This window comes from Leptonotus elevatus, chromosome 7, assembly GCF_054856555.1.
Source record: "Leptonotus elevatus isolate MCC_2025b chromosome 7, RoL_Lele_1.0, whole genome shotgun sequence".
Taxonomy (NCBI): domain Eukaryota; kingdom Metazoa; phylum Chordata; class Actinopteri; order Syngnathiformes; family Syngnathidae; genus Leptonotus; species Leptonotus elevatus.
Window position 1 is genome coordinate 22,149,857 of NC_141245.1, and position 144,179 is coordinate 22,294,035.

General features: G+C 41.7%; 4 protein-coding genes and 1 long non-coding RNA gene across 8 annotated transcripts; 4 read left to right on the top strand and 1 right to left on the bottom strand.

The window, feature by feature from the left end:
• Positions 1–3,850: 3,850 nt before the first annotated feature.
• On the top strand, positions 3,851–67,255 carry cdon (cell adhesion associated, oncogene regulated). Of its 3 annotated transcripts, XM_086081231.1 has the most exons (21): positions 3,851–4,592; positions 5,242–5,313; positions 21,640–21,767; positions 47,427–47,566; positions 48,660–48,938; positions 50,154–50,300; positions 50,391–50,534; positions 50,651–50,944; positions 51,714–51,986; positions 55,093–55,349; positions 55,477–55,651; positions 57,539–57,658; positions 58,842–59,045; positions 60,409–60,590; positions 61,855–61,960; positions 63,520–63,642; positions 63,810–63,995; positions 64,838–65,103; positions 65,285–65,364; positions 66,180–66,466; positions 66,732–67,255. In XM_086081231.1, exons 3-21 carry the CDS (start codon positions 21,697–21,699, stop codon positions 66,872–66,874), a joined length of 3,477 nt encoding a protein of 1,158 aa, XP_085937357.1. In that variant the 5' UTR covers positions 3,851–4,592; positions 5,242–5,313; positions 21,640–21,696; the 3' UTR covers positions 66,875–67,255. The 3 variants fall into 3 exon arrangements, with proteins under 3 accessions (XP_085937357.1, XP_085937356.1, XP_085937358.1); XM_086081230.1 differs by lacking the exon at positions 3,851–4,592 and having other exon boundaries at positions 5,298–5,313; positions 66,729–67,255; XM_086081232.1 differs by lacking the exons at positions 3,851–4,592; positions 5,242–5,313; positions 21,640–21,767 and adding an exon at positions 33,287–33,748 and having other exon boundaries at positions 66,729–67,255.
• A 622-nt stretch (positions 67,256–67,877) lies between these two features.
• Positions 67,878–69,405, bottom strand: LOC147171595 (uncharacterized). Its single transcript, XM_086080840.1, has 2 exons — positions 69,342–69,405; positions 67,878–68,239 (listed from the first exon to the last, which is right to left on the bottom strand). The coding sequence occupies exons 1-2, from the start codon at positions 69,403–69,405 to the stop codon at positions 67,878–67,880; spliced, it is 426 nt and encodes a 141-aa protein (XP_085936966.1).
• A 1,674-nt stretch (positions 69,406–71,079) lies between these two features.
• Positions 71,080–72,583, top strand: LOC147171596 (uncharacterized). Its single transcript, XR_015095572.1, has 3 exons — positions 71,080–71,162; positions 71,381–71,439; positions 71,945–72,583. It is a non-coding gene; the product is annotated as an uncharacterized LOC147171596 (long non-coding RNA).
• Positions 72,584–90,232: 17,649 nt separating this feature from the next.
• Positions 90,233–99,157, top strand: bcl9l (bcl9 like). Its single transcript, XM_086080510.1, is given in 8 exon segments — positions 90,233–90,271; positions 90,273–90,591; positions 92,331–92,453; positions 93,113–93,431; positions 93,521–93,605; positions 93,817–96,172; positions 96,280–96,534; positions 96,725–99,157. Coding segments are annotated over 8 exon segments (4,650 nt in total). The 3' UTR covers positions 97,879–99,157.
• A 658-nt stretch (positions 99,158–99,815) lies between these two features.
• On the top strand, positions 99,816–110,096 carry ddx6 (DEAD (Asp-Glu-Ala-Asp) box helicase 6). 2 transcript variants are annotated; one of them, XM_086080493.1, is made up of 14 exons: positions 99,816–99,947; positions 102,278–102,873; positions 102,972–103,035; positions 104,142–104,246; positions 104,353–104,482; positions 104,976–105,122; positions 105,209–105,303; positions 105,389–105,511; positions 105,801–105,929; positions 106,012–106,128; positions 106,263–106,326; positions 106,740–106,841; positions 106,921–107,100; positions 107,485–110,096. In XM_086080493.1, the coding sequence occupies exons 2-13, from the start codon at positions 102,680–102,682 to the stop codon at positions 107,094–107,096; spliced, it is 1,446 nt and encodes a 481-aa protein (XP_085936619.1). In that variant the 5' UTR covers positions 99,816–99,947; positions 102,278–102,679; the 3' UTR covers positions 107,097–107,100; positions 107,485–110,096. The 2 variants fall into 2 exon arrangements, with proteins under 2 accessions (XP_085936619.1, XP_085936617.1); XM_086080491.1 differs by lacking the exon at positions 99,816–99,947 and adding an exon at positions 100,994–101,164.
• Positions 110,097–144,179: the final 34,083 nt, after the last annotated feature.

A 144,179-nucleotide genomic window follows, 5' to 3' on the forward strand; every position in this document is an offset into this window, starting at 1 on the left:
TGCAATATAAAAAATGGTGCAATAAACTACAAATCCCCAAATGAACCTCAAAGCTCATGTATGATATCGACAAAGACGAAGAACATTTATTTTATAGTTACTTTTATAAATGTAATTGCAAAACATATCTTCAATTAGTTTGGATTGTTTTAAAAACATGTTTGTTTTAATTTGATTTCATTACATTTTTTTCTCTTAATTTTACTTCTCTTTTTTTTTTTAATTAACTGTAATAATCTTGTCCGCTATATAACTCATTGCTCTTCTGTAAAAATTTGACCAAGTGTTAAAACATACATGTTGTCTCGTTTTTCAAGTACTCATACTAATACAACCATCAACCGTCATCGCCGCAGTCCGGTGTCCTCTTCATGCACCCCTAACCAAAACAAATCATCGCCTTTAAATACACCCGGAAACATTCTCTCCGCGCCCAAGAGATGTTCAGAAGCGTGGAGGGGGGCGACCCAAAAATAAGCCCGAGCTTTTCTAAAGGGACATTGCGGGGAATTCTGTTTATGAGGTGCACTCAAGTAGCGCCTGTCCAGAGCTGATTCACGGGCAGGGGTCAGGCCTCGCGAGTGTATATCAGGTTCTCAGTTTGTTGCTTCGAGCAGCTGTTATCACATTTAACAAGCGAGCTGCCCTCCTCCCCAACGAGAGGGTTCATGGGGGGGGGGGGGGGGGGGGGCTTGCGGGGATGGCACCGTGGCGGGGAAACGCCAAAGCAAATCCATGGGGTTTGCTTCCAAGCTGGCAGGCTCAACCGGGGTCGGCGGTCCGGCCTTGTTTGCCCGCTTGCAACTGCGTGCGAAGGGCTTGTTTGGGACACATAACGATGCCTTCGTGACGTCACCAAGCCATCATGATGTCAGTGATGCCCATCTGACAAAAAAAGCGTCGGAATGACTCATTAGCTCACTTGATGCTTTATCAAAGTGTCTTTTAATGGAAGCCAGTGGAGTGAAGCGAGCGACTCTTTTGATCCGGGCCTGTTTTCCGTGGCCCCGCTGGCCTCTGGTGGCCCCCCCGTGTGGCCCCACGGGGGACGGCCTTTGGAGAGGAAGTGGCGATCTCAGATGTCTTTAAAGCTCGGGTTTGATCCCTGATGCTGACATGAAATTTTTGATCGATGATTAGCGCCCCTGACAACCTGCCCCCCCCCCACCCTCCCATCCCCGCCATCTCCTCCACTTTCCTCCCTCTCGTTCGCGAAGCTCAGCCGACTCCAAATGTCAATGATGTTAGTTTAGCCATTGTACACGGCTGGCCGCATCTGAATGGGCGACTTGTACCCGGGCCAGCCCCCTACAATGGCCTCCTTTCTCACCGCGACTTGTTCTCAGCGTTTGCCTCCTCCACGAGGACAAGGCTGTCTCTCTCTCTCTCTCGTTTTTTCTCTCTCTCTCTCGTTCTCTCTCTCTCTCTCTCTCTCTCTCTCTCTCTCTCTCTCTCTCTCTCTCTCTCTCTCTCTCTCTCTCTCTCTCTCTCTCTCTCTCTCTCTCTCTCTCTCTCTCTCTCTCTCTCTCGGGAGTAAATTAGAAGCCAGCAAGCAGGAGTTGGAGCGAGGAGTGAGCTTGGGGGAAGGTGGAGCGTGACCGAGGCAGTAAGCATTTTATTTTCATAAGCAGAATTGTTACAGTGTGAGCGGCAGCGGTGCTAAGTCTGCCTTTCACCGCTAAAGTTAAGCTTGTTAGCCACCCGAAATCACACAGTCAAGAAAAGTCAAGGAAACCCTTTAATACTGTTTCGGATCAAATTGAACCTGTTTTGTCACTCGACAGCAATAAAAATACCCGAAAATGTCATTCTGAAATTTGGTAGTGACCCAAAATTTCTCAACAACCTTCAACTGAGGTGCCTGAAAAAGGTCAAACAAATTTGACGACTTAAGTCCGCCTCAAGTCGCGTGACTCGAGTCCCATTAGTCATCTTATGTTGTATTTGAAATGTGCACCGACTGTTGCATCGCCTCGCCTTCTGCGCTCCTGGCTCTGCTCAGACACGTCGCTGGCTCCCTCCCCGGCATTCCCTTCTTTCTGAGTGAGGTCGTAGGTCAGGGACCGCGACCCACCCCGGGGCCAGGGTGAAGGACCCCCATTCCCCTGGCCTGTGAAAGAAGGCCCGCTTCGCTTCTGCCGCCTCTTTATTTTGTACACACCTGAGTCCCTTCTTCTTGGGCCCGCAGATCCGGTGACAACGTGCAGAAAGAAAGCAGCCGTATCTGGTTCCAAACCCCCGCGCATTTGGATTGTTCGCATGGATCAATACCTCATCCACCCACGCTTTCTTTGAACCCTTTTGTGCTCACATCGATTTGTTGAGCCATGTTGTTGATCAGCACACCGAAAAAGAAATGTGCAAATCTCTAGACTTGGCCTGGTCGCCCCGGACACACCTGAAAAAAAGGTTAATAGGCTACAAAGGTACCGTTTATGTTTTTTTGTTTTTGGATGGGGGTGTAGTTAAGGGGGTGCGCCACCACTAGACACCTCCTGTACTGTTTGTAGGGTACTTTACACTGTATTGTACGGTACGCGAACTGTTTAGGTCAGGGATGGAAAACATTACAAAAACGCTTCGTCGACAACACCTGGCAAGTTGTAATAATACCATTCACCACTAGATGGCAGACATGACTTAGCACTTCCGGCTCTTTATCTCCATTGGAGAAGAAGAATGTAGAGATATGATTTATTCTGCGGTATTTTAGTGTCTCTTAAGCTAATTAATAAGTCACAAGGTGGGTTTCCATCCACCCATTTTTATTAGAATTTTCAAAAAATAAAACTGAATAATGGAAATGCTAGAAATTGGAAAATGGGCCCAAAATTCGCATAAAAAGCTTTCACGCTTGGACGGGGTGGATTTTGAAGCGTATCAAAAAAAGGAAAATGCTAATTTTGGCTATGGAAACAGGTTTTGCGAATAAACGCTGACAAACCGCATACCGGATATGACGTCACACGTACGTTTGTAGTCACAAAGCAACGGCGGACAATAAAGTAAGGTATGTTTGGGGGGGGGGTGTTGGGGGGACAAAACATAAATCTTTTTAGAATCAATTAAAGAACCGAAAATGCAATTTAGATGGAAAACAGAAAATAATGATCAAGAATTACAAAGGCAAACTCATACGACGTCATCACACGGCGCAGTCACTTCCTGCTTTTCTTCTTCTTCTTTTAAATTACCGGTGGATCACATCTCTATTGTGTATACCGCCACCTACAGCGGCGGAGTCCCCTCTCAATATTCGCAAAAAAAAGAACAGATGGCCTAGCTCTTATTTGAACCAATACATGTAAACAAAAAGGTACAGACACGGTCCCTTTATCATTCCGAACCATTTATGTATCTTTTCTAACCATAAGCAGTCCTGTTTCAGTTGTCAACCATGTCACTGACAGTGTAACGTGATCATGAATATCTGGAAAGGTTTCTATTCGTTTTTTTGGATGCTATACGCTAACTGGCTTAGAAAGTTCAATCAATTCTGTTCCCCTCCAAAACAATCCTCTTCGTTTATCACTGTCTGTCCCTCTTGTGTTCATTTCCTGTTTTGAATCCCCGCTCAGCGCTCCGCACACAAAAAAAGTATGAGAGCATAGCTGTTATTTACGGCCCCTGGGGGCTACCTGTCATCCTGGATGCTCCGTTGCCATTGCCATGGCGACTCCCAAATTCCACGGAGCACAGGTCCTGACCCCCCCCCACAGTCCCACCACCTCCCACTCCGCCATAAAGCGATGACCTCTGACCCCCACACCTGCGGACATAGGTCGCAATGGTCCATTAGAATGTGTAGGAGATAGCGCAAACAACCCCCCCCCCCCAAAAAAAAAGTTTATAGGCCCGAAGGTCACCTTCTAGTTGCTTTTAGCCTTTCCAAGCACTCCCTCGCAGAAAGCCACAAGACACCAACAGTCATCTTTAGCTGCTTTTGTAAACAATTCTAAGCCACACCCCCTTTAGCTGTCTTAAATTGGTTACAATTGAATTTTTGTTTATTCTTCTTTTTCTGTGAATTATTATTCACATCCACGAAGAAAAAAAAATCTGCTATTAACCTATCTGAAAAATATAACGAATTAAGGGTTTTCCAGAAAAACTCGCTCATGCTGATTGTTGAGATTTCTTGGCTAAGCTAAGTTTTGGTTAAGCTAGTTTTACGTTGGAGCATACCCTTCTTTATGCTAGTTGTTTGACCTTTTACGTTACATTAGATGACATTATGTAGTTTTATACTGTTACTGTTATGTATGCTACATTCCATAATGTCATGCTCATTTTTTAGCAGGCTAGCTTACTGTAACGGTGTCTTTACCGGTCAAACGTTTTAGGCAACATATCACAGGACACCCCCTTCAGGCTTGCACATGCCATACTTTGGAAATCCAACCTAATTTAACAATTCAAACATTCTAAAGGTTCAAAGATGACAGTTTGAGTAGTGAACGCAGCGTTCACTCCTGGTTGATTTGTGTCCGCGTGGAGTGCCTGACAGGATGGAATACTTCTGGCAGCACCTCCACATCCATCAAAACCCTTTTCTTCATGCCGACTCCACAAAAGGAGCTTTATTTAAGTAGGTGAGATGATGATACTTTACATCATGTTACATCATTTTACATTCTATCGTGTTAGACTACATTATGCTACATTGTTCCATTGCTACATTGTTTTTGTGTAATGCTAGTTCAAAACAGTGAGTGAGTGAAACGGTACGCAGAACCTTCCCCGAATGCGTCCGATACCGCCGATCCGACTCGCTTGGTGCGCTTGTAATGAGGCAGACATTTATGTTGGCACGTGCCAGTGAGGGGTCCGTGCCAAGATGCCACTCTGGACCTGCCGCCCTCCATCTGGACCCTCCACCTGCCCGTCACCGCTTGTTTGGCTTCCCCGGGGAACGCCGTCCATCCGCCAGCTCGCCCTCGGGCCAAACCACACAAGCCGTCTGCCCCCACAGACACGGATCATCAAAATGTTATTCCAGAGCAAACCTCGACACAAGTGGAGCCCCGGAGTTTGACGCGCGCTCGGACTGTCTCCGTGACGACAACAGGAGGGAACATTTGAAGGGAAGAACGTTTTCCCTGACTGGGAGTCCTGACCGAAACTCTTTCAAACAATCTGCTCTTGATAAAATGATGAATTCATTTATTGATTGGCGCCCATTTGCTTATTTTCCATGAGTGTGTTTATTGGGTTCTCATGTGTGTCTTCGTCTCTCCTTAGATGTCCGCTTTTCACCGTCTCGTTAGCCCGCCCTGCTCTTCATGTGTGATTTTAATGGCGATGGAATATAAGGTATATTTTTTTTGCATTCGTTTCTTAATTTTTACTTTACTTACGATATGTTGCTCAACTTTTTAATGCTGCTGATTGTTGAGATTTCTTGGCTAAGCTACGTTTTGGTTAAGCTAATGTTACGTTTGTAGCATAGCCTACCCTTCCTTATGCTAGTGGTTTTACGTTATGTTGCATTTTGTTAAATTATATGACATTAATTATGTAGTTTTATACTGTTACTGTTATGTAATGTCTGTTACATTTGAATATATGCTTTGTTTCGTTACATAATATTACGTTCATTTCACAGCTTATGTTCCGTTACGTTACGTCACAATGTAAAATGTTACTTGATGTTATGATACGTTACGATACATTATGCTATGCAACATGGCATTCATTTATACATTCACTCGCAAATCTGACCATGTTTGCACTTCACTTGTATTTTTATTTGCTGCATCGTTCCTCTAACTCGGCGTTTCTCAAATGGCGGTACGTGAGATATTAACATTTATTTCAAAACTATATGTAAATATTTCAGAAAAACCTAAGTTCATAAAATGAATTTCATATTCAGTAGGGTATTTAATTTCAGCATCTCGACCCAACTTGTCATATGCCACCTCGAATCACCTGTCAATCACTTGAAAACTTTATTTAAAATTCAGTTGATTATTATTTTTTTTAGAACAGAGCTTTACTGTGAGGCATGACACTTAATGTTGATGATACTTTTTATGTGCACAAATATTTATTCATAATTAAATTATTTTTGTTTTTGTTTTTTTGTTATATCTGTTTATTTCCAAATAGTTCAAGCGACCAAGCGAGAGTTTCAAAGTTTCAACGTCAATGACGGCACAGCACTCGGTTTTAAGTTATTTTATTTTTTTTATATTTCATGCTTTGATTGGGGGGTACTTGGGTGAATTTTTTTTTTCCCAGAGGTATGTCACTGAAAAAATGTTGAGAACCCCTCCTCTAACGAAGCAGATTTCATTCTGACAGAATCTCATAAATAGTCACCAACTTGGAGTCGACACACGCCGACGAGGATGTGCTCGTTTTCCACGAATGCTGTACATTCACATCCCAAACGTGTAAAAATCCAGTAAAAAAAAACAAACATCAAACATAATTGTCAGCGGCCACTAGACGACAGATTATGTGCGATTATGTTAATTACATGTGACATCGTGTCACGATTAACGGCGTCGGCGCTGCACATTGCAGGTTGGGGCCGCTTTGAGCTCAAAAGCAAACACACAAATGTGTTTTCAGTTTTTGCTCGCCGCTCGTTTCAGATGTTGGATCATTGGTTGAACGCGAGCCATGTGACGTGTTCGGAAAGGGAAAGAACGGAGCGCTCATGGAGCCGCTGACAACTTGTTGAGAAAAATATCAGAAAAAAAGCATTGAGTTGACTTTTGCAATGTGGGCTTTTTTTTTTTTTTTTTTTTAAACATGTCACTTCGGTGTCAAATGTGTACAAGTGAGCTAACCTGGAACGCAAAAGGAGAAATGTTCCCAAAAAGTGACTGGATGTTGGCTTTAGACGGGGGTCATGCATGCCCGTACATTTTCCTTGTCACTTGGCTGTCGGTCATAGTTCAAACTGTAAAAGGGAGCATACTGAGGAAATGTGACTTTTTATGTGTATAACAGAAGAAAAAAAAAAAAGGTATCTGCGAGTGAGCCGTTCTGCACTTGAGCTCATTTCCATTTCCACCAATGACTCGGCAGCTTGGTGGTGAAATGTTGCATCTGCATGTGATAATACAGAGGGAATCTCGTAAGGTTTAGGTTTGTGTGTGTGATACTGTCCACCACTCAGTGTTCAACTGGTTTGAAACGGGTTCAAGTGGAGCAGAGAGACAGGAGGGGGGGGGGGGGGGGGGACCAGTGATCCCGTCCCACCTCTCCATCAAGCCTCCCTCACTCGCTCTCCACTGTACTCCTTTCTCCTCCCGTCTTTGTTTGAAAACAGCTTTCAATTTCCTGGGTAGCCGTCTTCAAAGGGGAGCCTCGGTGAGGGGGACGAGTGTGGGGTGGGGTGATGGGGGTGGGGGTGGGGTGATGGGGGTACGAGTGGGCTGCCAGAGGCGCAGTGACAGCTGGGAGGCAGGAGACTTTGAGATCACATCAGAGAATTCCACGTTGTGACCGCCAACTGACACACTGTGATTGTGTGATCCGAACCCCCCCACCGCCACTTTGTATACGCACACACATGCACATACATAAAGAATACATACACACACACACACTTATTATACAGACAGTTATATTGCATTGTTACACTATATTGTGTTGTGCTGTTACGATATGTACGTTATGTTACATTATATTAAGTTACACGTCACAATGGTGTTAATTTGCAAACCGTTGTTACGTGAAGTTGCGTTATTATATTCCATTACACAACGTTATATTGTTTTGCGCTACGTTATATAATACTTAGGTTTTGTTTCATTATGCTCGGTTGGGCTATAGTATGTTATATGTAGAAGTACATTATGTTACATACGTGTAATGCTATATTCCTAATGCTTTGTTATCTTATGTTACATTAGTTTATGTTACATTCCATTATTTACTTTGCATTATTTTACATCGCTTAGTTATGTAAATTACGTTGCTGCTTTCTTGGCATTATGCTACACAGCAGGTTACATTATGTTATGTAATGTGACAAGCTTATGCTAGATCACGATGTTGTTACATTACGTTATGCTACATGAAGTTACAGTACGGCTTACGTTACGGTACGTTACAATCCATCGTTACATTACATTATTATTGTTTTGTTACTTTAAGATGCATGATTTTACGCCGCTATATTACACGTTTTGCTGCGTTACATCACATTCTGTTATTTTATCCCTCACGTTATGCTACACTGTTACCTCTTGTTACTTTGCATTGTGTAACATTACATGCTTTGTTCTGTTACATTACATGACACTGGGGTCAGTTACATTATGTAACACGAACCGATACATTACATTATCTACCAATATGCTCCATTACATTGCGTTACTTCAAGCTACATGACTTAATTTTACACAAAGCTACATTGCATTACGTTGTTATACTGTGTTACACTATGTAAAGTTACGTTACCCTCACCTTTTCTTAGGCACATATATCACGTAATATTTTTTTTTTTGACGTATCCTACCCTACCTTATCTTATCCTAAGGTGTAGCCTATAAGATCTTATTTTATACGTGCCATGACACCGCATCCTTCCCCCCTTAGAGGTCTTTGATAGCCGCAGTGTTATTGGAGGAAGTCAGGAGACATTTTGTTCTAAATATGGTTAAATGGCCCACAAATTAATTGGGTTCTAATTGAGCCCATTTTGGACATTGTCTCGTTCCATCTCGTGTCCATGGCGGGAAAGCGATCATGCGGCCTGGCATCCTCGCCATTGCCTCCTTGAGAGGGAAGTGACATCATCGATCCCACAGCGTATTGCACACGAGCGCGGCATAAACACGGCGTCTGTTGGGGAACGCATCACCCGTCCAGGCCTCCGAAAGCAAAGTGATGATTGCCTCCCGTATTGCCAGCGCACAGCAGCGCACCCTCAAGGACAAATATGCTAAGAGGGAACCCGGGATTGGAGGATGGGAAAATGAGACAGCGCCAGGGGGGGGGGGGGGGGGGGGGGGTGGGGGGGATCGGTGGTCTTCGCTAATCCCTCCACATCTGGCTTCTATTGGGATGCGGAGGCCGCTAAAATAATGTTTTTCACCCGACAAGCCTTTTTGTGCTATAAATTACCCAGCAGCCACTCAGTGAAAGCCATTGGAGGGGGCCACTTTGTGTTTCTGCTGAAGACAACTCAACAACCAACACCCCCCCCCCCCAACCCCCCGCCCACCCAGCCCCCCTCACCCTGCACTAAATGTGCCTTCCTTCCTTCCTGTCGTCCATCAACAGACAACAACGTGCAGGCAAGATGTGGCCTCCTCAATTGACAACTGCATTTATTCTCTGTTGATAACCCAAACAGCAGCACTTACGGAGGCACATTAAACAGACACGCAGATTCATTAAAAGTTGGAGACCTTTCTTGTGCGGTTGTGAAGATGAATTATGACGATTAGCATTCCAGGAGGCTTGTGGAAGATGTGGTCACTCCACAACGTTGTGTGCGCGACCATGTTTACATCACAGTGAACAACGTGACCTACTTCTTTTTTTATTTTGTTGTCGATCCACTTTCACTTGATATGAATTCAACCAATAATTCAGTTGACGAAACAGATTTTGGATATTGGTGTGCTGTTGAAGTTCCGAATGCATTTGTACTCATTATACTTAGTAGAACAGAAACTAAACACAATATATACAATTAAATATGCAAATTACTTAGTTAACACACCTAGCTGACACTAGTCTTAGTCTTTTGTCACACAAGTCTTAAGTGCGAAATTTTAAAACTTACAATAAAGTACGAGTACAATAAAAGTAAACAAAAAAGCTTATACAAAGTGTTTGGTTCGAAAATGGGCAGAAGCAAGCCAAAGCTTCAAAATAGTTACCAAGTGAAAGTTGTAGAGAACTAGTTGGCAGTCCACAATTCTCGATATTCGGTTCCTTCAGGTACTTGGCATTCCAGTGAGAAAGCAAGATAAGATAGATTGAAACAGGGGGTTCTTGTTTTCTGTCGGTCCCGACGAACGCCAGTGGATTCTCGAAGAAGTTCGAGATAAATACAAAAAACTCAAAGCAGATTTATCACGTTTAGCCAAGTTGGTTTTGTCCCATCAGTGACCTCTCACAGCCACAAACCATAAACCAGGTCCAGATTCCTTCCCCCAAAAAACCTTCCATCTCTACTTTTGGCAGGAGTAGACTTTTTTCTTTTCTTTTTTTTTTAAGGACGTGGCCTCAGGGACTGGAAGGTGATTGGTTCATAATAAAAAAAATTGTGCAAAATAAATGTACTGTGTATATTCTGTGTATGCATGTAAAGAAATTGCATATAATTGTTAAGTGCGGGATCAAAAGGACAAGCGTGCTTGCCATTGAGAGACGATTGGGAAATCTGTGGAATTATTATGGGATTCCAATGTCTCTGTCGCTCTGAGCCACATTTTATGTGACTGCGGACAGACGGTGCACATCTGGCCAAACCGCCATTATTTGTACGATATCATTCATTTGTGCAGCCAGGAAGTTCCGTTCGCTCAAACTGAAACGCAAGACAAGAACTGCAAGAGTTCAGTTGTAAGTAAATAAAACACGTCGCTAATAGAACGCAGCGCAAAATCCTAATCAGAGGCAGACAAAAATGAAGTGAGCGTGTCAGTACATGAAAACGCCAGGAAGGAAATCATTTTGTTTTCAAATAAAACTCATTGTCAGCCTTGTGATTGATTTGACAATCAATTTGAGTTTGTACGTATTCCCGCAATGCATATTTCCTGCAACAAATGCGTGATTGGAGGCAAATGCACCGATGATTGTCTTCTGGTAACATTTGGCCTCTTTATGGACCTTTTCATATTTCATCTTCTGCACAGCACCTGTAGGAATGTGACCCGCTGGTGGGCCCCCCGCACCCCCAGCAGCGGTGAGACGGTCTGCCTGGTCGGGCCTGTCACCGGTGATGAGCGGGGGGCTCATCAGTGTCGGGGGGGGGGGCAAGCAGAGTTCAATGCGCATAAGTGCATAAAAGCGCTGCGTGTATGGCACCGCGGCAGACTGAAGGTCTCGGCAAGGGCTCGGGCGAAGGGCCGGGCCTCGCGGAGGAGGGAGGTGTGAGGTCACTGCTTCTTCACCACTAACACCAATTAGATGAATACGAGCTGACAGGCCGCAGGATGAAAGGGAGAGGATTGACTAATGCGGCAATCCCAGCGGTAAACGGTCCGACCGAGCCAACTTGATTTTACAGCCATTAGGCACCTGTTGTAGGCTCGCGCAGGTGATCCCAACATTCTGGAATTACATCTGCGCCGAAACCAGAGCCTCGCAGGACGCCGCCCGGCAAACGGCTTGATGCCATCTGTCTTGACTTTCCTCTTCGGTTTAGCCTGAGACGTTGACTGCCAGTTCCGTCCTTCATCAACAGTCGAGTGATCCGATTTATGAGTCTTTCGACGTTGACTTGCCAGCATGTGAGATAACTCGTGCTATATGGCGGCAGCTAACGCAACTAAAATAACTTCACAAGAAGAAGCCTTTTAGAAAATAGTCAACATTTAATCTATATATCTATCTAGCCCACTTCATAGCTAACTATTGTTGGATTATTAACATTGTTTTTCAGTTTCAATTTATATTTTAGCCGTTTTGGATTTAGTTATAGCTGTGTAGCTCAATGAATAGTATTGTCTATTGTATTCTTATCTGTCTCTCTCGCCTGAGAAGAGAAGGGCAACAAGTTTCTTTTTTATATTATCTAAAAGGGAGTATAGCCTAGTACCGGTCTCAGTCGGTCAAAGAGAGTCCAAGGACAGGCTGATGTATTATTGTTCAATTCTAATCTGATTTGTATTCATGGGAACTTGATGCTTTTTTTGTGCTGAAGGGAGGGGAGAGGAGACTTTTTGTATTCACCCACTTTTCAATAAATAATGATGTGCAGGAGAAGGAAGGACACACAATCTGAACGGAACACGGTTTGAGTGTCTTCATTTTGTGTGATCAGAAGCTTCTGATAATGATACCTTTGCAAAGGGACTTCTTCACCAGAATCTCACCATTCAGTTAATTGAACACGCAAAGAGTAGAATACAAATATTGTCTACTCTAACACTATCTAGCCCGCTTGCTAGCTAACTATCTGGCTATCTCGCTTGCTAGCTAACTATCTAGCTATCTCGTTTGCTAGCTAACTATCTATACGTACGTATATATAATTATGTATATAAATGTATATTTGAGAGCAGAGAGTATGAGAAAGCGGGCGATACTGAGTGCATGCAGAAATGTCACATTTATTTGTATGAATCTATATCGGAGCTTATAATTGGCCCATTTCTTGTGGACCGCCAAGTTATGGTTCGCAGGCCCCTGGGGATCCAGAGACCCCAGGTCGACAACAACTGGAAAAGAGACTACATGTACATGTTTCACGACTTCTTTTTGAAGAGAGACAACAGCAGAAGTGGGGGTGTCGGTCGCGGCGGGGTTTGAGGGGTGGCGGTTGTTGTCGGGGTCAGCGTTGACATATTTCAACGCGGTGTAATTCTAGCCGGTCACGGCCCATCATGTGTCATCCTCGTGTCAATGGAGGCCTTTGCCACATACTTGAGCCCCCCCATCCCCCTCCTGCTCCACGTCCGTCTCACCATTTCTCCATCCCATAATTACCCTACGCGCACACAATCCCGTCCTTCCCGTTCATCCTTTGCCCGTCTGCCAACTCCTCACATGTTGTCATCGGCCTGCTGAGAAGCGGGCCGGTCGGGGGCTGATCCGCTGTCGAGACAGGTCTTACCGAGCTGTCTGGTTGCGCATCTGCTTTCATACAAGGAACGAGCCAAACCCGGTACTGCTCAGATTAGATCACTGGACTGTAGCATTTTTTAAATCGAGACCATTTAAAGGGGAAGTCAAGTCAAAATGGTTCTATCTGTGGACCGTGACGTGTCTAAACACGGTATTATGATTAATAATGCTTGTTTTTGAAAATCCACCTGTTTCTATGCTTATCAGGGGCAGCCATTTTGCCTCTTTCTGTCGACTGAAAATGACATCACAGTTGCGCAGAGTCACGGCTCACCTCTTTTTGGAGTTAGGTCATGTGACGTTTGCAAGCTTTCAAAATTTGGGTGAAAAATTATACAGTCCCCAAAAATTAATTGTGGATATAAAAAAATATTGTGATTTAATGTTTTTAAATTTAGGTTTTAGTTTAGTCCATTTAGTTTTGTCACGTTTTTCGTTGGAATTGATTGAATTGTCTGTTAGAATAATTACAAATTTTTATTTGAAAGTGTTGCTGAATATGCTCTGGCATTTCGTTAATAAAACATCTGGACATTGAAAAGAGATGTTTGTAGCTCTCGAAGATTTAAAAGTCTCAAGTTATTTGAAATGATAAATTTTTGTGTTTGTGCCAAACATTCCATTTGAAATGATAGCCGAAACCTTCAACTTTGGTTTATGAAATTTTGTAAAATATATAAAAATATATTCTGATCCAGAAACTTGTGACTTGTTTGAAACTCAAAGGTTTACGTGAAACTCGCTTTCGAACTGTCTCGCATTTATTTGATTTAAAGTGCATCCATTTTTCTAAATCAGTGGCGCACTCCCCATCTAACGTCTCACAGCGGCGACGCCTGAGTCGCCCCTGGAGTTGATCTCAACCAGGGTCAAGAAGATAAGAGATGACCCTGAAATTCCGCTGAGGGAGCTTCTCCCTTCCCGGTGAAGGATGGACACTTTTCATGGAGATGTTGATGTAAACCTTCCATACTCGGCTTGTGGAAGTTTGTCGAGAAGGGGGGCGGGGGGCTTCTCCTCCATGCAGGGGTCTAACATATCAAAGAGCATGGATGCAGCAAGGAGCGGGGGGGGGGGGGGGGGGTTGATGGTGAGCGAGTTGGCTTTTGTTCCCACTCCTCCGGCAGGATCCCCTGAAAAGATCACCGAGTGGGCTCGATTGGTCACGGCCGAGATCGCTCCCCCCCTCTGATTGGACACGGCGGACCAGCAGATGTTAGCTTATAGCTAACGTCACTGTCGTGTTAAGATGCGATCGCATGCTAAGCGCTCCGACCCCGTGCTGCCCACGTTTTCCTTCTGTCAGGTCATCAATCACCCGATTTCGATGATGTCGGACTGGCATTGACGCCGTATGTCTGATCTGTTTGTTTTTACGGATGGATATCATCGGATTTGTCCTGATTCAAATCCAAGAATATTTTTGAGCTGAAGCTAGCTCCAATTTTGTTGCTATTGATGTACATTGTTCGTTTTGCAATATTGAACGTGAAACCATTATTCAGCTTTTTTTGTCAATGCTCTGTTTCATTTAAGTTTTGGAATGATGTTAAGGAGTTTATTTTTTGTAATACAGGTGTAATGATTGAGCCCAGAGATATAATACCTGGTTTTGAAAATGAAAATTATGCGCTTAGCCATGTGTTAAATCTTGGGTAAATTCCATATACACAAAGGTAATTTTAGTAATTAATTTCCACGCCTCCTAGTTTTTATTTATTTATCGAGCTTAAATCACATGTTAACGTACTGTCCATTGTTAAAAATAAGAAAACTGAACGTACAATGTTGTATTTAAAGGAAGCTTTTCATGTGACCCCTAACAGACTTGAAAGTTTGTTTAAATGTTGAGATGACTGCATGGTTTTGTTTTTTCATTGATTGTTGTATATCTTACTGCCATTGTAATCGGAAATTATTGAATACTTGTACAACATTCAATTGTGTCAATAAAAAAAGGTATCTATCAAGCTAGCTCGTTAGCTAGCTATCTTGCTAGCTATCTATCCTGCTATTTATCTAGCTATCTATCTAGCAAAATAGCTAACTATCTAGCTAGCTAGCTAGCTAACTATGTAAATAATAAGTGTATATAAATGTATATATGAGAAGATTCCAATCCGAGGATATCCCAGCTGAAGTGTTTTGTTCTTTATGCCACCATGTCACGGATCTAAATTGTGTCACTTGAATCATTTGGCGCCTTCGAGTTCCCTGTTGGTTCGTCGTACGTTGGTCTTGTTTTTACAAGCAATCAAGAACAAGATACAGTGAAGGCTTGTCAAGTAATTACAGATGAGATTCCATGTCTGCTGATTCTGTTTCCTATCCTACTTTCTAGATAAGACCAAGCTAACGTTTACACAGTCGACTTAGTAAGCGTAATTGCTTTACTTTGTCTCACCAGACGCTCTGAAAAAAAAAAAAAGAAACCGCCTCCGTGACCGAGGAGTCCGAGGAACAGATATGTTATCTGGAGGAATCTGGGGAAAAGCATTTCCCACTCCGGCCCGCCTCTGCTTGGCCCGTCCTGCGTAGGAACGAGCCATTTGGACCGCAGTCCTCTTCCTGACATCTGACAATGCAAAAAAAAAAAAAAAAAAAGATCTGAAGAAGGAAAAAAAAAAGAGATAAGAGACGCTTCAAAGTGCTGACACGGCCAAATGGATACGAGCCACAAGAGAACAGCCACGGTCAGCCAAAGGTTACATTAGGTCAGGTCAGAACAACACTACACTGATTTATTTCAAAACGTTTCAGTCACAGCACTAACGCATTGACACAAATGATTTTATGAGCAAATGATCGCTTTCTGTTGCGTAGAGGCCAAAGAACGAAAGAATTAAACTGTCAAGCTGTGGTTGAGGTGAACGTAAAGTATAAGTAGCCAAATCATGAAATGTCCAATGGCGACACTGAACACAACGCTCTTGCCAGCAAGCTTAAATAAATAAAAAAAAAAATAGAAAGGAATCATTTAAAAAGTTCAAATCCTCAATTTCAATTCGAAGACTTTCAGATATCCTTACTCCTCCACGAACTCAAGCATGGACATCAGCTTGGATTTCATAAAACTAGTTAAAGAGTGTCAGGGTCCAATTTGAAACCTGAAAATCCCCCCGAAGCTCACCAAAACCTCAACGTGTGAGACGAGAATCAGTCACTGATTGTCATCATAAAAATATCAGCGCAGCCCACCAAAAAGTTATGGCTTCAGTCAGCATGGATTCTTCCGCTCCACTGCGACTTGCGTTTCTGTTTAAGTCCCATCGTCTTCAGAAGTCGTTTTGTATCTGGGTCTGGATCTGCGTGAGAAAAAAAAGGCTTTTTAATGGTGACCAGGAGTCCTGTTTTCCCTGGACATATCCACATTTTGGGTCTTACAAAGAGCGTCCAGCCAAGATTATTATTATTTTTTTTTAATCATGACTTCTGTCAACATGCATGACTTGCGTTTCTATTTCAGTCCTGCTTCTTCTTTTTTTTGTTGTTGCACTATTTCAGTGAAAAATAGCTGTAATGGTGACCAGACGTCCTCTTTTCATTGGACATTTCTCCCGTTCCATAAACCGTTTAGACACAGTCATATTCAAAGTCAGGACTACTAATCTTAGTTCAGCGTGACACTTTTCAGGAAGTGGATTTGATCAAACATAAACTAATAAGCATCAGGTCCCGTTTTCATCATTATCCTCCCCCTCTTTCTCATCGTCCTCCCGCCTTGAAATATTCTCACGTCTGGATGCAGTCAGCGAGAGGCCTGCACTTCTTCCGCACGTCAGGGCTCTCCCGTCGCCCGATGGATGGATAGTGACGGCCGGCCAGTTGGTTCTCATTACGCCCTCTGCACTTCAAAACTACTCTGAGATCCCCCTGCCCTCCCCTCCCACCACCCCCCGCCTGCCCCTGCTCCGTTTTTTTCTTTTTCATCCCGAGGTACAAAATTGTTCCTGAAAGTGAAAAAGGTTGCCAGAGGCCACTTTTTCCTCCGGTGTATTTTTCTAATATCCTCTTCAGACTTGATGTATTCTTCCATCCACTGTGACTCGTGTTTCTGATTAAGTCCCACCTTCCTTTTGGGTCTGGTCTGACTTCTTTTTGTTCATTATAAACTCATGATGTCACTCAACGTATGTAAATGTTATGGGTTTTTTTACCACTCACTATGGCGGTCAAAATGTGGAAATTGACTAATATTTGTGGTTAACTAGTCCAAAAATTTTTATTTAGCCATTCCTTTTTTGTTTGTTGAAAATTTTTAGGATTCAGATCCACTTACAACATGTGAAAATCTATGCTACAGACCATTTAAAATTTATTATTATTTCATTTACACCTATTAAAATTGTATTGCTTTGAATTCACAGGGAAAGCTTAAAATTGAATGTATATTTTATCACCAGAGTCCGCTAGCTCAATGCTAACTTATGAAGTGAAACACCACTAATTGGCTAACGGAAATTAGCATGGATGTTATGGTAATTATAAACCTTCAAACATTGACAACTTTAACGCACACAGAGCAGCATCGCATACAAAGGACCCGTTAAAACGCACTAAACATTTTAAAATTATTTTTCACTCCCTGTCGGGAAAAACAAAAAATTGAATGTTGTATGTTTTAACACCAAAGTCCGCTAGCTTAATGCTAACTTGCGATGCAAAACGACATTGGCGGGCTGTTGGAAATGATCACGAATGTTATGATAAATCAGCAAGGTAAATATTTTAAGGATTACGTTATGAGTCTAAAATGATTTTCAAGTGTTTCGTGAGCCGCAGTTTACTCCGTCCCGCCTCACCCTGCCCCCACACCGTTTTTTCTTTTTCATCCCGAGGTACCAAATCGTTCCTGAAAGTGAAAAAGATTGCCAGAGGCGGCTTTTTTTTTTTTCCTCCGGAGTATTTTTCTAATATCCTCTTCAGACTCCATGTCTCCCCCTTCCTTCATGCCTCCTCGCTTTTAAGTAAAAGCCTGTCATCCACCCCGCGGGGGCTCCGCTGGAATGCCGCCTCAATATATAAGATCTGTACCTTTGCATTCCCGCTAATGCCGCGTGTGTCCGAGTGGGTCTCCAAGCGTGGGTGGGTGGGTGGGGGTTGTGTGTGTGTGTGGGGGGGGGGGGGGGGTCTGGATATGGAAACAAGGTGGAACTGTGCTTTGTTTGTTGGCCCTTCGCGCATACCAGCGCAACATTTGAACAGCAACAAAATAAGGCACAGATGTGCTTCGCTGGCTCCCGCTTGGCTTGTCCAAGGCCCAGCGTGGAGGTCACATGATTTGGAAAGCGAGACGCTCTCTCCCGGGCCACGTCCGCACACACACACACACACGCACACACACACAAAGGATATTTGTCAATGCACGTCGGCGTTTTTGCCTGCATTTTAGCTCAGGTTTTTGAAAAACTCCCGACAAGAGTCGTGTGTCAAAGGCAGGAAGTTGTATTTTATTCTTTTGGATTTGGATCTGTGTGAGAAATGCTTTCTTGCTGGTGACCCGAAATCATTGATGGTTTGAACGAGGGCCCAACTGATTGGGATTGATGCTGATGCCAATTTGGATGTTTGGTAGAATAAAAATTCCGATAAGTAATTTATTGTCCAGTTAAATACAAAATATGAATAACTTTTTTGTCTCCTTAACGCTAATAACAATTTGAATTACAGGCAAATTTATTTGACCCTTTTTCTCATTCATTTTCTCGTCATTCAATATTTAACTTAACACCAGAAAAATCGGCAAAATATCGACCGATTTTTGCCGATTTTTGTTTTCGTTTTGTTTTTGTCATTATGTTTTTACGTGCCCTCTTATTGTATCATCTAGTGATAGACTGATATGGTGTCTTCAAGTCCGATACCGATTATTGGTAGTCAAGGATAACCGATATTTCAATGGAGAAAATGTTTTTTTTAATTACTTTTTAATTTTAAACCTATAATTTTAAAACAAATCTGTGAATTCTTTATAACAGAAATTGCAGGGAGCTTCCAGATTCATCACCAATAAATAGTTCCATAAAGTTTTCTGTAAATGAAGTTTTCAAAAATGTCAACGTTTCTTAATTTAAATTTCTTAATTTATTTTATTATTTTTATTTTAAAAAGTAAAAAGTGTAGGGGATTCCCAGTGCCAGCGTCATATTTTATAAATTAAATAAATCCATAAATTAAAGTTTCCTGCATCTCACTGAGCGACAAATGCATGTGAATGTGGTTTTGTAAAAGTTTTCAAAAGATCTTCGCCGACAGTGAAAAATTGTCTGAATAGGTTCAAAATGGAAAATGATCTGTGAACATCTTACAAATCCTGATGAAAACCCTAAACTCGCTACGTTCGCAAACATTCGCCGCTCAGTGAGATACCAGCTTTATCGGCTTTCAGATTCGTAAAAAGGCCGATGCCGATATTTGGCATTTTGACAAATATCGACTGGGCCGATTATCGATCTATTCTTAGTATCATCTTTTTTGGATGAAAAATTCTATTCACCTGCCGTTGTTGCACCTTTGCCGGAAGGCTGACGGGCTCTCATTTTTGGTACCTCAGCCCACTGTTCTGAAGACCAGCACTCTTTTCAAGACATGTTATACCTCCGTGGCCCAGCGTGCCAAGTTTCACGCACAAAACACTCTTCGGCTGCTTTAAATCACGGCAGAGATGGAAACGCTGGAGAAAGTCACGGAAAGAGAACACACCTTGGTACTGAGGTGCTCGGAGGCCCTGCCAGGCTGCTCTTCGTCCACCAAGTGGCACGCGGCCAACTTTCTTCTTGCTTGGACGCTTTTCTCGGCTCGCAGGCGCCCGATTTCTCCATAAAAATCCTCCCGAGGTGCGCCGGCATGATGGACTTCCATCTGTTTTCTGTCTCCTGGACGAAACAGAACTCAGCAGAACATCAATCCCTCGGGATGCCTGACTGCTATTTTGTTTAGAACATTGGTTTGTAGGACGTCTGTGTCGAGAGGCTTTGGATTCACCTTTGTACACGGTGACCAGAAAGTCCTCCTTTCGTTTGGGGCCTACAAAAAGCATCCGGCCGTAATTTTTAAAACGCACCTGAGATTTTATTACTTCATGTATTCTTCCGCTCTGTGACTTGCGTTTTATTTGACATCAATCTGGGCTCTCACTGTGAAAGTGGATTTGAGGTTTTTTTCTTTCTGGTGACCAGAAGTCCACTTTTCCCAAATTTTCTTCCACTCTATGATTTGTGTAAAAAAAAAACTTTGGTGTTATCCAGAGGTGGGTAGTAATGAGTTACATTTACTTGAGTAACTTTTTTTTAAAGTACTCCTAAGAGTAGTTTCAGCACACAATACTTTTTACTTTTACTTGAGTAGATGTGTGAAGAAGTAACGCTACTCTTACTCCGCTTTATTGGGCTACGCTAGAGTCAACAAATCGAGTCTTTTGAACGGCTCTTCAATGTGACGGCGGGAACCGAGTCTTTACAGAGACCCGTTCAACTCCCTTGCAGCTCGCTAGCTATCCGTCTACCTGCCGTTAAAAGCTTGACATGCACAATAGCTTCTCAGCAATGCAATAGAAAGGACCAAGATGGGGCGCTGTAACTTGAGTACAATTTTTGGCTACTCTACCAACCTCTGGTGTTATCGTTGTTCAGATGACCAGAAGTCCTCATTTTTCTAGACACTTTCAAGTTTGGGTTTTTTTCAAAAAGCAACCGTGTTTTCATTACTGCAGTAGGCATGTATTATTCCACCATGTGACTTGTATTTCTGTTTAAGTAAAATTTTCAGGCTCTTTGTGTGAAGAAGTCTTTGGAGTTACCTTGAATTTGTTCAGGTGACCAGACAACCTCTTTTCTGAGGACATATCCACTCTTTGGGGCCTGCAAAATACATCCTTGAAAAAAAAAAATACATGTTTATTTTCATAACATTACAATTATTATATTAAAAAAATATTAGGGATGGGCGAGTACCGTTACCAGGAAACCGGCCTTATTTTAACCCCTTCAGACCCATCGATGATTGCAGCGGATATGACATATTTGCGTGTCTAAACCAATAAAACGCATCATTTGGATGACGTCAACACTTCCGGTTCATGATTGGATTTTAACGAACCAATCACAATCGCAAGTTGATTTGCATGATGTACATGTTAAAAATGTTGCATATGTGCTTGGTAAGTTTACAACACGTTAAAGCCATATTATCCTGGCGTCCACTATAACAGGTAAAACATGAGATAACCCCTCCACCCCCCAAAATAAAATATTTCCTTGTTGTTCTTATGTGGGAAAGAGTCAAAATCAGCACAAAAAAAAACCTTATTATTTACGTACGGCAAAAAAATCGAACATTGAGTAAGTCCTCCTCAGCACTAGTTGGCGCTATACAGCATCTGTTTGACACATTGGCCAATCGTCATCTGCGTCAGAAAGAAAGGTAGTTCTTTTTTTTTTGTGTTAAATCAAATTTTAAATAAAAATGTATCCACTCTTTAATTCCCGTGGCATGTCGAGTGCACATGGTAAATATGTTTCATTGGTTATGAAGTGGACCTTAGTCAAAATTCTCCATGTCTTCAATTATGTTGTTGTGGTTGTTAGTACATGACATCCATGGCAGGTTTTTCCTCCTTGCAGCGTCCATTATTATCGCAGTGCGCGGCTTTTATGACCCCTGTCGCACTTAAACGTTAGTTAGCACTCCATCCTGCCTTTTCCTCATCGTCAGTCATTAGCCGGGTATGACAGGCGTGTCCTATTAGGCTCCGTGCTTCTCTGCACATGTTCTTAGCAGCCCCTTTAATGAGCACTTTAGACCATCTCACCTCCTCTTGCTGATATATGACTTTTTTTTTTCTTTCTTTTTTTTTTTTTTTTGCTTGCCCAGATCTGAGGCCCCTGCCAAGCCGCCAGCCTTTTCCTGACTCGGGCAGCTGCGGCCAACATGGCGAGAGGTGTGAACTCCCCCGAGTTTAATGAGCCCACGGCGAAGGCGGATTACACGACGGGTCAGAGGTGAGGGGACGGCGGCCGGAGAGGCTGCTCCTAATATCCGTGAGGCAGATTAACGCACAGGAGATTAAGTGTGTCAGTGTCCATGAGAATTCCAGCTGGCCGTCATGAGAGGAGCTCACAAAAAAAAAAATCAATGTTAGAAATGCTAATTCAAAATTAGCAATTTAAACTCAGATGTCACAGAGTATTATCGTAATATTACCGTATGCCTTCTATTTTGGAGTTATCTAAATTAGAATTTCTGCATTTGTGCCATCGGAATTATGAGCTCGAATTAGTTCACGATCCAAGTGTTCAGTTTTTAAAAATTTACCAGGTCGACATCTAAAGTATTTCAGTGTAAAAAATAATAATAATCTGTGTAAAACAATTTTACATCTCTAAAATTTCAGCATAAAAAAATTACATAAAAAAAAAATAATTTCTAACTATTTTTTTGTTTACTATAAAAATATTTTAAAAAAATTATTTGTAAAAAATTCTACATATGGCAAAAAAAAATCAGTGCAATAAAAAAATATCTAATTTAAAAGGTTACTTGACTCATTGAGCCATTTTCAGCAATAAAAAGTTAATATTTTGTCCAGAATTAATTTGATAACGTCATTATTTTTCATGTACAATTAATACCTTTAAAAACTTATTTTACCACTTGCTGTCAACTCAAGATGACATCATCTGTGCTGAGGAAGTAGGTAACGACCAAACCCAGAAAACAAGTGATTCATGATTGGTCATTACCTACTTCCTCTGCACAGGTGATGTCATCTTAAATTGACAGCAAGTGGGGAAAAAAAACGTTTTTTAAGGTATTAATTATTCATAAAAAATAATGAAGTTCTGGACAAAATATTAACTTTTTATTGCTGAAAATGGCTCAATGAGTCAAGTATCCCTTTAAACTCAGATGACACCAAAATCTAAAGGTATGCCTATCCATTTGATTTCTTAAACCATTTTTTTTTAGGTGTAACATGATGGAAAAAAAAAAATTCTAAACTGAATATGTTCATGGTTACGAGAAAAATCATTTTTAGAAATTCTAATTCAGTCCCAGAGGGCCCGGATCTTTTTCCATAGCTAACAAGCAGAACAAACAGTGACTGTGAACAGCCTCCGTAAGTCAAATTCCCAGAAGAAGGACAGCAAAAATTATAAATCTGCAGTCAGACGGTTTTGAAAGTATGAAGTATGAAATGAACCTCACCGCAAAGGAGGAGAAGGAGCCAAGCTTGGCCATAACTTTTCTTCTTTTGACTGGGTGCATTTCTCTCTCTCTCTCTCTCTCTCTCTCTCTCTCTGTCTCTCTCTCTGGCACGAGTTTATCACAGTTATCTATCCATGTATCTATCATTTACAAAAAATAATTTCAGAACTTCTTTCCTTGACCAGCTGCCCCCCCCCACTCCCCCCTCCGAAAAAATAAAATTCTTTCACATACATGTTGTGAACCTTAGCTGCCCAAAAGACCCCTTAGTGACCCTTTGCTAACGGCTAATCATATGTTTTAAATTTTCTTAGCAGGTATTAAAACGCATACTCTGTAGGGTTTAAGTCTGGAGATTACCATTGCCTAAAAGCTTCCAAATTTGTACTTTTGGTCGAAACTTTCTTTAAATAAGCAGATTGACTGTTTCTGAGTTCTCTTTGCTGCCGCTATCGCGTGCTACATCCATCAAGATTAGCGGGGCCCGTCCCCGAAGAGGTCTTGCAAGCCCAAGCCATGACATATATAATATTTAGTTTCTTTCCTTCTCACATCATTTTTGTTGTTTGGCTCTCTGCTTTTTGTCAAAGTCCAGCCAGGCCTTCCAAATTTAGTGTAGCGTCTGTACTTTGTTCATGTTGGTGACCTTTCTGTCCTCAGGCAGATGTCACTACCTCTTATGCTATGTCTTTCTTTAACAGCAGGGATGCCGAGATCCGGTCCTCGAGGGGGCGGAGTCCTGCAGGTTTTGGATATTTCCCTTCTTCAACACAGCTGATTTATGAGCAGCTCCGAATAAGCCTGATAATAATTCTGTTAATTGGAATCAGCTGCAGTTCGAGTAGGGAAACCTCTAAAACCTGCAGGGCTCCGGCCCTCGATGACCCTAGTTTGACATCCCTGCTTTACAGCTCTCAAAATGTTAGCTTAGGCTAACAATGACTGTGATTTCTTCACAATTGCTTGTCTTTACACATAAAGAGTTGATTTTCAATACTTTTGCCGACAAGAAAACGAGGTGGATTGTAATAAAACGTAGATATAAATACATTGAAATATAAGATGAATGTGTTTTCAGTCCGCAGCAAAAATAAAGGGATTAGCCTCACTGTTCTAATATTTTTGGAGAGTCGTGTAATTGAGCTAATAACCCTCCAATTATTTTCATTGAATGGACCCATTGATTTTGTTGCAAGTATTCTCCTCTTTAGAAGCTGTTTGTTCTGTGCGGTTACTCGCTTTGGTTTTCTTTCATTATACCTACACACATGCCTAAAGTGCATATACACACTCTAAAAACAGTTGGGTCAAAAATAACTCAACTATGGGTACAAAATGGACCGATCCTCTACTTGGGTCAATTTGACACAACTTTGAGTCAAGAAATGGGTCTTTAAAAGGATCTGTAAAACAACTCATAAATATTGGTCAAATCCTTTACTTGGGTTAAAAAAAAATTGGCTCATTTTGTATAAAACAACTCATAAAGTTGGGTCACATTGACCCATAAAGTGGATCAGTCCATTTTTGATCCATAATTGGGTTACTTTTGACCCAATTGTTTTTAGAGTGTACGTATACTCTATATAAAGGTGCCAACATCTCTTTTTCATGGCTATTCGTGGCAATCTACTTCTTTGACAATCGCACCATGTCCTTGTGGTTCAGTAAAACAGAATACACTATAGTATACGCAGAACCGTAAAAAATTATTCAGTATTGCGTTTTTTTTTTTCACACTCTAAAAACAGTTGGGTTAAAAATAACCCAACAATGGGTCAAAAATTTAACGATCCTCTACTTGGGTCGATTTGACCCAACTTTCAGCTTAAAACAACTCATAAATATTGGTCAGATCCTTTACTTGGGTCAAAAAATTGGCTCATTTTGTATAAAACAACCCATAAAGTTAGGTCAAATTGACCCATGAAGTGGATCAGTCCATTTTTGATCCATAATTGGGTTAACTGTTTTTAGAGTGTAGATTTGCGGTGCTCACTTGCTTGGTGTGACTCGTCAACATTAATTATTTCTCGACGTTACACTTTAGTTGTGCTTGGCTGAGTCACTTTGACTTTTCACTCTCACAAAATACCAAAATAACATTACGACTTAATTCTCTAAAAATGATGAATTTATCGTAACATTTTGAAGAGTGTTCTATAAATAAAAAAAATACAACTTTTTAATTTCAGAGGAATCAGGGGTACAAGTAGTAGATTTCTCCCTTGTAAGGCGTCTTTGGACAAACATTTGCAAAGTCCTGCTTTTGAAGCTACTTTTTAGCCACCTTAAAATTGCCAAACCGGCGACCGACCACCAGTCAACCCCGACAGCGACTCTCATAATCGGGACAAAAGGGAAGCCGATATGGATTCTCTTCCCTTTGTGAAACAGAAGCCTCTCCGATGGGTCCATCCGGCTCGTTTCCAGCTGTCCCGTGCAGGCCGGAACGATTTATGGAGTCCGGATCGAGCAGATTCTTCACGGGTCCTGTCGTCGTCTCAGTGGCACAAGGACGGGCCGGGGTGGGGGGGGGGGGGGGGCTGTAAGGACAGCGAGAGCTCATCATGAAGACATCACTTGTCTCTGTCTTCACCTCACATCTGCCTCGCAATCTTCCCCACAAAGCTCATCCTGTTCCGGGGAGGAAATCACACCTCTGGGATTAGACGAGCTCCAGCACATATTTTGTGTCTTGTCACCGACTTCTGCTTTGGCGGATTGTCAGCAATATGGACGCACAGACAAAACACTGCACACCCCCTTACCCCCTCCCAATCCTGATCCCGGCAACCTGCTCGGATTTAAAAAAAAAAAAAAAGTGTCTTTTTTTTGTTGACATTTTCTTGTGGCTCCACGCTGATTATCTGCTGGCGATTACGATTCTCGCCTCGTGCCACATCTGAAGGAGCGCACAAACAAACTGTTGCAATGAGGGCGAGTATTTCATTGTATCCTTTTTTTTTTTTTATATAACTAAATTCTTTTGACTCTAAGAAGCACTGAAAAAAACAGTTTCAAATCAATTGGATACTCTGTCAGATGTTAGATTCGAATTAGGGGTGCGCAGATGTGCTTCCGCCATACTGAGTGCACGTCTGAAGGGAATGAAAGGAATCACTTTGATTGGCCATGATTGAAGTCATCTGTGACCACACCCACAGATCCGCCAGCCTGCTTTTGTCTGTGAAATTGCAAGTTTAAAGTCGAACCCACCTCTCCGGAGAGATACACTCACTGCACACCCGTCATAAAAATGGAGCCCTAAAAGTCTGAAAGTTTAGTGTAATAATTACACATTTTTTTCCTAATTGTGATTTATTTTCAATATGAGCATTTTTGCAGTGTGTGGAATGAAGGGGTGTACCAATTCACATTTAGGCTTTTTATAATGGTTAAAAAAAAATAATCACAGATGGGAGTAGTGTTAATTTTGTCAACGAAAACTAAATAAAAATAATTTTCGTCAGCATACATTTTTCACCAAACTAAACCTAGACTAGACTAAAACCCTCATTAACTCATTCACTGCCATAGACGTCCAAAAATCATTTGAACTATTTCTATTAGTTAAAAAAAAAAAATCCACTTTTGTTAACAAGAGTATAAAAACCTAGATTTGTTTTGTACATATAGAACAGATATAAAATCTGTGACTATTGAAGTCATGCGATTAATTACAATTAAAAAAAAATGCTAGATTTATAGTTAAAAGGGGATGAGGTTCACTAACTATGATCAAAACTAACTAGCGTGATTGAAACTGGGCTAAAACTGAGACTAAATTAAAAAATGGCGGATGAAATTAACACTAGAAATATTGTGTAAATATATAATTTTGATTAGAGATGGGCGAGTACCGATACCAGGGTAACGGTGTTGGTGCCGATACCAACCTTATTTTAAGGTATCGTACAAGTGACGGTGGTCGATATCAGTATCGGCTGCCCGATAGAAATAGAATAGAAATTAGGAGAATAGAAAATTGTCATTAATTTCATGATGCAATTTTAAGGAAAAATACTGTATTTGGATTTATGTGTCTTTCTGTAAATGTATCTGTCTTTTTTTGGGGGGGGGGGGGGGGGTTGTACTAGAGGTATCGGTAACTGTTATCGGTATTGGTGACCACTCAAGAAATGAGCGTCGGTCTGAAAAAAAAAAATGGTATCGAACTTTCCTAATTTTGATACCAGACTGCATCTATAAACGTTTAATGTTGTGTACCACCTGGAGGGACCATTCACGCACCCCCAGAGGCTCCGCACATCGTTTGCGAGTCCCAGAGAGACATTAGCATTAGCATGAGGCTGATTTGAGTCATACATGATGAGATGGCTTGAAAGTGGCAGACATGTTGGGAATGCCGTCCTCTGAACGGCTTCTGGAAATCTTGTTTACAGGAATACCCGCTGACAGCTTCATGGCAGTGTGTGTGCGCACGTGTGTGTGTATTTGCCCACCTGTGTGAGCGTGTGTGTAACCTATGACAGTGCGTGTGAAGGCGAAGCAGCTTAGCAGAGATTCGGTCCTCGCCTGCGACCTTGACTGTAGCAGATGCGTTCTCAAGGGCCGAGCACGCATCCGCAGCTTTTTATGACGAGAATATATCTCGCTGCTTTTATTCCTTCTCCGTGACAGATTTGCGTTGACGTCCAATGTTTGGGTTTTAATGTTACGACGCTGAAAGAATGCACGCTGAAATGAGCTGAATTCAATCTGAATCGTTCGTCCGTTTATTTTCGGTCAAATCAAAGCTAATCATCTTTTTACCGCACGAGGGACGATTGCCTCGGCAACGGGACGCAGGAGCCAAGCTCCCAAGATGGCCGCCCGCTTATGAATGGACGCATTCCTCGACAACGGGGTGTCTGCTTGTAGGGGTGTTTGGGGGAGGGGGGCGCGGGGGGGGGGGGGGGTGTTGATGGTGGTCGGGAGGGTGTTTACTCCCAAAGGGGACTGTATAAATAGTAGCCGGTGCTGTTTTAAGGACTTCCTGTCACTCGCTATTCCATAAAAGACTAGTTAAATAAACAATCGCTTTCCCATTGGGGGCCGGCCCGGTGTCTGCGAGGGCCAAGGTTCAATCCAGGACCCCCGACATGTGGCTGTTTTAAAGGAGTCACGGCGCTCTTACAGGTCACCACACTCTTTTTCTCTCGCTCGGCCACGCACACAATAAGACTTTTCTTCTCTGCTCACCTGAATGCAGTTGTACACAAATCCTCCTCTTTGCCATCTTGAGGACGATACTAATATATACGCAGCAAAATTTAGCAGTAATACATTTAATAAAAATGCATGTATTTGTGGGGATGGGTCAAGTTGTATTTTACAATTAAAAAAATGTGCAGAATTTCATGTTAGTTACTTTATGTTAAAGATCAGATAGCTCCTAATATGAAAATAAAAATGCAGAGCTGTCACCAACGTCTTGCAATCGCAATTATGCCATCTAGTGGCAGAAAAATGACCAACACAAAACAATGTCACACTCCTTTTTACAGTACAGTACATATTTTTAATTTTAACTCAATTTGATGAATTATGATGAAATTACTGTATCAATGACTAAAAGATGCAGCCATATTTCTATGAGTTGAACATTTTTTTCCCACTTTTATGTTAACAAGAGTAAGAAAACTCAGGGGGAAAAAATATTGTACGTTTTATTGTACATTTAAAACAGATATAACATCTGTGAGTTAACTATTGACGTTGTGCGATTAATTCCGAGTAAGCCACTTCATCAGGTACGCACTCTAATGAGATCTGTATTACTACTTTCCTAAGACAATCCGGCTCCTTTCTGATCGAGTGCGAAACGAGTGAGACGTTACACACACTGATGGAATTCCCATGGAGTCCGCGACGGATAGTGTGATGCAGAAAGCAGATGGCGAGAGGTGCGAGCACACACACACACGCGCGCACACAGACGCACACTTGTGTCCTGTACGATGATATATACACACAGAGCTTCTGTGTTGAGGGATTTGTTGAGTGTACGCCGTAAAAGAGTGACATTTTCACACTGTAGCTTTATGTCTTCACCTGCATTGAGTCAATGTGAAGACATACGATGATGTCAACTTTAAACACAGCTCACAAGCAAAAGTTTTGGGACAATAAGAGAAAAAATGTGTTTCCAGAATTTGCATCTACTGGCTTGCAGAGGTTGGGGCCAAGAGGGCCATGGTCCACCTGAGGGGGGCAAGATAGGTTGCGGGGTACGGGAGGGGCGAGGGGTTCCCGTTATCTCTCCCCAAGTGTCTTTTAATAGCGCTGGGGGTGAGAGCGTGCTAGAGTCAACAGTGGGCCAGTGCTGCTTTGCTCAGCTCATAAACACTTGCTTGACACTCTTTGCCAGCTCGTTATCCTCACGCCAAAGTACGGCCGGGCCGCGTGCATCCACTGCAAACCACAAGACCCTCAGATGGACTCGTGTCTGAAAATGTCAAAACAATCCCAACTTTAATGATGAATGACAACAAAAAAATGATTTACATCACACTTAGCCACTCGTAATAATAAAACGACTTACTTCACATGCCATGAATGGCTACGAGACAAAAATCTGGTTGGATCGGGACCTGTATGACTGTACTCAGGGCAACGCAGTCGTGTGGTGGATGGCACATCTGAGGTTCAGGGTTCGAATCTCAATTCGGTCCTTCCTGTGTGGAGTAGTTTGTACTCCCCCCCCCGTCCCGCCGTGTTCGTCCACCTTCCTCTGTGTGACATGCATGCACTCATGGCCTACAAGCGAACATGACAGCGCAAAGTCTCTGTCCACACGCTGCCTTGCTCGCTCACATTTCTCTCTGAGACGTGTGCACTTATGGCTGACAATGAGGCGCTCTAACTCGGCCATACCAGCTCCAATTCCTTGTCCACATGCTGGCTGTTGCATCAGGCTTTTCCTCCCATCCCTTGCTCGTCCACCTTTCTCCATGCATGCACTCATGCCCAACAACGAGGCACTCTAAAAAGGCCACACCAATGCAAAGCCCCTGTCCACATGCTGGCTGTTGCATCAGGCTTTTCCCCCCATCCCTTGCTCGTCCACCTTTCTCCATGCATGCACTCATGCCCAACAACGAGGCACTCTAAAAAGGCCACGCCAATGCAGAACCCCTGTCCACATGATCTCTATCATGTCTGACTTTTTTCCCACCTTTCTCTCTGTGACGTGTGTGCACTCAAGGCCAATAAGAAAGCACTTTAAAGCGGCTATGCAGCACAATGTCACTGTCCTCACACTGGCTGTCATGTCTGACTCTCTTTTTTTTTTACCCCATTCTTGCTTGTCTGCCTTTCTGTGATGTGTGCACTCATGGCCAACAACGAGGCGCTCTAAGATGGTCCCCTCCCCTATCCACACGGCAGATTTTTTCCCCCCTCCCTAATCGCCACCTTTATGTCTGTGGCATGCATGCACTCATGGCTGACAACGAGGCGCTCTACAGCAGCCACGCCAGTGGACTATCTGAAGGGAAGATGCATTTTTGGGGTGCAGGCATAGCTAGCTAGCTAATTGCATGTGATGAGGACCAAACTCTTAAGAAAAATAATTTGAGTTTGAGGTTTTTCTGCTTTCCCTGCAGTCCTCAAACGCAACATGAAAGTGTTGTAATCTGTTGACATGGACCAAACAGGCCTCCTATCAGTTAAATGTGGGTCAGAGGTCCCGGCACACATACGTGAGTAAATACCGCTGAGATTGTGGGGGCTGAGTTGAGGGTGAGGGCGGTGTTTGTGCTGTCAGCTTTGGTTCCCAGCGGTGGCCCCTCCTGCACGGCTGGCCCCTCCCTGGCCTTTTGTGTGCGGACCCCCGCTCCCCCGTGGACTCTCTGGCCTTTCACATGCGACTGTGTCCAATCACCACCACCCCCTCGTTCCCCAAACTTCAGACGTCTCCAAGCGGCCCGTCACCCCGAGAGAGGGACGAAAAGATGAAGCTCTCATAAAACACGCCCCTCTCGTGAGCCACTACAAACTAGCTGATAATGGCTGCTCATGTTTTGTGCAAACTTCCTTTAATGTAACACACGGGGGGGGGGAATCCTTTTTAGGCTCACGGGTGAGCTGGAATTGATCACAGCTGACTTTGGGAGAGAGGAATTTGGTTCATCTTTGCGCCATGCTGGGCGATCTGACGTGCTGATCGTCAGATAAATTGTCATGTGCACCTGACAATTTGGTGGCTGAAAGTAGATTCAACTTTTCGTCTGCTGGAACCACGTCTAGGAATTGGCGCAGGTAGTATAACGCGATTTTGGTTCATTGTTTAACTCAATGCATTGACTGCATTGGTATTACTATCGTATATTCTTTAAATCAATCCAGAAGGTGGTGTCCAAGTGCCCACGTCACAGGTCCGTGACAGCCAACTTTATCTCGTCCGTCTTTGGAGTTCTGCTTGCAGTTTTCTTATAAACATACTTCAACGTCGATCATTGTCTTCTTCCACCATATCAAGGACTATCAGCGTGCTTCTCGGGCGGCATTAAAAGGAAATGAGAGGAGCTTCTTTGATTGGCTGTGTTCACGCCCACAACGGTGTAAAACACAGTTTCTTCGGATGCTCAATGCTGCACCAGCTTGTACGAGTCTGCGAAAATACCAGAACTTCGTCCATCCAGCCCCTTTCGCATATTTAGACTGGGAGGTAGATTTGTTAACTCCCGATCCACCGGGCTAAAAATTTACCACCAAAGAATCCATCAAGGTCCTGAGTGAGCTAGAGTAATGAGGTCACTTCCTGTGTAGTTTGGTTGCCACAGTAACGGGATCATGACAGAATTCAGGCAAATTGAAGAGTCTCCACCTCTGCTACTTTTCGTCTCTCTTTCTTTCCGTTTGCTGTTCTGTTGACTTTGGACTCGCACCTACCGAGGCTGCACCTGCCGTCTGTGGCCCGCCGCCGCCATGTGTAATGGCCGCTGTGATCATGTTGTTGACTCATGTCCATATGCACAACACATGGTTGTGTCACAGCCCCCGCCAACCGATATTCAGCTGCGCTCCGGTGCCAAAAAATTACCCCTCACCACACCCACATAGAGTTTAATGAGGCCGGTCAAGAACACTATTTGATTGTGTGGTTTTCACTGATGCAACTAACTGACTGGAGATTTGCTCACTTTTAGAGACTAATTAAGCCTTATAACAGTAACAACTTGGAAAAATGGCTTTCCATGTCGTAATAATAATAATGATGTTGATGATGATATTACTATAATTGCAAATAATAACATTAGCAAACCGTAGTAAACATATTTTAATAAATTGAAATAAATTCCTTCACCATTTTAATATATGATTTAATGAAAATAAAAATAAATACCAAATGATGAAAATAAAGAATAAGAAAAACCTTAGTGTTATTATTTAATCAATATATTTAAATATATATATATAATTTCATATGATTACATTATTTAATGGCAAAGGTAATCCATCTTTTTTTTTTTTAAACCGCTTATTCCTCACAGGGGTTGCGGGGTTGCTGGAGCCTATCCCAGCCGGCTTTGGGCAGTTGGTGGCGTACACCCTCAACTGGTTGCAAGCCAATCGCAGGGTAATGGTAGTAATAAATATATCTATTACAACAATAAAAAAAAAAAAGCAGTGACGTGAGTTATTTTTTATTAGAGAGAAATAAATGAATATGAATAAATTAATAACACAATAAATATAGTAATAAAAAATAAATGAGAATAATTGATTATTTTTTTAAATAAAAATATTCTAAATAAGAATAAATAATAAATTAATATAATATAATATAATGATAACAATAAGTCAGTAAAAAAGCTAATTCATAATATTATATTTTATTATATAATGGTAAAAAATATAGTCTATCATCATTCAGAACAATACATTGTGATACTTATTTGTATTAATTTTTAGGAAGAATCTACATGCAGTATACTAATTAATACGTTTGTTGTTGTTTTTTACTTTCCCAAATACAACTCTTTGCACCCTACGAAGTGGGATGCAATTCAAGAATATGAAAATAATATTTTGCAATTATATTTGCTAATACTTATGCCATGGTCTATCCATCAAACGAAAACGCTTTTGGTGACGTCAATTCTCCTTGGTCATTTTTTGTGTGTTTTTTTGTGCAGCAGGTCAATGTCAAAAGTGTTAATGCGTACAATCCAAGCGGGCAACAAACTCCCTCCTCCTCCTCTTGTCCCTCCCTGCCGTCTTCCAAGATTCCACCTCTCTTCTCTCCGCCTCCCTCCTTCCACCGTCCCTCCTCCCTCGTCCTCCCCACCCCCGGGTGGGAGCAGCGTGCAAGCGGGGCTGGGACATTCCAGCCTGGCCGCCGCTGCCATGATCCACGGAGCAACTCGACATTGGCTCCAGAGGTGCGAGTGTAGCCGAAGACCACCTCCGCTCAGCGGCTCCTGACAAGTGAGCGTGTGCGGCCAACAAAGTCGGATTTTCCCCCCGTTTTGTTTTTCAATACAAAATACACGCAGTGGAATAACGTCCACACCTGTGAAAAGTGCTCCACCATCCACCGCCACTCAGCTGCGGCTTTTCTTCTTCTTCTTCTTCTTCTTCGTTTGTTTGCACTTTGGTCCCGGAGCTTTGCAACTCTTTCGCGGGGCTGAGAGGCTCCGCGCTCACCGGTGTGGTGGTCTCCGTGTCGCCCGCGTGGAATGGAGGGCCGCGCGCGGATTTTCCACCGGGAGAATGCGCTTGGCTGCTGATACAGCCCACGGCAAGCAGCGCTCCTGGAAGAAAGGTAAGGACATCGGTGAAGGGGGGGGGGGGGGGCACTGGTTAGTCCCCTTGGTGTGGCGAGCAGACACGTTCGGGGAAGAGTCCGCGATCGAGCCGAGGAGTGGTGGAAGACAAACAGGGAAGGCTTGTTGTGTGGCTGGAGAAGGTTGCTAAATGGCCGTGGAAGGTTCGGAGAGGGGCCGTGTGGGAAACTCGCTAAGTGGCTGATGAAGGATTACCGAGAACCGGGAAAAAGTTCAGAGAGCGGTTGTATGGAAGCCTTGTTGTGTGAGTGACCGGAGAATGTTAAGCAGTGGCCGTGGAAGGTTCACTGAGGCGCTGTCAAAAGTTTGGTTAGGGGACCGGGGAAGGCTTGCCGAGTTACCGGAGAATGGTCGCTCAGTGGCCGGGGAAGGAGTATTGGAGCCTGGGGAGAAGTTCTGACAAGTACCGGGACAAGGCTCCGGTTGGTTGAAAAGATGCGTGGCTGCATTTTAAAATGAATTTTGGGCACCTTTAGTGTTCAATTTTTTTTTTCAATATTCAGCAGGCGGAAGATAAGGAAATATGGAGCAAAGAAGCCTGAAAATACAAATTAAATATTATAGTGATTAACTGAAATTACAAGATGGATGAAATGGCTTTAAATACAATTTTACCAATACAGTCATTAAACACAACACAGGTGCTATTCATATTATTATTTGTTGCCTTTTTATGATGATGTAAGACATTTTTAAAGCATTTGCCTGTAAAAAGATATATATCTTGTACATTTTTGACATCCGATTACTACAGCTCCAGGTGGCTGAGACACAGGAGAAAGTATTTATGCTCCAGAGAACATGTCTAAAAATGGTTATTATGTCCTCAGTTGGCGTGCCGGTGTCAACAACATTAAATAAATAAAAAAAGAGTCCAAACATGCAGCGTTGAATCATCACTTTGTACCAAAAGAAAACTTGGAGTTACACTTTGGGGAGCCATATTTCCGCCACATTAAATCTGCTGCAGAAACATGTTGAGTTTCTCTCTCAGCTCCGAGTTTTGATTGTTTTAAATCGAGTGTGTGACATGATTCTGCGTCCAAAGACCACTTTTGATTGACTTTAAGATCAAATCTGCATTATCACAGCTAGTAGGGGCAGTTTTACAAACAATACTTGTCTTTTATTTACTGTACATCCGAATCTAATATTTTTTCGCTAATCTAGTGATAATTCTGTCCCCTCAGGCCTTTAGTTTGACACCAGAAGGAATTTTTCTCGTGCTGATTAATATGTCACATTCACATAATTGCTGTTGTAGTTTTAAGCACGTTGCCGGATAATTGATGAATGGTCATCCACTCTCATGTTTTTTTTGTCAGCAAACTGAACACTCCAAACAAGTGATGGGGAACAAAAGAACCAATGGGAACGGAGCGTCGGCGCGACACACATGGCCGCCCGTGCATAAAAAACGCCTCCGAGTTCAAACGCTGGCCGCCGCTTTTGTGGTGTCAATGGGCGACAAGCAGACACTTCCGACGCCTTTCAAATCCTTCCAGGGATCACTGATATCGTCGAGTTGCTCTTTTGTGGCGTGTAATCACGTGGAAATCCTCATTATGACGTTTCCTTTCCATTTTTGCCCCCTGAAATGTCATTATAATTACTGTTTTTACACCAATTCCCTATTTGCGTCTTCATTGTCGAATCGGCGCACCTCCTTTATCCCGCACACATTATCAAAAAATAAAAATAAAAATAAATTAATTAATAGCCAATAAAGACATTACGTGTGGACATGCAAACCTGAAATTAACTAAAAAAAAACACTTCTTGCACACGCCTTCCAAAACAAACCCCAAAAATAAAGCTAAAGACATTTATATCATTAAGGACATCATGTTTGGTCATGGTAACGTGAAACTTAACTAAAAACATCTCTCATGTACCCCTAGGGTTGTACACACAACAGTTTGGGAATCCTTGCTAGAGATAGCTACCTAGATAACGCTTTTTTTCTTCTTCATAAGATAGCTAGCATTGCTGTCAATGCACCTTTCACAAACTTCACAAACATTAGAACAAATGTCAAAACAAAGCCATTAATAACCGCAAAAGGCATCCTGTTTTGTCATGCAAACCTGCAGGTTTCGTTTTTTTTTGCCCGGTAAGACATCGTTATAACTTCTGTTTTCACAAAACTTTTCACAAGCTTTTTAAGCTACTTAAAATCCCAATAGAGTTGGCGTACCCCCAATTAAAAAAAAACAAAAAGGTATACCAGACGGACGTTGCATGTTTGGTCGGCACCACAGTCCCTGTTGTGGCAAAAGCTACTAGATTTCTTCATATGCAGCAACCTTTCAAAGGTTTTTTTATGCTATGCACCGCCTTAATTAGTTTGGCAGAGTTGGAACACTCAATGTGTCCCCCCACACCTTTAGAAACAAAAACGGAAAAATTATACCAGACTACCTCATGGGAGCACAACACAGTTTGGGAATTCCTGTGTCAAATTCAGCATTACATTATTTTCTTTTTTATTATTATTCGTAAACATGCGTGACATTTAAACTGTCCGTCGTATTTTTAGCGTTGTGATGCTAACACCACTATTAGCGGCCCCTCCGGAATCCCGTTTTTTGTTTCCACACTTTCGCAGGGACATTAATAAGCCATTAGTGGCCCGACTCTTATCGAACAGGCCGAGAACAAAGCACAACGATGCCATTAAGGGCGCGCACATCCACTTTTTGACTATTAGCGTGCCCGCTAATGACAAACACATGTTGCTGTGGCAGAGCTATGTTAAGTGGTCAATTTTCAATGGGAGCGTGTAATGGTATCAAGCTCACACAGACACACATGCGCTATTAGAACCGCACAAGAACTTTAAATTTCACCCGTTGGGTTTCCCATAGCAAAATAGTACTGCTACTCTGTACGATAGCTATTAGCGTCTTCCCCCAGCAACTCCACCACGTTTATTCATCTGAAAGCTGCTAAAAGTTTATTTTTAAGCTTTAACCTGCCGGCTAATCAAGCTAGCAAAATATGTCACCTGCTACTCTTGCTAGCTTGTTATGCTAACAACTTGCCTGTTATTGTATGCCATTCACGAAGCATGTTAGTAATTACGATTTGCTAGCCATGCCAACCGACTTTGTAGCCTGCTAATCAAGCTTGTTATGCTAACAAACTGCTTTAAAAAAGGCACCAGAAGTTTGAGGATGCTGGTGATGCTGTAAAAATACCAGTTGCTATTTTACTATTAGTCATTTTATTAAATTTTTGACTTAGTTGATACGCCCATTTGAAAATACATTTATTGCAAACAACTGTTTTTCTTTAGTCACTACTCTTGAGCAGTTGACCATTCCGGACCTCTCTTTGCATCCTCTTGAAGGGTTTACCGCTCTGCCGTCATCCCCACAGCTATCCTTGCTTACCTATTGGAACTCTACCTCCATGACTTTGTTTTTCACTGTCAAGTCAGACGACTATCAGCGAGTGGTCGATCGTCGCTTCTACCCCGCTAACATGGCGTGTACAGAAAGAGCATACAAATATGCGGAGAGCCCAGAATAGGTTTTTAACAAAAGAGTTTTATTATCAACGGATTAATGTCCAGACAGTGGCCCTCAGTTTGTTAAGCGGAGGCCTAAATCAAAGCATGGCTCTTTTGTTTATTTGAGCTCTTACTTCATTCTGTCACTGAGTTGACCTCTGCCGTTACGAAGTCCCGAGAGTCGTAAAAACACTGAGATATATCTCCGATTTTTTTCATCACTGTCATAATATTTGGACATAGGGAATGACTGGCTCTCCAAATCGCCTTCCGAATCCAAAATGGCGAAATGATTCAAATTTAGCCTCTCGCATTTTGGCCTCCTCAACTTCTCCGCCAAGCGCTGCCTGTTAGCTAACGGCAGGCCCCATTTATCAAGGCCCAGGCCCCTGCCGGGTGGAAGCTGTTGGGGGTAAGTATTGGGCCCCGTGCCAAAAAAGCCCCCATGATCAAGGAGCCTCTGGGTGCCGATTGACAACACCCAGCAGCCAGGAAGAGCTGGGGGTGGGGGTAATGGAAATGACGAGCCATTCTCAAAACTGAGCCCGCGTGACAATTGGCTGCTGAGGGCACACCTTCATGAAAGAGATTCAGTCGATGATGCTACTTTTTAAACATTTAGACCCGCTTGGAAAGTAAGAAAATGTAGCCAGCAAATTAACCTCTAGTACTTGCGCAATGCTAGGCTATATTGTTACTCCAAGAGGTTGTACAGTACATGCCCTTCAAATATCCAGTTTGACTCTACAGAAGTTTATTTACATTATATTACTGTGGAACTATCCTAAAATTATTCGATGGAAAACTCACCTACATGTGCATGTTTAATTGTGGTGGTTGTTAGTGGAATCATCTGGGAGCCAATTATTTTTAAGAGTAATCTGGTTGGTGAGTTTTGTCAGTGTTTTGAGAACATAGTAGACATTTTCAAGGGGGCATCAATTGCTCAGTTTGTCTTTGGCGGGGGATTACTGTAACGGCTTTCGAAAAAAATTATAATGAGAAACATGGGCTGGAGTGATTGCGAAGGCAAACAAGCAGCCTTTTTTTTTTTCAAGCAGCGGGAACAGATGTTCTGCAACAGCCGCTGGAAGGCAGGGAGGGCGAGGCGGTACCGGCTGGACGCGGGCCCGGCTCGGAGGTCTGCTTCTTCTCTGAGGTTTTGCTTGTTGGTGTAATGAAAATACAGACTCGCTCTAAATATACACAGATTCCGATAAGGGGATGCAAACCACAAACACACAACTCAAGAACTGATCATGGAAGTCTACGTCAAAACGGGTCTTCTTCAACCGGCTGCAAACTAGTCTGAGCTGCGTGAAGCCACCTCCTTAAGCCACGCTATTTGAAGTGACTATAAATACCCTTTATTATGTACTTGGAACCATCTGAGGGAGCGCCTTTTGGCGAGTTGTAATGTGCCGTATGTGCGTTGAACATGTTGCTGAGCGCCACATGGACCAGACCAGCGTGAGCGAAATGGCGGGCTTTGACGCAAAACAAAAATACCTTGTCATTATCGGGAACAGTCGGGGTTCATCGTGTCTGGTGTGGAATTTAATTCTCCTGCATCCTCAGCATCTTCCCGTTTGCGAGATTCCCGAAAGTGACCTGACTAAATATGCCTCGGCGGCAGGCCCCTAGTGTGCTCGCCTTTTTCTTTGCGAGAGACCGCAGCTTTCTATTTCAAATGTTTCGAAAGCCAGAAAGTGACATCTGACTTTGGTTTTGGCGGGGACCAGCAAGACTATATTAAGGCCAAAACGAGCGGCCATTGACGACTGGTTTGAAGGGACTTTTTTGTCCTGGCGACCCGCGGCCTGCTGGATTTGGGCTGAGCTTGAGCTCCCATCGGGTGTAATAGGCCAAACGCAATAAGGGTTGTTTGGCACAAATCTGTGGACTATTGGCCTCCTATGGCAATCAATCACTGTTGTCTTGATTGCAATCCACGGTAGCAGTTTACGAGCTACGCAAAACCATGCGTTCTCTATTAAGCTGCCAAAATTACTGGAATTTCAAACGTATCGAAGCACAAATTTTTCCAGCCTGGTGGAACCGCACCCTATTCACTTTCGACTGGTCTTTATGGCTATATGCAAATTTTTTCATGTTCGTATCACGCATCAAAATATTTCCCACGTAAGGTTAAAAAAGGTGGGGACAATTTCATGGGATGATTGTAATGACCAAAATTTGGGCCGCCTTCCAGCATGTTTTTACTCTTCTGCGGTTCATGTCTTCTGTTTCAGTTTTCCGCAGTTGTGGCGTCAACTTCTACTATTATAGGTGCTAAAAATGGCAATAAAGATAGTTAACATTTTAAAATGGTTGCCGTTAGCATTATTGCAGTATTTGATTGCAGTTAATCAGTAAACCGTTTCATCCCAGTTTTGCTGTCTTCCTCTTTGCGTCCTATTCTGATTTCTGCAGAAGCCCGTTTGTTTTCCCCCTGCCTGACGTAACTGAGGTCCGTTGGCAAAGCCCCGCGCAATTATGGCCTACTGTGACAATCAATCACTGCCGTCTGTGTTGGGGTCCACAGTAGCAGCTTACAAAAGATGGCACGCGCTACACGAGACCATGCGTTCTCTGTTATTATGTTTCATTTGTTGTCGTGAAGCCTTGTTATTCTTGGCCACGACTGAAACATGTTGGACTCCTTAGACGTTCTGAGCGAGTGCCAGGAAGCTGAGACGCGGCTGACGCGGCTGTTTATTGACATCAGCCGCTTTGTTTTGTGATCTCTCGATTGGCGCACAACAAGCAAGAGCAGCGAGGATAAACATTTAGACAAACTATATGGAGCGTTTGCGCACTCTATTTGGGAATGCATATTTGTCTTTGGGTGCTGGTCTGTTTGGGTTTTTGCAAGAGATTTGTGCGTCAGTGAGGAAGACTAATTATATTTAATCTCTTTACAAATGTTTGTTTTTGTTCTGGCGGGCCAACCGGAGCGTTTACAGAGCAGGTTCTCTATCCTGTAAATCCTCTCTCCCCCTGGCCTCGCAATGTGAGCACCATGAATCCGCTACACAGACCCATTTATCACAAGTTTCTCCCAAAGTCTGTTTTCTTTCTACTTTCTTAAAAAAAAAAAAACATTAATAATACTGTATTTGTTTTCAAACTTTTTGGGCATCGGCCATGGATCTTTCAGGAGGAGGCTGACCAGAGACTGTGGTCTGCCACTTGTTGCCTCGGAGACATGTGCACTGATGGAATCCAGGAGAGTCGAGAGGGAAGGCGGTTGCGAGAGGCGGGTGGAGGGTGGGGTGGGGGTGATGGGGCAGCTGGATCAGATCACTGCATGCCCTACACAACGGATTCCTACTCCCCCCGGCGAAGGTGGACTTTCTGGCAAACTTGATCCTCCCCATGCATCAACGCCTTTTCCCCATCATCTCTGGAGTCAAGGCTGACTTGGAGGAATGTCTCACCTGGCGCAGGGAATCAGACTCCTGGCACATGTCGGGGGTATTATAACACTCCCCACGGGCAAGAGGGCCCCCTCGGGCATTCCTCTCTTACATCGGAATTACCTTTTGGTCCGAGCAGGCGTCCCGCTGTGGGCTGAAAGGCCTGTGAAGTCAGCTGGAAGGACCCAGAGCGCTCCCACAAAGGTGTCGGGTTGTTAGTTACTTTGCAAAAGGTCCGGAGGTGGCCTTGTATGGCGGCGATACCCTGGGATCCGTTTCCCGTGTCCGAGGCCCTTATTGAGTTTCGTCACTGTTGGCTAATCCGGCTCTCGGAGGACCTTGGGAAACGAGCGTACCTCCCACCGGCCCCCGTTTTGCCCCCCTCACAGATTCCCAAGGGAAACAAGACATTGCAGAACAATCTCCAATTAAGAGCAGCCTTACATACTGTACCATTCAGCCTCAGTCTCGCCGGCCTCCTCCCCTTCTTTTGCCTCTCTGCTCTCTCGGCCAAAAAGCCTCAGGGTGGAATTAGCGTTGTCTCCCGAGTCTCAGCCCCGGCACTTTTGGGAAGGCTTGGTGTCAGAATAGGAGGTAAAGGAAGTGGGGGACTGTTGTGCCCTCGGTAAACAGGGCTTTGTGGGATGTGACTGTCTGATCCCCCGGGGCCTCTTTCTTTCCGCCTTGATCCCGCATCGTAGCCACGACGTCTCTGCCGTGGCGTCTTTGGGCCCTGAGACCAGTCTAACCTCCCTATCACCCCTGCGCCACCTCAACTGTCGACTCTCTGTCCTCCTACTGCCTACACCCTCCACAAGTTTAATGACTTTCCCCTCTTGTAGAAAGGTCTCTTCTTCCTCTGCCGCTAATTCCCTGCGCTGATTCCAAATCACGCCTCTTTCTTTGAGCGGGTGAAGCAGACGGCGTTAGCCCGGTGCTTCTACTCATTAGTTTCCTCTGTGGCCCCAGGCTGCCTCACCATGTTCATCCTGACAATTAATGGACCCCCGGAGTCTCTTGCCACAAGGAGACTCTTCCTGGAAGTACAGTGGAACCTTACAAATGCCTTACCTTATGAGTTTTTCGAGTTACAAGATGTTGGTTGGTCACACAAGCATTACAGTACATAGTAATTGAACTTCACACGAACCGGGTTAAGGAATTAATTAAACTTGTAAGTCGACGAGCCACTGTAGTTGGTACTGAATGATCAGTGTGTTTATTGGCCGTTGATGCAAACGCGGTCCTTATCTAAGAGACTAATTAAGACAACGTTGAAGAGTGGGAGGGGGAGTTGAGGCGTGGCAAATTTTCACCTCTTCGTACCCTCATCCCCTTCTCCGGCTTCCCGTCTTCTTGTTTTTGCGTTTATCTCCCATCATTGCATCTGTCCTTTCCGCCGGCTTTGCCTCCGTGTTGATTTGAGGAATGTAGACTCCCTTCGCGGATCCGAGGGGCGAGTGTGGGCAGGTTCGGGGTATAGCACGCTGGTCGCCTTCTGTTCACAGGTCAGATTAGTCGACCGCCACACCGGGAGTGACCTTAAAATCATCCCCTTTAAATCGGCCTATCCTTCAGTGCCAAATCGTGTTCTACAATTGTCTGGATTTGGTTTCTGTGTCGGTGTCAGTGCGGTGAGGAGATTTGATCTCATTCCCACTGGCCCACATTGTTTGTCGTTGGCTTCCATTCGTCTGTGCCGTCTTGTGAAGCTGAGTCAAGAGCACCAGTTGCGACCTGTTTTGCCTCTGCCCCGCGGCTCTTTGATGCTCCACCGCATCGCCTTTTATTGTCCCTGTTTACCCAATGGGACAGGGTTATGGGCCGGGCCCACATGGAGGCTGATGGTGCTTTGAGGAGTTCCTGCAGGTGCTCTAACACCCCACTACACTTGAACCCCCCTCTCCTCCACTGCTTTCCCCGAGGGCAACCTGTCAGTGTGTTTATTTTCTCCCGTGTCAGGGGGGGATGGATGGTGCTATCCCTGCGTTGGAGTTCTGCAGCAAAGTGAATAGAAGGTGCTACCTCCCTTACAAGTAACGCCTCATTTGAGGACTGGTGGCATTAAGATAAATGTTAAGATTTAGTAAGTTCCTTGAGAAAAACTGATGTTTTCTTTTGCCTGCATGCACTTAAGCCAAGTGGCAGTCAAACATTTGTTAAACATGCATCAGCTCAGTTGCCCCTCCGCCCTAAAAAACCTTTACACATGAACTCCCTGACACGTTTCTCATTTCTTTCTGTAAATCTGTATGTATGTGTAGCAGACTAATGATAATACCTTTTGGATTTTGCTGGTCTGGACACCTCTAGTGCTGTGTTAGTGCTAGCGTTGGTGCTAATGCTACTTAGCAAAGATTTTTGATTAGAATTACCACTTTGCATTGTATGGCAGGTGGTATAATAAGGAAAATGTTTGTCTGTTATTGTTGTCGATGTGACTTCTGGTAATAGTGATGGATTAGCCAGAATGCCTTTTGTGTTGTATAAGCACAAGCATTGGTGAGAATTATGGATGTCACTCTGTAATATTTTTTAGAATCGATTATTCTATCATTTAAAAAAAAAAATTTTTTTTTTGCGTTTTGTGCATTTCTTATAGCGGGAAAGATAGCTTAATATTGTGAAATTAGCTACTTTGCCAATATTACTTTCCTGGCTAGCTCTCATGTTGTGCCTTTAGCATTTGTGCTAACATTACTGTTCAGAGTTGTATGCGATGCCTGTAGCTTTAAGTTGTGACGTTAGCTAGTTATAAAGAAAAATTAAGTGACTTTTGGTGAAATATTAATGTTTTTGTCTGAACCATCCTTGACATGCTTTGCATTTGTGCCAACATTTCAGCTGTATACAGTACCTGGAGCTTTAAATGAAGTCGAGTTGGCAAGTTATAAGAAAAATAACGTGACTTTTACTGCCGTAGTGATGTCAGAACATCTGCTTTTCAATCTATAATACTTTTTAGATCCGCCTGGACACTTCTCCTGTGGTTAGGGTTATGGTTAGGGTTAGCGCTTAGCGTTTGTGCCAAAGTTACATTTCAGAGTTGTTTGCAGTACCTGGAACATTAAAGTGTGGCTTTGTAGCTAGTTGTAAGTAAAATAAAGTGACTTTGGTTGCTGTAGTGATGCCTGGACAGATTTTTGGGAGCAGGCTGGACACCCCTTCTGTGGTGTTGTTATCCCTTAGCATTGTTGCTAGCGTCATTCTGAAATATTAAATTACAGCTAGTTAGCTAGTCGTAAAATAAAGTGACTCTTCTGTTGCCCTAGTGATCCCAGATCATCTGCTTTTCAGTCTATAATAGTGTTTGGACCCGCCTAGACACCTCTCATGTGGTGTAGTGCTTAGCATTTGTGCAACCATTACTCTTCAGAGATTATGCGTTGCCTGGAGTATTCGTGGGCTAGTTATAAGAAAAAAATATGGACTTTGGCTGCTATAGTGATGCTTCATCGCCTCCTTACTTTTTTATAGTAAAGGTGGAGCAGCTTAGATATCCTTTTTGTTGTGTTAGCATTAGCTTTGTTACCAACTGCCATTGAAGTAGACTAGTATTGCATGTTAAAAGAATGATAATAGTGTCTATTTGTATTCCACCACAATGGGTAGAAAGTGAATTTACTTGACAACTGCTTTACCGCGTCCTAACGGCACAGGTAGCCTCACCCTGAGCATATACGTTGCCGCCAGCATCAGTTGGGCCCTCGCTAATGGGATTTTGGGGTTGACACCAGATATCCTAGCGGCGTATGCGTCTTCATGGTGGCGGATGTCAACGAAAAGTCAAACAGATAAGCGGGAAGATGGATGCCCTCGTGCGTTTCCTCGCAGCGCCAGATGGACGGGCCCGATAGGCAGCTGTGTGTGTGTTTACACAAGGGCGACCGGTCGCCATGGCGCTCGCAGGAACGGACGGGAGGCGGCAAAATTTTGTGCTCAAGGGCCACTTTTTGATTTCTTTTTTTTTTTTTTCTTTTTTTTTTTATTTTTTTTTTTCTCTTTCTTTTTTTCTTTTTTTTTCTCTTAACTTTTTGATTTCTTTAAACTGACAGATAGCCCTGGTCATTTGTAGATGTGGAACCAGGTAGCCTCAATGACCACATGAGTTCTAAAAATAGCTCACAGTGACGGGATAAATTTAGGATTTCTTGGAACGTTGATGACGTAACGCTCATTTGAAAATGTAAATACTGGCAGAAATTTATAGAAATATGGTGTTTCATATTGATATTTGTCTGTTTCCTAAATATCATTCATTCATTAATAACTTGATATTTCAGAAGTGTTTATCAAACTGGTAGCCCTTCATATTAACCAGTCCCCAAGAAGTAGTTCTCAGGTTGGTGACCTTTACAGTAGAAGCGCTGTGTGTTACCGGTCGCATGTGTTGTAGGCCCCCGTGTCTTATTATTGTAATTATATATCATGAATCCAGCAAGCTGGGGGCCTGTCCCAGCATGCGGCGTGGCGATGTGGGTTTGATGAGACGCCACAAAGTATACTTGAAACCGAATTACACAGTAGCACACTGAAATCCAAACTCGGTCGCCTTTCGCGCTTTCATTGTTTCTTTAAGCACTTTTACACCTGTTTTTCCAGGAATGTATGCGTGTGCGAGTGTGTTTGAGTTCGGATGTGTGTGCAAGTTTGTGTGTGTGACAGTAATATTCGACTCCAACTAATTACTTTCTCATCACAGTCAGACAGTAATGATTCTGAATCGTTTACATTTTGCCAAATGCGGCTTTTAAGTAGCATTACATAAATTGCCTTAGCTTGGCTTGAGCACCCCCCTCTACCCCCCACCCCCATCTCCCCCACCCCCATCTCGACCCCATCCCGACACCCGTCATCTTTTTAATTTGCTCCCTCGGCTTGGCTCTTCCGCTGAAGCATCGGCATCAATATCACAGCTGGGCGGCCATTGTGGGGCTCGAGTCCTGGTTACCGAGCAGGAACCCCGGGATCAAAGCCTGGCCTGGATTACCCTCGGAAAGAGGAGGAGGAGGATGAGGAGAAGGAGGAGGAGAAGTGGGCGGGGGGCTTGCTTGAAAAGGATGGAGAATTGCTTCTTATTACACCCCGGGGGGGGGGGGGGGGGGGCAGTGAGCGACGTCAGGCTAGGGTGAACCTATGAGGATGCACAACAGTGTGACAAGAAAGTGATATAAAGACAGTGGCCGCATACTCCCTCAATAGAAATTGGTGTCAAGGAGGTACAGTGGTGCCTTGAGATACAAGTAGGGATGTCATGATCGAATCGTTTTATTATTTATTTATTATTATTCCATCAAATGATCGGATAACATTTTATTTCACATTAACGTGTACAGTATTTAAAAAAACAAAAAACATACATTTCCTATTAATGTTTATTAACAAATTATTGTTGTTTATTTTATATTGTAGATTGATTTAAAAACAAGTAAACACAAATTAAGCGATAAGGATTACTTGCCAACATTTTGGAAACGTATTCAATTTCTGGTTTGGAAGTTTTCCAAAGTAAAAGTAGATCTTTGCAAATGTATTATTTTGATTTAACACAAAATGTCTGCTTTCATGAAGGACTATGCAGAAATTAAAAAAAAAATACTGTTAAGAGGCTAAAATATCAGAGGATTTGGTCAATTTTAAGTTAAACAAAGGCGGGAAACAGTTAGATGATTATTAAAGTAGTTGAGTTAATTTGAAAATCAATTAATTGTTATATTAATAAATTAATTTTGACACTCCTAGATGCAGGTTTTAATGTGTTACTTAACTCAAAATACTTTACTTGTTTGGTAGAATTATGTGAAGTTGTAGTAAACATTTAAAAGACTGCAAGACAAAGTGCTTAGTAAGTTAACAACTCTAATTGACATCGATAAACTGTCTCTCATAAAAATTCATGGTTTGTTTATTATTTAGCATAATCCCATCCTGCACTCTAAAAACAGTTGGGTCAAAAGTAACCCAATTATGGATAAAAAAAATTGACGATCCACTTAATGGGTCAACTTGACCCAACTTTCTGGGTTGTTTTATAATTATTATTATTATTTTTTTACCCTAGTAAAGGATCTGAGCAATATTTATGAGTTGTTTTACACTAAAAGACCCTTTTTGATTCAAATTGACCCATATAGAGGATCGGTCCATTTTTGATTTTCACCCATGGTTGGGTTCTTTTTGGAGTGTGTAAAACTAGAACATTTATATATATATATATATATAGTAAATATAATATGTTTTATTGTAATACAGATTAATTTGCTTGTGTTTGTTTAAAAAAAAAAAACTAATTGAAAAAATAATTACATATGAATTCGAATCGCAATATTGATGAAAAATCATCACAATAATTATCACAGTTACATTTTGTAAATTGTTGTTTATTTATGTATGCCCTCTGATTGGCTGGCAATCAGTGCAGGCTGGGCCCCGCCTATCACTCAAATTCATCCATTATACATCAGGAAATGGATAATGAATGTTTGATAAACACAAGGTGAAGTGGGCCCGTCTGTCTTCTTCCATTTTTTTTGTTTTGTTTGTGGGCCCTAAGTGGAGAAATTTTGGACGTCCTTGCTCCAGGGGGTGCGAAGAGGGGGTCAAGAAGTCAAGTGGTGTCATGTGAAGATTAGAGAGATGCTCCCCATTGTCTCCTTTTGTCGTCGTGGCAACAAGATGGTGTCTGACGTCTTTTTGTTTTTCTTGCCCCTCCTCTTCTTCCAGGTTGGCCAATCGGAGGAGGGCGTGCACACCGGGCTATCACGGCTGCCGGCAGGGGTCCGAGGGCGCCATGGACGGTGGCCTCAGGGTCTTCCTGTCCACTATGCTGTGTCTCAGCCAGTCCCTGCTCATCAGCTGCACACGTCAGTTACCTTTGGTTATTTACCTCTATCGAGCTCACTGTCTGTTTACAATCTATCCATCTATCCGTCCGTTTGTGCACCTTAAGATATGAAAGTTCCCCCCCCCCCCCCCAAAGTTTAGTTTGATTCCAAATATGACGACCTTCAGTTCCAGTCGAACTTGGTGAAGGTCATTATTTGAGTGTAAAGCAGCCAGAGTTTTCTTACTTTCATGGCCTCAAAGCAAAACCTCCCACTCGCGTTTTTGTGTGCTTAACGCATAGCAGTGCAACACTGGAGAGTCCGTGTTACTTTTTTTTTCTTTTTTCTAAACTAACTCCTTCACCACGTTGTCACCGAGCAATACAATTCTCATTTACGCTTGTCGAAGTTAGAATTTGTTGATCTGTAGCTGTCACAGATACACGGACGGACGGACGGACGGATGGATGATGGATGGATGGATGGATAGACAGACGGATAGATAGACAGACGGATACATAGATAGATAGATGGATGGACGGACGGATAGATAGATAGATGGGTAGATAGACATATTAGACGGACGGATGATAGACAGCTAGATGGATAGACGGATAGACAGACAGACAGATGGATGATAGATGAATGGGTGGATAGATGGATAGCCAGACGGATACATAGATAGATGGATAGACGGATGGATAGATGGATGGAGGGATGATAGATGGATAGATGGATGGACGGATAGATGGACATATTAGATGGATAGATAGACGGATGGATAGATAGACGTATTAGATGGACGGATGGTAGACGGCTAGTTGGATAGACGGATAGATGGACAGATGGATCGATAGATGGATGGATAGACAGAGGGCTAGATATTAGATGGATAGATCAATAGACTGCTTATTTTGTCAACAAACGTATTAAATTATTTTGTGGATCCAGTGACTCCAATTTGAGAACCACTGTTCCACAGTGTTACCTCCTCTTCTTCTGATGTCTATTTCCGAAGCTGACGCAGCCAACGACAGTCCCGCCTACTTGCGCATCACGTCAGGATTTACCGCCTACTGGAAAAGGTGGTTTTACTCCCTTCATTCATCATCCGCTCTCTTTCCCTCCTCAGCTCAATATCCATCTTTCCGCTCTGAGCCCGCCTCACTGGTGCAGAGTCCGGGTTCGGCGGCTCGCCTGCGCTGCGCCGTCAGCCCCTCGTCGGCGGCGCTCTCCTGGCGCTTCCGGGGCGCGCCCCTGCTCGTTGACACATTGCCCGGCGTGGAGCTGAAGAGCGGGACGCTCACCATCGCCTCCCTGCAGCGCGCCCACGTCGGCGTCTACCAGTGCGTGGCGCGCTCGCACCATGGGCCGGCTGTTGCCAGCCGGTATGCACGCGTGGAATTGGCGGGTACGTGGACTTTCCTTTTTGCTTCCGTTAAAGCAAATGTGTTAGAAATTGTCACGTTTTACTTGAGTATGAGTCAATTCATGTACTTTAGTCAAAGTAAAAAAAAAAAAAGTATAGACTGACTGTACAAAAGTACAAACATAATAAAAAAAATGTTTTGGGGCAATTACAGTGGACCCTGATATATTTGCAGTTTGGCACTGGTGGATTCACATATTCGTCGATTTTATTTTTATTTTTTTCAGTTTAAATAAAATAAAATAAACTCAATTAGAAAAAAAATTTGGGGGTTGCAATGTGGAAAACACCATCTCCATTTAAAAAAAGGAAATAATAGTAATTATAATAATAATAATAATAATAATAAATAGATGAATAAATAAATTGATTCACATATTCATCAATTTTTTTTGTCCCCAGTTTTTAAAAATATTTTGTAGATATTTAAAAAAAAAATTAAAAATTATCTATTATTTTGGGAAGCCAATCGGGAAAACACAAAATGGACATATATCCCCCCTTTTTTTTTTATTGAGGGACTAAGAAAAAAGTAAAATAAAATAATAATAATAATAATAATAATTATAAATAATAACAACAATAGTAATAATAAACAAATAAATAAATAAATCGATTCACATATTCATCGATTTTCTTCCTCTCCAGTTTAAAAAAATTATTTTTTGATATTTTCTCAATTTTTAAATGTATTATTTTGGGGAGCCAATGTGGAAAATACTATGGTAATTGGACATATATCCCCTTTTACGGGGAGGAAGAAAAAACCCGTAAAATAATAATTATTATAATAATAATACATAATAATAAATAAATAAAATAGATAATAAAATGGTTGTCATTTATATGTGTATTTTTGCTATTTATGGGCCGGTGGGAGTTTCTGGATGCCGTCAGGCCCCCCTTTGCACGCCACTGCTTGTAATACAGAATAGTAGTGTATTTAAGTAAAGTACAGATCCCTGAAAATATACTTGAATGACCAAATATTTGTCGTTTGATACTTCCACTGCATTAAAATATTGAGGCAAGCCCCAAAGTTATTTTTATAAAGGGGCGAGGACTCGTGCCGCTGAGTGGCGCCGGGAAGGAAGCAGCAGGACTTTTGACCTCCTTAATGAGCCTCAGGGTTTTCCTTTCCTCAGTCATAACAACACTCGCCACTTCCTAACGTTCCCTCTCCGTTGGGCCTTACAGAAATCTCCGAGTACCAAGACAGCCGGCGGCGCTCGCTGTCCGTCCAGGAAGGCGACCCGGCAATCGTCGAGTGTCCTCTGCCCACTAGCGTGCCGCCGGCCTTCCCCAGGCTACGAGTGCGAGGCGAGCGCGTGGAGGCCTCAACAGGTCCTTCTTTCCGAACGTGTTTTCTTTTGGAGGTTGAAGACGAATTGCAACTTGTAGGTCACCGGTTAAATTGATCTGTCCCTTTTTTAGACGACTACTTGGTCCTTCCATCCGGTAACTTGCAAATCCGGTCCTTCTCGGCGCGACATCAAGGTGTCTATAAGTGCGGCTCGTACAATCCTGTCACGGGGGAAACTGTCACACAGACCCACGGTACCAAAATCTCTGTCCGACGTAAGTCCTGTTGGAATTTCAATCAATTTTTGAATATATATGTACCAGTATATGTTTTTCTGTATACTGAGCTTTCCCCATTATAAGACTAATGTTTGATATTCTATTCTATTTAGATGCAGACTCCCCTTCCTCTCCAGTGCGGATAGTTTACCCCACCACTCCCAAGAATGTGACTCTGCAGCGGTCCCAGTCGTACACGCTGGAGTGCGTAGTTTCCGGACATCCGTCATTGTCGTCCACATGGTTCAAGAACGGCGAGCCGATCCGACCGGGGCCTTCGTTGCGACGCCTGCGCGACAATTTGGAATTTGTCTCCGTGACGACGGACGATATTGGAGTGTACGCTTGTGCTGCTGAGAGCGAGCGAGGGACGCTGATGAGCGCCAACTACACCGTCAATGTTCTCGGTGAGGATTCGCAACTTTCAGATGGTGGACCCTAAATTTGAGCACCAAAGTTGAATTTAAAATTAATTAAATTTTATAATATTAATATATATATATATATATATTAAATGTAATAATATTAATAATAATTACATATATTCTGCCCTTGCTACGTTCTCGCTGTAGCTAGACAGATAGATAACTCCTTGCAACTCTATTCACCGTAGAGAAGACTCAAAAAGGTGTAAAACTGTAACAACAAACACAAAAACGCTTACATGCTGTTGTGAAACAAAATACATTAAAAGGCAGTGCCGCACTTGTTTGCTGTATGATGAACAATACACTGAGAAAGCATGCTAACGTTCGCTAGCTAACGCACTAACCGTTAGCTCGATGCGGATTCGTAAATAAACGTTTCTAGCATCTCTATAATGCAAACGATTAACAGTTAGCAACCCCTCGAATGTATATTGGCTGCACATTTCACACAAAACATTTTCTATATGCACACACGTACAGGCTGTGCCTGGCTCGAGACTTGAGGACACGGAGCTGCAATCTGTTTGCCTAGCTTCTTGGCATGACGCTAAACAGGAAGTGCTTAACCCAACAGCATCCGGTTTTCTTTTCACAGTAAACGTAACTTTACTTTGCAAAATAAAGCAGCTCCGTAACCATAGAAACAAAAATAAACAATACATGGCTCTTTCGAAGCCAGCACAATATAATAATACAAATTTTATTTAATTTGTTTAATTTAAAGTCTAATGGCCTTGCACCCTTGTAGAAACCGCATCCATCTTGGAGGGCCTCGTTGACCTGCAGCACGCCTCTCCCGGCTCCATCGCTCGTTTCAGCTGCGTGGCTGGTGGCAACCCAACCCCCAACGTCACCTGGCTGTTCAACGCCGAGCCCGTGGCCGCCTCGCACCGGGTGCGAATCTCTGACGGCCAGCTCGTCATCACCGATGTGGAGCCGCAGGACCAAGGCGTGTACCAATGTCTGCTGGACAACGGCATCGGGTCGGCGCAGTCGTCGGGAATGCTGAGGGTGCAGTCAGGTACGTCAATCATCTAATTAAAAAAAAAATAGTCTTAGAGGTTGAATGTTAAAAGTTACTTCAGGTCACTTATGCGGTGACATACTCAAGGGAAAGTAAACATCGCAAGAGAAGCTGCGCAGTAAAGAGTTAAGCCGTTCATATCTTGAGGCAGTCCTCACGCTTGGGGGCGGGGGCCAGCAGGGGGGGGGTATTGCGCCAAGGCCGCTCTCCTTTTCCCCGAGCTGGATCGTGAGAGTGAGCTTTGTGCAACGCCGCCCGGGGATAAGCCCCCGCGGACGCTGGAATGCGAGGAGTAGCTGTGAAGGGTTAGGACAGGGGAGCGGACCACCCGGCTGTCAACGTGCTACACAACCGCCTTGTATTTACGTCGCCGCGTCCTCCCACTCCTCCGTCCTCTCCTCCTTCCATCCCTGCCTCGCGTTTCCACTGGAAGATGCAAGCAGAGAGCGTTGCCAAGCTGATAAGGACGCTTGTGTTGGGAGGTTCCAGCCACTGAGTTTAACCAGCATCCCGAAAACATTTCACTTGTTTCATGGAAACTGCAAAAACTCAAATCTAACAATGATAAAATATCTCAACTCGAGAGTCAAGATATTTCTTCTTACCAAGCAGTTTTTTACGTAAGAGCATTTCACTTGCCGCAAACATTTTCGCTCTCAGATGTTACTGCGTTTTTACAACTGGGTATGTAAGTTTATCCAAAAGTGGAAGTCAACCTAATATGTTATATGTGACTTCACTAGCCTAAACATGATATTCTGATTAATTTGTGGAATAAGAGTTAAGCAGCAAAATCCAGCCACTTTTATCCATCTCAGGGAGCGGCCATTTTACCACTTGCTGTTGACTGAAGATGACATCAAAGTTGCTCAGGGCTCGGGCCACGGCCAATCACAGCTCACCTGTTTTCTGAAGCTGCGCTGTGATTGGTTGTGACCTGAGACCTGAGCAACATCTTTAACTCATTCACTGCCATTGACGGTTACAGACGTCAAAAATTTATATTAGTTAAAAAAAAAATCCACTTTTATTAACAAGAGTATGAAAACCTATAATTTTTTTATTGTACGTTTAGAACAGATATAAAATTTGTAAATAATCGTGAGTTAACTCATGAAGTCATGCAATTAATTGCCCGACGCTCCTAATTTTTAATTGTAATTAATCACATGACTTCAATACTCTTGATCTGTTCTAAATGAACAATATTTTTTTCCTAGGTTTTCATACTCTCATACTCATAAAAGTGGAAAAAAATGTTGAACTAATAGAAATAGTTCAAATGAATTTTTGACGTCAATAGCCGTCAATGGCAGTGAATGAGTTAATTGACAGCAGGTGGCAAAATGGCCGCCCCCTGAGATGGATAAAAATGGCTGGATTTTGCTGCTTAACTCATATTCCGCTAACATAATATTAAGCAGAATACCATATTTAGACCAGTTGGGCTGCATAGAACATTATTGTCAAAAAGAAAATTGGGGGTTGACTTCCCCTTTAAAATAAATAGCATAATTCTTTATGTGTACGTAGTGTGAATACATTTTAAATCTTGTCAAATTTTCCTGTTCTGTTGTCAAATCATTTAGTTTAAATGAAGTGAAATAGTCCTCATTTTATTACGATTATAAGTCCAGGTTTTTTTTTCACATAAATCTGTTCTGTGTTGTTTTGTCCATCACCATGGCAACAAAAAATGCTGTCACGTGATTGAACTTCCTGTCAGTCTATCAAGCCATTGACCAATCAGAGGAGTATAAAAAGCTGCAGTCTGTACCCTAACGGGGGCAGGGAGTCATCATATTTATGTTGTAGAACACGTTCATTATTTTAGTACTTATGCTATGTTCCCGGCACCCACAGCACTCACATTTCAGGCCAAAATAGGATGAGCAGGAACAGATTAACGGCATTTCCATTCATTTGAATGCAAATAGATGATTTAAGTACTGTATTTTGATTTGAGAGCTTGGTTACGGAATGAATTCAAGTCGTATCTGAAGGCACCACTGTACATCCCTTTTTTTTTTGTTGGGAATCCCTCATGGCTTTGTTCCCATTTTCTGCCTTGAAAGACTTCCTTTAATGTTGGCATCACTTCCTTGACGTTTTCCCTCTGCTGCGGCAGCCTCACGACTGCATACAGATTCCCTCTCCGCTATTTTAATGGCCGGCATGCGGAATGTGTGGCATCTGGCGGCGTTCCCGGTAATCAGGTTTAGTGTTACCAGCTCCCAGCATGTTTACTTTTGCAAAAGTGTAGACACACACACACACACTCTCACTCGCACATTGTTTCTGACAAAGTATTTCAGACATTGTGGTGATCGAAACTCAATGTACTTGCGTCTTCGAACCATTCAGACATTTTCTGAACTGCTTAGCCATCCTTTTGTAAAGTGAAGAATTGTTGGTCTTAACTTGAGCACAGGTGTCAAACTTAAGGGTCTGGCGCTAGACCTGGCCAGTTGAATTTTATGTGGCCCACTACTGCTTAATATTTCTTGCTAAATAAAGTTTTTATTTTTATTTTGGCAGAAATTCTGGACCGAATTTATAATTTTTCTTCACTTTTAACAGCTATTATATATTTTTAAAATTTTAGATATATTATTTTAGGAGTGCCTGGCCCACTACTGCTTAATATTTCTCGCTAAATAAGGTTTTCATTTTCAATTTGGCAGAAATTCTGGACCGAATTTACAAATTTTCTTCACTTTTAACAGCTATTACATTAATTAATTAATTTATTTATTCTATTATTATTATTATTTATTTATTTTATAATTGACAAATCAGGTAAACAAGCATTATAGTGACCATCTCGTGAGCAAAAAACACAGGACAGCAAAAGTGAACAATACTCATTGGTATGTTCCTAATAATAATAAAAAGTAATTGTATTTCCCAAAAATAATGAATTTCTTTATCATTTCAAATAAATGAGAAGGGGACCTTGAAAAAAGGAATCGCTTATTAGATCGCAATCGCCATATATTGAGGAATTAAAAAATAATAACAACAACCATTTCAAATTTTTGAAAAAATAAATAAATAAAGAATAAATGCACTACATGAACAGTACCGGCATGTCTCTTCCCAGAACTGAATCCCGATGTGGACGTTTGGCCCTCACTGCCGCCCATGCAGAGCGACGAAGGTGACGAGCGCTTCCTGACGGAGGAGGAAGAGGACGCGGACGAGCCGCCGTCCGACGGGGGCGCCGACCGTCTCACACCTGACGCTCCCATTATCACCAGCCCGCCCCAGACACACAAACCCGACATCTACGACCTGGAGTGGAGGGCGGGGCCTGACGGCGGGAGCCCCATCAACGCCTATTTTGTCAAATATCGCAAGGTAAAATACACGGAAAAAAAGCCAAAGAAGAAGCAAATCACCAACTTAGATTGTCATTGTGTTGCTGCTAATTCGCGTTTGATGGTTGTCATGTGCACTACTGGTATCCTTTCCCGTTGTGGCTTAGGTGGACGAGATGGCCACGGTGATGGAGAGCTGGCTGACGGTGCGAGTGCCCGGCAGCGAGCGCTCGCTGCGTCTCTCCGAGCTGGAGGCGTCCAGCCTGTACGAGGTGCTTATGGTAGCCCGTAGCTCGGCGGGTGAGGGACAGCCGGCCATGCTCACCTTTCGCACTGGAAAAGGTACATAGCAGCAGCAGCAGCAGCAGTAGTAGTAATAATAATAATAGGAAAAGTATTAGTAAGAAAAGTAGTAGTTGTAATGGTAGGAAGAAAATAGTAATTTGTTGTGATTTTTATTTAATTTTTTTATGTTTGGATTTTGGATTGCATTTGTAGTTACTGCATAAATTAGGGCCTGACTGATTAATCGGCCGATTATTGCCCAAAACAATCGGCCAATTGTGCCAAATGGCCGATTATTTTCCTCTTAACGTTTTCATCAAAGAAAAGGGAAGTTTCCGACGCTGTGAAAGTACCCTAAACGCACCATTTTGTTTACGTAGCATTAGCAACTAGCAAGTGTGTCGCGTATGTTATTCTGGTTATTCTGTTGTCCCTAAGCGCCCTTTAAGCTATTTAATGACACCGCAGTTGGAGTTGAAAAACTAAACACACGACGCTAAGAATTACAGCCAATGTATGTTTAAATACAAAACATTAAACGTTAAAACATTGCTAGCCTAGCGTTAATGGTAAAAGCAAAGGGAGGATCCCATTCAAATGCTAACAGGAAGTTAGCATCGACTTCGAGAGTGTTTTTCCTTCAAATAACGAATATTCACACACAAATACTGTGGGAACACATAACCACAAGTAAGATAACATACGCAAAGGCACAGATTCTTCCTAATGTGTGAAAAACAAGTTATTTTAATAGAATTCAATCGCAACGTTCTTCTGTACTCACTTTGTGTACACCATGGATGCATTAAATTGACTTTATGCAGTAAATATGTATTTTTAAATAATCAGCAATCTGTATTTTTTCTGCAAAAAATCAGCATCGGCCTAAAAAAAAAAAGCATATTGGTCGGGCCCTAAAATCAATAATTGGACAAAAACGTCTTCTTCTTTTTTTATAATGATTTTTTGTATATAGCAGGCAGGTACAAAAAAGCTCAAACTAAAACCAAGCACAAAGCGGCTGCGCATCCCAACAAAAATACTACTTGTAGGACCTTGACGCTTTGCAAAGTGGACGTCTTCTCACTGGGAAATATCTGAACTGTCCACAAAAGAGCTAGTGTGTTAAGTTTAGCCCAGCGTCACTGCTTTATTACGTTTCCAGTTAGCCTTTAATCACGACACGTCTCCATTCAATGCTCGCTAGGAAGAATATTTTGTGAGTGGGAATAATGTGTGAGTCATTAACAAGGGTCAAATGAAATTAACTCACAAAATTGTGTACACAATTCTACACATCTTAATTGTTGACTACGTCTCATTAAGTTCCTCTTTCGGTTCGACAGTTGTCATCGTTTTCCTTTCAATTTTGAATATAATATATGTTAACTGAATAATTGTAAGCGTAAAAGTAGAATTCATCTTCATGTTTTAATTGTTATTTATAATAAATTAACCAATTATGTAAGTATTATTATTAAATTAGTAAAATAGTTCATTTCAATTTGTGTGCCTACGGCGATGCTACGCTAAAGTCCGTGCTTTCCATTCGCTTTGATGGGACATGGCCGCCACGCCACGTATGTCCGTACATTGCCTTTGACGTGAAAGTCGCCTCTACCAACATGGCCGCCAAGGTAGGCACAAATGCGAGCAGTTTACTGGCGCTGGGGCCAGATGTGGAACTATTTTGACTTGATCCAGTCCGTAGGTTCCGGGTCTGTTAAATCCAGATTCCACTCTACGTGGTCACTGCGCCTTTTATAAACCGTCGAGTTTCTTTTCAAAGTAAAACAGTGGCAGAAATCTGAGCCGCCTCCTGATCAAAAGGGAGCGGCTCAGGGAACGTTGTCCGAGTGCTTTGGCTGGTGGGGGGCTTCTGACAACTGGGAACATGTGTGGGACCTTGTTTGACTTGCTCCTTACACCTCCCTCCTCCTCCAGAAAAGAGCGCCTCGTCCAACAAGAATCCGTCCAACAAGCCTCCCGTCGTCCTGATGCCGCCCAAAGTGCCCGAGGACAAAATGTCCAACACGCACTTCGGGGTCGTGATCCACGACAGAGGTAAAGTTAAGAATAGCCGAAAACTACTGCAAAACTTTAGCTTCTGCTAGCTTAATGCTAACTCACAATGCAAAACGCCATAGACAGGCGAGTGAATAGCACCCGTAGTTCCGGTGTTATGACTCGAGGTCAACATTCCCATCAAAGGCCATTCGTGGCCATTGAAATGAAATTGTAACTTGCTCATTTCTCAACCAATTTTCATGAGGTTAACTTTTTTTTTCCGACGCCAAAGCATGTGCTATCAATACAGAACATTTAAAAAGGCAATATTTGTGCCTGTTTAAGGTTGTTTTAATTGCGCAGCATTGTATGCAATCATATGCAGCAGAGTACACTGGACGGACATCTTTGGTCATTTGGTTTTAGACTCATGAAAGGCGCTCACAACTTTGACCCTCCTAGCTTAGCGTCTCTGCACGCAGCCTAAAAGGGATGTATTGTAGCTCCATTTCACATCTGTGGCTGTAACTCTTTTAACAACGGGTGTTTGAATACAAACTGTAGAGCAACACAAGGACAGATAATATAACAATACTCACAGGCATACATTCTTTATCCTCTGTGAAGAGCAACTCCATTTCGGTAGCCAAACGTGCACAGCAGTTGGTGCAGCACAATGTCCATTAAATGAAGAAAAAAATGTGAGGGGAAATGATTAATTTATTTACATTATTTTTTCTTCTTTTTTTCCTTTTTTTTTTTTTTAAATTAAATAAAAAATAATTTCTTTACATTCTAATTGATTATATAATTACTGTATGTACAGTATTATACTGTGCTATATTCTGTATTAAAAACACATTTCTAGAACACATGAATGGAATTTCCATTAATTTCAATGGAGCAGCGGACCTTCTTTATTTTATTTTTTTATTTGACCAGATTTGGGAACGATTGGAAAGGAAACAGAGTATTTTTATGATCTTTCAACATACAATTCCAATATGGATGTGACAATAGGACTAACAAGCCTCACTTACCTTTCCACTAACCCTTGTCTCCATCTTCCTCTGCCGCCTCTCTAACCGCGTGACTCTCAGCTGCTGCCGTAAGTACGCATTCCTCCCGTGATTTATCCTTTCCGCTTCCTCCTCTCCTAATTCCTTCCATCCTTTCCGCCATGTCGGGACGCGGCGACGCAGTTCAAAGGTTCACGCGTCTTGTCGCCTTCACTTGGCAGTGCCCGAGGCTCCCGACCGGCCCACCATCTCCATGGCCACAGAGAGCTCCGTCTACGTCACCTGGATCCCCAGAGCCAACGGCGGCTCGCCCATCACGGCGTTCCGCGTGGAGTACAAGCGCAGCCGCAGCGCCGAGTGGGGGGTGGCGGCCGACAACATTTCGCCGCTCAAGCTCTCCGTGGAAGTTCGCAATCTGGAGCCTGGTGAGCCTCGACTGGATTTCTATTGGTTTGCCTTTGGTGCATGGGTTCTTCAACTTTTTGCGTCTGGGGAGAATTTTTTTTTTTTTTAAAGAAATCCTCTCATAATCCCAAAGCCAATTAAACATAATTAATAGTATGGAAAAAACAAACAAGAAAAAAATTGTGATGATGATTTTGAAGAAAAAAGTGCATTGTTCGTTTATTTTTTAACTGATATTGCAGCACAAAGTTCAAAATGTCTTAGGCAGTAATGCAATTAGGCTAACGATAGCTACTGCGTGGACCATATAAATAAAAAAAGTTGCCTATTTTGGAGGCAAAAACTGTAATATTGCACAGGTGGGTGGAGTTCACAAAAAGTGTACTTTCTTAGTATGACTTAAGTTAAAAGTAGTAAGTTAAAAGTAATAAAAGTATAATTATTTGAGCAAGTCCGAACTACTCTTGAGCAACTGGTGATCTGTTTTATTTTACTAATCAGAGATTAAATGTCAAAAAGGACAACATATAAAATAGGATTGTGCAAATTTGAGCATATCATTTCAACTAAAGCATTAAAAAATTACAGTAAATCATCATCAAATAACATAAATTAAGAGTTCTGTTATTTCCAATAGGGATTCCGGTAAATGTAAAAAGTTGCCCTCCAAATAATTACTTAAGAGTAAATATTCAGTTAAAAAATACTAAGTTACTGAATAACTGGTCATTTCTGATTTATTCATTTATTTTTATTACATGTAAAATGGACCAAAATATAAAATGGGACTATCACTTCAACTAAAACATTAATAAATTAAATCTTTATGAAACAAAATTGAGGCAAATTTAAGTGAGTTTTTTTCTTCTTAATGTTCAAACTGCACGCTACTTTTTTTAATATCCAGCACAAAATGTTTTTTAATAGTCCATCCATCCATCCATCCATTTTCTGTACCGCTTGTCCTCACAAGGGTCGCGGGGGTTGCTGGAGCCTATCCCAGCTGGCTTCGGGCAGTAGGCGGGGTACACCCTGAACTGGTTGCCAGCCAATCGCAGGGCACACAGAGACGAACAACCATACTCACAATCACACCTATGGACAATTTGGAGTGTTTTTAATAGTCATGATGAATTTTTTTTTTTCAAGTACTACAGTACATTTTTTTAAACAGTTTAGCTGAATTTAATTGTATGACACATTTGCATTAAATCTTTAATTATGGTTTGTACAATTTTTAGAGGAAGCTGGCGTCATTGGTCGAAACCATGCATGTCGTCACCAGTTTCACATTTAAAGCACTCAATTTGGGATTTTGACATGAGATGGCAGATTTTAAGGCCAGCTTCTACTTGGTGACTCATGTTTATCGGCGTCCCTCAGGCGCCACCTACAGGTTCCGCGTGGCGGCGATGAACTTGTACGGCGAGAGTCCTCACAGCATAGCGTCGAGGCCGTACCAGGTGCCGCAAGCCAGCCCCCGCATGGCCGAACGGCCCGTGGTGGGACCGCACATCTCCGCCACCGACGCCATCAGCGACACGCAGATCATGCTGCGCTGGACTGTGAGTAGGAAGCAATAGATTACTTGTAACAAAATTATGTAATCTAATTACAAAATATATGTAACTGTCATCCGTTATATTCATGGGAGAAAATATGTATTTGGTTGTGTTTGGACATGAACGTGCAAATGGGTAAGAGTTGAGATTATTTATTAAAATTGAATAAAATAAATCAAAATGTATTTTACAGTGTAAATGTGTTAAATGTAGGAGTGTCAAAATTAGTGTGTTAATTCTGAGTTAATTTAAAGTTCCTTAAATGCCAGTAATTTTTTTAACACGCGATTAATGACCGCCCGTTACTTGGAAAGCCTGTACTGGGGAAATTCCAGTCGCAACGCAACAGACATGTCAACGTCAAAATTTAGCAGTAATACATTTAATAATAATGCATATATTGGTGGAGACTGGGGTCAAGTTGTATTTGACAATTTTAAAAATGTGCAGAATTTCACAAATTACTACATGTTAAAAATTTAATATCTCTTAATATGAAAAGAAAAATGCGCCAATGTATTACAAATGCAATTACAGTACAGTACATACATTTTAATTTTAACTAAGTTTTATGAATTATTATGTAATTACTGTATCAATGACTAAAAAATGCAGCCATATTCCTATTAGGTTACAATTGTTTTTACCACTTTATGTTAACAAGAGTATGAAAAGTTAGGAAACTTTTTTTTACTGTACATTTAGAACAGATATCAAACTAGTTAACTATTAAAGTTATGCGATTAATTGTGATTTAAAAAAAAAAATCAATTTAAATTAGTTTAATGCTACATTTGCACAGGTTGCCACATAAAAATGCACCTGTTTCTCTTTGAAGGGTCAGAGGTCAAAACTGTAAAAAAGTGAAAAAGCAGCAGGATCATAAACATTAGAAACAAAAGCCATGCAGCGGTTACATGGTGCCTTGATACAGGTGCGAGATTAGCAACTGCAGAAACAAACAAACAAACAAACAGCATGGAAGGGTTAAAGAGGCCATTACAAAAAAAAACCGCAGCCACTTCCCTCCTCATTCTCATGGCGATTAATTCATATCGTGCAAACTTGCAAGAGCCGATGGGCGCAGATGATAATTGCCGCCCTTTCCGTAACCTGCGACTGTCATTATCTGTGGTCCACTTCCGCGCAATCAGAGCGGACGGCTGATAGCGAGCCGCTCCATTAGCGGCGAGGGGAAAAAAGGCTAATTGAGGTTGAATGTAATCATGTTGCTTTTTTTTTTTTTTTTTTTACTTCCCGTTTTCAGTACAGTCCCTCGAGTAACAACAACACTCCCATCCAAGGCTTCTACATCTACTACCGGCCCACCGACAGCGACAACGACAGCGACTACAAGCGCGATGTGGTCGAAGGTGCGTGGAAATGTAAAGACACAAAACAAACACCCAGGTGAATTTATTTTTGCAAACGGATGCCAACCCTCTTCGACATCCCAGCAGAGATGGTGCGCCCCCATTTCCCAAAGCAAAGCCTGTTTAAAGCCATTCAAGGCATCGCGTTTCATCCTGCCACCATACATGCATATATAGTGTACACACGAGACTACATACAACAGACAGTTGTCGGCTTTTCCAGCTGTGGTTTTGCTGAATGGCTTCCAACGTAATTGGCCTGAGTTGAAATACGAGAACGGGCAGCGGAGCTACGCGGCGGCTTGGGTTGCCGTCTGGAATGCTAGGCCATCAATAGACAGGAAAGGAAAGGAAGTGGTGGTGCTGGCGGGTTATCTATGGACTTCTCCACTTTTACCACAGGTCAAACTTCAGTCAAGGCTTCCGCCTGAAGCTTGGCCTTGATTTAAGGTAAACGAGAAAGTTCGTTTTGGACCTCGGGTCAACCAGCCTGGGGATAAATATATATAGAAATAATATTATAGTAAACAATACAATCCTGATATGGTAAATAAATAAATACAAATCACAATAAAATAAAAAAGAATTTGTTTAAAAATGAATTAATATCATTATAATATAGAATACGGTTAATAAAAAAAATAAAATGTTATAATAAATACAGTCCAAAATGTTTTAACATTTATAATTAAAAAAATTATCAATACAAATCACAATAAAATAATTCAAGTAATTCAAATGAAATATTAATAATTAAATCAACAAAAATATATAAAAAATAAAAAATAATACAAATAATTACTTTTAAATAAATTAATATCATTATACTATAGAGTAAAGTTAATAAAAAATATAAATAATGTTATAATAAATACAGTCCAAAATGTTTTACATTTATAATAATAAAATTAAAATCACAATAAAATAATTCAGGTAATCAAAATGAAATATTAATAATTAAATCAACAAAAATATATCAATAAAATCAAATGAATACTAACACTACAAACTAAAGGTCACTACAAAGATTAAATATAACAAATGTAAAATATTCAAAATAAAATGCAGTAATATTACAATATAAAAGTAACAAGTACAACAAATGTAAGACGTGTAATAATAATTGATGATTGTAATTTCCCCACAAAGTAGAGCAACTAAATAAAAAAATTAAAAAAAGAACAAAATCCACATTGGTTGAAAATGTTGTGATTTTGCCTTGTTGCGTGTGTGTGAATGTCTTATATACAGTATGTGTGTCTTTGTCTGTGTTAATAGTGGAGTTGAGCCAGGACAAACACAAGCTGCCATATATGGAGCTGAACTGGAGTGCAGCAACTGTGTGAAGGCCCATGAGGCTGACAAGAGACGTGTGTGTGTGTTGGGGGTGCGTGTGTGCGTGCGCGTGTGTGTATGATGGAGGGGGAGCACAAGAGCGCATGAAAGAACACGACCTCAGCCAAGTGGAAAAAATAATGACGTGTTATTAGACAGGATTAAAACCTCCACAGAACACCTTTCCAGACAGTCGCCGCTAACTCAACCCTCCTTCTTCTCAGGTGTGAAAGACTGGCACATGATTAGCCACCTGCAGGCCGAGACGTCGTACGACATCAAGATGCAGTGCTTCAACGACGGCGGCGAGAGCGACTACAGCAACGTCATGATCTGTGAGACCAGAGGTAAGGACACGCCCAGCCAACAAGCAAATATCACGAAAAACTAGGGACTAACCGATGCCGAATATTTGGCAGAGTAAAATCTGCTATTTTGGGCCGATTTAAAAAGAGTTAACATTGTTCAATTGATCAACCGTGCAACATCCTTTTTTTGTGTTTTTGTATTCCAGCTCGGCAGTCTCCGGGCTCACCCAGCCAGCGGCCCGTCACGCCGCCTCACCCGCAGGAGCCCGCCGGCCCCCCCGGGGGGCTCCTGTACCTCATCGTGGGCTGCGTGCTCGGCGTGATGGTCCTCATCCTGCTCGCCTTCATCGCCATGTGCCTGTGGAGGAACCGGCAGCACAACAACATGCACAGTGGGTGTTGATGTTAAACGCCACATCGAACAAGCACTTTTTATTGAGCCTTTCCAAACACCTTGAATAAACACAATAAAGCAATTAAATAAACACTTAATGAATGAAATAAATCAAAATAAATTGAGGATAAATCATAATATTAATCATTGTCATTAAAATAGTATATCTTTTTTAAATTATTTTTTTTAATTATAAAAATATATAACCAATATATATAATTAATATATCATTTTAAATAAATTGAACTCCTTCACTCCCAACCCCCTTGGCTCCCGGCTGTTTTTGACTGATTTTGCAAGGTCCACATATTCAGTTCTATTGCTATAAAAACATGGAACCTAACAAAAGAAAGAGTAGAGTCTCTTCTTTCACCAGGAAAAAAGTATATTGGTATCTGTTTCTGTTTTTCAGCAATTAGCATACGTTTCATCATTATTCACAAACGTGTTGAAAACACTGTCAAAAAGAGCTTGTTACAACGTGGCCCTGGCTGATTTCTCATAGTCTGCTGCCACCTGCTGACCGTTTTTTGTAATAACTACCATTACTTTAAGCAACCTCTTCATGTCAGAAGCTGTGTCAAAGCCTTCTGTATGCTCTAGCATAAAAAAAAATGTTTTTAACTACGTATAAATACGTTTATGGTAGTGAAGGACAAAGTATTAAAAAACATATTTATACATTTTTGGGTTTGAACGAGTTAAATAGTCAAAAATTGAAGATTTCAGTTTGATACGTCTTACTTGCCAAATTGAAGTATTGAAGTCATTTTAAGTGATTCAGAAATATAATGGGACGAGAAATGAGCCTTGTGGTACTCCGTGTGTTTCCTTCCGCAGAATACGACCCTCCAGGTTACTTGTACCAGCCGGCTGACATGAATGGACACGTTCTGGACTACACCGCATTGGCCGGCACCGGCCGCATGAATGGTGGCGTCCACGGGGGCTACGGGCACAACGGCATGTTGCCCCCGGGGTGCCACCACTTGCACCACAAACATCCTAACGGCCTACCGCTGCACAACGGCAACGGTGGCCTCTACCCGGGCGGACATCCTCACAGCCACGACGGCACCCTGTCCCACCCTCACCACCACCACAATGTAAGTGCGGGACACCGGGTGCGTTTGTTTTTTACTATTTATTTAAGTATGTCCCAAAGTTAGTTTAAGGATACATTTGTAGAGATGCATTTTTTTAAATATAGAATTTATCATAGATTATTTCACAGACCCTCAAACTTTCCTTGCATTAATCCTCACTAAACACTTTTTTTTTTTGTAGGGAGGCGGCATGTACACAGCTCTTCCCCAGTCGGAATCTTCAGAGTGTATGAGCTGCCAGAACCTGTGCAACAATAACAGGTGCGTTGACAAGTGGCGATGTGGTCATGCAAGTACAAAAGGGATTTTGGATGACACAAGATGTTCATTGATAATGGGAAGAGAACGGAGCCTTGTGGAACACCTCATGTGATGTGCATTGCTGTTTTTCAACTCGTCTATATGTGAGCATGTACGGTCCTCATGCCATTTGGATATAAAGAATAAAGGCACAACTATGAGCAGATTGCCTATCACATCATAAGAAGCTTTCTCTTTCAAAGTCCACTTTTTTTTATTTCCCTCTGACTTTTCCACCGAGTTCATTCGCGGTAGTCTGTTTAGGACTTTGTCACGTGTCGTCGGGAGCGAGGCCAGCTGCCCTTTTTTTTTTTTCTTGCACTCCACATTCCCATGCTGCTCCTGTTTATATGCTCAAGGCTCAGCGGCATCACAGTTTACCCTGTGTGCAACCAGCCAACACACGGGCCGCATTAATTAGCCTCCTGTTTATTTATGTACACGGGCGGGAAAGAAAATGTGGATCGCGGTCGGGGATCCTTGTTCTGATAGCAGGAAGTGCGCGCGAAACCCGATGCTTCTCTTTGAATGGGATTGAGAATATTTTAGCGTTTGTGTTGGCTTTGAGGGCTTATAAAGTGTCGTGCTACGCAAGGACGCTCCTGTGGATTTGGACACAAACACAAAGTCTTTATCCTCTGCGTAGACGGACATTATGGATCACACTTGAATTCTAGGCAATTGTTCTAATCCAGTTCAGCACATTTCAATTGAATTACGCTTTTAAGTACAATAAATTGGCATTTGAGTCCACAGCTCTCTGTGCGGCTTTCCAGGTGTTACAACGAGACCAACGGCGTCCTCTCGGGCGGGACGCTTCCCCTCATGCACCGGGTGGCGCCCTGCCAGCAAGACGGTCTGGAGATGGTTCCTTTGAACCGGCCGGCGCCGTCCCTGTGCCGGCACCACCACCCGCCCGCCGGCCCGCAGGGAGAGCGACGGGCCAATGACCTTGACGACCTGGAGGTCGCACACCTGCCCGACGAGCACCGAGAGTCGCCGCCTTCGCAACGCTCGTGTTGTCTCGACGGACACAACAAAGAATGTCCAGCAGATGACACAGGTGATTTCATTACTTTAAAAACATTTCATTGCATTCAATAAATAACAGATGAAGTACCGGTATCCAAAATAAAATAAATACAATTCTTATTTATTTAATAAACAAATGAGAGCTTGTCAATATATTTCATAAATTTATTAAATTATTTATTTATTAACATATGAAGTCCCTTCACCATGAATATGTTTTTACCAATATCTATCTAAGTATAAACATAATTATTTAAAAAAATAATTTTAGTTTTTTTTGTTTTTGTACACAGCAGAGGAGGATCTGGACTGCACGGATCAGGACGGTCCGGAGCTGTGCTGGGACAGTCTGGGCCTTCCGGACTCGGACTGTGACGAAAAGCCCGGCTGGATGTCCGGCGGGGGTGAGCTGATTCAGGCCAGCCTCCAAGAGGCCTGAGTTCCCTGCGGTGTGGCAGTTGGAGTGGCGGAGCTGCTGTGACAATGTTACAAAGAGGACCTGAGAAAGGACAGTCAGAGGACCTGAAAGAAGACAGTCAGAGGACCTAAGAGAGGACTTTGTCCGACATGGACTTCAAACTGTTGCAGCCTGCGGAGACTGTGATGGAACTCCTAAAGACTCCCTAGATTACTTATTTATTTTTTCTAGTAGTAAACTATTATTTCATATGAATGTATCTGTGTCAAAGAACAAAATTGTCAGTCTTTTATATTATTTATGCTTTTTGTTTTTGCCTGAGAACTGTTTTGTGTTTCGGAGATTTAGCGACTTGTAAAGTTTTGTAATAATATAAAGAGAAGATAAGGAAGAGTAAGTCAATTCACTGTCAGCCTTCCTTCCTTTCTCATATTGAACTGCACGGCGGTGTTTGCATGTGTGAATTCATGAGCTCGTGGTCGTAAACAGGTGAGTAAATCATTTTGAGATTGAGAGATGCAGTAACTTTGGTGATTGAGTGCATTTGTGAGTGAGAGAGGAAGCGGGTGATTAGAGTTAAATGATGGCATCAGTGTTAATGAGTTGGTTATTAAGTGGGTGGGTGTTAGATCGTTTGTGAGGTAAACTCAATGAGCGTGTGAGCAAGGATGTGAGTCAGAGTTAGTATGAGTTAACGATGAAAGGATTGGAGTTAGTTGGTTGAGTGTGTTAGCATTTGTGAGTTAGTGTTATCAGATGAGTTAGTTTTAGTTGCCGTCGTTGGCAAAGGGGTGATTAATGTACAGTTTGTAAAGTAGTGAGTTAGTTGGTGAGTGAGTTAGAGTAAAGGGTGTGAATGAGTTAATGAATCAGACTCATAATAGTGACAGTGTTAATACAGGGAGTGAGTTAGTTGGTTTAGGTTAGTTAGTGATTGTAAAAGAGTGAGTGCGTTACAAAGTTAGAGAGTGAATGACACTTGAGCAACTTCTATGATTTTATTTGCAAGAGTGAGACATCATTATCAGCCATGCTCCATGTCCAGCCTGGTGGAGTAGAAGGCCACTCTGGGCCCGTGGTCCGCGTGGTACAACGCCTGGCAGGTGTACGTGCCCTCCGCCTCCTGCTGCACTTCCTCTACGACCAGGGCGGAGGAGTTGGCAGGCACGCGCACGCGAACCACGCTGCCCGGCTGAGCCTGCAGCACGGGTCCGTGACCGTAGTCGCACGCCAGAGCCACGCTGCTGTCCGAACCGTTTCTTGTAAAGCCCCAGATGAAGATGGACGGCGGATCGGTGCCGCAGTCCAAGCGGACCGAGCCCCTCGAAGGCGCGGTCACGTTGAAGGCCACGTACTCCACCTCCTCGGGGTTAAAGGAATCCAGAGCTAAGGGTATAACAACACTGTTGGTTAGTGAGTGAGTGATCGAGTGAGAGTTTCTTTCTGGTTGACTAAGTTGGTGAGTGATGAGAGAGAGAGCTAGTTTGTGGGTGACTAAATTGATTGGTTATTGAATGAATTATATTTTTTGGTGTTTGACTAACTGGTTGGTTATGAGTGCGCGAGTGAGTGAGTACTATTTAGTAAGGTGTTGTTTGTGGGAGACTACTAGTTAGTGAGGTTTTGTTTGTGGCTGACTAGATTAGTTATTCATTGAGTTAGTGATTGCCTGACTGAGTTTGTGGATTTACTAAGTTGGTCAGTTATGAGTGAGCAAGTTACTGAATGAGTTAGTTAGTTAGTTTGTTTGTTTATGGGTGACTTAGTAAGTGAGATTTTGTTTGTAGGTGAGTTGGTTGATTATTGAGTGAGAAAATTAATGAGAGTTAGTTTGTGGGTGACTAAGTCGCTTGGTTAATAGGTATGTGTATAAGATTTAGTTAGTGGGTGACTACGTTTTGGTTAGTTATGGAGGGAGTGAGTGAGAGATAGTTTGTGGGTGACTAAGTTGGTTGGTTAGTAGAGTGAGTGGGTGAGTGAGTTAGTTTATAAGTTAGAGTTTGTTAGTTAGCGAGTGAATGTGTTAGGTCAAGTTTGTGAGTCATTTGTTTCTAATCAAATCATCTGTAAGCCATTTATTAATTTTTAAGGATAATGTTATACGATGAGTTTGAATTTGAGTATTGAGCTTTTTGGGATCATTTCACTTGAATACAGTATGTAGGCAATTATGTGTGGGTTTTCTGTTTTGAATTCGCAACAAGGCACAGTCTCTATTATTGTCTCCAGGTATTGCATTGACATGCTGGGATGGATTATTTCTCTCTTTGGCATTCTGGCTTGGTGACAATGTTCACATGCAATTTCTGAAAAGTTGAGTCACATGTTAATAAGTATCTTGGCTAAGAGACCTCACAGTTTGCCCGGAATGTGCCAGTTCATCTGCCTCGGGCCTGTTGGATGCGTCCCGTTTGATCGCTTTGGAGGAGGCTCATCATTTGGACAAAAAGGTGCGCCGGGTCTCTGTAAAGTCGTTCGGGGCGCTCACCTCGGAGTGGAAGAAGCAGAATCCAAGTGGCCAGCAGGCAGACGAGAGGAAACATCCGGAACATGCTGTCACAACCGTGGCCACAATTTCTCTCTACCTCTGATTCTTTCTGGGACGTGTCTGAGCTGCCTGCTAAAATATTTAGTAGCGCTTCAGGTTGTCGCCATTCTTCATGTTTTATTCAAACGACTGCTGCATGTCGCGTTGTCATGAGAGAACGCGAGCTGACATATTCATGTATTTTGTTTTTCATTCTACAGTATGTAGCTGGGCTGCAAAAGTGTACCCGCCGTGTGAAGACGAGCGCAACGATCAGCCTTCAAGTCGCTCCAGGCTGAAAACATGCGAGCAGCCCGTAAAGTTGCTCTCATGGAGGCGAGCCCAGAAACAAGAGAAGGCTCTAATTAGTCATCACTCACAGTTTGACTTGCTTTGGGCCACGGGAGCCACCGCTCACTATTTATAGACAAAGATGTTGTAAACCTTATTGATGATACCACGCAAATGTGTTGTTGGCCTGCTGCACGAACAACACACACAATACACTTTGTTACTTTGTTGGTGAGTGAGTTTGAAGTTAGTGAGTGATTTATTTCACAAGTTCTTCTTTTATACACTCTTTGCATGATGCCTTTGTAACTCAGTGAATTTCATACTAAGTCTTAGCAGCAGAAGGTACAACGCGCTAACTAAAAGCTAAGTACGTGTGATTTAATCTAATACCTGTAAAGTTAATCACAATGATTACAGATTATTTCTATCGCCATTCAGTCCTGTGTGGGGGGGATCCAGATTTGGTTACCCAGTTTTCGGGAACGGCTCATGTTAAGTGTCAAGTGTGGAAAAGCAGAGCCGGTTTACGACAAAGCTGTGTACCCCGAAAGGCACAATGACTAATAAAAGTACATCTTGATGTGTGGTCCCTGCAATGGAGCAAAAGCATCCCAGCTGCAAACAGCATGCCACTTAAGCAGTGTGGCTTGGTTGGGAAGGAGGTAAGGACCTGGGGGCGCACTATAACAAAAGGATGTCAACATCAGGACACTTTTCATCGGTGGTTCTCAAACCGGGGTCCCTATGAGTTGTAGCTTGGGGGTCTGTAAAATAATTACAAAAAAAACAACTATGTAGGCTACTGTATTTCAAAATAAAACAGACATAAACTAATTCCTCTTCACTTTGGACTCATTAAAAAGATCTGATAAGATAGTGGCATATCTTGTAACATATTGTTTAACTTAATATCGGAAACATTTACAACTTTATTTTGAAAAACAAACAAACATTCTTCTCATAAGTTTATTGCCATGGATGAGGAGAAAGACAACTCTGTTTTTCTTACATTAAAATAGGATTAAAAGTCATCTAAATCTAAGTCAACTAGAGTTTTAATGATTAGGAACTTGTTAGATAAATATTCACAAAATCGCAAATGCCCGAGGTATTCGCTTGTGACTTTGTGAGTTAGCAGCGGCGTAGAAAAACTGTGAAAATTTGAAAAACAGTACAGATGCAAAATTCAATTGATTTCATGTCAAGAGTGTTGCTTGCTTTGGAACCACTTTGTGCAGTGAGCAAGATTATTTTTTTTTTTTAATCAAAATATTTAGTACAGTACTCTATAATATTGTATTTTATAAAATCATAAGAGTAGACACATAATTTAAAATAAAATAAAATCTAAAGAAACAGTTTGCGCATCATGATTTAATTTCTTCTTCTTCTTCTTCCTCTTCTTCTTCTACTACTACTTCTACTTTTCTGTAAGTTGCTAATGCTAATATTGGTCGTTTTTCACAGAGGATAAAGAAACATATGCCTGTAAGTATTTGTTTTTATTATCTGTCTGAATGTGTTATTCCAACATTTATGTTCAAATATCCGTTGCTAAAGGGTTGTAAAACCGTGACTGGCGATGCTAACTGTTAGCATGCCAATGGCATTTTTCATTATATGTTAGCATAAAGCTAGCGGGAGGCCTTTCTGAAGGTAATGTCGTTTGGTTATATGAAACGTGTGAAAGACTCTGTCATGTTTAGGTTGACTGTAAACTTCATCTGGGAGTGGCATTAATCAACATGAGGACTCTTCTTTTGAAGTAAGTGGAATTGAGTTTAGTGCCATCATACAGTGTTTGTATCTCAAGTTTGGTTGGCAAGTTAGGCAAAAAAACTTTAAAAATTCTCGTCTGTTGAAAAACATGTAAGTTAATTTGGTCACGTTTATCTCAAGGCACCACTGTGCAGTCAGTGGTCCCAGCAGTTCATGGGGTTAGTGAATAGCGAAAATCCGCTTATAATTTACCCCATTATAAATGTATTGATACAAAATAATCATTTTTTGAGGGAAGTCAGATTAGCTGAGGTTAAAACCCCCCCCAAACCTCGAACCTGTGAGGCACCACTCTCACCGTGCTGCCCCAATCTGAAGTTTAAAAATAATTGTTTTTCCCTGAATTGCACTGACTCTGAGACTCAAGACAATAAGTAGTGTGATTGAGCCTTGAGTTTCAGGCAATATTTGTTCCTTAAAATCAGTTTCATGTGTTCCGTATGACGTTGCCAAAACAAGCCATCGTGTTGCATTTTATTTGCACGCTTTAGGACTTGCTGTGTCGAATTTGTCCAATGAAGACGTCAGCGCGAACGTCGGGCTTGAACGTCAGAAATGGAGAAGGAACAACAAACGTATTGTTTAGTATTCTCTGAATGCAAATGAATCATCAGTCCCTCCGGCTCATTTATTGTTATTATATGTCAACAGTTGAAATAAATTCCAGATGAGAATTAACTGGGTTTGTTTGCGTGAAAGTCAACACAAACAAGCAGGAAGCGTTTGCAAACGCTTTTCTTTGGCATTAAAGCAGTTTTGGCTCTCAAGCATCTGACGCAGGACCAATTACAAGTCTCCAAATCATCTGCAATTCATTTTTTCATAGCCTTATCTCTTATTCATAGCCAATAAGAATTTGGAAAATGCTATTGGGGATTATTAATGTAGTTCATAGGTCTTTTACGCATCAGGATGAAATGTCGTCAGAACATTTGATTTCTGATCACAGCCAATTTGATTGCAATAACTTTCTGACTGACTTATCTGTGAACTTTCATTTCGTTTTTCCGCTTATTTTACTCTTTAAAAGAAAAAGAAATGAAAGGGGACAGAAAGGATAAAACGTGTTATCAGCCTCTAAATCATCACAAAAAAAAGAACACAAAATGAATGACAGCAAGCGGTCAGAACGGCCTCAATGTAACAATTCTATCAAATGTATTTTTCTAAAAATTGTGCTTTTAAACGTTTAAAGAATAATGCAGATAGGCTGAGATGATTGTTCCACAAACTGACACCTTGAGTTGAAATCGTTCTTTTTGTTTTGTTCTGTATTTTGGTTTGGAAAAAATATCTGTTCCTTTTCATTTGTACTCACTGTCCCTTAATTATTTTTTTTTAATGTGTATATGAACTGGTAAGATTTCATGATGGGCAATATTTTAAGGCGATTAAACTCCATCAATTCATTAAATTTGAATTTTTTTTGTTTTTTTATTTTTTGTTCTGTAGAAGAAAGATGATAACTCAGGTGGTTTCTGCGGGATCGGGTTATCAACAAGCTAATCAAAACCCCGCAAAAGATTTGAGTGAGGTTCTCGTGCTCCACGCCGAGTCCGTCGAAATGCACGTTTACGTTTCTGGCAGCAGATGAGAGAGCAGATTCAGACACTCATAGCGGAATCTTGACTGTATCTGCGCAACACATTACAGCCTTCCAACATGTGCTACGCACTGCACACTATAGTCCCACATGGACCAGGCAAGGGACCACCTGGTTGGTAAAAGGTGCCGGACGAGTTAAAGTGTGCCCATGTTGGCGCTGGTAGCTTAACGACGTGATGTAAATCTGCGGGGTTTTTTTCAAACTTTTTGGCTTACAGCGTGGAAAGACTTTTATTTATTATTTATTTATTTCTTTTTTTCTTTTTCTTTTTTATTATTATTATTTTTTTTCCTTGGAAAGACTTTCAAAGACCACCTCATAAGCTTATTGCTAATTAACCCTAACCAACACGTGTCCCCCGCCCCCAAATTGGTCATTCATGAATAAATAATAATAAATAGCCATTTATTGCATTTGCAAATTGTTTTGCGAACAACCAAGTTACGGCTCGTCCGGGGACCCGAGTTTGAGAAGTACGACTTTAGCGCTTTACAATCCTTGCCGCTCAAAGTAAATGTTGCTCTTGTTCCCGCTCTCATCTTTCGGATCATAAAAATATGATGAGTAGTAGAAGCTAGTTGTCTCGCTCCAGTTGGGCTCGGGAGATTTCGCTCGTGTGTGAGTGTGTTGCAACGCTGAGCTTTTATTTTCAGCCCGTTTCCCACACGGGCGTGATCGCTGGACTTTTTTTTTGGGGGGGGGGGGGTGTATTTTTCTACGTTGAGCGAAGCATAAAGATGACAAATATTTGGCATTTGTAAAGCAGCTGATTCAGAGCCAGTTGGATGTAAACGTGAAAAGTAATCACAGTATAGTGGGTTAGTGATTGGGCCGTAGATACCCCAACAATTTCTGCCTCGCGGCAAGCGACTCTCGGACTTAAAAATCCTTTGACTTCTGTTGATTTACGCTTTGGCATCTGCTAGAGACATGATTTATTTCGCTTGTGAAGTTTTATGATTGAACGGCAAACATTTTTGGTTGTTTGTTGCTTTTGGACGAGAATTTGGAACAATAAAAAAAAGAAAAGAAGTCAAGACAGTAAAAGTACGTTTCCAGGTATGTAGTCTACCTCTGCTGGTGTCAGCTTCTCGTCTTCCTTCCAGCAATTTATTTTGGGTGGGGGGGGGGGGGGGAAGACATTAAAGCATTACTTTTTCTTTTTTTTCTTCCCCGGAAAACTAACTTGAACTCTTGAGTTCTCAAGAGTGGTGTCGGCATCTGGAAGCAGTAGAAGTCTTGTCTGGAAGATAAAGTAAGGAAGATATGAATGCCAATGTCCAGTCTGGGATCAATTACACAGAAACTGAGGGGGAGGGAGCAGATAGTATATCTCCATGTAGATCCTCACACACACACACACACACACAAACACACAAAACAAACAGCTTGGTGTGTGTGTGTGTATGAGAGATAGTGTTAGTATGAGTGTGTGTCAAGAGTGTTCAGTGTACATCTGAGTGTTGTGTATGTGGTTTTTGTATGGCCCCACCTTCCCTGCCTCCTCGGCCCTATAACGAGAAGCTTGTGGCAGCTCCAGATGTGGACGGACGGCCGCCGCCGCCCGCCGCCGCCCGCCGCCAGAGCTGCTGGCTCACGGGACCACGTGTTGGATCAATAGCGAGGGAGGCCTGTGTCTGCGGGCGTCACTCTTAGTTAGCTCCAGAGTCAGTTTAGTGAGTGATATTGAGACATTTGATATTTGGGTGAGGAAGTGAGTTAAATGGTTGAGAATGAATGATTTAAGAGTTAGTTACTGATGTAGTTAATGAGTTAGTTAAGTGAGACGGTTATAATTTTGTTGAATTTGTTGTGTGAGTGAGTGAGTTAGTTAGTCAGTCAGTCCGCCACTTAGTGTGTTTTTATAAATTAGGATGTGAGAAAATGGGTGAAATAGTGAGTTAGTTAAAGATTTAGTTAAATGAGACTGTTTTGTGAATTAGTTTGTGTGTTTGTGAGTGATTGACTGACTGACTGACTGACTGAGCAAATTCATGTGTTATAGTCAATGAGTAAGTGAGCCACTTAGTGCGTTTTTGTGAATTGAGCAAATGAGTGAAATATTTGTGAGTTACTTAGTTGATAAGTGAGCCAGTTAGTGCCACAAGCAGTTGTGAAGCTGAAAACTTAATCAAGAGAAGCGGCTCTCTGCTGTGTCCTGCGCTGCAAAAAGAAGAAGAAAAAATAAAGGAGTTCTGCTGCCATCTTGTGGCCACGTCCATTTCCTCAGCATAACCTTTTTTTTGGTCGTCTTTTTGAATGGATTTTTTTCCTTCCAATTTATGCATGGTGTGTGTGTGTGTGTGTGTACATGCGTTACCTCTGTGTTATTGTGCGAGGTAAATTAGCTCGTCTATTACAAAAAATAATCATGACATTCAGCATATACAAAATAACGTCATAAGAATACAAATTGTCGTTGAAAATGGCAAGCTTAAATGATGCCGAACATAGAAAGCAGCAGACGTTTCTGCAGGTAAAGTGGCTCCACACACAAAGGCAATGGAAGGGCAGAGAGCGTGTCGCCATGGAAACCATCAGCTTCTTCTTCATCATCATCATCATCATCTAGCCAACACTTACTAAGACACTTGAACAGTTGTGCAGACTGAGAGTACACCAAAACAAGCCTCTTAGCGTAACTATATATACTTTTTAAAATGTGTTCGTTGCTGAAATTGAAAGAGTCCGCATTAAAGCATTTCATAATGTAAGACTGGCACTTGTTGTCTTCGTGGCAGACGTCTCATAATATTGCACAGTAAAGTTGAATAAAAATTGTACCTCAATACAAATATATAGTTCTAAAAGATGAAATGCAAATGTATTGTACTTAAATGATGAAATGACTAAAGGAGCAGATCCAGATACTTTTGTGCGCATGGCACACGTTGTTTCATTGGACTTCCGCCCGAGTGGACGCACCTCTGCGTTTTATTTCCTGCAGTGAGCCACACTGACATTCTTGTTTGTCTCCTCTCATCCCGGCCAGTTTCCATGACAACACGACTTCACTCTCTCATCCTCTGCTACCATGCATTCTCCTGACCTTCCATCGCTCATTTCATTTTCTTCGCCCCCCAAAAAAATAAAAAATAGCGGCATCCAATCCTCTTCTCATTCCCTGACTCTTAATTGGTGCTCGCTGCATACCGGCGGGAAAAATGATGGATGCGCATAAAGTGGATGACATGTATACGATGACAAACAAATCTGCCTGCAGGCCATCTTCATCCCCCTGCTGAGGGACATAATGATGCCTCACAACAATCCTATCTATCTATCTATCTATCTATCCATCCATCTATCCAAAAACATCCAGAATTCATTTTCTTAATGCATGTTTTCCGTATAAACACGAGCACAAAACACGACTATCTTGATATATTGTCCTTGCTTGGTCTTCCCCCTCATTCAGAGGTGAGCGCCTTGACCACCTGGGGGAAGTATAAGACAGACATACGGATACACCACACTGGAGACGCAGCTCGTCTCCCGGCTTCTCAGTATGGCAGTGATATTAGCCGTTCTTCGCAGAGGATAAAGATAATATGAGTATTAGTATAAGGTCTGTGTATATGTGTTTTCCCACTGTTTACGTTCAGATATTCCACATTTACATAGATGCTAACTGTTAGCATGTGCTACCATTGTATGTTAGCGTTAAGGTAGCGGCGTGCTATGTGGTTGTTTTGAATACACGCTGTGTAGTTACCTTTGTATTTTGGTACATTTGACAGTAATCTTCATTTGAGAATGGCAATAAACAGCTTGAAACCTCTTTTTTAAAGAATATTTTCTCGTTATATCGGACACCCCACAATCAAAGCATAACAGGTTAAACGAGGTTAAAAACAAAACACAAATGCAAGAAGCATTCATGTAAACATCAATGTAAATAACCCAATGCTAGTGCAGTACTTGATTACTTTTTTATATATAATAAATCTCGAATCCATTTATGTATTGATTTGCCAATATGTTTGCTATTGTGGTTGAGTGCAACTGCACTGAATCACACCAACAGCTGCTTCTGATATTTTGGTTAGCATTTTTAGCCACATTTAGCTCTGAGCGTGATGCAGCACGGCCCTCCAGAACCGCAATAATAATAATAATAATAATAATAAACGAACAAACACGTTAAATGACTACATGTCTGGGGATGTCAATCAAAAGTGAACATTATCATCACAACTGTTGCTACATCTTAGATTTGACCAGGGATGGGCAAAGTGGTCTTTTATAGCCTACTCGGTCCTTTAATCCTTTTGTTTTATATGTAAGGGTTCTTGAATCAATTTAGACGAAAAATGTTAATTAAAATCCAGCGGAGTAAAACACGGCCAAAATAAAAGCATTATACAAATAAATACACAAAATAAACAGTTTAATTAATTACACATAATTACATTTAAAAATCAGGGTGAATAATATTACATTCCAATGCTGAACACTTTATCATAAACAAATGAAAATATATTAAAGGAATATAAAAGTATGTATATAAATTGTAAAAAATAAAATAAACTATTTTACAAAGTCATTTTCACATTATTTACTACAAATAAGGTAATGTTTTTTTATTGACCTATGACAACAGTGACGTATAGTGACAAAGAACAATTAAAAGCTCTTCCACTAGATGGCAGAAGGCACAATTAACCTGTATATCTACCTGTTGCCACGCAAACAACAAAATAATAGCTTTATATTCAACTAAACCGGCCCAGATTACACAAACTAAGTACATTTATGAATGAATTTAAAGCGGATCATGATTATGTCGGAATATTTACTTTCTGTGGCATTTATTTATGTTTGGTGTGAGATTTTCCAAAACGTGACAATAAAGGTAGGAAAACCCGGTTTTTTTCCCCCTTTTGACAGTGCGGGTGTACCTAATGAAATGTCCAGCGAGTGTCACTGTCGGAAGTCCACACCGTGACACTCGTCAGTGACTTACGGATGCCCGTGTGGACATTCTCATGATTGTCAGCTCGTCGATGGCGACTCGTCCTGCTTGGGAGTCATGAACCGCGGCGAGGCGACGCGTCTCCGGTTTTCAGCCCAAACTTCCAGCCAGACGTACCGCGTTTTGCTTTGCTAGCTGAGGCTTCGTAGGTGGCCGAGACTCCCGTGTTGTCCACTCACCCGACTCCAGCACTACTCCGGCGAGCGGGTTCAGCGGCTGTGGCTGCTACGCGCGCCAGCTCAGCGAGCGCTGTCGGCGGCTTCCACCCCCGGGGAATGTCGGCCCCTGACGTCGGCCTCCTACTCCTCCTCGGGTGTCACACAACAGCCAGATGGGGTAGAGTACGCCGCATGTTTTACCTCTAACTGTCACACAGTCTTGCTTAAGTGAAAACTTTGCTCTTTTTTTTTATTAAATTTTAATTAAATATTTGCTGGTGTTTTAAAACAAAGTTGAGTTCGCGAGGGCAGACGTCAATTAGCATGCTAGCTAAGTTAGCATCTGACGCATCCAGCTCGCCAGAGTGGGCTTCCACGCCAGCGGCCAGCGTCCCTCGGAAAAAAACGCCACACTCCCCCCTCGGGCTATAGGAAGAGGCACTCAGCCGACCTCACGCGTAGCTAGACGGATGCCATTCACCAACCCGTGCTCTCCATAACCGCTGCTTCGTATTAGCCTGTCGGCTAGGCGGAAGCGGCGGCGAAGCTGCGCCGAGCCGTGTGGGGTGACAGGCGGCTGACACTTCCACGCACAGCTGGTGTGGCAATGCGGCAACTTGCCATATTATGTGTGACACCGTGACATTTTAATGCAAACATTACTTGACATTTTATTCGTTTCACTTTTTTTTTTTGTGTGGCGGTGCCAAGAACTCGCGTTTTGGGGAGAAATCGTCAATACAAAATTATCCTGGCGAGTAAGAACCGGTCGAGTGTGTTTGCTCGTCCGGTTCTTGGCTCGTTTTCCCCGCCATGCGTGTGCGTGCGTGATTCGTCGACAATGACAACAAGCCAGCAGCCTGTTGCATGTATGGTTGCCATAACGCTCCTGCTGCTGCTGGGCTTTCAGTGCACGCGCACGCACGCGCACACAGACTGCGTGTTGTAGCTCCCATATCCCGGCTAGCTATATTTAGCCCACTAACAGAGTTTGCAACTTGATCCGAATTGTCTTGCACAGCTCAGTGGCGGGCAGTGCATTTGGTACGTGGCCTTCAGTGGGGACTTTACCGTCTTAATCCACTTCTTAATATCGCCACTATCATGTTGCAATCGTAGAAACCATCAATAATATTCATACATGTAATATAACAGCACACAACTGTTCCGTGAAGCTCGACAAGTTTATAATCAATATAGGGTTGCTAAAATGACAAAACATAAAAATAAATAAATGAAATTCGTCATAGACATCAGGGATTCCGCTTAGTTACAACAGGTGTGCATTGCTAGTCAAGGTTGGCTGTAAACAAGATTGCTTTAGTCAACTAATCAGACGATGATAGAATGCGGACATCATTGAGAGCCACAGGCCCAGAGGAGGAATTTGAAATCTGATTGGTTTCAGTGAAGCTCTGCATATTCGTTGTTTGCAAATTTAGATAAAAAACAAATAGATTTTCTGTTTTTTTATGAAAAATCTCATGATTGCTGTTTTCTGGTAGCATCTTCGTGTCAAGGACGTGAGTTTAGGTGTTTCAGTTTGACACAAGTCTGCTGCTAAGGATAATTCCCACAGGAAAAAAAGAAACAATTAGTGGATTTTTTTTTTTTTACTAGGAAGCCACAAATGGGCGTCAAACCCTGCATATTATTTCAGATTCAAAATTTGCCAACTTAAATCATTTGTATGTGGAACTTGCCACCTATTCGTTCAAAGTATTTGAAGGAATTGTTAAACTTGAGCCATGCAGTGTAAATCAAACCTCAGATTGTTTCATTGACCACAGATTTTATATTAATATAGTCGATTATACCTTGTTTGGCTGCAGTTGTATAGACAGCAGGCGGTGCACATGGAAAATGCAAGTGAGATCACATGAGTGAGTGGGGGGGGGGGGGTCCCTCAACTTCCTGTATCTTCTGTCTACAATTGATTTTGAAAGGAAAAGCTTGTGACATACAGTCAGTTAATCATGATGAAATTAAATCGTATCCGCAGATAGGGGGATAAAAAACTTTACTGAGCAGTGAGCATTCACAGGCCACAATATTAGGAACACCATCATGTATCAAATGTGGTCCAATATGAGGGTTGTGTCACTTTCCCTTTTGATTGACTCTGAAAGTTGGAAACTTTGAATTGCGAACCAATTTTTCACCAGAGAACATATTGGAAATGGAAGCAGAAACCATCTCCATTATAAATCTTTGAAACAGGGTCCGATATTAACGGTGGCCTGATGCCCCTGGGCCAGTATGGCACTGTGTCAGGTGGTCACCACATAATTTACAGGCCAGTACAAATGTCATAAAAATGGCAGTGAACCCAATTCAACTCATTTCACAGTTTGGCAGAACAGTTCATGCATGAAAAAGCCTCCAATGTGGCTGAATTCAAGCCATTCTGCAAGGGAGAGAGGGTCGAAATATCTCAACAGAAATGTAAAAGACTCATTGCCAGTTATAGAAATTACTTGATTTTATATGTTGCTGCTGTTGTTCCACATAGTCAGGTAGCTTTGAGTAGTTTATTAATTTAAAAAAACATTTAAAATTTACAATTTATGTTTACTTGGGTTATCTTTGTTGGGTATTTACATTTATTTGCGGGAAACAATAAAAAATATTTTTTTTCAAAGTTAAAAAAGGTAAATGGAAATTAGTGTCTTGATTGTTTTATATATATATATAAATAATTTTATTGATTAATGTATTTTAATAATTTATTAATAGGCCAATTGTTTTTTTTCAATGACTCGAATAAAACAACCCTAATTTCTACCTCTTTATTCAAAAACAGCACCTTATTAAAAAAAATACAGTGCAGAAAAATGCACAAACATTAATTATGAATCAGATAAGGGTTTGCTCAGTACCATGTCAGAAAATATGCACACATTTTGGCGATAATTTTCCAAATTAAAAGCAGATGTTTGCAAAATTATTATTTTGATTAAACACAAAGATAAATACTTTGAAACACTACAGAAATCTGACAATGTTTACTAATGAGTGAAATTTCCATGGATTTGAACAATTTTTAGTTAATCAATGTCGACATGCTTATCAAAATAGTTTGAAAATCGACTAGTTGTCCATCATTTTAATATTTGCACCTCCAAATACATTTCTGGGTTTCAAGATTTGTAGTGTTTTTGTTCAAACTTGTTGGTTTAAAAAAAAAATATATATATTTAACTGCTTTGTGTATGTTCACCTACAGCATATTGGATTGGTTAAGCATGTTTCATAAACTCATTGTGATCTTCTTCCATTTTTCTACGTGAGGCCCACTGAAAAACATTTAGACATCCCAAAGTAAACAATGTTTGTTTGTTGTAGTCATGTGTTTGTGTGTTTCACTACTGTGAGCTCAAGGAGCAACCAGCGCGGCAGCCTAACTGGCCTCAGATGACACCGGCAGGTATGTTAGCACGCCGTTTAGCGCTAATTGGCCACCCGGCGTCTTTTGCGCCATCTCTCCTCTTGTCCGAAGTTGCGTTCCTCTCGTCATTGTTGTTGTGCCGACGCTGCGTTGTGACCATCTGCTCTTCGGTGCGCCGCGACGCGGTTCGCCGAACGGAAATGAAATTCTCCAGCTGTGGAGGCAAACGGTCGGGTGCGAGCTCATCAAATTCATGGTGGCGATGGGAGTGGGAAGTGTTCATTCTGAAAGCGGACAATTTAAAAACAAATTTCATGAATGTGTCTGTAAAGCTGAGAGGGAGGTTTGTCTTTTCCTATTAGCTCTCTCGCTCTCGCTCTGTCGATGATGAGGCTGCAATTTCACATATTCCCTTGCTCTAATTGGCAGGCTTCCAACTTCCAAGCATGACTTACAAAGGATGTGGCCGTTGACCCGCAGTGCAAAAATCAACCGCTACTTCCTTGTTTCGGAACAGCGGCTCGGCTGTAGCCTGGTACACAATAACGACCTTTTCTGGAGAGAAAATAATAAAACATTTCCTTTAAAATGTGTACGCTTAAGTTTATATTGTAACGAATATCGTTATTCTGAAGGAGGGATTCAATTTATTACGTGATATGAATTACAAGCCATATTGCTGAGCACTCTATTCTAATGATCACATTGAGTGGTGTCTAAAATTAGGGACGCACGGTAATGCTGTTTTCAACCAATACCGATAAACCAGTAATTTAGAAAGTGCCGATGTTGGTAACCGATAAGCCGATAATTGTGGCAAATTTGCCACTTTATAAAGTGGCAAATTTGTGAGGGAAAAAAACCTCAGAAACTTACGAGAAATACACGTAGCGTAGCTATAGTCTAATGTGAGGATTCATTGGTGGATAATGGGACACTGTTTATAAAATAAAAAGGCAGGATGGAGACTGATTCATTCTTAATTTAAACTTTACTCGTCATACATGGCAGCTTCAGTGACAAAACTTCCTGATCACCTATCAGCTGACTAAACACCAACCAATCAGAAGCTAGCATACTTTAGGTAAATGCAAGTGAATGACAGCGAGCAGCAGATTCGACACATCAATTTAGCTACTTGTACAAAAAAAATACCAAATAATAAACACATAATTCTGGAAACATATGTGGACAAGAAAATATACATTTGAACAAATTAACTTATATGCTTGATCCTCAGGGTGTGTACCTTTGCAAAGCGAGGCGTCTTTGTCGCTGGCAGCACCCAACGCTTCAAAGCGCGAATGCTTACTGATATGGTTTAATCCCTGCTAAAGCAATTACTATCTATTTATTTGAAAAGCCGGCCGAAAAGTATTGGCACAAACATCCGAGTTGTACGCTACGTGTATTTCTCGTAAGTTTCGGAGTTCTTTTTCCCGCAAATCTGCCACTTTATAAAGTCGCAAATTTCCCAAGTGGTAAATGTGCCAGTTTTTTTTCTCAGAAAAATATATATATTTGTACGTATTCCTAATACCATCATACACAACAGATATTATTGGCGGATTTATTTTTTATTTGGTTTATCTGTATGATATCAAATTGCCGATAATTATCGGCCACCGATATTATCGTGCATCCCTATCTAAAATTTAAATGTCCTATCTTCTGTAATGCCTCTGCCGCTCATTTTTGAACGATTTCTGTGTGAAAGAGGGGCAACTACCTCTCACCTTTGATTGATTAACCAAAGAAGTGTGTCCCAATACTTTTGTCCACATCACCTCCCTCCTCTTTACACGTGTTTGTTGCGGTCTCCTGACATGTTGTGTTTTGCTGCTGCTTGGTGTATGTGGAGCGTGCCAGAGGACGTTGCGAGAGGTTACTTCAGGTCGTTAACCATGAGCACAAAAATCTTCCAATCGTGACACAGCGTTCCACTTTTATCAGTTCCATCCTTGACAAATTACTCTGCCGGCGTCTGTCATCCGCGCAGCCGCCATCCTGCGCCTGTCGGGGGTAAAGTGCACCGTGTGGCGGCAGCGCGAGCTCGCGGACAAACAAAAGTCTTGCCGTTAGTGGCTTTGTAAGCGGGTTGCCGTGGCAACAGAACAGGCAGAGGCCAACCAGCAGGTCGAGGCCTTGTGATAGGCGGACGGTGGCGTTTCGTTTGATGTTGCAGACCTGTGACGTCCTTTCCTGCTACGACATTATTGTTAGCGGCAAACACAGAGCCGGCGGGGCAAGTCAATGAAATGAGCTTGCACATAATGCCGCCTTCGCTTTCTCGCCAGCGGGTCGCAACTTGTCCGAGACATTCGATTAATTCCTACCAGGTTTAAATGTTACAGAACACCGATGATCAAATTCATCTTTTATCTTCATAAAATACACTCAAGGTGCTGTTTGTCTGCTTTTAAATGATCTTTTTGACTTCTCAACGTAACCTTTTGTCATAGTGTCTCCCTCGAACTGACATCTTTGCCTTCTTCTCCAAGAGAGTGAAAGTTGGCACGGGCTTGTTTGCTGATTCAGTGTCTGTTTCGAAGCAGCAAAAACTCTGCAGACTTGCAGAGCTTGCATGTCAATCACACGGAAAATTATTTAGCGGATAGGAACACTTGGCGTTAACTTCTTTGGTGTGAGAAACATCAGTGTCAATCAAAAGCGTGTTTATCTTCGGTGACGGCGACATTTTTGTACTGGGTGTTTTTTTTTTTTTTGAACATGTTGTCATATTACATCACCACAGCGATTAATCACACAGATTAAATAAGGCACAAAAGTTTCCACTGAGGGGGAAGAAAAACACTTGGTGGTTTCATTCCGCCAAGGGTCATGCATGTTATGTTGGCCTCTTACTTATTTTTCCTCCGGAGCCCCATTTTTGGTAACGGGCTAATTCGATGAGAAAAAGCCCTCCACTGTCTATGAATTTGCTTCTGCGTCATTCATCTGCAAGCGAGTTTATTTGTTTCCGTACACTGGGGCATCATTGTTCCAGACAGTCTCCGCATCTAGTGATAATATCTGTGTATTCTAAATATAGCAAGAGCAGTGATGTAAACTTGGACCCGATTGGTATATATATATATATATTTTTTTTTTTTTAGGCTGAAGTCGATTCTGATACTTGACCGAAAAAATACAGATAACCGATAAAATGGTCAATTGATTTAATTAAATATTTAATGAATGAAATTATTTCTTTTTTTGGTCCCTTAATGTTTACTGTGAGAAAAATTATTACGGGTAGAACATTTGACCGTTTTAGTCCTTTAGTATTTCTGTAAAATAACAACAAAGAGTAATTTTTTTAAGTACAAAAACAGATTTGGGCTGTACTGTAGCCATATCACAGTCTATAAGCAAAGAAATGAGTGAAGTTACTGGCAAAACATTTATGCATGAAGCCCTTTAATGTTAAATCCTATTTCTTCTAGTTGTACTCTATTATTTTCTTTGCCATGAAGTGATGACTCATGACCCAAAATAAAAACCAGAAGTCAAAACATGTCATCTTTGACAGAGTAGCATTTTAAATATATGATGTACAGACGGAGAGTTCAACTGAACTGGGAGCCGATCTTTGTACAATTTCTTCACAATCGTCAGCGATACAGTAGGGAGGATTAATTGCGTTAGTATGTTTGTTTTATTTTATTCAACATATATTTATGCAAATTTTTAAAGAATCTTTAAAAAAAAAAATAGCATCACATATGGTTTCTGTTAAAGATAAACATTCTCTCAAGATTAAAAAATATATATATAAAAATCCACGTCTGTGCCATGCCTTCCAAATAAATGGCTTACAGATAATTGAAATTTAGAAAAATGTGCGGAATGTCAGCATGTACGTGGCGAGGATTCTCCGTAGCTATTCAGGCTACACTTGGCTCCTCCCCTCACATCATCATGCAGTACTTCCTTGACACCAATTGATATTTTCAAATTAAAGCTATGGTTCCATAGTGCGACTGGCATTTTAAAAAGCACATTCAGCGAATATCTGTGAGTGCGTTTCTCAGCGGATAAAAACGTGAAGAGGTGATTTTATGAAAAGTGAAATGCAACATTGAGACGATTCCCTTGAAGATTTCTTAGGCCTCGGCGGATTGCATTTTACATTTTACAAGTCTTATTTTTTATGTACCATGAAGGTCTTGCAAAAACGACCCGCGCTATGCTGAACACACATGATGGTTGAAAGGCCCCCGCCCTACATTTGTTCTTAGATTAGTCCAAGTGACGCCGTCCAATCAGCCAGGGTGCGCACACCTGGTACATCTGATTAGTCTTAGCTGCCTTTGCATAACGAGCTTGACTAGTGTGTGTGCATTTCCGAAGTGTGTCAGAGAATTGAAATCTGATATTCAATGGACGGGGAGATTAACTTTTCTTTATATGGACAATTGGACATGGATAAATTAGCTTAATTCCCCCCCCCCCCCATATTTTAATGACATCCTCTTCCTTTAAAAATGGGGAATGAATTAAAAACTATTATTTATTTTATTTTATATTATTATTATTATAATATATAAAATATTAATATTATAATTTTGTATTTGTCATGACTGGGATATTAGTATTGTGTCTCTCTATCCTGCAATCACATTTGCGCCTCTGTGACTCTCATAGAGGGGGCGTGTCTGCAGCACGGGGTTCCACTTCTCCCACTTGGCTGTGATGTCATTTCTGTTGCACTGGAAATCCACTCATTTGCAGTGAGCGTGAACGAGGACATGCATCACATTTTTGTGCAGTTTTCCTGCTGTCAAGAGACTTGCGCACGATCATCTGACTGAAGTGGGTGCACAATGAGATTTCACAAGGTGGCTAAAGCACATTCAGCACCCGTTTTAAATTCACTCTCACCGTTTTCTGGTGTCACAAAGCCTATCATAATGGTTTTGTCCATCAACATATTTTCGTCATTACTGTATTTTACAGGGATGCCAACATTCTGTCGTACATGCGACTTTATGATCCAGGCAAGAGCAAAAGTTTAGCATCTGTTTTAGGTCCCAGAATTTTCGAAAAACTTGAAAATCAGATAACTGTGCCTCTTCTTCCCTTTTATTTTTTATTTTTTTACTTTCATTTCGGGGGTTTTTACAACCCAAAATGGATCAATGAAACTGCTCGCATCTCATCTTGTTGATGGTGTCGGCCTCCACAGACTCTCCTTGAAGTGAGCGTCTGGTTGCTATCACCCCAGGTCGGCATTCACTCCCAGATAGGCACTATCTCGTCTTGGCCGTCTACTTGAAGGTCGGCCGCCACCCGTGTGATCAGTCTGCCCCCCCCCCCCACCCCCGGCTGTGTGATGCACAAAGCCAGTAAGTCACATTTGTCAACAAGGGTGACATGTGACCATCCCCCGCTAGGTTAATGAGTGATGAGGTCCTGGCCCCAGCGTATAAGGCGTGTCTCTGTTCCTTACTTGAGTTGGTTAGTTAATGACTAATGGTGACATTGTGTTCTCGTTCTGCCGCTGTTTAGTACCGGGCAGCACCGAGAGAATGAACAACAATATTTTATTGATTATTAGTCTGAAAGAATTATTGTGAAAATCGTTTTTTGGAGAGCTTCGGAAAAAGGGGGGAAATGATGAGCCACAAGAAAAGGAGACTTTTGAAAGAATTTTGTTTTTAAAAGACAATATCAGCAGTGTATACTGATACAGGTGATTCTTATGCCCAAATCCTACTCTGCGTAATATGCGGTGACAGAATTGAGACAATGAGCCCTCAAGAGTTCCAAATCGGCACTTAATACCTTGCTGCCATTTCCAACATCCTTTCAATATGGAGCAACATTTTCTGCAATGACTGCGACCAAAACTAAACTGTGGAATAGACTGAATATGAGTAACGCATTTAGGGTGTCATTGTCCGCCATTAGCCCAAGGTAGGACTAGCTCCAGGGTCCAACATTAAGCATTTTTTAGTAGCTCATTGGAAAAAAACAAAAAAAAAACAAGCAAACTAGAGCTGTCAAATGATTTTTTTTTTTTATCAGATTAATCACATTTTAGAATTTTGATTAACTCATTCACTATCAACCATTTTCACTGAAGCAACCTTTTGTTTTAATGGATTTTGACTGATTTTGCAAAGGCCACAGAATATTGTGTTCTATTGCTATAAAAACATGGAACCTACCAAAAAAAGATTAGTCTCTTTTTTCATCAGACAAAAAACATTTGTATTTGTTTCCGTTTTGCAGCAATTAGCATTAGAATATAACTAAGTTTCATCATTATTCACTAACTTGTTGAAAACACTGGGGAAAAAAGCTTTTTGCAACATGGCCCTGGTTGATCTCTTATACTTTTTGTAATAACAACCATTGCTTTAAGCGACCTTTTCAGGTCAGAGGCTGCATCAAAGCCTTCTGTATGCGCTAGCACCTGTTATGTGTTAATTCTTGCTACATTTAATGTTATGAGGACATTTTTTTAACCACTGCACACTATCATCCTTCTCTTTTTCTAATCAGTTAATTACTTGCATAATTTAAAAATGAAAATGAAAAAAAAATGACCCCAATATTTTGACTACAGTAATTTCTGGACTACAAGCCGCTACTTTTTTCACTTTCATTCGACCCTGCGGCTAATACAAAGGTGCGGCTTATCGATCAGATCACAATGGGGCGCACTATAAAGGAACCGCAAGAGCCTCAGGCAGAGCAAACCAAACCAAGTGAGCCCAAATACAGTAGGAGAGACAGAACGAGAGAGAGACAATTTGTGGCCTCATAATGGAAAAGAAAGTAGCGGGAACCCGGTGCGATAACATTAAAACACCTGCGGCGTACAGTCGGGTGCGGCTTATATGTGTAACAAACTTGAGTATTCCCCAAATGTAGCTAGCGCGGCTTATAGTCAGGTGCGCCTTATAGTCCAGAAATTACTGTAGTACAAATATTCTGAATGTCATACGCAAACATCTATTAAATGCTTTACTTATTGCGCAAACACAACCTGTGCTACCTTTAACGTGACCGTCCGCTGTCAAGCTATAGGCTCATCTGCCATCAAAATTAATAGTGTGAGTAATCTTAGTTAATACATGATTAATGTGATATTTTTGGGGGGGATTAATCAATGAGTTAACGCTTTAAATTTGACAGCACTAAAGTAAATAAACAAGCGCAGGGCTCCTATTAATTATAATGACTACATTTCATTGTAACGGTGAGTTGTGTTTTTTTTGTTTTTGCCAGTCTGTCCAAATATTACTTTACGTAAAACCTGTCCATGGCGGACAAAAAAGTTTTTTTTCATGTGGTTGGTGTGGTTAAAATCAGAAGCAGGTGACCTAAGATTTGAGTCTTATGTGTTGATTCAAAGGTTCCACCATTTTGAGTGTTTATCTCTCTGGGTTCTATGTGAAAGCCTGCGGCGCATAAATGTCATCTGTACCGTTATGCCTCTTGTGGGTCATGCGTTCAAATGGGCTGAAAGCAAGACACGTAATGAGTCAGGCATGCTTGTTTTGCGAGGAGGGTGAGTCAGGTATCGTTACACAAAGCCTTGTGGAATGTGCCGTGAAGATCTTGTGGACCCAGAATGCTGCTGGGCTACATGGACAGAGGGAAACTACAACCCCCTGACCTCAACCCCCACAACTCCTCCTCCCCACCCCCCTTAGTCCAAACACAACAGTCTGCCGGCTCACTATTAAAGACCCGCTGTGGTGACTGTGCGAGGCCTTTGCTCTCTTATCACTGTTCTTTCTTGTCTGCCTCCCTCGCGGCGTCCATGTTGACACCGAGGCTGAGAAGTGCGCCAATGATTGTCGAGATGACTCACCATGGTGCTCTCCTTGTGTCCAGGTCTGAGTGTGTCCACTGAAGCATGAAGCGGGAAAGTAGCAATGATGTCAATCCTCATCCGCAGGGGTATCAGCTGTATGAGTTTCAGCATTAAAACTTCATTTCTTTGGTAAACATTGTTTGCTAATTTAATATAGCCTACCACTGCTAATAGCAATGGATTGTAATCCCTCTGCAGGTACACACAAACGCTGGTGCACTTTCGATTGCAAAACACAGTAAACACACAAGCACATTCCTAGATGACCTGCCAATGGCCTCAGCTGACGTTGTTGCTCAACTCGCTAAAGTTTAGCATGTTAACAGCCAGCCAATTTCTCATTTGCTGACTTGCATGTCACTCAGCAGGCCCACACACATTCAACGTCACATATACTACAGTGTCGAACTTGGTTACTGTACTCATAAATTACTAATTTTACATCAGAACAATTATGTGGGACTCCAAACAAAAACATCACAAGAAGTATGTATGCTCCTGAAATTATGATGATCACAAATTTACTTGGTGTGAAATCTAGGCCTGTGTAGTTCAACATAACTATTATTCGGTTGAATGAATAGCAACAGGTGAAAATGAGGGTTAATTGTAAGCTGTGCCATCTAGTGGAAGAGCATGAAACTACACACTATTTAAGTAAATTGATGAACACAGATTTATTGTAGTAAATAAATCATAATTTAGTTGCAAATAACGACAGATTTTATGTCATTTCTCCACTAGCGTTGCCTGATCGCAATGTGAGCTCCGGCCGACATCTTCTCCACGCCGCTCCTCAGCCTCACTCAGCAGCCAATCAAATGCACACGGACAATAAGCTGGCCAATGATGGCAAGCAAAGTCACCGGTGACGGACGAGCTCAAATGGCCGCCGTAAACCTGCAGGCTCAGCAGCAGCAGCAGCAGCAGCAGCAGCAGCAGCAGCAGCAGCAGCAGCAGCAGCAGCAGGGAGCCGCTGGTCACCTGGGTCCTAAGAGCCGCCTCAGTGCCGGGGGTCATGTCACCAAGAGCAACCCCGGGCCGAAGGCCGCCAGCCAATCGGCCAACAGCGTTGGAGGAATGCTCAAAACCAAAAGCAAGCGGGAGAGGAGTGTCTCTGTGGATTCTGGTGAACCACGACACGCTACTCCTAAAACTCTCGAGGCTGATGCCAAAGCAGGTGAGACTTTTTTTTTTTTCATTTTCATGGCCTGAAATGGAAATTGACTTTTGAGTTGCTTGTACATAAATAGCGGAATGTCTGGATAGCCTTCACACCAATTAGTGTGAAGTTAAACTCCCAAGTACACCCGAACATTCCCTGCTCTAGAGGAAATTTGAGAGTTTCCACTTTCCAATGATGCTACAAAAAGTTACTAGGTTTGCTGTTGGAGATGTTGAATGAGTCGCAAAGTTGACAACACTGAGTACTAGTCCTCGCTTCGTGATACTCGACATCTGTAAAGCAGAGGGATTTGAACCAGTGGTCACAAATTAATGTCAAGTGTTAATAAGACACTTGGGAACATGTTTTAAAATTGTGAAAAAGAAATGCATCAAATCTCCTTTAATAGTCTTGATCACGTGCCTTCTTCACCTCCTCCACGACAGGAAGTGAACGTAATAGCACCGAAAATGCCCCGACCTTTCAGCAAAGCGGCAGAATTTCCTCCCTCCACTCCCCCAAGGCTTCTGATAGCGGCAATGACGTGTTTCACATGAAAACGCGTCGAGTGTCCTCGCTCACAGGGTCACAACCCTGTTTGAGTTCCCCTTGTTGTAAAAGACGAATGTACTTGTTTCTGAGGTCACATGCAATTCCTTGTCCAACAGTAAAATGCCTAACATAACATCATCCTAATGCAAAATACTCGCATCCCAAATCATCCTTCTTTCCCCCCCCAATTTTTTTTTTCTTTTTTGAATAACATTTTTTTTGCTAAGGAGCTGTATGGCTTTCATTCCAGTTCTTTGTCACTTTTGAGAGTTCTGCTTAGCAACATCTCTCCACATTCACACAATTGCTTATGAAATTGCACTTACTAATATTTGAATAAAATTAGGGATGTTGAACATCACTTTTTTCAAGTAAACAAAACCACTTATACTTTTGTTGCATTTTTATTTTCTGACTAAAGGCAGAACTCACTGCAATAGTGAAATCAAAATTAAACAACTCACTCTGATTTAGGATTCATTTGTAATAAATTACCATATTCATTGGAACGATAAGTCACTTTTTTCCCTCAGTTTGGCTGGTTCTGCGACTTGCGCGTAGGTGCGACTTCTATTAAAATTCAGGCTGGCACCCAAAATCCCCGTGCCCTAATCGTGTTGACTTTCTTATTAACGTGAGCATTAGTTGGTGACAAATGAAATGAAATACCATCAGTCGGTTGGGTCAGGCAGAAACGCCAGGCAGTTAGCATTTACCTGTGCAGATATCTAGTTCTTTCACTTTCTGTAGCATTGCCCTTGATTTTGTAGCTGGACTAAAGAGTGCTGAATTGAAATGAAGGTCAAGCCTGCCTTCATCTGAGCTGCACATCAGTGCTGCAAAAAGCAGTACAATGCCAGTGACCAAGGCAAACAAATGGGGTCAATGACTGACTTTATTGTGAAAAGAATCTCGTAGCCCTTGGCAACATAACATGGCAGGAAAACAAGCCATCACTGGCGTTTAATTGGCGGGGGCTCCCTCTGCTGTCTCTTGTGTGTATTAATCCTCCATTCAAGATCTGATATTGCTCGACGTCAAAGTGGTTTTCATTTCAAAACAACAAATAATGTAAAGTCAGTTCATTTGTTCCATGCTGAGACTTTCCTAATTGTCACACAAATGGACCCGAAAAGTTTGAGAACCCCTGGTTTAAAGAGAGGACCATATTCTCACAGTTTATTCCTGTCTGTGTATTGAAGAGGGTTTCACGCGCAGTAAGCGCCGTTGCGTTTTGGAGAAGAAGCAGCCATACAGCGGAGATGAATGGTGCTCTGGACCCGACACGGAGGACGACGAAGACAAGCCACGCTCGGCGACCCAACGTGAGTCAGAGTTCACTATTGTTTCATCACAGTGCCATGAAGAAGTATTATCCCCCTTTCCGAGTTGCTTTTTTTCCCCTGTTTTTAATTTTAATATCTCACAAACATAAACCAAACCCAATACGGTTTGTAATAAAGTTCAGTTTCACTGGCCACACGAAGGTCTGATTGCCACCAGATTTGTTGAATCAAGAAATTTCTTAAATAGTACCTTTCAGACAACATGTCACAATCCAAAGGAATTCAAGTACAGTACATAAGAAACAAAGGTCTGGAAAAGGTTAGTAGGCCATTTCCAAGGTTTTGGGACTCCAAGGAACCATCCTAAAGGCCAATAACCACAAATAGCGAAAACTGGGAACAGTGGTGAACAGAAGTAGCTCTTTTACCACATAAATGGCCAGATATGTTTGGATTTTATTCCCTTAATAAATAAAAGCATCATATAGAAGCATCATTTATATTTACTTGGGCTGTCTTTGTGACTGTACAAAAAACCCCACACAAAATTTGTTTTTTTACGTTGTTTGTGTATAACCTTCTTTTGATTAGATTTTATGTGTGGTTTAACTCCATCTAGTGGTTCTGTCATGTACTGTAGCTACAACAACACTGCTACATGAGGATAGTGCTTCAAAATGTCTATTTTTATTTTTTAGGCGAGCGAGTGTTGCCAGGACCCAGACAGGGGCAACCTGATCATCCGCCTGCAGTGACCGCTACGTTCGAGTCTGTAATGGCTTCTGGACCTGGACCTGGACCTGGACCTGGACCTGGACCTGGACCTGGACCTGGACCTGGACCTGGACCTGGACCTGGACCAGGACCAGGACCAGGACCTGGATCTGGACCTGGACCAAGACCTGGACCAAGACCTGGACCAGGACCTGGACCAGGACCTGGACTGAAGCCAGGAACGCCTGCACCTCAGTCCTCGCCACAGTTGTTGTATGTCTTCACAACCAGCATGGCCAACAGGTAAGCCACCATTTACAGATGTAAAATACACTTTTAAGCACTTGAGATTGAACAGCTTTTTTATGCTAATTTTTAAATTGCTTCAACAGTGCTGCAGAGGCAGTAATGAAAGGAAAGATGGATTCCATTCTTCAGTTTCACCAGCAAAATATTCCTCGAACCAAGTTAGAGCAGGTCAGCCAACGACAAAAAAAATCAGATATATAAGTGAAACATAGTTTGTAAACCAAAACAATTTATGTCCAAAAATGTTGTATATCGTTAATGGAACAGCGTTTGCATTTTTGTTCCACATGCTAGTCCACAACAGTCTGTGTACGCGCAATACGGAAACTATATGAGGAAATCTGGTATTTAAATGGATATTTATTTTTGTCTAACACAGGGACTCGCACTGGCTAGGATTGCCGAGAAGGTCAACTCCAGTGCCTCTCCGCCCGCAGGCACCCCTAAATCCAAAAGTGGAACTCCGCGGCCCAACTCAGCTGGAGGCGGCGTCTCTTCACTTTCGGTAGGAACGCCAACGTCAGGAGGCCACTCTGACAATGATTCCCCTCGGACCAGACATGGTGGCCTCTCCATTAGTAACTCAGTCCTCTCCCATCGGCCAGAAGGAGATGGCAGAGGCACACCTTTAGGCCCTGTCTCAGGAACTGTACTTGGTGAGGGTCTTCCCATTGCTAGTCTCTCTCCATCGGGGAGCCCTTCCATCCTCTCTGCACATTTACAGAGTGACACAGGACAGAGAAGCGGTCCCGGGAATATAGGCGGTCTTTCCAAAGAGCAGCTGGAACACAGGGAGCGTTCTTTGCAGACTCTGAGGGACATCGAGAGGCTACTTCTACGCACTGGAGCGAGAGGGGGTGTTCATGGCGACACGGGGGGTTCCAACAGTAACCTTACAAATAATGCTCCCAATGTTATTAACAACAGTAGTAGCGATCGAGGTGCTATTCTTGAGGATGGTGACAACGGTACAAACACTGGAGATTGCAGTAGCGGTAGCATGGCGCTGTCAGCATTGGCCTCTCTGGGAAGCATGAAGAAATTTGAAGAACCACTGCAGTCCATAATGTCTCAAACGCAATTGCTCAGCACTGCCACTCACAGCCCAGAAATTGACCCTCACCAAAATCTATCGCAGCACCCGCATCATCAGCTATCTTCACCTGGCATAGACATGGGCCACTTACTTGGACCGCAGGGACTGACTCAAGAGCAAATTGCGTGGCGGAAACTCCAAGAAGAGTACTACCAGGAAAAAAGGAGGCAACAGGAAATGCAAAATCCTCAGCACTTTAGGATGATGACTGAAATGGGCTTTCATGGAGGTCCAGTGATGATCAGGGGACCCCCTCCCCCATATCACAGCAAGCCTGGAGATCAACAGTGGGCTTCGGGAAATATGATGGGAGGAGGAATGCCTGGAAATGTACGAATGCCGGGTATGCACCAAGAAGGACCTGGACGTCCAAGGTTCCTAGCACATGTGCAGAGAGGCCCACCAGCTGGAGCAGGCTTTCCTGGCAGTCCAGGGGAGATGCTATCTGTTGATGGTCTAGGACCCCAAAGGCCTACTAGGCCAGGGATTTGGCTTGATAATATGCCCAACAGCATGGACGGTGGAGGTCCATTCCACGGTTGCTATCCTCCTCAACACTTGCAGGATGACGCAGAACTGTTAACCCGTGAGGAATTATTTCGCATTGCAGAAAAGCGGCAGATGCAGGGTCTTTCTAGGTTTGAACTTGATCGGATTATTGCACAGCAGCAACAGGGCAATATGGGATCAAGAATTATGGAAAATCCTGGCGGCCCAGACTTCTCCAATTTGGGTATGGGCAGGGGTCCACCTTCCAATCAAGGGGATCCCATGGACTTTCCTGGTTCACGGGATATGATGGGCTCTCCTGGAGGAGGGCCTCAGATTAGAGACTTAATAGACTCTCCTCTGGGGAGCAACCTTTCAGTAAACATGAACCCACAGATGAATATTCAGCAGCAACATATGACCTTGTCGCAAAAGCTCAGAAGGGGCCCAGGAAGAGTGGGGCCATTAAGTGACTTCTTCAGCCCTGGGGAGTTAGCAAGAATACGAGCATCACAAAATGAAAGAAGAAATATGGGAATGATCTCGGGACCCGATGGTCCCTTTCGTTTTCCATCACAAGCCCCTTTCTCCGGTGGACCGGGTGAAGGGCCATATCCTCAACAGCCTGGTCCTCAGATGTTTGGGCTGGAGCAGGAGGGTCGTAATCAGATGGGCAGTACGTCAAGGCTCAGTCATATGCCGATGAGTGGAGACCTCAGAGGAATGGGCCCTGGTCCTCGGCATCCTACCGACCTGTCGGTCAATGTTCACCCAATGATCTCTCCTACGGTCCAGCATCCTCACCATCTCAATTCACCATCCCTACACCGAGAGCCATTAGCTCATCTTCCCTCTCCGTCTGCTCCAGGACAGAAGTCACCCTCGATTACCGCCCCTGCAGGCCCTCACCCCCCTCGTCCCCCTGCTTCTGGTGCAGGGACACCTTGTTCTTCTTCCATGAAATCGCCTCAGATCATGGGATCTTCGAACCATGACTTGCACTCCCCATCTATGTCACCTGGACGACTCAAGTCCCCAGCTATGGCTATGGGCTCTCCTGCATGGATGTCTCCGAAAACCGATCCGTCAAGTCCAGGTGGTCCAATCGGTGTGAGGGCAGCAGGCAATGGAGGAAGTCATTCTGAGACAGGTACATTCATACAAATGATGTCGTTTCTCACAACACATCAGTTCATTTGAAGGCGTTATTTATCCTGATACTTTTGGTGACATTTATTTTGATTTCTTTTTTTGCAGGGCGATCAATACCTCCCAGAAGTTCCAACTCCACCCCGAGTAGCCAACCAGGCTCGATGAATCCTAGTCTGACATTTGCGACTTCGCCCGATGCCCCCAAAACACTGAATCCTTTGTCGCTGATCATGTCTCAGATGTCCAAGTACGCCCTTCCCAGTTCCACTCCCCTTTACCACGACGCAATCAAGACACTAGCAACTTCTGATGACGAGATGCTGCCTGATCGACCTCTCCTGCCCACTGTCAGTATTGGAGGTACGAACCCCAAAAACACACGGGGATTAAGTTTTCATTGGGGGGGTGGGGGGGTGTTAGGGTGAATGTTCACATTGACCAGAAGCCTATTCATATTTTATTGCAAAGTTTACCCGACTTCTCTGGGTTAGGGTTAGGTTGGGTACTAATACAGTCTCATCCTAATATGCTGTTTTTCCTACGCTAACAGGAAACATCGGAAACCCGCCTTCATCCCAGATCCTGGTCTCCCAGAGTTCCATGGGTGCCCAGAGTGATTCCCAAAGCCCCGTAGGAATCCCTAGCCAAGGTCAACCGCAACTATCCCACGATGCCTCGGAACCCGTGCTGTCTTCCCCAAACCCAATGGGGCTTCCTCTTATGAGTTCCACCATGATGGTAGGAGGGAGTGATGACCTGGGTCCTTGCAATGTATCACCGATGTCTCAAAACCAGATGGTGACTTTCCCCCGCATGCAGCCGTTGTCTCACGGCCGTATACGCTCACCCATCAGCAGAATGTCGCAGAACTTCTCTCAGTCCGGCGAAGACATTCTCTCACCTCAGCAATTGCACCTGCTTGGTAAAGACCCCCACCAACGACACCCCCATCCCTCAGATTCTTTTCCACCTCTTCCCATGGGCGATGGCCCGGATCTGAGTGAAGTCATACGACCTACCCACTCTGGAATTCCAGAGTTCGACCTTTCCCGCATCATTCCCTCTGATAAGCCCAGCAGCACTCTGCAGTATTTCCCCAAGAGCGAACCGCACCACAATCCAAACCAGGGGCCCGTGTCACAGCAGCCACCTCCCCAGCAGCTCCTCAAACACTTGTCTTCCTCTGGTCCTCCACACATCTTGTCATCCAACCCCCACCTGGCCAATTTACAGAACATGATGGCCGAGCAGCAGCTGCCGCCTCACCAGGGCCACAGCGGACTCGGTCAAAACATTGCCATCCTCCAGGGGGACGCCAGGGGCATGGTGTCTGGCGCAGGCATGGGCCCCATGTGCCCCCCAGGACACATGCTGGGAAGGACAGGCATGGTTCCCCAGCAACAGCAAGCCATGATGGCCAACAGTCTTCTCCACCATCCCTCCGGTCCATACCCGGGAATGATGTCACCTCAGCAGTACCAGCACAATTTGATGGCGCGGCAAAACGTGATGATGATGCAGGCCAAGCAGCGCAACATGCCCATCCCGGGAGACCCCTTTGCTCCCCAGGGTGCTTTAATGACCTCTCAGGGTCCCAACGTACAGACTGGAATGATGGGACCCCAGTCCCTCCGGCAACGGGGGATGTCACTGGACAGCCCCATTGGTTACGGTCCTGGCGGTATGGCCAACATGCCTTTTTGATCCACCCACCGCGGCCTGTGCAAGCGTCTCCTTTACATTACTGTTGGAATCCATGTATTATTCGTTTCTTGCATTTTAATTGGCAATCGGATTAGTTTGTTATTTTTGTCCAACAGAAAAAAATCAAAATGCAAGTAATTCACCCCCCCCCCCCCCACACACACACATAATTGTTTATAGTTGCCTACATTAACAGTACAAACTGTAAACATGCCGCAAATCATGATCTCCAAAACACTTTTGATTTCAAACTCACATTACATTTAAAAATACTTACTGAGGAATTATTTTTGGAAATATGCTCTGAAAATGTGCATCCACATGCACTTGCAGAGAAAACTCTCCATAACTACAAACAAAACTTGGCTCTTCCCTGACACACAAAATGTCAAGTATATCACTTCAAAATATTTCCTTTATACCAATGTTTTGCTTTTAGGGCTACTGGATTGTGATCAATGTCCAGATTGTGGTGGCTAACAAAGCTAATCCTTTTTAAGTATGGTAATGCTTGTTACCAAATAAAGCCACACCAATTCAACATGTAAATCATATTCAGATCTGTGACCCGTTTTTCCATTTGTATTTTTGATAAGACCCTTACACGTAAATATGAAAAAATCAGGTGCGGCGGCGGTGGTGGTGGGGGGCGTTGTTTTGTGTTGCATAAAAAATAAAAAATAAAGTAACAATCATTGCCTTTTTAAAAATGTTTGATTGCCATTTGAAAGCGAATTAAGCAAATTTTGCACGGATTTTTTTCTTTTCTTTTCTAATTCTCACTTTTTGGGGGGGAAGAAGAGAAATTACAAATATCAGTAACATGCTTCCTATGATGGATTGCTACTGATTAATACATTGAAATATTTAAGAGCACTGTAAAATGGTTCAAGATAAAAACAAAAATCAGAAGATCTTTTCTTTAAAAAAAAAACTGAAAAACAAAAAACTGTAAAGTATGTACATTTCTGAGATGTGCTTGTTTGTCGGGAATCACATGGCAGTTAAGAGGAGTGCCTAACATTTATATTTGTTTTTCCTTGATTTTGTTTTTCCAGCTACCAAAACTGTTGCGCAATATAATATATAACTGCTGTATATAAGATGCAATTTGTGATTGTTTGCACTCTCGTTCTGTATAACTGTTTTAATAGAATTCTAAAAGAAATGGAAGAATGAGAATCTCTACGGTGGGTTTTACTTGGGATGGAGGTTGCTGTTTGATAAACACAGATGACGGGACACTGTTGCAGTCAAATAAATGAAAGCCTTAATAACTTTTGGTGTGAAGACTCTCTTATGGCCAACATGTAATGAACAATTTGAGACAACCTGCAAAAATTCAAATGACATCCAATAATGAAGACTTTAAGAAGACAGATTTTGAGTAACCCTATCAGAGAGCTAATAAGATTAAAGCATTGCATTTCATGCTGAATTTCTAATACTCTGAATTGCGTGTGGAGCAAAATAAGGTACAAATTACCACCCATGAAAACAAGCAATTGTAAGAGTTTCAATGAGAAATTTTGCCTGGTTGATTTGTGCAGGTGCACATGACTTGAAATAGAAAAACACCTTTATATCCCCCCCCTCAACATTCTATTTGTCATGGCGGAATGTTTGCTTTTACGGGGTTATAAAGTGTATTTTTTGTGTAGTAGGCATTTTCAGATTAAATCCATGACTTTAGTTATGACGAAAAGTTCGAAAATAATTCCTCGAGCACTTTCGAAAAACTATCATAGGATTCTAGTTTATTCTATAGATGGCAAAACAAAAATCTATGCATTTATTGAAAGGCCATCACGACACGTGTCACAAATATGATAGAAAGCCATCACTTCTATCGCTTGATACAAAGACAAAAAGGAAGTCTTTTTCACGATGTGGCAATGATGGATTTCGCACAAACTCGACAGACACAAAGATTGAGAGAGGCGTAAGTACCTTAGATACCTCCAGTTAGTTTTACTCAATTGATCAATATTGTGCTGGGTTTGAAGTGGTTCTATTTTGTCCCTTCTCAGTGTGGTACACATCCAGTGGTACAAAGACTCCCTCTAGTGGTATGTAAAAGAATTAGTAAATTAAATGTACAAAACTGCATGATGCTATGGACAATTCCGAACAGCCGGGCATTTCTGAGATTCCCACAATACAATGTTTCCTTTACACAGTGAAAACAAACGGCGTATTTATTGTATTGTTTTTGCTTATGTCTAGCATACAAACCAGGAAGACTGTTATAGTAGTTTTGTAACATTTTGAAATCAAAATAATCCTCACAATTCACAACGATCCAAAGTCCAATGCTTTTCAATGAGCGGAGGAGAGCTTCTTTTCACCGGCCGAGTAAGACCGCCATTTTTGAATTATGATGTAAGCTCGGAATTTCCATTGATAAATATACTGTACATTTCTAGGAATATAAGCGCTGGTAAAGTTTTTAATGAAGATCAGCTAAATGTTTTTGTTTTTTTCTCAATGGGACTTGGTGTAAATCAGTGATTTAGGGGTAGTGATTCCCATTCTATGTGCTGTGACACATAAATTAAACTATTTGAATTTAGCCCCTAATTTCATTTACCTGGAAATTATTTTATTTTACTACAAAAATGGTGTCTTGTTTCCCATATACTGTCAATGATATACTCTTGCACGAGAAAGCAGAGGACACATAATCGTTGTATGTTTTTGTGACATTGATTTTTTTGTGGGGGTTGTTTGTTATTTTTTATATTGTAAACTGCCTTGTCTTGGCTTAATGGGAAACACTAGGTTAGTGTACCTAATGAAATGTTTGTAGTGCATTTTGATGCAAGCTCAGGCACGGACATATAACTTTTACAGGAATGTGGGTAGCTATTGAAAGGTTAATGATAAAGTGATTAAGTGCGATGTTACAGAATTAAAACCGATTGCGATAGTTGCATTATTTGATAACCTGGCCCGGTGACGTCATAGTAAAGCCAAAGAGAAAACAACAACCGACGGCTACATTCGATGCAGTACTTTTATGCTTTTCAGTAAAAGGGGCAGTAAACTATTTATATGATATGATACCTATGGAAGCTTTGTGATTTATTTATTTTTTAAGAGATTGGAAATTAAACCAGCTGATCGTGGTGGTGGGAGGCGGGCTCAAATACGAGTGGACGCCATCTTGCAGGCTCGGATGAGAAGAAGCCTCATTCGTGCTCTCGGCTACCATTTGACAAAGCTTAAAAAAAGAAAGAAAGAAAAGAAACAACAAAAAAACGACGATTCACTTCACTTATCTGAGGTAACGAACGGCTCAGCTCGGACGTGACGTGCGCTTTTAACCTACCGCTGGATGCCTGAGTCACCTGTGCCGTGCTGTTTGGGTACATTTAATGTCGCGTTTCGCCGTCGTTAGGAGGCCAGCTAGCTAGCTAGCACTCGTTGACGTTGAATGTTAGTGTTGCTGGGAAAAAAAGCGGAACCGTGATAATTACCAATGCCGTATAACACACATTGCTGATTTTGAGGATGAAAACAGTAGAAACATATTTGTGTATTGGCGACTTCTTCAAAACACCAAGCTAATTTCCCGGTGCTATCAGCTCCTACGTCATCGTTTATTATCCGAACTCCACTTTAGATAAACATTTATGGCTTTTACAGTCTATGCCCATTTTGTATCGTCTGGGATGTACTCTACTCTTTTACGTTGAAAGTTATGTACATTATTTTTGTGTATTTTTACTCATTTACGTTTTGAAGAATTCGCGTTAGCAGCTAGCTGCTAACTGTATGTAGGGAATTGATCACAGATTAAACTCTTGGACTGGTCAAACATGTTTAATTGGAAATAATGGTCTCTGTCGAGGTAGAAATTTGCCTGGTTTATTTTGCTTCGCTCCTTTGTCATTGGTCATTTAAACGCTAGCTCGGGCTAACTCTGGGTTAACTCCTCCATCGAGTTCATAGGTGTCAAACTCCGGTCCTCGAGGGCCGCGGTCCTGCAGGTTTTTTGAGGTTGCCCTCTTCCAACACAAGCTGATTCCAATCAGCAGGATCGTTATCAGGCTAAGGCAGAGCTTGCTGATGAGCTGATCCTATACCAGCTGTGTTGGAGAACGGAAGCGACCTGAAGGACTGCGGCCCTCCAGCACCGGAGTTTGAGACCTATGATCTAGTTTGACGAACCGTATTTAATGGCTTTTACAGGGAAATGCCCGTTTGGTTTTAATTGGGACGTACTAATTTTACATCTAAAGTCCTAAGACTGCATTTTGCTTGGGAGAGCTCAGTGTTTGCTGTTAGCTGCTAACGCCGTATGGAGTGTAAGGGTGGAGGTCGGGGGCCCTTCCTTAGCACACATTATTATTATTTTTTGTTATGTGTTGTATGACTTACTACTTTTGTGCTTTAGGGTTGATATAAATCCAACGAAGAGGACGCAGCGGCTCTGAGCTCCCCGAGATGGCCAGCTCGAACAAGTCTGCCCGCACTTGAAAAGCCATCTTAAGCCCTCGCGGAGTTAGGATTCCAGACACCTGCTGTCAAACTCCAAGCCCACTCAAACTGAACTGCTCAAGCCCCCCATATCCCCAACAGAAATCTGTTCAAAAACACTGAAGAGACATTTTTGCTTCATGTCCCAGAAACGGCAATATTGTGTAGTTAGTGGCAGGCATAAATATTTGGACACATTGTACAGCGCAAATAGCCCGAAGAGGCAAGGACTACCTTTAATTGTGAGTGTTTCCAGCTGAGTGGATTCACTCCTCATTTGAGGTTTATCGTTATTGGACTAATAACCTACGGAGAAAACATGAGCACTGCCAGGACGGAGAACCCAGTCATTTTGGGCTTGTCGAACCAGAATGGACAGCTCCGGGGCTCGGTGAAGCCAGCCGGAGCGCCAGGTGGCGGTGGAGGAGCGCCCCAACAGCCACTAAACCAGATGAAAGGCACAATCAACAATGGTAATGCCCAGACAGCCCCCACGACTAACGCTGTCATCAAGTAAGTTGCTTGTCTTAAACAGATTGGGAAAACTTGATATCGTGACAGATTTGTGCTTTCGTGTGATTATTTCTCATGAGAGTTTGGACATTTTGCAGGCCTGGAGATGACTGGAAGAAGAATTTGAAATTACCACCAAAGGACATGAGGATGAGAACTTCGGTTTGTATTTTTTTTAATCCTAAAAACTTTGAATAAACTTGTAATCTAATTTCGAATAAATTCATCCCCCTTTTACATGTATGAAAATTAAACTACCGCAATCGCCTAATTGCCCTGATGGGCACTGAACTTTGTCGTGAATAGCGAAAAACTGTGAATACTTGATTTCAAACTCAGAGTAGGTGAATTCTGAATTGTTAAGAACTGTGCCGGCGATTGCGGCTAAACTTGTCACAGTAGTTAAACTTCTTCTGTACTTGTGGCCCCTAATACAGTGGAACCTCAGAGTTCAAACGTCTCGGAACTCGTACAAGTCGGAGTATCTGAGAATCGAGTTTGACCTGTTTCTTGGTGTTCGAATACCCAAGCAAAGCCCAACGTACCTTGAATGGGTAGCTGAGCGATGCCGGATGCTCATGTTGCGGTCGTTGAGACGACGTGCTGCTCATTTCCAGTCAGAGCGTGATTACGCCCGGAGGTGCTCCGTACATTAGCGAGTGCTAAAAAAATAATAATCCCAAACTATTTTCTTTGACATAGGTCCAAAGAAAAACGTACAGTGCTACGAACCACAGTTGATTTAGGAAGGAGATTATTGCGCCGTTGTAACTATTGTGACTACTTCCGTAAATACTGGCACAAGGACCCCCCTTAGCTGTTTAACAACATGCCTGACGCTAAACAGCGCATAAGGACCCCTTAGTGTCTAACAATATGCCCAATTTAAAATACACCAACTCAGCACTGAACAAAAGCATGCATTCACATAGCATTTTTCATCCCCTGATGCCATCATACCACAACAAAAAAGGTGATGTATTTTTTATTGTATAAATACTGTACAAGGGTCTACATGTTTTTACATAAATAGAAATTATCTGGTTTTGGAGCTTGGGAATGGATTAATTGCACTTACATTATTTCCTATGGGAAAACGTGTTTTCGAGGTTGAACAATTCGGATTGAACGAATTGTGTTCAAACTCAGAGGTACCACTGTATTTCACAAAAATCAGACTGTCATAAAAAAAAAGATGAAACATATTTGCTTGACTTTAAATTGAAGGACTTGATGAGCTAATGGTCGCATTTGCTGATGCCCCACAGGATGTGACTGCAACAAAAGGCAACGAGTTTGAAGATTACTGCCTAAAGAGGGAGCTGCTCATGGGCATCTTTGAGATGGGCTGGGAAAAGCCGTCTCCCATTCAAGTGCGTTTCCTCCTACACAAATGTTTGTCTGTGTCTGATCAATTATAGTTTCATGTCACAATTGCGAGCGACTCATCAAAGTATCCATTATTGCTGCTGCTCGTAGGAGGAAAGCATTCCCATCGCGTTGTCGGGGAGGGATATCTTGGCCAGGGCCAAGAACGGCACAGGGAAGAGTGGCGCCTACCTCATTCCCTTACTTGAACGCATTGACCTGAAGAGGGACTATATACAAGGTGGGCATATCTGTACTGTACCGCAGTGGTGTGGGCAACGTATGTCTTGGGGTCGATTATGGACCATTTTTACATCAGGAGGACTACTATTTGTCCATTTAATGCCCCCCCCCAACATTGGTTCACTGAAATCTACTTCGTTAATTTCTTAATTATCCTCATTAGATTATTTGCTTATTCATTTTGTGTAATATGCATATTTAAATGCATTTATCTGGTAATTTACATGATTATATATATAAAATTTGTATTAAAATAAAGTCAAAATAATTATTTTTTTTACACTTTAACATATATTACTACTTGGTTTGTTACTTTTTTTTCTTCTTTTTTTATCCATTGCATAAAGAAATGACCTGTCCCATCTATCAAGTTATAAACATCGAAAATGCCCTGGAGTGCAAATATTTGCCCCCAACCCTTCTGTACGACGAGATAATGATGCAAAATGGCTATTTAATGTGACTGGAATCTTTTGTTTTGCCCTACCCAGCACTGGTGATCGTGCCCACCAGAGAACTGGCTCTGCAAGTAAGCCAAATATGTATCCAGGTCAGCAAACACATGGGAGGAGTGAAGGTGATGGCGACCACGGGTGGAACAAACCTACGTGATGACATCATGAGACTGGATGAAACTGGTAACACTTTGAACACCCGGGCGGGACTCCTGCTGACCTGGTTGCATTTTTATGATCTTAAATGTTTTTTTGTTTTTCTTTCCCAGTTCATGTTGTCATCGCCACCCCAGGGAGGATTTTAGACCTAATAAAGAAAGGAGTGGCCAAAGTCAGTCAAGTGCAGATGATTGTTCTTGATGAGGTGGGATGCGCTCTTCATTTTTCTGTCTGGCTGCATTGTTGTTGTTGTTGTTTTTAACTCTGCTCTTTATCTTATCTACCAACAGGCTGACAAACTCCTGTCTCAGGACTTTGTGGTCATGATGGAAGAGATTCTGGGCTTCCTCTCCAAACAGAGACAGATTTTGCTTTACTCTGCTACCTTCCCCCTCAGTGTGCAGAAGTTTATGGTACGTTTTCGAATGATCTTCGTAATGATGGTTGTAAGAATGAGTGCACACCGCAAGTTTCTTTCTGTGTCCATGTAATCAGCTAGTCAGGTCTGATGGTGACTTGGCTCAGCTTTGCCTGTGATGCGAAGAGACTTAATTAGGTTTAGCCACAGTTTTAGGCCTGAGCTCCAGTAGGCTGTTAAAGCTTACATGTTCCATTCTTAGGGCACTTAGTAATTGACAAAAACACCCTAATTTGTGGTCTCATGCTGCTTCAAGTATAAACAAGTATTCACTGTGTTTGTAGAACTCGCACTTGCAGAAGCCCTACGAGATCAACCTCATGGAAGAGCTCACGCTGAAGGGTGTGACTCAGTATTACGCTTACGTCACCGAGAGGCAAAAAGTGCATTGCCTCAACACCTTGTTCTCCAGGGTAAGACTGACTTTTCTGGTTCAACTTTACCTAAACATTTTTATTGGGGAGGGGAAATAAATGTATGTCACTTGTCTTGTAGCTCCAGATCAACCAGTCTATAATCTTCTGCAACTCCTCTCAGAGAGTGGAACTCCTTGCCAAGAAGATCTCCCAGCTCGGTTACTCGTGTTTCTACATTCATGCTAAGATGAGACAGGTTGGGATGCAGTTCTTTCTCATCCCTCATGTTCAGCTGTTTTATTCTGATGCCTCTGTTGAAGCTTCTCAGTCTTAAAATTGTCATCAGAAGAAAGCTTGAGCTTAGAGTTCAGTTCTTCCCTTTCTCTCCAGGAACATCGCAACCGCGTGTTCCACGACTTCCGAAACGGTCTCTGTCGAAATCTCGTCTGCACTGGTGAGTCACGAACAGTCTTGGATTTTTTTTCAACTAGAATTGAAATAAAGGTAGCGAGGTCTACTAGTTCTTGCTCCTCAGACGCTAACAAGCCAAAGCATGCTAGCTTTTTCTTCTTCTTGGCTGCCATTGTGATTAAAGTGAAACATGTTTGGTCAGTTAACTAATTTGCTCCCAAAACCGTATAAAAACGTTTTATTTTTAATATTGCCATGGTCCCAAAAACGCGAAGGGGGGTTACTTCAGTGAAAATGGCTGGGTGTGAATGAGCTAATAATCACTCTTTGTGTGCTGCATACTCTCAACATGACTATTTTCTGATTGGCACAAAACTCCTCAGCTGGTCAAATATTTGCTTTATAGTTGAAATAAGAATGTTCAGTATGTGTGTTTTTCTCTTTTTTTTTTTTCAGACCTCTTCACAAGAGGAATAGACATTCAAGCTGTGAATGTTGTGATCAATTTTGACTTCCCAAAGCTGGGAGAGACGTACCTTCATCGCATTGGCAGATCTGGTGAGAACTCACTCGTAGACTTCACCTTCTTCAGCAAAACAAAGAAAACCAAGCGTTAAACGTCATCCTCATCACTCAGGCCGCTTTGGACACTTGGGTCTGGCTATCAACCTGATCACATATGATGATCGCTTCAACCTGAAAGGCATCGAAGAACAGCTGGGAACAGAGATCAAGCCCATCCCCGGCATCATCGACAAGAGCTTGTATGTGGCAGAGTACCACAGCGAGAGCGGCGAAGAAGTTAAACCATGAGCTGGTGAGTAGACACATGGGTCCACTATTGCTACCAATACAAATGTGTCAAAGTCCTTGTTTTTTATGGCCCCAACAAAAGTTACAAAGTGTAATTTCAAAGTCATCTTACAACTTAGGCAATTTCATTTGGGGGAAGTGCCCAGGTGTTGAACGAGGCCTTAGTTAGCATTAAAATATCTTAACCATTCTTTCAAAAGTCTTATATGTTAATACGCAAGTAGGCTTTTATGATTGTAAATGTTCTATCCTGAATACAAATGCGCACAATTTTCTTGATAATGTTTAAGACTTGTAAAACTTTTAAGCTGTTGGGTCCGTGAGGTTCGACTGTTCTAAAGTACACATTGTCAACAAACATGAAGTTGAAACTTTTTGTCATTCACAGATAAGTCCATCCTCCATTCCCCTTTGGACCCCCGCCCACCCCAGTCTGGATTTTTATTTAATTTTTTTAATCCACAATCTTTTTTTGATGCCTTCATCAAGAATGTGAAAGTTAATGGATGCGTTTTGGAAGAACTCTTTTCCCTTTTTCACAGGGCTCAATGCTGCACTGCTTGCACTGAAGACATTCCTTCCAACCACCTTCCCTCCCTATAAGAAAAGTGCGGGACCAAGTGGACGGGATATCCCGACAAGCAGATGTGATTTTATCTAACAATGAAGCCAGCACCCAACCACCCCGCCCCTCCCCAAAAAACGTCTCACCTCCATCTGCCATTTTTGTTCTTTTTTTTTTGGAACCATTTTGTATGAAGTGCCTTAAGAAGCAGTCCAACTCGTTGTGAAGTAATAACCCTCGTCGTCATCAGTCATAACCACTTGTTTCATTTCTGCTTGTCCGGGGGCCTGCTGCGCTTCAGTCTGGCTTAACATTGCAGGACAAACTTGGATCCTCCCCTCCCCCTCATATGGATAGAGATGCTGGAGTTTTTTTTTTCCTCCCCTTAAACCAAGAAGAAAGCCAGACTGTCCGTTCTTTTGAGTTAGAGAAAAACGTTTGCTTTGAGAACAGCCCGACACTTTTCCTCTCGTCTTCAGCAGCAGAGCAAAAATCAGTTGATGGTGCAGCAAATCAACAACATGAGTCATGAGGATTCCTCAACCAGTGGAGATTTTTTATTTTCTTTTTTTACCACCACCACCAATCACCCAGCTCACCTTCCTATGGATGGCCGCACTTAACTCTGTGAGCCTGTGTATATACCTTCATTTTAAAATTGTTTTATGACAGGTTAACAAGAAGGCTGGCTGCAACAATAGCAACCCTCCCCACACACATTTACTTGTTAGCAATGGAGACTGTTTGATAACTTGCCTATTGGCCTGTGACTTTATTTATAATTTTAGAAATGGCAGAATGAGTTGAATCTAAAGCAAAAGAGACCCCCTTCCTTGCGCATGAATTGCCATTGAGGCCAAGTGTCATTATTGAAAGTTGCACTTTGAATTGATTAGATTTTTGCCAGCTTCAACGCGACGATCGGATCATATCGTCCGACTCGCTGCAGTGCAGCTTTCCTTGGTGGATCCTTCGGTTTCATCCCCGTCCTGTTACATAGACTTGCAAGGAAGAAAGCCGCAGCCAATTTTGATTTACACAAAAATGTCGTGTGAAAAAGCATCAGTGACACAACTTGCCTGGGGAAAAAATGTAGCAGGAAGTCACACTCTGCACGACAACACGTTAAAAAAGAAAAAGATAAATATATATATGTGTATATATATATATATATATATATATATCTCAAGCAACCAGCATAGGTTGGCACAACACACAGAGTTGAGTTCAGGCAATAACATGGACGGCTTTTTGTACCAGCCACGCCAACAAGAACTTGTTGCTGAAGAAGAATACTTAAAAACAAAAAGAAGAAAAACTAAGGGGAATGGCTATGGCGGATGACTAAATGGCTTGGACTGCAAACTCTGACTGAGTTACTGGCTTATATTTCTGCCCTTTTGTTTGTTCTGTGTGGGAGTTTTGGTTATACGTCCTCATAAAAAAACAGATTTTGCACAAAAGCTCCTCTGAGCTTTTTTGGAAAGTTTGGGTTCCCTCTTATGGCGAGATGCTCTTAAACTGTTCCGATTAACGACGACTGTTTCAAAATGTTCCCTTCACGTCATCGTTGCTTCGGAACGGCGATCCCCCAGCCCGCTCCTGTCTCGTGTTGGCCCCTGAAAGAGTTCAATCAATTTGGCTAATTGGGCAGGGTGTGGGAGGGATTTTTTTTTGTTTTGTGAAGAAAATATTCAAGTAAACCAAAACACAAACGAGCGAGCGGGGGATCAGAATTTTGCAGACATTCGGCAGCCGTCTGCGGCCTGGCGGCTTGTCGGCAGTACTCCAGCTTGTTTTTGTTTTCAAAGTTGGTACCAATGGACGAATGAATTTGATGGTATGCTGCCTACTGCCGGCGGTCGCCACGTTGAGAACCTTAGAGACTGAGACAAAAGCATCTTGCCAAACTCTCCAATTGGATATGTGTACTAACCAAAAATGTCTCATTCTTTAAGGTCGTTTTAAATTTGGGGGGTGGGATCAATTGGATGTCTTGCTGCCCTAATGCACACGAATCCTCCTTGATAGCGGTGACAAATTTAAAACTACACACTCTGTTTGTGTCCAATTCGATGTGGTGTCACTTTCTGCCTGGGAGGATGCTGCTGATGCATTAGTACACGTGGGGGTTGCGTCTGTTCGCAAGGTCGCGGACATGGGTTTGAATGGAGAGTTTGGAAATACAATTAAAAAAAAAAGCCCTTGTTTTGGATTTTGATTTTGTTTTTGCCCAAAGGAAAATGTTCAAAAGGGAAACTCCAAATTTTAAGTTCTATTTTTATTTTCAAGGAAATTTGGTCATAATTCAATTGGCATAATTTTCAGTGAAGCTAATTTTACAAAGAGTTGAGTTAAAAACAACACAAAATAAAATGTAACTATTGGGCTTAAAAGATTGAAACTTCAGTTCAAAATAAAGCTCACTGAATTTATTTTTTGGTCTCTTTGTTTTTCTTTGTGTGACTTTGAAATCTGCTGTCATGTTTTGATTACTTGAGCAAATTCTTCTTGTTACTGAAAACTTCCATCATTAGTCCTAAAAGTCCAATTAGGACATTTTGTCTGGGACCAAACTCTACCTGCTGAGTAAAACCCCAGCCCAAAAGACACCACCAGGTACTTTGTTACTTGCAATGATTAAAATGTCACCACTGGTATCTTCAAACTTTGCTCTCATTGCAAAATTAGAGGGAGTCCGATGGCATCGATGTTGGTTACGAATGGCTTGCAGCAATCAACTGGAATAAGCCGTCATGCAGCAAGAAGGTATGCTCATTTGCCGTCATAATTGAGTTTTAGTTTATATTTAAGTGCTTTTCATACAAACATAATTGTAGACTGCAGTTTGCCCACTTGTGCACCTTGGTGTTATACATTAAGACCAGCAGATGGCGCTGGCGTACTTCAGATAATGTCAGCCATGCACACTGCATGCTTTGATTTCAAAAGGACCTAAGGTTTTTTTTGTAGTGAAACAGGTGCTTGTTCAGTACAAGAAATGTAGTTTCACTCCACCTGACAGGTGGCATTCAGTTATTACAATGACTTGGATTTATATCGAGCCATGTAGCAAAGCGTGATAAATGAGTGGTGCTTGAGTGTAGATTAAGTTGGCACATTATTACATAGCAGATTGGTTGATTCATGAAATGACACGCAAAACAAATGGCACAGAGTAACATTAAGTGGCAGACTAGTGGCACGTGAGAGTAAAGTGGGAAGATGGGAGGCCAGTAGCACTCAGCACAGCTGATACTTCATAGGCGATTTCCAGATTAATTTGTTTTATTGATCAGTCATAGCAGGCGTGGCACGTGACTGAGGGAGGTGGCGTTTGTGACACGGGTGAATACTCAAAAGACATATGGCATTTATTTAGTACGTACATTAGGGATGCGTATCAAGCTGGTGGGACCGTGAGAGAAGTAGGTGGAGGGTGACCCAGGTGACAATGTACAGAGAGACAGAGCTGGGTGGCACAGGTGGCGGGCAGAGAGCACAGCGACGTGCAAGTGGCAGACTGCTGGTACTTCTTTGGCCCACTGGTGATGTAAAGCTGGCTGGTAACGGGTCACATTACAAAGTGGTGGTGGGCAAATCAAGCTTCATGATGCACTTGTCATTTTGGACACCTTTTAGATGGCACTCTTGGTTTAAGCATGCTGTGAATGTTTACCAATTTCCATTGCATTTTATATTTAAAAGAAGAGCACCATCTAGAGGAGAAATAAAAATAGCAAGTGCTTCATGAAGCTCCATTTTCCCATCACTACTATACTGCTTCCTCAAATATGAAAACAAAAACACAATTTAAAAAAATCATATATATATATATGTTGTAATTTACACTTGGGGCTATTTTATTTATTTTTTTGTCATTAAAGTTGGGCGTGTGTCCCTTCCTGTGAATTTCAAGATCAAAATACAGGTCAAAAGGTAATTTGTCAAAAGTGGGATGCAAGATTTGGGTTCCTTATGATTTCCCCTTACCAGGAATACCTTGGTGTTTGAAATTAGACTGGTGGTTGTTGAGAAAAGACAATTTGAACTTTGGTGTCAAGTTGCCACCGCCCATTTTTGTGAAAAAATCATTGCGGTATCTCAGCAACCGTTGGTCCAATCAAGTTGAAATTTGAAATGTTGACTTTCCATGCCATGAATTACCCTTATACCTGGGGTGGGATTGCAATGTCATTCTTCTGGGTGGTCTGAGGTAATTAAAACCTTTCTTAATTTTGGAATATTTGTAATGTGAAAGGAGGGGGGAAACATATAAAATATTAATTAGATAACTGTATAAATGTCGGATTCTGGCAATGTGATCAGTTCCCAAGATGTCCTGAATTGAACTGAACATTATAAAGTGTGAATTGTTCAAATTGTTGGACATTGAATTGTCAAACGATTTATTTGGAAGACGTGGACTTTTGCAAAAGTACGAAAGTAATTCTCAAGATGTCCTAAAGGAGGTTGAAAATGTGCTTGTTGGGCAATCACAGTAAAAAAAAAAAAAAAAAACACCTGGTGACAGGACAGTCTAGGCACAGTAGCATAAACCGGCACACACATGGCAGGTGTGTGGCAGACTGGTGACAAAGGTGTCAGAATGGAGGTACAGCAGTTAGAACAGCCGAAGCTGTGCGTCTCCGTCCACAGACACGATGGATGTTAATTGAACAATTTAGTCAGCTTTGTTATTGGTTGGTGGCTTGCCATTGGTTTGGATTTTGTAATTACGCTTGTGGTCGAAACAGGATACGACTGTTTAAAAAAAAAAAAAAAAAACCAAATCATCTTTGATGAATATTTTAGTGTTGATTCTCACTTTGCTGCAGTGGTGGATTGTGCTGAGTCGTGCAGGCAACTATTACAGCAGCGGCATTTACATTTTACACCCCCACATGTCTTATTTAGTGTGTGTGTGTGGGGGTGTGTGTGTGTTCTCTAACTGAACTCTTCCTCATTTGCAAGTAAAGCTGCTAGGAAGAGTCATGAGAATAAAGAGATTTTAATTACGGCACATACAATGAACCTTCACTGTTCGTGTGGTTAAAATGATGAACGGCGAGTAGGCTGATTAAGAACCACCCAACCCAAATTCAGTTTTTGATTGCCTGTAAGTTTTTACTTTGACGGTAGGGTTAAAACAATTTCGATGACCAAGTTTGTACTTAAATTTATATTCATGCAAATCAATATCTCTATTGAAATTTAATTAATCTAGGCATAGGTGGCTAAATATAAGCAAAAACAAAGTCGCTACTCAAGTTGACAATGGCAACCCTTAATGTCATAGTAGCTCTACATATCTGTTAAGTTAAACACAAAGCTGATAATTGCAGGGAGCCATTGTATTGAATGGAAATAGGTGGATGCACAAGTTGGTTGCACCCATCCAATAGAAAAAACACATGTAGTTTTGCTTGCTACTATGCCACAGGCATAGAAAAAAAAACTGGCAGTAATTAATAATAATGCTGTGAACATATACTTTAAACCTAGCTATACAAGACCATTTCTTTTTCTTTTTTCAGACAGCACTAAACAGAGATGAACCAAACCATTGATTTTATGACAAGTTTCAGTGATTATTTTATATTTTGTGCATGTCAAGTGCGGTGTGAAAGCCTGAAATTAAATATTTGAGGTATATTTGGTGGTTTGATACAGTGCCATACTGACCCAGGGGCAGTCATTAATGGCAGACCCTGGAATCTAAAGAAATAAACTGTTTTTTTTATCAAGTGTAATTAGTAATTACTGGACTTATTGTCGTGTTTGTGTATTTGCTGCATGCTTTTAAAGGGCGATGAGTGATGTCAGGATCTGGAGTTGGTCTGCGCACCTGTTGGCAATATCCAAATATTACTAACAAAAAAAACACGGAATTTGTTGCCTCAGTTTCACATCCTATCCTATATTGTTTCCTATATTTAAAAATATGTTTTATTGTTTTTAATCATTCCTTTTTATTTGCTTCTCTGTCTGTCAAAATATTGTGTGATGAAACTGGTCCGTGGCTTAGAAAAGGTTGGGGAACTGCACTAATTAATGACTCCCTTAAACATTAATGACAGCACAGCTGAGAGTTGTGTTTGTGTGTGTGTGTTGCGCGGGTGACCTCTAAACAGGAAGTGTTAGCCTCACACACGCAGTAGATATGAGCCAGCTTAGCGCTATTGATCCCGCTCCTTGAGGAGACATTAGGTTTGTTATAATCAATAGCTCTTCTTCAGGAGTCTTTCCTGTGCAATTCTTCCTGCTTAGAAGGAGATAAAAAAAAAAGTAATTCCAATCTAGTGGAAGGAGGCGAGAGAGAAAATGGAACGTCTCGACGTCCTTGAACTTCCACACTGGGCAGAAAATGGAATTAAAAGACAGATGGTGCAAAACGCCAGGACTGTTAGTGATCTCCAGCTTCTTTTACACAAAGATCATGCAAAGATCCTGGAATGTAGATACCTTTTGTCTTTTACACACAACCCAGCAAAGACAACTGTGTGCGATTTGAGGCGATACTTGACATGCTGGTGACCCAATTTATGATTTTTTTTGGGGAGCTGTTGCTTAACTCTTTGCCCCCAAAAATTTTCTATTTTAAATGTTACCATGGTCCCAAAAACATATTTATTTGCTTAAAGCAATGGTAACAACACAACCAGCAGGTGGCAGCAGAGTATAAAAGATGAGCCAGGGCCAAGTTGCAACAGGCTACTTTTTTTTCCTGATGAAAGAAAAGACTCTAATCTTTCTTTTGGTAGGGTGCATGTTTTTTTAATTTTTTTAATAGCAATAGAACATAATATTCTGTGGGCCTTGCAAAATCTGTCAAAATCCAGCAAAACAGCCAGGAGCGAAGGGGATTGCTTTAGTGAAAATGGCTGGGAGTGAATGAGTTAATTAAAAAGCACCGTACCCCCCACTAACAATAAGTAAATCAGCCTAACAAAAGTGTGAAAACACCACCAATAAATATATACCAAAAGAAAACCTGCCCCCCCCCCCCCCCCCCAATATTGAATATTTGAAAACAATAATTTAAAATCTGTGAATAGGCATCGAACCATGTGTGTATTTTGGAATACATCACCCTCACAAATGCAACAATAATTCCATCCATCCGTTTTTCCGAACTGCTGCTTATTATAGTTTCAAAAATGTTGTGCATTCAGTGACTTATGAGCTTGGTCAAGGGACAAACGCAACACAAAGTCGAGGTGGCACTGTTGTTTTTGTTTCAAAATGCTTGCTTCTTCTTCCGTAGCAAAACTTTACTCATTCTGTCTTTTCCACTCAGTGCTGTCACGTTGATGGATGTCAGGTCAACGCAGTGACGAAAACAAGACCGAGATCGCAACCGCATCCAAGTTGGCTGATGGCGCCAACAGACGGACGGACAGCTGGACAAAACAAACCAACGCTGGCACCAACAAGCTCCTTGGACTGCGCGTTGTGCAGATTTTTGGATTAACTTGTTTGTTGTTCTTCGGTCCGTCGCTGGCGTCATGGTTACACAAGTAAGCGGCCGGGTTGCAGGTAAAGTAATGTCGCTACCTTTGTATTTCTGTCCACTTTTAACATTGAACAAAAGGATAAAGCAGCCATATTAAAAATGCTTTCCTGGGCGAGGGAGCCCGAATATGAATTTTAATGAATCCCACAAGATGGCTTCCTGTTGTGCCACTCACAATCACCATAGCGTCCTCCCAGGTGACTGTGATAATGGCCATCATTTATTCCCACCATTCCTTTGAGGAGAGGGCCTGGTGCCCAGCGTGGCGGCGGGCCACAGTGGGGGACTGGTGCTGGGCTAAGGTAGGGTTGGGGGTTTGCTTTGGGGTTGGGAGGGGTTTCGCTGCGGGGGTCTTGCGAGGTTATGTTCGGTTGACTCGCTCGCCCACGCAGCTCAACGGAAGGAGGCGAGTAATGGCATTGGTGGCGCGCTCCGACTTGGGTCAACTTGATGGTTAAACCCACGGGAAGTCAACTGTCACTTCAGAATACTAATATAGTACACGTGCCGTGTGTGGTGGGGAGGGCGCTACAACAGAATGCAAAATTAAGTCAAACGTGAAAACCGTGACCATAATGTAATGAGAAATAAAGGGCTTTTGAGTAAAATGAAGCTGATTAAAATAAATGTCGTATATAGTAAAATTATGCAAATTAAAGCAGAAAATGGAGTCAAAGAAAAATTTATTCCGCAAAAACAGCATACTGTCTACTACAACTAAAAATGGGTCAAATTGACTCAAAGTGCCAAAAGTGTTAACTGGTTGATTAGTTATTTAGTCAGTCGGTTTGTCAATTAGTCCTGTAGTTTGCTTGGTCATTATTTGGTTAGTTGTCAGTCATTGAGTTGGATCGGTGGGTAGTGAGTTAGTTGATTGGTCAGTTTCTTAATTGTTCAGTGGTTAATAAGATAGTTGACTAGTTAGTTGACCAGTCAGGTGCAGTAGTGACTTGTCACTTGGTTAGTTGGTTTGTTAATCTTTTATTAGATATTGGCTAATTAGGTACACGTGTTAGTGATTTGACTAGTTGGTCAGGTGATTAAAGGTAAGAGTTAATTCAGTTGGTTCATGAGTCAGTTTATTTGTTGATTTGGTGGTTCACTTGTTCACCTGGTTGATTAGCTGGTTAAGTTAATTATTTGGATGCATAGTTGGCTCGTCAATGAGGTTTTCAGTTAGCCAGGTAGTGAATGAGATAAATTTGACTAGTCAGTTAATTAGTTGGTTAGGTAATTAATGGGTTGGTTGGTTGTCAGGAACGCACACTAGTTACTCGGTCAGTTGATTATTTAATCTGTTAGGTGATTAAATGATTGGATTATTAATTGGTTGGTAAGAGTTCATTAGTAAGTTGGCCAGTTAATTGGTTAGATAACTGATTACCCAGTCAGTTCATTTGTTCAGCTGATTATTGGTTAATTAATCATCAGTCGCTCTGTTTGTTGATTCATTGGTTGCTTAGCAGTTCAGTTAGTAGATTCATAAGTTGTTAAATTGATTAGATGGTTGGTTATATTTAGTCAATTAGCCAAGTAGTCAATTTATTAGTCAGTTGGTTTAACTGTGAACCTCTGGGGAATAGGACTGCACTGTGCCGTGAATAGTGAAAATCCACAATTACAGATTTATACTGTATGCCAATTGCCTATAGATGCCACAAAATGGTTTGCAAAGGACTACTTTTGTCTAAATGAAGCTCCTCAACTAACTTCAACCGTTCTTTGGCACCAATTCTGAACAGTGAATATGTGGTGGTTTAGTTTTGGAGTTAGTTAATTTTGCCTCTTCAACATAGGACTTTCTCCAGGCATCTGATTGTCTAATATATTCTAGTCAGGTGCTCCAGCGCCATCTGTTATGTTGCCATTCACAGACTGTTGATTTTAAATGTCTGTTGTGAACCCAGATTTTAGTCCCAGAGTGACATTGTCGCACTATTGATAAAAAAAACAAAAAAAAACAGTACATTATCACAGCTGACATTTTACAGGATGCCAAACGATGCCTTGTTCTAAATGTTATTGTTGCTCTTTTATCTCCTGCAAACTCAAAAGTGTTTGCTTGTAAGCTGTTGGCTTGCAGTTTCCGTCTGCTGTCAAACAAACACTTTTTGTCATATTCATTCGTGTTTGGCAGTCACAAATGCTTCGGCACAATCTGTCACGTCCAAAAGATTTGCACCCCAAATAAAAGTGACGTCGTACTGTTGACATTGTCAGCAGTGCTTTTCATAAGTGTGATCATCCCTTATTCAACACCTCAACATGGCGTCTAAATGAGCTAAAGAGTTGCAGTAGTTGGCCTCTGGGTGGCAGCGTGACTCCACTTTGGTAGCCCCCCCCACCCCTCCCGCCACCACCACCACTGCCCCAACCCTTCTGCCTCCCCATTTTCCTCTCCCTGGCGCCTGGGGTCTCGGCTCATCTGCTCTCCTGCAATGTGGCCTCCAGGATGGAGAGCCTGGCACTTGTGGTGTCCTCAGGATTGTCACAAGTGCTCTGTCAAATCAACCCTACCCCCCGGGCCCAAACACCCCCGAACGTCCCCCAGAGGCGAGCCCGCCAACCTCTCAGGAAATGAAGTATGGGATGGAAGAAGAGCTTGTGGAACAGTTTGGAAAAAATGTATTGTTCAATTTGAAAAGGTATTCCTTTCACAATATCTAATGTATAATTTTACAGCTAGCAACCCCCCCCCCCCAAAAAAAACCCCAAAACAAAACAAAAAACAAAATCAAGTACAAGCAAATTGCATAAAGCAAAAGGAATCAAAATTACCTAAACAAAATTATAGATTTAAAAAAATAAAGCAAAAAGGTACAAAATACACTAGCAATAAATAATACAAATTGAAGTAAAAAGAAAAAGAAAAGCAAAAACAAAAATTAAGCTTAATAAACGAAGAAATTAAGAGGCAAAAATAAAAGCACAATTATGCGGCTTTAACCAAATTCAGCTAAATAATTCAAGAAATTAAAAATAAATAGCTAAACAAAATTATGCAAAAAATGCTAAATGAAATTAGCCACAAAAAACATTAAGGGAAACAAAGCAATATTAAACAAATGAAAACAAAAATTTAAAATTACGCACAAATAATGCAGTGTAAAGCAAAAGTAAGCTAAATGTGCCAAAAATAATTAAGAATTAAGCAAAATATAATGTAAAATAAAACAAATTGATGTAAAAGAACACAAATACCGAATAAATCGAATGACGATTAAATTATCCTCTAAAGTAAAATGCAAAATGAAGCTAAGAAAAAAAGCAACATGAAATAAAGCTAAAAATAAGCACAAAAGTATACCGGTAATTACATGAATGACAAGAATAATTCAAAATAAAGCAAAAATAATGCAAAATGAAGCTAACAATTCAAAATGGCGGACTTCTGTTAGGTTTAGCGCATGGCTACAAGAGACTGTTTTGTTTGTTTTCTTTGGATTGGTCTTGGGCTCTTGTATATTCCTCCAACTCCTCGCAGATCTTGGTAAAACATACGATCCGGGGCTGCTTCGTTAAAACTTTATAGTGAGCGCTACTGAGCCAATTAAAAAACAACAACACACACACAAACTAATACTTTACTTTTGCCAGGCGTGATGTGTGTGTGAAGTTTCATGAATGTTAACTTTTTTTTTTTGGTATGTTTCGACCCCCCAAATCAGCGTTGTTTATGTGGTAAACAGCACGTTGCCACGGCAACAGCGTTTCGTGAAGATTCACAAACTTCGTGTTTCAAGAAAGCCATAACGCTCTTCCAAACAAATGTAACTAAAACACGTATTTCCATCAGCCAGTATGTAAAGTAGCGCCACCGTCAGGATGAAAAATCAGTTTGTGGATCTGGTCTCATCAAATGTGTGAAATTTCCCAGCCATATATAAAACATGATCAATGTCCTGAGGACTTGTTTTTGCTTAAGTTTGTATTCTTTGTCATCGGTTTTGCTTTCGTTAAAATCAACAAAAGGGTATGTAAAAATGCAACGGACAACTTTCGTGCAACTTTTCTGCCGACGGTAGTACGAAGTCCTAGCGACATTGAAACAGTTGGCGAAGATTGTTCTGTACGTTGAACGTACGCAAATGAAGCACCACTCTGCAGCAAAATCCTCGCTCGTTAATGAAGCCATTTTATTTCCGACACCGAATGAACTTTTTCACCAACGAGGTCAGATTTCCCGAAGGGCGTGTCGGCGATCCAGGGCCGCGAGGGGGCGGACTTGTTAAGCAGTGCGAGCGGACCCCCGGGATGACCATGCCCGGCCGACCCCCTGCTAATGCGCATGACTTGCGACCACTCGGAGAACGCTTTAAGTGGCTTGATGTGTGCCGCTCGCCCCGACATCCCGTCGTCAACTCGCTGTCGAGTCCTGCCGAGGTTGCGCAGCGTGTGTCGGCCGCGCTCGTCCCCGCAGGGCGGCTCTTTGCAAATTCAATTACTTGTCCTCGCTATGAATTTTTTTGCATTAGTTTTTGTGGCTTTTTATTTTTGTTTTAAACTTTATTGGCACCAAAATGCGAGTGTTATTTTTGCTTTTTGTAGTATTTTTGGTTTGGTTTGCATATTATTATTTTTTTCATTATTTCTTCTTTGCTTGCTTTACTTTGTACTCTGTATTATATTTGCTTCATTTTGGTTTATATTGAGTTAGAATTTTTTGGGACTTTGTATTAGATTTTTTTTTTAAATTTGCATTATTTATAAATCTTTTCCCTTAATTGCTTTATTATTATTTTTGCTCTACTTTATTTCTTCTGTTTTGCAATTTTTGTGGGTGCCTATTTTAGCTTTGTTTGAATTTACATCGCTCAATAACGGCATGATAATGCATTAAGAATTTCTTTGGCATGATTTTTATTTTTTTTAATTTATTTATAATTATTGTGAGGGCTTGATCCACCAGGGGAGTTTTTTTTTTTTTTTAAAGGAAGTCCAAAAAACAAACAAACAAACAAAGTGTGAGAAAGTGCTGCCGGCTGCAATTTGGAATTCGAGCTCTCCTGGCTAGCTCAGTAGTTGCAAGCGCGACTTCAGTTTCACAAGTCTCAATACAGGTCAACTCTGCTCAACTTCTTTTTACAGTTGAAACTTCTTCTCACTCTGTTTTGCGTGATTTCATTTTGCACTCATTTTCAGCTTTATTTTGCGGTCATTTCACATTGCACACAGTTAAAGTACCACGTGATGCCTTAGACAGGCGAACAAAACTAGAATTGCTGTACATGTGTGTACACATTTTTCTTTACTTTAAAGCATTGGCCTCAACAGCCAAGTTAGCTATTACCCGCACTCCATATGTAGTGTGTGCGTGTGTATGCCGAAAATAATCCCGTGCCTATTGACCGCAGTGTGAATTGAGTTGATTACTTTTCATTCTTAAAAGGAGCTGAAGAGAAGCAATTTCATTTCCCCTTCCTCCTGCTGGGAGCCTCCCTCACCCGCTCTTTATGATTATTATTATTATTTCATATTTCTGTCAACATGGCGTGATAAGCGCACGCTCTGCTGTGACTGATACCACCTGACCTCAATTTACCGGCGAGCCGCCATGAATATGATTAGCACGGCATGCAAAAAAACCTGACTCAAGTGTCTGGTTGACTGACGTGACGCGCACGCACGCACACACGCAACACTTTTGTGTTGCATTACAATCACAGTGGACACTTCATTCGGGACACCTGCATTAGATCCGGGACAAGAAATTCTAGTATTTCCTATGTATAGATTGACTGTTCATGTTCTGTCCGAATGAACTACTAAATTCATATTTCCTGCTTTAAAATAATAAAAATGTGAAATTTGTATTTGAAGAGCAACATTTCATGTGATTTTTGTGAATAATTCCACAACTGGATGCAGTTAAATATGTGCAATACAGCAACATAGGTCATGTATGGAGAGAGAAAAATCTAAAAGAATTAGAAACAAAACAATCCCAAAATAGAATGGTAAAATGTAAAAATAAGAGTCATTACAGGTTTGAATAGAGAAAAAATCTATAAGAAGAGTGGAGAACAAAATCGAAAAATGCAAAGTAAAAAGTCTATCAAAAGTTGAGTCATGTCATAAACTAAAATATAAAAATGAGTACATGAGAACAAAATCATTATGAATAGAATAAAAAAAGTAAAACAGTATAAATTTCAAATAAAAATATAAATTCAACAGTTTATTCATAGCTCTTAAAAAGAATAATAAAACGATAAAACAATTGTAAAAAATAAGCACAATTTTTTTTTTCAAAAATATAACATTTACAAAATACAAATCGGACGGGAAAAAATTAAGTCCAGTCATAAAGTTTTGACAATGTAATATTTGTACATAGTCATGAATTAACCTGTTTTAAATACAAAATGATCATTTGTGTACGCCTTTCACTCGAAGTCACAATAAAAAAAAAAAAATCTGTGCTATTTTAAATACGTGCCGGCCCATTGAAATGCGCTGGGAAATTTTTTAGGGAATATTTATTTTCTTAAACCTAAAAATTATTCTTCTGATTAACCTCCAATATGCATTTTCCATGAGAAACAGGGGTTTAAAATAAACAAAATAAAATGCACACACAAAATTAGTAGTAGAGAAAACGTGCTTATAATTTAATAAAAAAAAAAAAAAAGCCTGAGTGTGTGTTTGGTCCACATTTAGCCCGTGTGCCGCCTGTTACCCATCCCTGGAATAAGCGGTTGGAAGAATGAATGACTGATCAATAGGTGGTGCGGGGGGTGGAAGGTGGGAACTGCACAGCACAATCTGGTGGAGCATTTACACCCTCTGCCCCTAATGCAAAATGATCACTAATGCAAAAGTGTACATTACACCGAATGCACATTGCAGCAAAACATCTGCTGAGCCTTTACTGCCTACTTTGCTCATTAATGAGTGTGTATACACACACACACACACACACACGCGCGTCACGTGACCAGCAGGCATTGGCGGCATGGCGGCGATGAATATAAAGTATAAACACTCCTCGGAATCCTGCACCCCTGGCCTCAATTTCACGCCATTATCTCAGCATAATAAACACATTAGCTTCTCCCTTCCCGAGATGAAGCTTCCCGCGCTACATCAAATCATTTGCCCACGTGAATAATGCATGAAGCCCCCTCGCGACCGCAAAGGCCCCTCCCTCCCCACCGGGTCTCACCGGCTAACCCCCCCCCCCCCTCCCCCCAGGAAGGGGACGATGGACCGCAATGTTTTTGTTTTGTTTTTTTGTTTGGATGGGGAATGATGCATGGTCACTCACGTTCACTCGAAAGTACACTTCCTCACAAGACGGTCACAACATCTTCATTTCAAGCTCCTAGAATGAACATAATAAAATGTTCAATAAAATGCGATGGAAAGGCAGTGGGAAAGAAAATTACAATCAAATGTAGAACAAAAAGCTATTGGAGAAAAATCTGGCAAATCATACAAAAAAAATGAACGAATGTTGACAGTGGAAGAATTTTTTATTTTATTTTAAATGGTCAGGTAACGTGTAATGAAACACTAAAAAGTGAAGGGATAAAAAAAGAGTTCTCAGCCCAGTCAGAAATTTTAATCCAATAAAATAGTATTCAATATGTTAATGATAAAAATGGCACCTAATTAAAAAAAGCAATCATCTTGCCATGTGTCACAAAATACAACAAATTTTGCATGGAAAAGAAAAACAAAACAAAAAAATTTCCATTTACGACATTTATACCCCCCCCCCCCCCCAAAAAAAATTGCATGAAACATGAAACAAAGAGAAAAAATGGTTGTGGGGAAAAAATATTAAATTAATCTATGCATTTACTGTAAACCTAAAAACAGAGAGAATTCCAAATGTTTAAACTATAGAATTTCATTTTTCTTTTCATTTTGTTTTTTCACAAGCTTACTGCTAACACATAATACAAAATGCCATAGACGTGCTAATGAAACTAGCATTGATATTATGTTATAGTAAGTATAAACCTAGTAGGTAAATAGTAGTTATATTATAGTATGTATAATCCTTTATACAGATTTTTCATACAATACTTACAGCCATAAAAAAATGCTAATACTACAGCTTCCTTACTTTTTATTATCAAATCGATGTTGATGTATGTATGGTTTATACTGCCCTCTGGTGGCCAAGGTACACACGCCAGAGCCAAAAAGTGACCTATGAAATCATCATAAAACAGTTTTTTAATTTGTTACATTCTATATAAGTTAAGTTAGCGGCAACAAATTGTGAGAATAATTGAAAAGAAAAGCCGACAAGTCATCCGTTTGCTTCCGAGCTCATCTGACAGTTGACACGCAAACGTTTTACCGAGAAATGGGCGTTCATTTTAATAACCGCGCGCGGTTGTGAACATCAACTCCAAACAATGCAAAGCGTGTTTCCGCGAGTCGCAATTGATTAAAAAATGCATCCTATCTGCGGCATAATATATACACGCACACGCTTGCTTCTGTTTTTCCAGCGCGATTGAATAAAAATGTCAAGTTTAATTAGCCGCCGCCACCGCCGCCGCTCTTTGAGAGCACAAAGCTCGGAAGGAAGCAAAAAGATGCCGAAACGGCGTCTGCTCTCAAAAAATGCAAATGTGACAAGTCAAAGTAGGAATTGTCCCAAAATGATGTTAATCATTACTATAGGAAATTGATTACAGGAGACAAATGGTGTGAAGCATTTTTCACAATCTTAAAGTTCTCTGATGTCAATCAATCAAAAATAATAATAATAAAAAATATATATTTATCTAAATAATAACATAAAAAAAGAAAAAGTAATATATATAATATAAATAAAAAATAAAAAGGTAAAATAATAATTTAAAAATAAAATAAAAAGGTAAAATTAAAATATAAAATAAAATAAAAATTATTTCAATAAATAAAAAGTGTGATATAAAATAAAAAGGTGCTTTTAAAAACGTGTCATGTTTTTCGGTAACGGGCACAAACGCAAGACAGGCGTCGCAATTTGCCGGAACGCCGCTTTGATGAGGCGCTGACGCTCGATTACAACGATAGCTGCTGATGAGCGGTAATGGCCTGTCACTGGTTTTTATCTGGTGTCACATTGGCGTGTTGCGGGAAGCCGAGACCAATCAAACGGCGGGAGGAGGGGAAAAAAAAGTGCCGCCAGACGCTTCTGATAACGTGAACCAAAAGTGCCGACCCGAAACCAGACGAAAACCGATTTCCAATTAGGATGTGTAATCATGCAAAAGTGACTCATTTAGCAGCAGACCTCCAGGTTTGTTAGCAGGATACTTCCTGGTTCATGGAGGATGAGAACCAATCACAGCAAAGGATGGCCACAGCGGGTATAAAAAGTCTACACACCCCATTCAAATGCCAGATTGTTGTGATATAAATAAATGAGACCAAGATGATTCATCTAAAAAAAAATTCTAACTCAATTGAATAGGGAAGTAAAATAAACAATTGAAATAATGTAGTTGCAAAAGTGTGCACACCCTCTTATAAATGGGATGTCGGTGTGTTCAGAATTAACCAATCACATTCAAACTAAAGTTAGAGCCTTCCCAAAATAAATTTAAAATGTTCTAGTAGGAGTTTTATGAAAACGCTCTTTTGAGCTGTTGAAATTTTCTTTAAAAAAAAAATCTTCCAAATGTGTGATAATATGCTTAGAAAAAAGAAAGGTCTCTTGAGGTCTCCCTGATTTGTTGGAATTTAGATGTTTCTGGGGTTAGTGGCCCGGTGGGTGGTGTCTGGTCGGTGCTGGATTTCACTTTCCTTTCTTTGGTCCTTCCTCGGGTCTCCTGACGGCGGTGTTCGGTTTAGGTGAACGGTATGGGATTTTTTAAAGAGGTTTTTGGTGAACTAACGAATACACGCACGCACGCACGCACACATACTCACCCACATACAAAATAAAAAATAAAAAAAATTGAGCAATGATGACGACATTACCGAATGAACAATACTGAGCTCTTAAAAAAGAAAAGCAAGAAAAAAATAAAAAATAAAGGTAGAACCTTTTTTGCCATAATTCCCAAAGGTATGTTTGGCGCAAATACAACACTGCACAATACGTTCAGATTTTTGGGTAGAACGCAAAAAAACAAACAAAAGACAAACAAACCAAACCACGTGAATTACTTTTCCCTGGCCCATTTCCAAATGGGAGCGGAAAAAGGTAACTGCGTGAGCACTTTTGGGGTAACATATTTAAAGGGCGACAAACAAAGCGGGACGAGGTCGAGGGACGCATGTCGTCGACGTGGCGGAGAGGAGGAGGCCATCGAGGTGCGCGTGCTCCACGACGAACAATCAAGGGAGCCCCGACGGGGGGCTGATTACCATCGCCTGCTTGGGCAAAATCAATTCGAGCACTGCAGCCATTTCACACCCCATGAGTGGCCTGACTGGAGGACGCGTGGCTGTCAGCTCAGTTTGTTTTGGGCATTTGATGTTACGAATACAACACCACATTGTGCATTACTCTGTGGATACATTTTTTTTGTTAACATCTTTATAATACTATCGATACATAAGAAAAAAACTTAATGGCAGAGGTGGCAAATCCATGTCCAGAAAGTAAAAACCCTGCCACAGTTTGGCTTTAGCCCCAGGTGCTAGCTAGCTAGCTCCATAGCTAGCTCCCATATGCTCGTTTACCTGCTAGGGAGCTAGCTAGCTAGCATCAGGGGCTAAAGCCAAACGGTGGCAGGGATTTTACTTTCAGGCGCTAGCTGGCTAGCTCCCATGATGCTTATTTACCTGCTAGGGAGCTAGCTAGCTAGCTAGCTAGCTAGCTAACTAGCATCAGGGCCTAAAGCCAAACGGTGGCAGGGTTTTTACTTTCTGGACCTGGATTTGCCACCTCTGCGAAAAGAAAATATTGTAATGTGAAAATATATATTTTTATATTACTGGTATTTGCACAGGGGTGTGTAGACTTTTTGTATCCACTGTAAATGAATATAAACTATTTGAACTTTATTGTTCGCAGTATAGCACTGCTAAGCGCTCTGTTTTCATTGGGGAATGTTTATTAACATCTAAAGTAAGATTTATCGCCCTCTTTAACTTTGCACCTTGGCACAAAAGTTTCTTCTTTTTGGGCTGTGCAAACATTTCCGACAGCAACGAGGCGAGGCAAGGTTACTTAAGCTGGTGAACTTGGTCTCATATACCAATTTATTGTGGCAGAACTTTGTCAGGAGCAGAGGTAGCAAGTGAGGATTCATGCTAATGTTGCTATAATTGCTGTCGTCTGCTTATCATCACAATTGTTTAAATGTCTTAAACAGCTGCAACTAACTTCGTCAGTTAAATTGATTACCTCTCATGGATTAATTCATACCCAAAACGAAACATCAAACCGGTAACATTTCGTTTTCGGCAATGCATTATTCCATGCTGACGCGTTAAGTCAGCTGGGACGCTAACTTGGGCAGAGATGCGATGAGAGTGACGCGAGGCTCCATTCAAATCTCGCTGGCAGCCTGCCGACAAACAGGTGGCGGCGTTGCGCGAGGACATATTTGAAATTGTTCCCCGAGCGTCCGTGTCCCGACGAGATAGGAAAGCGGCATGTGGTCCGGCGCGATACAGGCGGCGAATGTCCAAGTGACCTCAGGTTCCCTCATTCTATCAGGCCTCGCCGCAGGCCTAATTAACAAGCTTTACGGGGGGAGTCTGGGCCCGGTCCAGCAAGGCTTTAACACCTCTAACTTATGTCCCACGCACCCCAGCTAATTAATCCTGCTCTAGTTAGGAAGTGGAAGTCTCAGGAAGTCAGAACACTTCAAAGAAAATTGCCCCTCTTAACCATTTTGCATTTGTTAAATTTGTTATGAAAATGTTACGGTGGCGCTAATTACATATTCATGTGCAGCGCTTGTATCACAAGTTTGCGCTGGCTAAATTAATTTTCAATCAAATTCATTCAGCATGTTCACTGAATTGAAGAAAAATCTTTTTTTCCTCTTTTTTTATGGGAGAACGTGGGATACTGAATGTTTATCAGTGATTTTATGAAAAAATGTTGGGGTTTAAAAATTACATTTTGTTTTTTCCAATGTATTTCAATGGGCGGCAATTTGTGAAAAAATGAAGCTTCATGAAACACTTGCGATATAATTTAATTTTTTTATTCCTCAATGGTGCTCTCTGTTTAAATATAAAGGCCAAACCAAGATTGCCATCTTGAGGATTAAAAAAAATAATTATCACAAGTGCTTCATAAAGCTTTGTTTTTCCATCAATAGTGCCAATTCTACGTGGATTTTCACTATTTTCAAATAGCTGTCGTCCACTGTATAATATTTTGGGGACATTGTTTGGTTGTGTGCCATGAGATTTTTCTTCGGAAAAATATGTGCCTATTTTTAATTACATCTGGGAATGCGAAAGTATGTGTCTTTGAAGTGGCCACTTCAAATCAAAATGGCTTGAGACTTTTTTTGGTGGCTTACTCATGATAGACATGCCCAAATTTCTGGTTGCTAAAATATGACCCGTTTAAAAAAAAATAATTTTTTTTTAGGTCGACCCAGATATTTTAGATATAATATAGAATAACTAATCAGCCAATTAATTATATAATTATTCTAATAATAATTAATTATATAATTTAACAGGTTTTTTTTTTGTCTCTTAATGCTTGCAAGAATAATTTAATATTTTAACATCATTTTCCTTGCCTTATGTTGTATTGTGTTAGTGTATTAAAAAATAAAAAATCAGCAAATTTTAAATATCAGCCAATTCATCGCTCGGGCCTTATAGTGAACATGGCTTTGGGTGCTAGCATATATATATATATATATTTTAAATCAAATGCCACCAAACGTCCATTTTCATCAGGAATAACACGTGCAAAGGGCGAAGCATAACATCAACAAAGCAATTTGGAGTGTGTCTTGTGAAGTAGACGTTGACAAGTGGCGTTCGCGTCCAACGTTTAGTGCCGTGTTCAAATGCCAGCGTCGCGTTGTAAAACTCATCCTCACTCCATTTCCACCCACGTAACCTTTTTACCCTCACCATTTCTTCCCCTCACCGGCAACCTTTTCCCGAGTCAAAGGTCGCCGCAGCCGCTCCCGGCGGTGCGAGATGCTCGACCGGCTTCGCAACAGCGACGAAGCCGTTTGCTCCGACAAGCAGCCGGCGTGAAAAAAAAACACCACTTCTTAACCGACCTTTCCCGGACGATATTCCCGCAGGAGGCGTTTAATCCCCTCCCCGCACATCACTTTGACGTGAGTCGGCGCTATTAGCGGGAATCTTAAGCCCCGAGCAAGAATTGAGCATGGTTTCGGACACGACGGAGCCTCAGAGTTGCTGATTTCATTCTTTTCTTTTCATGCGGGCAGCGGCAAAGCTTCGCCGTAACCGCTGAAAGGTTGGCGACCTCCTTCAAGGAAAAGTTTTTCTCTTTCAACTGCGAGTAGATGTAACAACCCGGATTATCTGCTCCGTGATCCTGCTTGATTTAAGAGTTGCGCTATTTTCTAAAGCGTTATTAACTGCCCGATGTTATATGTAATACTTCCACGTTGCTGAAGGTTGGAATTTCAATCTCGGAGAGGCCGTGAATCCATCGCAGCCACAAATGTTGGAATGTGTTTTTTTAATGAGGAAAAATAGAACTCCGTAATATTGCACTTTATCAAAACATAGTCACAATATAATTCAATACAATATGTATGATTTGAACGTGTTCTTCAGCTTATCAGTACAGCGCCATTAAGCGTTCTTCGCAGAGGATAAAGAAACTATGACTGAGTGTATAGCTAAAAGCTTGTATTTGATTTTTAAAGGGATTATACTGAGTGAGTTTTGGAAGACAGGTTTGTGATTATAAAACTTTAAAGTGTGAACCCAAAATGACTTCCTGTTTTTAGATCCTTGAGACTTTTTTCCGAGGTCCAGATATGGTGTCCGCCCAATTTCATGGCAATCCAGAGCGTGCCGGTTGAGTGAAATGCCCAAAGAGAAAACAAAACACATATGGAGCAACTGAGGTGAAATCGTACGAATGTCACATCACGGGAAAATGAAAACACGTCAACACAATTTGAAATTCATTCGAAAGGCTCGCCGAGCAGCTCATTAGCTGGCGTGATTGTCATTAACGAGGTCGCCCCCTCTCACGCGTTTCTTGTCAAAAAGCTGTGCACTGAAATGGTTTCGGGTTGTTTTGGAAAAACCTTCACACATTTACTTGGGGAAACTTTTGAAATGACATCATGGGGAAATGCGAATAGGATTTTTTTTGTGCCATTTCTTGACGTTTCCGGAGGTCACCGGTTTGTGGTCTCTTCAGACTGTAAAGGGAGAAAATTTGCATCGCTCCATGTCTTGTGCTTGCGACAAAACAATCCGCGTCAAAATCGGTCAATAAAATAAAAGAGCTCAAATGAATTTCTTGGCGCCAGACACACGTAAGATGGCGGCCCTACGTGCGTCAGCAACAGGAAGGCAGTGTCTATTATAACATAGAGCAAGACTCCTCCCGACAGCGCCGCCGCCGATTTTTTTTTTTTGCCTGCAGCTCAGCCAACCAGCACTTGCCATAAGGACTATCACTACGATTTTACGCCACCAAATGTAGGGGTGGGAATCTTTGAATGTCTCACGATTCGATTCGATTCTGGTTTTTGGGTGTGCGATTCGATTTTCGATTAAGAACGATTTTTGATTCAAAATGATTTGATTGACAATGAGTTTTGCTTCAATCTTTAAATGTGCAAGGAATTATAATGATCTACTCCAGTCTGACTCGCTAATTAATTAGCACGCTACTCGTGTCACTTTTATTACTCAAAAGAACGTCTCCACGCTGCAAAAAAATACTTTTTGTTTGTTTTCCTTCTACTCTCTAATGTGGCTAAAACTTAACAGTGTATTAGACCGTGTGGAACCACACTGCCCCTCAGTGGCCAAACCGGGTACAACATGAACAGCGCTCCAAATAAAGGCACGCACAGACAAAGGCAAGATAGTATAAAATACTTTAAATTAAAACGATTTTGGGACATTTAAAATCGATTCGGAATCGTACTAAATGAGAATCGCGATTCTTATGAAAATCGATTTATTTTTTTGGTAAACCCCTAACCAAATGTGCAATAGTGATTAGTCAATTTTTAAAAAAAAGTCGTTAGTGACAGCGCAACCAGTCATTCGCCTTTATGTTACAGTAAGCCTAACCAAAAACACAAAAAGTATAATAAATCTGATGGTGATGATTGTAATAGAGATCTGATCAATAAAATAATCTCACATCAAATCGCAATATTGAGTAAAAATAATCACATTTAGATGATTCTTCAAAATCGTTGAGGCCAATTTATATCTTATTTTCTGCCGATAAATCCTTTTAGTTCCTGCTGAGGAGAAAATAAAAGCCCAGCAGTGCACTTAATGAACACTCGCTTTCTTTTCCCGTCATCCTTGTAAGTAACATTTCCAAATGATTGCTGTGCCATTTTTCAGCGACTGGAGGCGTTGTTGTTGTTCTTGTTGTTTTTTTTTTTCTTTTCTTGCCCCAGCTGATAACAACCTCACAGCTCTGCCACTTGGAGCGCAGCCTTCCGCCTGATGTCTCGCACGCCGTCACACAAACTTGGCCCGCCATTTATCACGGCCCCTTTCGACATCCAACGCCGCCACTCGCCGCACTCCGTCCTGTATCAAACGTGTGATTTCTAATTAAACCTTCTAACTGAGGTTAAGAGGCAATTTCATGCACCCTACTCTTGATAAATAGACGGCGGACCCCAACACCCCCCCCCCCCCCCCCGTCACCGCTCGCCCATTCCGCCATTAACGGTCTTTAGCCGGCACCGTTTGCTCTCTGACGAGTCCGATCGGCGATAACCTCCATTATTCCTTTTTGCAGTCCGTCGCAGTTGTCTTCCAAACATACTTTTATGAGCTCCCGGGGGGTCTAAGTTTTATTTTTATTTTTTTTTTAAAAACAACCTCTGCAACTTGAATGCCCCGAGTATTCATTATGTGGCTCATGAGATTCATTGATTGGCCCTGATGGAATGTATAACATGATCTGAGAGAGAAAAGCGGCGAGTCATTTTCTTCGGGTGAGGGAGAAGAAGCCAGAAACATTGATTAAGGTCGGGAGAGGCTCTCTCGGGCGGGCGGGGGGTGGGGGGGGGGGAGGATTAATTACCGTCTTTGCTCTGGAAAAGGAAACATTGATCTGAGCGAGTGAGGAGGAAGAAGATTAATGACGGGCAACTTGATGGCGATGAAGATGAAGCGCGACAGACGAGAGGGAGAGGAAATGTGCATCCGTGCGCGGGACCATCGCTCGCCGTCTTTCCTGTGAGGTTTGAAAACGCTGGCGACTTTTAGCGGACATTTTAGCCGGCAGTTCAAGGTGCACGAAGCCTCTCGCGCAATGTCGCTTGCGAGCCACCATTTTAGTGAGCAAAAAAGGAACGAGAAAAATACAATTCCAAAAAGAATTTTGTTAATAATTTTTTTTAAAAAAAGCGAAAACTAACTGTATTTATAGTGAAAATGTCGTTGGGGATGATTAATTTTGATATTAACCGTAATAATGACGTCCTCTAGCAGCAGCCAATAGAAAAGCACCTTCAGATGACGTCGCTCCGACTTGACCTTTGGCTCCAATGGCTCGACCTCGCCTGCTTTTTACATTTCTCAGCCGAAATGCAACACGAGGTAAGAAATGCGTTACTTTTACTTTTACAACCTAAAACTAATATTGAAACTAACTAAAACTAAACATTAATTAAATATCTAAAACTAATTAATTAAATATCTAAAATTAATTAAAAAAAAGAAAAAGAAAACTTATTTAAACTAACTCAAATGTTTGCTAAAAAAGGATCAGCAAAGCTAAAAAATATGAAAAAAAAACCCCAAAAACTATACAATTAACCCTGACTCGTCTAATTTATTCCGAAGTTTAATTCATTTCACTCAGGTCAATACAGCGTAATCTTATCACCGCCTTTATTAAAATTTTATCTCAATTTAATGCTCACAGAGCCAATTTGGCAAAGAATACACATGACCCGACATCCAACTTTATGCTAATTAAAACCCCCCAAATATTCTGTTGAAATGATTGATTCCCTTTTTTTTTTCCCCCCCTCACACTTAATTACGAGCCACAATAAATCTTATTGGAAACGAGCACGCAAGCAGAGTTATTACAAGTCAGAGCTAAACTCATAAAATAACTTTTTTTATTTTTATTTTTTTTGCAACTCATTTGACAAGCCGAGGCGGCGCGGAAGCAAGGTGATTTTTTTTTCACACCAACTTTATTTCTTCCCGCGGTGTTCTGAGCCAATAATAGCAAGCGGGAAGACGAGCGACCCTTGCCATGAAGCCCATTAGGGGCTGCGAAAATGTTACGGATGTCAATCACGTCGAGCGGCTCCATAAGCGCATCTTCACAGCCTCGACGCCGCCGAGGCGAAGTGCCGACACGCGGCTGGTGTCAGCAAGGACACGACATGAGTCGCAAGCGGCGGATAATGATGGAAACCATTAGGGATGGAAAGTTCGGAAACCGGCTCAAACCGGCTTGCTTATTTCGACACTCACTTTCCCACCGAGGGCGTCGCTTCTTCTTGCCTGTCCCTTGCCGCAATTTGATTGCGTTTTTGAGGGGGGGGTCTCGCACCAATTTTCACAAGCTCGCGTATTCTAACATGATATTCAGTAACGGCCCGGTGAAAATAAGATTTTTTTTTTTTCCTTCAACACCAGGGTTAACCGTGGACATCATAACGAGACTCAACTCATTTTTATCTATAGAGCACTTGAAGCTGATACAATGTGCTGCACATGAATACAAATCCAACATAAGACAATTGAATAAAGGGCTGCTCGATTATGAAGCCATTTTTTTCGCTGAAGCAACCCCCTTTGCTCCCGGCTGTTTTACTGGATTTTGACAGATTTTGCAAAGGCCCGCAGAATATTGTGTTCTATTGCTATAAAAACATGGAACCGACCAAAAGAAAGATTGGAGTCTCTTCTTTCATCAGGAAAAAAAAAGTACACTTGTTTCTGTTTCCGTTTTGCAGCAATTAGCATTAGACATATAAATACGTTTTTGGGAGTGAAGGATAAAGTATTAAAAAAACTTATTTATAAATTTTTGGGTTTCAATGAGTTAATCACGATTAATTTGGTAATAATTGAAATCACTTTTTTTTGTGTAAAACAAGAAAATGTTTAAACGTAAAAAATATTAAAACAAATACATTTTGTTGAAACACTATAATTATGCAAGTTTATTTAATTATTTAGTTTAGTTATTTTAAAATATATTTTTTTTTACAAAAATATGCATTTAAACATCTCAAAATTAGTATAAATTATCTTTTATTTTTGTTTACGATTATGCCAATTTTTTAATTGTGGAGTGTAATAGTTGAAATTGTAATTGAATTTTGATTAATTGCACAGCCCTAATTGAACATACAGGTATACTCTAAAAAACTGCTAACCCAAATTGGGTGAAAATAACTGACTGAGTCCAAAAGGGGCAGCGCCAATGTTGGGTTATTTATACTGAGTGCATTGGGTTGAGGATTCGACCCAATGCACGTTGGGTCAAGTTTTTGATCCAACAAGAGATAAAAAACGACCCAAGTTCAATCTACCAAGATATGGGTTACCAACTTACCAGGTTAGCAGGATTGATGTGGTAAAAAAACAAATGACGTTATCATTGCCCATCCTTTCTCTGAAGCGCTCGTCCTCACTCGTTCCGCGTATACAGTAACTTTTTGGTGACATTTTGTTTGTGGACACGCTGTGAAATTTGAGCCTCGGCTCAGCAAACTTTGGTTCACGCTGGCCCAGACTCTCCAGGAAAGCCATTCATCAATTACACGCCCCGCTGAGTTGCCACACAATACTTTAATTAGGAAGCTAATATTTATAATTCGCCTTCATGAATATCGTCTGTCAGCATACGGTCTTGACTTGGAGTGCTCGGACTCGAGCAGTTACAACAGCAGCTTTTTGAATTTTATCTCGGCGGCCAGATATTTGCACATCATTACGCGGCGGGCGCCAACAAGAGTGTCGGCAGCCCGCCGCCGCTTTGGATCTTTGTTTGTTTGTTTATTCAAATCTCGCACCGCCGACGTTCATTTGGGACGCTAACAAACTGGTTCAAGGTTGCCGCCGAGGGACGGGAGGCGGCGCGGCAGAGTTAGCGGGTGGCGTGCGGCGCCAGTTTGCTTTGTCTCCGCGCCTGGCGAGCCTCGGCGTGTACAAAAGCGTCGATTGTGGAGAGGTGACGCGGGGAGACGAGAGAGCTGCCAAAACAAGCGCGACCGCGAGATAAAAGGGCAGCGGCAAGCAAACGCAAAAAAAAAAGTCGCAAACTGGAACGCCGCCACGGGAAAGCTCACAGGAACATCGGACCCAGTTAAACCCCAAAAGCGGTCCGCTCCAGCTGAAGGTTCAAAAGGGTAAATGTACCAATGGAGGTCCAACGTCAGACCGTAGGCTGGCCAACCCAATCTGATAAAATGTTCGGACCTCCAATTTCCAGATTTGTACATACATGACAGTATTGACCTGGATGGATGAGAATATTCACAAGCAGGCAGGGATCGGTTAACTCATTCAATCCCCGAAACGTTTAAAAAAAATTTTTAATACTTTGTCTTTCCCTCCCAAAAACAAGTTTTTTTTTTAACGGCTTTTTTATGCACGGGCATACAGAAAGCTCTGATGCAGCTTCTGACATGAAGAAATGGCTTAAAGCAATGCGAGTTGGCCAGCAGGTGGCAGCAGAGTATAAGAGACCAGCCAGGGCCATGTTGCAAACAAGCTTTTTTTTCTCACTGTTTTCACCAGGAATGTGAATATTGAGGAAACTTAGCTTTATTCGAATGCTAATTGCTACAAAACAGAAACAGATACAAATATGCCATTTTTTCCTTGATGAAAGAAGACACGCTAATCGTTCTTTTGGTAGGTTCGATGTTTTTTATAGCAATAGAACATAATATTCTGTGGGCCTTGCAAAATCGGTCCAAATCCAGCAAAACAGCCGGGAGCGAAGGGGGTTGCTTCGGTGAAAATGGCTGGGAGTGAATGAGTTAATAAGGAGCCTTCGCCGCTTCTGCCACAAGAAACGAAATCAATTCCGCACCGAACCGGGCTGAACTGCTGGCTAAATTCAATTCATTCCCATGGAGACCCGCTTGGCCCTTATGCAAAACACCTCCGAGTTGGAAGCTGACGTCTTCGTGGAACCTTTTCGTCCCTATTTTCACACCTTCGCAGATGTTGGACGGCAGCCGGGCTCCGGCGCCGCTTGCCCCACGGGGGAAACCGCCCACCGTTTGGATTTGTCCCCGATGTGGAAGGCCACCCGTGAACCGGCGGAGGCGTGTCTGCTAAATGGAGTCGCTAGCGCTAATGCGTCGTGGGTGCAGTGAATTAGCATCGGTAGATGGGAGAGGACGGGTGCACATTTCTCATAGCGACGTGTGACAATGCTCGAGGCGCAGGAAATAAGCCAAGCAGAACAGAAACGTGGAAAAAAGATCAAAACAACGGCACGACATCACCGCGAGAGGCGCGTTTAGTATTTTTGGTGAACTTATTTCGCGGCATGCTAAATAGAAAAAGGGTCGCAGAGGCAGTTTTAATACGGTTTCACTTGTATTAGGAGCACCATGACTGGTCGCTGTTTACGTTGCTTTGCTTTTAGAAGTACCAGGATGTTAGTGCCGGACAGACCGCCATGACATTTTGCAAAGACCTTCGCAAAGCCCAGAGGATGAATCTTAATGAAATGACGAGCGCCAAGCGAGCTCATTGACATTTGTTTGCCTTGACAGGAAAACGTGCTGTTTGGATGGGTCGCTGCGGCGACAAACACAAATGTGGAGTTGGGGAACTGATGTCACCAATTTGACAACTTGCTAAAACTTCCGAAAGACTCTACTTGGACTTGGTACTCGAAATGACTAAGGCCCGGTACACACACGTAACGATTTTTCAAATCTTGTCAAGACAGTGATTTTGTCGTGGGTTTGATATCCTTTGTCAGGAAGGGCCAAAATGGGAAATCAACATGGGAGCGCCAAACTTATTTGCTGCCAAAAACGTATAATTACGTTCTGTTTTAAATATTACCATGCTCCCAAAGACGTATTAACATGTTTTTTTGATGCTAGAGCATACAGATTAGGGGTGGGAATCTTTGAATGACTCACGATTCGATTCGATTCCGGTTTTTGGGTGTGCGATTCGATTCAGAATCGATTTTCGATTAGGAGCGATTTTCGATTCAAAATGATTTGATTGACAATGATTTTTGCTTCAATTTATAGATGTTCAAGGAATCGTAATGACCTACTCCAGTCTGACTCGCTAATGCTAATTAGCCCGCTACTCGCGGCACTTTTATCACTCAAAAGAACGGCTCCACACTGCAAAAAAACAACTTTTATTGGAATAACTTGATCGTGACTTTTTCCTTCTACTCTCTAATGTGGCTACAACTTAACAGTGTATCAGACCGTGTGGAACCACACTGCCCCTAAGTGGCCAAATCGAGTACAACATGAACAGCGCTCCCAATAAAGGCACACACAAACAAAGGGAAGACAGTATAAAATAATTTTAATAAAATTGATTTTGAATCATACTAAATGAGAATTACGATTCTTATGAGAATGGATTTTTTGGCACACCCCTAGTACAGATGTCTTTGACGCAGCCTCTGAACTCAAGAGAACGCTTGAAGCAATGGTGGTTATTAAAAAAAAACGGCCAGCAAGTGGCAGCAGAGTATAAGAGATCAACTAGGGCCATGTTGCATAAAGCTCTTTCCCCCACTGTTTTAAACAGATTTGTGAATATGATGATGATGAAATTGAGCTATATTCTAATGCTAATTGCTGCAAAACGGAAACAGATAGAAATATACTTTTTTTTTTTCTCTGACGAATTCGCCCACTTAGGTGGATGTGACAATCAGTGGTAATTTAACTTTTATGAAGAGACTCTAATCTTTCTTTCGGTAGGTTCCATGTTTTTTTTTTTTTTTTACAGCAATAGAACACAATATTCTGTGGGCCTTGCAAAATCCAGGAAACCAGCAGGGAGCGAAGGGGATTGCTTCAGCGAAAAAGGCTGGGAATTAATGAGTTAAACTTGGATGAAAGGATTTTGATCAAATCCTGAAAAACACACAAGGATTGCACCTCAAACATAACTACGACATCTAACTTTGATCATTGATTGATTTTTACCAGAGTATCTCGGGACTTGAACCTTAAGACGTACTTTTGACTTGTACAGTCACATACGTGACATCATGTGACTTACTCTCACTTTAGGCGTTCTCTCTTCAGAGACACAAGTCTTGAGCTCCGCCACAACTTTTCAGTCAGAAACAACTCACCGAAGAAGACTTTATGCCCACCATTGCAAAGATAGCAGCACTAAGCGTGGAATATGAAATGTAAATCATCAGCCGGGCTACGAAGACGTCAGGTGAGCTCCTCAATAGGTAAACGTGAGGCGGAAAGTGTGTGCTGCGCTAGCCCTGATTAGCCTGACTGACAGAATAGGAAGGGATTAGCGGTAAATTATACTTCTGAGCGGCGAGCGGCCAAATTGAAATTCCACTCAAGTTCAGGGAACATATTAGAACTTAGCTCCTGTATTTCGAGGCGCTAAGCTCCTAAAAAGGGTGTTAGCATTTAGCTTCGGCCACACGCCACTGACGTTAGCTCGCAGGCGTCAATCAATAGATCAGTCAATGGGGGCGGATTGATGGAGAGAGGAAGAAAAGTCTGGGAAGAAAGTGAGAAGATGAAGATGGACGGATTTTGTTCGTATCAAAAACGAACCGTCTTCATGTCGTACGATCTCTTTGTCATGAAGTCGGTTACGATAGACTCTTTGTCAAAAAAAAAGGATTTCCATTTAAAGTTCGTCCTTTTGAAACATTCGTTTCAAGAGCGTCTTACCACCGAAATGCAAAAGTGGCTTAGAATGACATGGAACAAAAAAATCCGAAATCATAGTCCGGAAAGTGGAAGAAAATAACACGTCTCAATAAATGCTTTCAACAGCACCAGCTTGAAATCCAAAATCCAAAGCAACAGCAAATAGAATCGCCACCATACAAAAAGTGGCATTTGCATAAATTCAGTGTGAGCCATCAACAATTTATGACACAGCATAACTTCATTAGCAGCTCTCTCGTGACGTTTTATTTGATGCGGTCTCTCTTTTTGCGGATATTTAGCACGACGATTCATCTTTAACAAGATTTATTAATGGAGCGTTTACTTTCTGATGAACCGATGAATCATTTAGCTCGCAAAACTGTCTGGAGTCCAAAGTCGGATTGCACTTAATAATGAGAGATGTTCAAGTGGCAAAAACAAAACAGCCGCAGGAAGTTTGGAACTTCTGCCGCGTTGAGGGTCGGACAACTTCGACGTCGAGCAAAAATCTTCGGCTGCCAGGTTCGACAGTTTGGAAGTCAGATTGTACGATTCCAAAGTCAAGCAAAATCTTCCGGAATGTTGAACGGCTCTGAGGTGATACAAATTGGACGTCATACTTCCTTGACAGCAATTACTACTTTCCTATTATACGGGGCTTTGGCAGCATCTTAGGGCATTACAGAAAACATTTATGTATTTTTATTTTTTGCTAATAGCTAAGATTATGAAAAAGTGAATAGTGAAATATTTAGCGATGGCAAAAAATCTAAACTGTGTACGTGCCGGAACGCAGGCAGAACTTGTGATTCGAATCGCGTTCCTAAATCTGCCTCAGGATCAGGATGTCACGTGACAGTTGCCAAACGTCACCTGAAGTGAAAATGATCCCTTTTCTGAAATTAAAAACAAGCATTGCACTATATTAAAATGTCTTGAATCTGAAATAAATCCAACCTAAGTATAATTCGTAAAATTGACCTTGGCTGCTGCTTCATCGACTTACACAATAAAATGTCATCAATTTTCAGGTAGCATGTTTTTGCAGGTCATTCTTTTTCCTCTTTCATGCTTTCTGTCCAAACGGGTGATGACAGACAGCCAGACAGTTCATTTCCTTGCTGGGGATCTGGCAACACGACTCTCCTGTTTGATTGTTATATTTGACTACTGACCACCAGATGTCGCTGTGGGGAGATATTTCAAACGTTCCAAAAGATCGATTCTTTCTGTGAATCAATTGTTCCAAATGATTTGATCGTTTCAATGTTCCATTTCTGCCACCCCTAGACATATTTGTTCCCTTTTCGTCTGTGAAAACGAACCTCAGCCATTCACTCAAAAACTGTTCACGCGAGCCGTCTTTTTTGCTTCGTGCGACGAGAATGCAAGCGGACTCACATATCAGTCCCATTTTCTCCTTGTCTCGTTGCCTCGCATTTGAACCTGTGATCGCCTCGACCACCGAGTGTCACTGTTGCAGCGTTGCCTGCATCTTCTCCCCCATGTTTATTTGAGCAGGGAGGAGGCGGGGAGAGAACATCCGTCGTCTGCTTTTCCGTTTCTTCGCACCCTCTCGCTTTTCCTTTCCCTCCCGCCGCTCAGTCGGCCCCGAAACAAGGTAGCTCCGCCTAATTGCTCAAACGGCGGCCCGTCCTCATTAGACTCTTGACCTTGGCTGTGTGCGATAAGAGGAGGCCGACGTGGAAGTAGAAATCCACAGTCACCGCTGACCCCGCCCCCACCCCCCGCCCCCTAATTCCCCCGTTCCCAGTCAATCCTCTTTAAAAGGAAAGAAAAAAATACGCTTGAAAATGTTTCCTTATTTGATGTTGATCTTAGACACAGCATGCTTTTTTATGTCTCTGCCCTGGTTAAGTACCACACAGCAAATATAATAAGTATGAGTTTGCTTCCTGGGTGGGTGGGGGGTGTTTGCCGTCCCTACTACTCTACTATATATATATATATATATATAAATATAAAAAACTGATTTTCCAATTAAAATTGTTTTTTGTTACACCCCTCCCAGTTACGATACCAGAACAGGAGCTTGCAAATGTGACGTAGGAAAGCGGTACAAAAAGCACTCCATCCATTAGAACAATTAACTCATTCACTGCCATTGACGGTTATAGACGTCAAAAATTCCTTTGAACCATTTCTATTAGTTTAATATTTTTTCTTCCACTTTTGTTAACAAGAGTAAGAAAACCTAGATTTATTTTTATTGTACATTTAGAACAGATTTTGATTAATTGTGAGTTAACTCATGAAGTCATGCAATTAATTACGATTTTAATTGCCCGACGCTGCTAATTTTGAATTGTATTTAATCACATGACTTCAATTGTTAACTCATGATAAATCATACATTTTATATCTGTTCTAAATGTACAATAAATTTTTTTTCTATGTTAACAAAAGTGAAAAAAAAAAAATTAAACTAATAGAAATAGCTCAAATGAATTTTTGACGTCAATAGCCGTCGATGGCAGTGAATGAGTTCATGTGAAAATCTTGAGGGGGTGTTTTTTCGCTGTTTACAGCAATGCTCGGGTCCTCAAAGCGGAATGAAGGAAAGTGTCACAAAAATATTAACAAATGTAAAAATGTGATGAAAAGAAAAAAATAAGTGCCGTTAGGTGGCATGCTCCGGGGAAGGACGGAACACGCCTGGCCACTGCGATCCCTCGCCGCCGGACTCTTGTCTTCGTCACACCTTTTCAACTGCTACCTCATCTCGCCTCCCGCTGAGGCGGCGCCGCGCAAAGGAGAGGGGTGGGGGGTGAGGGGCCGAGGGTTGGTGGAACGCTGCGGCAAAAACGAGAAAGGATGCAAGGAGGTGGAGGGGGATAAAAGCGTACAGTCGCATCTCCCCCTGAGAACAAAAGATGCCAAGTGCATTAAAAGAAATGCGCTGGAGTGTTTCTGCGGGCCGAGCGGCAGCCGCGAGTTCTTTAAACACGCTCACGCACAAAACATCGGCGCTCTCTCTCCTGCGGCGGTTCTCAAACTGGGGTCCACCAGCTCGGGGGTCCCAATTATGTGCTGATCTTTAGCAGATAACAGAGACTTTGATGTTAATATTGTTGTGAAAATAAAAGAAAAAAACAACAAAAGTGCCGATGATGACAAAATCATTCCTTTACCGATATATTGTACTAAGAAATGTGCTGTGAGCGTCAGCCTCTTTTTCTTTTTTTTTTACATGCTGTTGGTCATTCCATCCTTGACACTCTTTCTACCACCTACTGTCACAAAAACTCTCTTCATAGACTGTTTGGCGCGTGAGGTGCCCAAACATTTCTTTTCCTCGTAATCAACATGACTCGCCCCATAATCTGCATTTTCTCAAAAACCTTTGCTGGTCAAAAATCCAAACAGATGCAACGCTGCCATCTACAGGTATCTGTTAGTCATTACAGTGGGTTACAAACCTGAAACGGGCCTTCGAAAAACATTGGATGAATATGAACAGCGGCAGTCGATATTTGCATTTCACTTGACGCCTATAATGGCAATGAATGACTTAAGGGAATAAATGTGTCACAAGAATAAAGTGATAAGGAAAGTCATCGGTGAAATTACCGAATGAACAATATTGAGCTCTTAGGAAAAAAAAGAAAAAAAAGAAAAGAATAAAGTGATTTTTCTGAAATTCTCTCTTACAAAATCTCTTTCCTCATGAAGCCTTGAATTTAATATCACACTACCTCCAACCCAGGAACAAAACCTCTCCGCGTCTTGGGCCAACTCAGACCATCTGTAAGTGCAACTTTGCAAAAATTAACCAGGATTGGTGCATCCAATTGCGTTAAGCAATTTGGTTACATTTTGGTCCCATGTTTGCCCGATTAGGAAGTTCCATCACCTTGTTTAAGACTGTTTCTCTTTTTCTTGTTTCTATTTCCTATCACAGCAGTTAGAGTTTTGCATCTTTTAAGTTCCAAGTTGATTTTCCTCAGCTCAAATCTGTGGTTCATCGGAAATGTTGATTGTCTGTGTACGAGTTCATTGCTGTTGGAAAACAACAACAACAACAACAGAAAAAAAACTGACACAAAGATGAGTACTTAAGTGCTCAGCGGCCACCTTTTATCTCCATCAACGCATTACCTGTTGATGTGCTGGGAAATAAAAGGCCGCCGTGCTTCGCCGACAGATGCTCCTCTCAGCGCAACTCTTTTGATAAATATTTCTCACGGCTTATTTTTTATTAATTCTTTTTTTTTTTTTTTACAGAAAAACAAGGAAGCGTTGTATTTATTGGCCGTTCTTGGCGCAGGCTAATGGGACTCTCCTTTACGGACCCTGAAGGCATCGTCAGCTCAGCCTCCGCCATCTGTCTCTTTCTTGTGAACGTGTTTTGCTCAAGTTTGCCGCAAATGTTTTCTGCACCTGTTTCGAACCAGAACACGGCAAATCTCCGCGTTACAGTGGCTGGTGTATGAAAATGTCCTTGGAGGAAAATGTTTTGACCTAAAACCTGTGCAAACGTGTCCTTCGCCGTTGCGTGGGACAGCGGTGCCCGCTACACCAAGTTGCCATGGAAACAGTCCAGTAAATTTGACTGCCATGAAGCTATTATTTAATAATTATCCTTTGGGGCATATATCGCGGTGCCTCATGTTTTCTACCTAGCAACAAGTGACAAAGTGCGCCCTTTCTCTACTCTGTGACTGAGCACAGGGTCCGAAGTTGTCCGGGAAACAGCACAGTAAGCGACTTTCTCAATCTTCTTTTAATTTTCTCTCTCTCTCAAACGAGCTCGGGCAAAAATAGATCTGCCCCTCTTATTTTACCTAGCGACGAGTAGCAGTGCAAAGAAATGCAATGAACCAGCATAGACAGATATTCTATATTTTAAAATGAGCAATAAGAAACGGCACAGTAAGCTTGACTGTCGTATGAGTTTAGGGGCAAGCACAGATTTGCCCTACATTTTCTGCCTAGCAACAAGTGGCAGTGCAAGCATGTCTTTTCTCCGCCCCGAGTTGCCATAGAAACAGCACGGTAGGCCCTATTTTTGTACCCAGTGCAAATCTAGCGCAACGTGCAGTCGAACTATAAGCACGGGTGGAGTTTTACTTCTTTTGGCACGTTTGTAAACGGACCTTTTGCCGTTGTGGGACTGAACACCAACTTGATTCCCAGCCAATCAAAGTGGCTTGCTTCATTCCCTATAACTCATACTCATTCACTCCCAGCCATTTTCACTGAAGCAACCCACTTCACTCCCTGTTTTAATGGATTTTAACAGATTTATTGTGTTCTATTGCTGTAAAAACATGGAACCTACCAAAATAAAGATTAGAGTCTCTTCTTTCATCAGTAAAAAAAAAAGTAAATTTGTTTCCGTTTCTGTTTCCGTTTTGCAGAAATTAGCATTAGACGTATAAATACATTTTAGGGGAGTGAAGGATAAAGTATTAAAAAAATTAATTTGGTAATAATTGAAATCACTTTTTTTGGGTGTAAAACAAGAAAATGTTTAAACGTAAAAAAAATACATTTTGTTGAAACACTATAATTATGCAAGTTTATTTTGGACCAAACAAGATTTTTATTAAATTAGTTATTTTAAAATAAAAAAAAGTGCAAATATATGCATTTAAACATCTCAAAATTAGTATAAATTATCTTTTATTTTTGTTTACGATTATGCCAAATTTTTTTCTTTCATCAGGAAAAAAAACCCCATTTATATCTGTTTAAATTTTGCAGCAATTAGCATTAGAATATAGCAAATTTTCATCATTATTCAAAAATCTGCTGAAAACACTGGGGAAAAGTGCCTTTTTGCAACATGGCCCTGGTTGAGCTCTTAAACTCTGCTGCCACCTGCTGGCCGGTTTTGTAATAACTACTATTGCTTTTAGCGACCTCTTCAGTTCAGAAGCTGTATCAAAGCCTTCTGTATGCTGTAGCATAAAAAAAAACATGGAAAAAACATATAAAAACGTTTTTGGGACCATGGCAATATTTAAATAGAAAGTTTTTATATGTTTTTGGGAGCACAGGAGAAGCACGCGATA

What these genes read in the sequence shown, in the direction of transcription:
- cdon (XM_086081230.1), top strand. Translation starts at nt 21,697, where the DNA reads ATGGCGAGAGGTGTGAACTCCCCCGAGTTTAATGAGCCCACGGCGAAG. An exon ending in CCTGCTCATCAGCTGCACAC is followed by an intron (nt 47,567 to 48,659) that starts GTCAGTTACCTT and finishes TTCCCTCCTCAG; the next exon opens with CTCAATATCCATCTTTCCGC. An exon ending in GGTCGTGATCCACGACAGAG is followed by an intron (nt 57,659 to 58,841) that starts GTAAAGTTAAGA and finishes TTCACTTGGCAG; the next exon opens with TGCCCGAGGCTCCCGACCGG.
- LOC147171595 (XM_086080840.1), bottom strand. Translation starts at nt 69,405, where the DNA reads ATGTTCCGGATGTTTCCTCTCGTCTGCCTGCTGGCCACTTGGATTCTG. An exon ending in TCTGCTTCTTCCACTCCGAG is followed by an intron (nt 68,240 to 69,341) that starts GTGAGCGCCCCG and finishes TTATACCCTTAG; the next exon opens with CTCTGGATTCCTTTAACCCC.
- ddx6 (XM_086080493.1), top strand. Translation starts at nt 102,680, where the DNA reads ATGAGCACTGCCAGGACGGAGAACCCAGTCATTTTGGGCTTGTCGAAC. An exon ending in AAAAGCCGTCTCCCATTCAA is followed by an intron (nt 104,247 to 104,352) that starts GTGCGTTTCCTC and finishes TGCTGCTCGTAG; the next exon opens with GAGGAAAGCATTCCCATCGC. An exon ending in GAAGAGGGACTATATACAAG is followed by an intron (nt 104,483 to 104,975) that starts GTGGGCATATCT and finishes TGCCCTACCCAG; the next exon opens with CACTGGTGATCGTGCCCACC.